Here is a 115,823-nt window from a genome sequence, read left to right as displayed (position 1 = left end):
TTGTTCCACATAAGTAAAAACATCTTTATAATCCTGTGAAAACATTAAGCCTCTGTAAATTCAAAGTATCGCAAAATATCATTTTTCTGGAGGAGGAGCTGCTGCTGAAATCCAGATAAGTTAGTGAAACTAACTTATCTGGATATCATGTACTTATATTGAGCTTAAAGCTACACTTTGGTAAAATGAAACACACATTGTATTTATTACCCCACTTATTGGCTGTAAACTAAATGAAAGGTGAGCTATTGATAGACTAAGCAGCTTTGAAGTGAAACATAAGCCAACGCTGCACTCATTGTGCAAATAAATCTAAAGTGTAATCTTCTCTTCACCATACCATTAACAGAAAACTGCATTAATGTGTGCAAAATCCCACTGGGTATTCGTGCATAAAAATAACAGCCTGCGAGCACACGTGTCTAAAAATAGGCGAGTTAAAAGTTTAGTATGTGAGCCACATTCAACATACATGTATGTTTACATGTTTCTGTGCTGTTACCTGCCCAGCAATCGGTTTCTTACAAGCACCGCAGACCCCTTTAGCCACTGTCTGGACGCCAAGTTTGTTGAGGTCAGACTGCAAGCTTCCCAGCATGTTGTCCAGCTTGTTGGCTGGTTTGGGGGCAGGAGAGGGAGAAGTCATTCCCGGTGAATGGATCTGACAGAGATGGAAAAGCAAAGTGTTTAATTACACCATTCAGATGCTTCAATAAACAACCTCAGTATAATATCAGTTAGTGTGAGTGAATCGCACCACTGCTACATTTTGTGTTTTCATTTTTCTTGCACACTTACTTGACTTCATGTAGCTGTCTTTGTAACTGGGATTTAAATTGCACTCAGAGGAACAATTTTAAAGTCGCAGTGGTGCTTTCCGGAAGTCGATATAGTATAAACATAAAAATTTCTGAGAGTTTATTAATTTAAAAAAAGCTTCCTTTGGCTGCCCTCTTATTCACAAGGGCTCACCACAGCAGATGGCTCAGCATATTTGATTTGGCAAATTTTCACACTGGATGCCCTTCCTGATGCAGCCCCAAAGGGATTTGTGTCTCCTCCTGGCTTTGAACCAGGGATCCTTGAGGTGTGAGACTTACATGTAAACTACAAAGAAACCTAGAAACCTCCAGGAATGAAAACTCAACGCTAAAATGCAGGAACTATAAGTTCATAGTTTTTTAAAGGATTATTAGAGGTGTAGTTGCTTTGACCACAAGTGGGTGCAGACAGTGGACGCTACAATGGCTACCTGTGTGCTATATGTCACCTCAACGTCTCTACTGTCTTTGTAGTTGATGGCCTATGAAGTCTTGAGCTCCAACAGTTCCACCTAGATCAGCCCTAATCTATGTTAACAGGCCTCAAATATTAACATGTATGTGTAAATGTGTCTGGTGACTAATGCAAGCAAACACAGACCTTCTCAGGTGGTGTTGTCATTGGAGCGTCATGACTCCTACATTCCACTGAAGGAGAAAATAGCACCTATGCTGCATGCCCCCACCACCCACACCCACGGCCTCCATACATTTGATAAAATTAAACACAGCCTTTTCCTGGGTATTTCACCATGGTTGTGCTATTCTGCTAAAGCAGGTTCTAACAAAGTTTTTTTTTCCTAAAAGCATGATTGTATAAGAAATTCAGCTTCAACTGGTTGGTGTCTGACATAATGGGACATGTTGACTTAAGTCTTGTGAGACATGCTATAATTGTGACGGTAACTGTGCTGTCATGCGGCAGATTAGGTTTCAGTGGCACTGCAATCCTTCCATTCCTATGCATGGCAGGACTCTTAGTGTAACGGGAATATCAGGGAGTTACACTCTGCTTTCCTCTAAGCTCTTAAATTCTCCTCTCTAACACACTGTTCTTGGCGCCACTGGATGTCAGAATTAGAATGTGGGCTCAGTCCTTCTAGCCTGAATGTCAGCACCCCTGTGACTGGACTGCAGACAAAGCCTTCATGAGGTTACCTGTTTGACACCAAGGGCCAAAAACAGAACGAGTGTCTGGACAAATTCCTTAACGCCCATACATATCCAAGTAGCCAACAAACAAGCTCAAGTAAAACAATTCAAAGTGTGACAGAAAGTGGAAAGAATGAAGTTAGAGGAGGAAGATGGAAGAAAGGTGATCCGTGCCTGAATCGGTGGAAAGATGGGGTCGTACTCTGTCTGACAACCCACTGATACAAAGAGCTTGGCAGGCGGGGGTGGCGTGACCGGCTTGGGTGGAGGGCTAGGTGATGGAGGAGGTTGGACAGGGGGAGGTGTGGGCTCCCTGGGAGGAGGAGGAGGTGGGGGAGGAGGAGGAGGAAGAGGAGGAGGACTAGGTTCCTTGGGAGGTGGAGGGGTAGGTTCTCGAGGAGGAGGTGGGGTTGGAGGGGGAGGAGGTAGTGGCGGAGGAGTCTGCTTGATGGGGGGTGGCTTTTTGAGAACTGGGGGAGACAGTGGAGGGGGAAGGACTTTTCTCTGTGGGGCGGGTGATTCAGGAGGGATGATGATCTGGGAGGAAGAAGGAAACAAAGCAGCGAGGAAAGGAGAAGAAACATCAGACACAAAAAAGGAAAACTATATTGGCCCGAAAAGTGAAACTGTTTAAACTGTTTGCCAATAACAAGTAAAATTTTATGGTTAAGTTTGAAAAAATGATAAATATCTAATATCTGCCAGTTAATTCTGTGATCAAAAGCCAAAAAGGCATAAACTACACCATCAGTGAGGCTTTTCGTCTCCACCTTCATCCTGCTACCTTATCCACAGATGGCTGAATCCCTTCCTCTCGTGTCCGCTGTGGGTTGGATGTAACAATGACTCCCTCCGTCAACCAGTCATCGGGCTGTTGTTTACGCCTGCGCTCCAACCGCCCGATCCCCAGTTTTCCCTGCAGCTCTTCAATAAGTCGATCTTGCGAGTTGCTTTTATTTATAATGATTGGTCCCATTTTACGTCTCAACATTCCCTCCCTGTACATTGGGTGCACGTTGGACGTCTCTTTGGTGCGGCGGATAACTGACTTGAGCTGGAGAGCAGACAACAAGTTGGTGTGGGAAGCTGGAATTGTGCCATACGCCGAAGGAAAAAAAAAAAATCAATCACAAGCAGGATGGGCTCAGAAGTGGATTTCTCACTCAAATGCAAAAACCCACACGCAGCGGCTGGGGTCAAAATGCTATGCAGTTTTTCTGTCAGGCATATTTAATTGATTTTGTTTGCAGAAGCCGAGCATCAGCCTCCTGCACAGGCTCATTCTTTAATATCAACATAAAACCTGCCGGAAATCCATGGCAAGGCATGCTCGATGGAAAACACCCGTCTATAACAAAATAAAATAAAACTCTGCACATGCCAAAGCAGGGCCAAAGATTAAACCAACAGAGCTCTAGTGTGCATTTTAAATTCATCTGCAAATGCAAAAAAGGGAAGGGAAAAGATATCCCTTTTACTGTGGAGTCTGGGTCTTTTCGTATTGGCCGTGTCAGTGATTAAAAGCTTGAACATGACATGTCAGGTGCTATGACTAACACAGCAATGTCAATGAAGCAAGTGGGGGCGTGCAGAGACATCTTTTCACCAAAGCTTTCAACATCAGCCACAACTGATCTCCACACAGCGACTTCTCCCTCAAGCCATTCTGAAATTGCTATATGACACCACATGCATCACACCACAGAGACTGAGGAATTTCTCCTCATCTTGACATGTTTGTACTATTGCACAGCTCCTCGAGTACTTGTAGAGCTGCTTGCCCAAAATAAGCTTTTCAGCATTTTGCTTGAACAACCAATTAATACAACCCTGCTGCCATTACTTCCAGATATAATTTATATCTTAGCCACATGCCAATTAAAAGGGAGCCACAAAGTATTAAATCCTCTATAGCTTCATGCCAGCAGCTTATTTTGGAAGAGTCAAGCTGAGCCTCCTACTTGACCAGAAGCAGATAGACGGTCAACAGCAGAGGGCTGCTGTATGGGCAAGTCCAGCGTTGCATCTGGAGTCCCAGGGCAGGTGGAGGGGGTAAAGCACTCATCCATCCAGCTGGACTCAGTCATGGGTGTCAGGGTTCCCTCTAGGCTGAGATCTGGATAAAATCCATCTTCCTCCTCCCAAGATCTGTCTTCTTCCCCGGGCACAAAAGCAGTCGGTGGCTGGTTCTCACCCAGTCGAGTGGAGTCGGTTGATAAAAGTTTCTCTAAAGTATCATCCAAAAAAGGCTTCCGGCATGGCCACGTTAAACCCAGCACTTCGCCTCCCTGACTTTCTATAAGTGGTGCATAAAAGCCACTTGACGGCACAGTGGCGACCGAAACTGGAGACCCTGTGGGACTGCTGCTGCTTGGAAATGTGTATGTTTTCCCCCTAACTGGAGCAGGACTCTTAGGACAAGTATCTTTTGGGACTGTTTCAGGACTGGAGCTTTTAGATACAGCTGGAGAACTAGAGATATTAGGAATTGTTACAGGACTTGAAATCTTTGGACTTGAAAGTCTCGGAAGTGTTAATGGACTAGCTGACTTGGGCACTGTTTCCATGGTGGTTGGCACGGTAACTGGGCTATCCCTCTGTATTGCTGTTTGTGGACTGTGACTTACAGGAGCAGGACTGAGACTTTTAAGGACCGGGCTTTTACATTCAACATCAGGAGGACTGGGACTCTTGCCTTTAACAGTGGGACTCGGGCTTTTAGAGACTGTAACAGGACTTTTAGAAACAACCACGGGTTTGGAGCTCGTGGCAGCAGCACCTGGACTAGCATACTCTTTAGTTATTATATGAGTGGGGGTGTCAACTTCAGTTTCACTGGAGGTTTTTACAGTACTGGAAAAACTAAAGCTCTCAACATGTGAGATCTCAGAAGTGACAGTGCCATCATCAGCCTTCTGTTGGATCTGAGAGTACTGAAGGCTCTTAGATGATGCTATTACTACAGCAGAAAGAGGTGAAGATGCAAGAGCTGAACCACCATCTTCATCTATGTGGAGTTCCAGCGGGAGTGGTGTACAGGACGGAGCAGTGTAACTATTGGGTAGAGGAGTATCAGGGGAACCAATCTGAGGCGTTATAGGTGGGTTAGTTATTGGGTGGATAACCGGTGAACCAGCAACTAATAATGGGTCAACTGCATCTTGATTGACAGACACCTGAGAGCCAGACTAAATCAGGTGCAATTATGTGAAGGGTGCAATGTACATACAAAGACAAGACATACACAGTGGTAGAGAAAAGAGAAAGAGACCAGGAAAATAAAGAATGAGATGAGAGTGAAAGAGAAAGGACAGTAAAGAGCATCACAAAGCAAAGCCTGGAAAGTTACTGTAATACAAAAAAAATTGTTGTTTCAACACGAATGAATGATGTCATCACAAATACTGACAACAAATTTAAAAAAAAAAAAAAAACCTTGGTCACTGCAATGTTGAAGAAATGCAGCTCATAAAAATAAGACCTAAAAACAGGCAAATGCCAAAAAAACAAAACAAAACAACTTTCTATAATTAAGAGATGCAAAAACATCCAGTACAGCTAAATTCTAAACAGCCACACATACCAAAAATAACTGTCCTCAATCAAACCAAAGTCAACCCACTTCTGAACCACACTCACATTGCTTTGCACTTTGAAGTCAGACAGGGAGGCCATTAGCTCATCCAGCTCTCGTGTGGCAGAGGAGGCAGACATTCTGGCTTGTTGTTGTGACAGCGTTTCTTGTCCATCTGTTTGCTCATCTGACACCACCAACGGTGCGGGACTAGTGAGGAAAACACCACCGTCAACCAAAATGACTGGATTTTTAAAAAATAAATACAAATATAAACCACGTACAGTATAAAAGTGGTTCATGCCAGCATAAAATACATGGGCACAAACTTCTCAGTAGTACAAATCCAGTTTTTCTGTAACAATTTTTGGTCTTACTGTGGTGCTGGGACAGAGCTTTCCAATTCATTCAGAAGGCTCTCCACACTTGGTCGAACGTCCTCGATTCCTCGAGTGGGTCCACTACGTTTGGGCTTCTCCACCACAGTGGCTTTACCTGCAGTGGAGACTCCATTCTCCTGTACGTGGTGGACAATGCTGCTGCCAGGCAGCGGTGGAGCAGCTTCCTCTACGGCATAAAGAAAAAAAGAAAAAAGATGAATGCATATCCTGCTAAAATGCATACATAGTGTGAAGTGCAAACACTGAAACAGTAACAGAATACAGTGGAAAGAATGACACCATTGTGTAATACCACAGAAACAGAAGTACCATAGTTAGACGGTGACATCGACATTCCTTCAGAGAAACATGAGGGAGCATTTCATAAACTGAAATGCTCCCTCATAATTGTACCTTCTGTGGCGAAGGCAGGGGTGCTTTGCTGCACAGCGTTGAGCTCCAACAGCAGGCGGTCCAGCTCAGACAGGTTGCTGCCCAGTGAGTTCATTGCACCAGCTGATGAGTCACTGCTCTTATGTTTATTAGGGAGACTGAACAGGGCAGAGACATGAAACAACATTTATCATCAACAACATCTTGTTTCAAGCTTAGCACCAAGTGGAAATGGTTATTTCTGATCAAATGTTTTTACTTATTAGTTTCTACTCAGAAACATATTCTAAAAAAATTTAGCTGTACTGAGTTTTTGTTGTTGGAAAGATGTCTCAAGAGCTTCGTTGAGACTTAACATGACCTCTAACCTGTACACGTGGTCCTCTCCACCAGTGGGTTGGCCTAGACTGCTGCTATCTCTAGACCAAGGACTTCTCTGCGCTGTGCCGACAGACTGAAATAAGGAAGTAAAATAACAATAGTGAATTTAGAGGATCAATGCAGCAACTAATTCACTTCTCATCCATGAGTTCATCAGGCAGCATTTGAAACGAAACAGTCTTTGGTTAATTCCCCAACATTTACAGCATGCATGCATTTACCTCTATTTCTTCTACTCCATTCAGAGCTTGGTCTGAGGGAGTAGGTGGGACTTGGGATGGAGAGCAGATGTCTTGCTGGGTCTGACCCCGCACAGGAAAAGAGTAGGCGGCCTCTTCAGACAGGAAAAGGGGGTGTTTCGAGATGTGGGATGTTGTGGACTCGAGGTCCGCCAACAAAGCATCTACATAAACAAAAAAAAAAAAAAAGCACAGATTGATTAGCATCTGGTTATGCCATATCCTATCTTGAATTTTAACTTTTGTCGTTCAATTATTTATGGTCTTGTACTTTGATGTATTAGGTATCCTTGAGAGCTTTAATAGCTGCCATTTTAAAAAAATGTATTACTAACCTCTAACACCATAGCTCTCATGACTGTCTATGGGAAAGAAAGAAATCAGAGCGTGCTATCACAAGATCTTTGAGCATTCAGCACAAAACCAATGTGATGGAACAGGGGGGGGGAGTCAGCGACCGCCATCTATCCAACACTCCAATCTGCTAAAAGTCCAAAAGCATAAAACAAGGCCTATACCGATGTTGAGCGGACATGTTGGTGCACTTCTGAAAAGTTAGTACTTTCAATGAACTTCTAGTGAATAATATTCGACTCATGATATGCTGCTTGCATACACGAACACCAAGTAATTACTGCTTCTTTCGCAACCTGTCAAAACCCCCAAGAGCGCTGACATCAGAGGGAGTGGAGTTGTAAAAGTTGAATCATGCAGGCAGTCATGACCACTCCTGTCGTTACTTATTGACCCTCTCCTGCCTGCAATTGTGAAATGGTTTAAAGGGTTGCTGTCAAATCTGCACACAGGTATACACACGGACATATTTACCATCTAAACGCAGACAGGTCCCCCAGAGGAATGCAGGCCAAGAAAACAACTACTAATTAAGCAGTCCCAGCAAGTAGGTAGAAGGACATATAACATTAAAGGGGATTTAATGAAGAGCACAGGCTGTATTACTGAATACTCAGGCTTATTTTAGCATACTCACCCACCAGAGCAGGGTTTAGTTTCTCTTGCAGAATTTCACAAGTCCTAAAAAATAAGACCCTAAATTGAAGAACAAACTTGATCCAATAAGATGTGTTTTATGAATAAAGCAACTCGAAATAATTACAGTTTAAACACACTGTCAGGATACCAGTGTGTTACAGGTAAAGGCACAACTGCTGCCAATCTAAAGCAGTAAAACTAACAAAGTTAAAGTATATAACCAAAACTGTAATGATCAGCATTAAGTCTCATTCTGTATCGCTAAAACACTGACTAAAAATATTTAAAGAGCGCACAGCACTCTCTAACCTTCTATGACAAAGTCTGACATATAGCTAGGGAGTATTCAACATAGGTTAGCAAGCTTAACCACTTCCTAAAATTAAACACTGGGTCAGCAGTCAAACCCATAGCTAAAGTAACCAGCACATGAGACATACCTCTGAGAAAGGCAAAGACAGTACACGGAAGGAAGTGAAGAGGCACAAATGCAGAGACGAAAAGAATCAGAGGAGGAAGAGGGCAACCTAAACACAACGTTTGCCAGGCAGGAACTGCCCTTCTTAACTCTACCATCAGTGCAGCAGAACGAGAGACGAGGAGGGGGAGAGGATCACCGAGAGAGGGGAAGGAGGGGTTAAAAATAATGCCGGGGGGTAAGGTTCACCCCTTCATTGCTATGCCAGCTCCAACTAGCTGCCTGAAAGCTTAAGTAAGAAAGCTTAAGTAAGTAGAAACACTACTCACACAGATCACGACAATCCTCTGAAAAAGTGTCCAGGGTCTGAGCAACTGAACGAGTGCACAATGTGGTGAACTGAGGAAAGTTGAAAGCAATCGGAGCTCTTATCAACACAGACATGCCCAACTATGGGAGTGGTATCACAAAGGTATATAAGGGGCTGTAATCAGCCCCTCCTTCACACTGGTAGCGTAAGCTCTGCTCAGGTTACTCATGACTCATGACTACTTTTTAATGCTGCATGTTGCATTATATTTAGTCCTTTAATTATAATCGTAAATATACAAGTGTGTTTTCTTGCCACAGTTTAGGTGGAGACTAACTCATGCTGGGTATACCGAAGTACCACGAAGTACCATGAGTACAGTGGTAATTCGGTCTGCAAGGTTTCCCAGACAGAGAGGAGACACAGCAGAAACTGAGCCAGAGCAATACCAGATCCACTTGGAGCACCTTAGCGCTACCGTGATAAACACGATTAACGTGGTTAAAATGCCAGTTGACAGGGTTTCACAGCAGAGTCTCCTCTCTGGACACAGAAGCCCAGATACATTCCACAGAGTTTCATTATGGACACAGCAGCACACTGTTTACACTACTGCAGCCAGCTCTGAGTGCACCTTCATCTCTTACTTGGTAGCAGCAAACAAGCACACCCATAAAAGCAAAGAGGCAGAAACAACACATCTGTCACTTTAAAGTAAATACCAAGTATGGTGTGTGATAAAACCTTCCATTGAAAGATGGCTAGAAGCAGCGGCAGGGCCAGCACACACACACACAGGTGTACCTAACACTCAACAGTGCGGCTCGACTTCTGGTCCACAAGAAGGCAAAGTCAGGAGGACTGTGAGCTTGCTTGCTTAAATGAAGTTGACACTTCTTCCTTACAACTTTTCTTACACCAGAGCTGATTTTAACAGCTTGACATAACGCACAACACGCAAGGAAACTGCGGCAGAGATGCACTGTTAGGAAACAGTCCACTAGATCCTTTGCATTTAGCAAGCAGTGAGTTTGATCATGTAATGTGATGCTCATAGATAGGTCTAAAGTTTGTAGTTGTAATTAAACATCTGAAAATTTGTAAAACAAATCTACACAAAATTGTTTTCTGTATGGGCTTAAAGTGTCCAATCAGAGAGCAGCTGGTTCCATTTCCTGAAAAGTGTAGTGCGTTTTCAAAATCCTCTGGTTGCTGAAGGCCCTATGCAACAGTGCGTTTTGTAAATCTACTTCTCCTTTTGGGACCTGCAGCAGCAATTAGGCCAGAAACATAACTGGTAAAGCGACCATCACTATCTCTCTTCTGATTGGACCGTTACAATGTATCTCAAGATCAAGGAAATCCAATCAGATCAGAGGGTCAGATTTTATACTGGGAGCTTTGATCTGTGTCGATCTACATGGAGTTTTGTGCTTCGTATCTGTATACAAGATCACAAAAGCACATCTTTCTCCACTCCACAGTCTACAAAATACCACCACAATTACGTCACCCAGTGTTTAGTGGCTGTCACCATCTTGGTGTTTTAAAACCCTCACACGTGAGGGACTTAAAAAGCGAGGGACACTGCACTTTTATGTGGGGTCGTGACTTTTCAATCACCAGGTAGGCTCATAGCTGGCTTCATCCTCAGAGAGCCATAATTTTCGAACCGAACGCCACGCTGTATTCAATCAAATCTGAAACCGGCGATTTTAAGCATAAATTCACGTGGAAGTTTTTAAAATAAAAAACAGCAGTAGGATAATTTCCCAAAAGACCTATCTTTTTTTTTTTAGAGGTCCGGTTTCGGAAGTGAACCTCCCATCCACTTTCTCCACTGCCATTTCATCAGATCCTTATATAAAGAGTTTAAAGCCTTGAACCGAACCAAGCCAAGCAGCTACACACAAAGATTTGATCTGCATCACAAAAAAACAGAACATGGAAAAGCCAAAGGTATAAGATTGTTCACTTTTAACAGTGAAGTAACTACTCATGGGTTTTCAAGTGACCTGACATTTTGTGGTTTAAACGCTTCCATAGTAACAACGGTCTCCATCCATCAGTCTTTGAGGATTGTGGGAAGAATAATTTCTTTTCCATGACATCGTGAATAACACAGGATTTTATTAAAACAAGGTTGATATCATACCATCATTTTAGCGTCACAGCTCGTTGAAAGTCTACTCTCAATGCCTACAGCATTATGGCTCATAATCAAAATCCCTATGGAGAATATGAATGGGATTTTTACTTTAAGATTCCCATTGCGGAGCGCCATACAACTATTTTTTATCTGAGTTTTTGGCAACCACAGGGCTCGCCCCTGCTGAAGTTGGGTCCCATCTTTTATACACAGATCAACTTTTGTTTTTGTATTGTGATGAATAATGAATTTTTCCATGTACATTTAGCTTACAAAACATCATTTATGAACAGCACTTTACTTTAGTCCAACATTTTTTACCCTAATTTGAGCCACACTACACCACACCACATAACTATGTAAAGCATTCAGAAGAACAACCTAAAAAAATCTGATGAGAATAAATCAGAACTAACGCAAATCACAGCAGAACATAATTTAGGTTTCATCAGATACTTTTTTGAAATACTGCATAAATAAATGGTACAAATATCTGCAGGGCTCATATCTGTTACTGATGTCAGAACAAAGTTTTACTACAGCTGGTGGAGACTTCAGTGAACACATGTTAGTCCAGATGGTTTACACAAGAGATGTTAATCAACTTAGCTCTCAAGCTGAACTAGATTTAACCCTGGTAATAAAGAATCTGCTTCTCTAAAATACAGTTACTGCTAAAACATGAACCTCCAGGCTACAGATACGCATACTCTGTTTGGCACTGCCTTACACCAGAATACTGACTTCAAATACAAGAGAGAGGCTTTACCAAAATAAGGCACGCTAATTGAAATCAACAGCTCATTTCCCACGGCAATGTCATTAGCGCGCAGTCCTAATGAACAGAATATAATTTAGCTAAGTTTTAGGGCTGTGTTTGTTTAGTAAATGCAGCATGTTAGACGTGCTCTGACCCATCCACAAACTACACAAGCACACTGAGGTGTGTCAGCTTCCTCTGCCAAGAGAACATACCGTGACACAGACTCCAGTGCAAAACACACACAAGGTCTCCAAAGGCCAAAAATGAAAAGAGGAATAAAATAAAGAACACATAAAAACCTGTGCTAAATATCTACTGAAACATGGTTTCATGTCTTCTACTGAAAGGTGAAGGTGAGCTTGTTTTTGTATTTTGTTAGTGAGCGCAGGTTAATTCCCCGGAGTTCTTGGGAAGAAGGAGGTTTTATAAGGGGGACAAATCTGCTTTTCAGCACCTGGAGAAAAAACAGGCTGCACGTAGAGCTAACAGCCTGAATACATCAATTAAACTCAGTCATCCCTCTTAATTTGCAGCTAATGAACACAGAAAAACACCAGCATTCAGTCGGTTTCTGCGTGCACGACACTGAATGTGACACGGCAGAGCACAGCTGGGCTCAAACAATGAGGAATGGTGGTAGGAGTGTCGAGAGAGAGAGGAGTGAAACTGGGAAGTGTGTGTGAGTGTGGCATGCAGCAGGCAATCCTCAGAGGCTAAAATGTGGGTTGACGCAGATTAAGGAGACTCCCTTCCTCCCAGATGAATGGTGTGCATTTTAATTACACGAAGACAGTTTCACATGGGGCTCATTATAGGAAAGAGAAAGAGAAAGATAAAAGGGGGACTAGGAAAACTTGAGTGGAAAGAAGAAGAGATGAAAAAGACAGGAAAATGAGGAATGAAGGGAGAGGTTAGGGAGGGTTTGAGAAGGAAACAATTTCAAGACTCAACTATGTCGACAGCACGTAAGTCACTACTTTTCACAGTCAAACTCAACATAAAACACATAAAATATGAACAGAATCCAATTAGACAAACAGGAAGACTCGTGCTCCTGAATGTCAACAAAGGCAAGTCTCCATTATCCCTGACAGGATGTCCTGTCTGTTTGACCCTGCACTCACTGCATGAGCTTCTATAAGTGCTGACCGCTGCTTGGAATGAATCAATGCTGTTCACTATTCAACACATCTACTCCTGTTTATTTAACCCAGCTGGTAGCAGTTCATTTCAACGCAACAGCGCAGTACATTTATCAGCCTGCAGGGGATGATGTTGAGCTACGTGCAAGTGCCAAGCTCAAGCTTCCCCCCCCCCCCCCTTCCCTTCTCAGGGCTGGTATACAGAAAAGTCTTTATCTGCTAGGTTCATAAATGCCAAGACATTTACTGAGATATGAGCTGACACCAAAGTGAAACTACAAGGAAAATTTAAGCGGCAAGATCCTGGCTGTGCAGCGAGTTTACCCATGTTCTCTGCCCTTTCTACATCTTTCTATCCTCATTCTTTTCATTTCTTTACTGTGCATCTGTCGTTGTGCAAGGTGCACGCCGGCTGATACAAATTTCTTGCGTGCCACAGCTCGTCTTCCATGTGAGAGAAAAAGAAGGAGAGGCGGAGAAAAATGCGAGGTGCATGCCAGCTTAACGAGACAGTGCGATAGGACAGAAAAGTAGGGACTGAAGGCAAGAAAGAAAAGGTAAAAAGTCAGACTTTTGGATTAAGATCCGCTTTGAGGGAGGAAAAAAAACAGCAAAGCTTCAAAATGCAATAAAATGTGTGGAACAATCTTAGTATTCTGCTGTTCTGAGACTCATGTGGTGACACGAAGCCTTTCATGTGCCGTTCAGACAGGACTAGCCTTTCAATGTGACACAACCTGACACACCATCACATGAAATGATGAATCCTTCTCTTTGCTTGTACCAGAAGAGGAAGAAAAAACATGCGCCGTACAGCCCTCCGGGCTCGTGTTAGATAGCAGAAGGCCTGTGCCTGCGTTCATTTGGAGCGCTTCGACGGCTACGTGAGCACAAAATTGAATCACGCAGGAGACTAACGCACACACGGGTGCAACAGTGGACGGCGACACTGAACGCAGGTGCCTTTCAGCATGGCTGACTACACATACCGGAGAGACACACTGAGGCATCTAGGCACGCTATAAATACTTTCCTGCTGACCCTGACCTGTGGGAGAGGAGACACGAAGCAGATGATGGATGACCACGATGGTCAAAGCAATAGTCATGCGTTACAGACCACCCAGCAAGTTCTGCACTTGTACATCTGCTCTAACATGTATGCACTTGTACTCTATAGAAAAAGAAATATGATGTCATTTCTTTGATCTGAATGTTCTCAGAGTAACGCTCAAAATAAAACTTTCTTGTTAATGACCACAGAGTGTATGACCACCAAAACCAAACCTTACAATGTCCTAGCTGCTGCAGGAAGGGTACACCCTGGATAGGTCACCAATCTTGACAGATCATCATCATCAGGTGTGCTGAGTGAGAGCTGAATTTGACTGTGAAAGCAAAGGCCACCACAGCCCTGAAGAATACCTTTTATTATCTACTTTACTTTTACTGGTGGTATCAGCGGAATATATTGTAGCGGCAAATTAGACTTCAAACAAGCGACTGAGACCACAAACTTATTAAGAAAGTGTTTTAATGAGGTCATATAACAATTAACAGTACTGTAATTTTCTCATTCTCACATGCAAGTCATTTTCTTTTGGCAAACTCACCTGTCACCTCCTGCAGACCATTAGAATCAATGCAGTTTCATATTTTACTACACAGTAACTCTAAGATCAATTAAGTGCTACAGATGCTATTTTATGCAGACAGAATGCAGCTGCTTACACAGCAACATGCACTCCAGTGTGAGAGAGTACATCGATGCATGCAAAGCGAGCACACACAAAACATAACACAAAGCAGGAGAAGATCAACATCAAGTATTTTAATATTAACATAGCAATAACATTAAATAATCTAATGACTAAGGAATTTATCATTAGATGTAGTTCTAGTTGTGTTTCTGCCTTGTGCCCAGTATTTTCTTTCTACATCTAAATGACAAATGCAAAAACAAGTAAACAGACATCTTTTACAGTTTATCTTTAGATTTCTTTTTAAAAAGAATCAACCTTTTTAGTGCCTTTAAGTCTAATCCTGCAAGGCTATCACTTTGTTTATTTTAACAATGGACAAAATGACTAAGACTCTTCCGGTTCCTTCAGCTCGATAAAGCCTTGTGGGAGGTTTTGGCCTCTTTTTAACAGTCATAAGTGCCAAAATTACCACCAGACAGGATGATCTCATGTTGCAACTTGCAATTTGCATGGTGGAAATTTCATAAAAAGCAGAACCCCAGGGCATAACTTCACTGTTTTGGTTCAATCTCTCTGCTCTCATTTCACCATTTTCTGCCCCAGCGGGCAGCTAATTTTCTGCAAAACACTATGACAAACCCACTATACACAAACCTCCCCAGCAACTAACAGCAGAGCTTCAAAGACACTGAATGTTTGCTGAGCAAATTAAAGCATTTAACACAGGAGGAGGTAATAGAAGAGCCAATATTAAACTCACTCCACCAGTTACTAATAAAAATAAATGCAAACTTTGATCCTGCTGGGTATCAAATTGATAACTATTCACCAAATAAACTTCAAAGCTCATAATGATTCTCTTTCTGTGTTACATGCATACTCCTTTGTCTGAGAAAGAGGCGATTAGTCTACTGTGACTTGAGGCGAGAGGAAAAGTTAGGTCAGCTATTTGATTTAAAAAAACAAAAAAACAAAAAAAACACTTCTAACACTGATCACACGTTTGTTCTGAGAAAGGTTGAACCACATCATGCTAACTGCTGAACTACTACGACACCTCATCTCTGTCAAGTTCCACGGAGGAAGTACCACTTCAAAGTGTCAAACCAGCGTCCCGACGCCTCCGCCACTGCAAGTTCATCCAATAAAACCCAACCGACACAAAAACTGTGCCATATCTTAACTTTTATAACATATTTATAGCATTTATATCCAGGTGGCTCCTTGGTAAGATCTCTGGGAGCTTTTCATCCAAGAAAGCAAGTCCATTAGTGATATTATTTCAGCTTTGCTTTTACACGATTACACATTTGTCCTCTTGCCTCACAACAGTCACAGTGAAAGCAGCAAAAAAGTGGACATCAGACTTTGGATCTTAACTATTAGTTATTATTTTTTATATTTTCTTTTCACTCTGCACGGCGGGAACGTGACAGAGATCGCTGAGATGCTTTTAAAAAAAAGTCACAATTCACATTTCAGTACGATCGTTATTATTAATATCACACTGAGACATTTGTTGTTATTAATAGTTCCGCTTCTTCTTCTCTCTGCCGCTTATTTACATGTCGGCTGCTGCTTGGTTTACTTGGCTTCTGCTGTTTTTGTTGCTCTCTTGCTCTCCTGTTATCAACTAAATGGAATTATTACATTTAAAGGGAAGAGGAAGGTAATGAAAGCAGCAATTTTAATGTTCAAATAATATACATGGGACTAACGAGGAGAGTATCTGCAATTGAAACAAAACCAGGGAAAAGATACAACATGTCCTCTTACCATACTATACGACCTTTATTTAAACCAGGGTTCACAAAGTGCTGTACATATACAAATAGCATAAACTAAAACTAAAATCATAATAAAAAAACCCTCTTGCTTTTTCTCACTTCCATCCTATTCTCACTCAAAACCCCCGTTAACTCAAAGGTTTTTAAAGAAAGGCTGAGGCAGTTTGGGGTTTAACCGATGCCCAGTCTGGTTGTTTTGAGAGACTGTGTGCATGTGAATGAAGTGAAAGCCGCTTGAAATTACTTCAGCAGTACCATGCGGGAGAGCAGGGTGGGGTCGTCTACTAAAAGAGACGATCATTTTCACTGTTATACTGAATGGATGACTCTCCACTGAAAGTAAGAGCAAAAATACACTGCAGAGCCACGAGCAAAAGAAGCGCTTCCTGAATATCTGCATAAAGCCATGCTGAGGTTTTATAATTATAACAGGAAGTCTGCACTGGACTACAAAGAAGTCTCTGCTGTGATGACGTTTCCCCATTAACCCAAACCTTTTTCAGCCCTACCACCAAACAGAGAATGCTAGTGTTTGCTGTCAGCCGCTGAATCTACTGATTTAGGGAGTAATTGAGGGCAAACTACAGGTTACCGATCTAGAGAGAAGCAGAAGTGCCACACTGTCTGTAGATTTTGTGCATTATCCCTGACCCAATTCTATATATACAATATATGCATGTGTGCGTGCAAAACTGCACTTTACTGTTAAGATTTAACTGTTCCTTCTTTAGATAAATGTAAAAATACAAACTACAGTATAGACCAGTGAGTTATATGGCTTCAGTTTCTGATACAACAGTAACTATAAAACACAAATACCAGCTATTTTCTTTGTTATAGTTCAAATGAAGCGAATAAAACTGCAGATAATCGTTACAGGGTAGAATTAATACAAATCTGGCTTAAGAACTGACGTACTTTAATCTTCATGCATCATGCATAATATCATATCATAGAAATTGAGAAATCTCCAGAGAAAGCGTGTAAGTAGATAAGAGGAGATTTCTTAATAAACTACAATCTCAAGCTGAAAATGATTCTCAGTTTTTATGTTACTTTGCAAAGCTTGCTATGCAAAATAAAATTAAAAAAGATGGGCAATTTTCTCCTTTTATTAATCAGCTCGTTCGGGTTTGTCTTTTCCTGGGCTGAAGTAGGTCATAGCACCAGAAAAAAAAGCAGCTCTTTGTCCCCTCCGGCAAGACAAGGACAGAAGGAAAGGGGATGAAGAGGAGGGTTAGCGAGGTCTGCAAAGTGGGCCAGATCATTTCACTGGAAAACAATCAACTCCATCCAAGTGCCAGAAGCCACTTATAATTGTGTATTCTCATGTTAATACTACACCCGTATAAACCTGAGGAGCACTAATCCTCACATGAGTGTTGCCATTAACATTAATGGGAGCTGATCGGAGTGTCCGCACTGACCCTTTTAACCAAGCCAGATGTTGATTGTAAACAGAGCTAATGCTCAGTCCAGCTGAGACGCTCGCGCACACAAACACTTTTGCACACACTCATTTTTCCTCCACTCTCCCAACTTCCCAATTTCATCAAAAGCTTTCATTGTGGTAGCTCTATACCCCAAAGTAGGGCAGCACCGGCAGCGCGTTAATGACTATTTAAACCTGTGCCAAGGGCAGAGGAAACCTGCTAGGCACAAACACATTTCCTAATAACGCAGTGATGTCTTATCTCAGCCTGCAGCCACATCAACGTGCCACCTCTATGAAAAATGACATTTAGGAAGCAATTAGGGGAGAGGCTTAAAAGCATCTGAAAGGCCATGTGATATTCACGGGAGCTGGAGAGGCTTTAAATGGAAGCACTGGGCCACTTTTTTAACGCCAGTATAGTTACAAAAACATGGTGCTTCCTCTTACCGCGACCAAACAAAATTTCACAATTACCATCGTCTATGCAAAACTGTTACACCAGCTGTTCCCCGGCTCGCATCAAAGGAGCCGCAGCATCGCATCAACTGAGCTGTCAGTCACTGATGGACTGGCAGGGATGAGAGTCTTGCAGCAAAGTCAGCAGGGAGCATAACTCATCAGAGCTTAGCAGGGATGAGGAAGGCTGACAATGGCTTCTAGTGTATACACAAATAATGGAAACATCAGAAAAAAAGCAACAAAGACAAGAACTCGAGCAAGGAAGTCATTCGGAGAGTCAATATGGAACAAGATGTGGCAGCTTCATCATTTAGAATGACCAAAACTACAACCCACCAGGATGTCAGTCAACAGTATAGAATCATGGCTACAAGCTGAATGTGAAGCTGCCCAATAAAAAAAGTGCAGAAAAATCAGCTGACCAAAAAAAATAAAATAAAATAGTGCACATTGTGGTAACAACAGTCTGGCTTGTGGTTAGACTATAGCTCCAGAAATACTAAAGATGGAGAGGTTTCGCTTGTATCTTGTGACTCTAAATATGTTTTTTTGTTTTTAACTTGAGGGCTTTTTCTATAGTAGCTGCTTGAGTATCGGTCTGGCAGGCTGCTGTTACCGTGTGCTGAGACCATAAGAGATAACGCGACGGCTGCTGCTGCTTAGTCAGCTTCCTATTCAGAGATGTGTGTCCACACCAACGCTCTGTGATCAGTAGCGTGAATAAGTTCTGTTTTCAGTGCATATAAGTGAGTGTGTGTGTGTAAGTGCACCATATGTTTCAAAGCCCTGCAGAATCGTTATTTTTAAAAGTCAAAGAGATGGACAAACCGAGGAGGAGGTGAGCTATTCTCTCTAGCCTTTAGCTGCCACACTGAATGTCTGACTTGCATGCATGTGTCACTAGAGACTTATCATCGAGCGTGGGCAAGAGTCCCTACAGACAAGTGGTTGCAGGGGTTTTTCTGTGGTCTACTGGGGAAAAAAAAAAAAACCCAGAGGATTTTGAATAATGTGAACTTTCAAGCTTAGTCACATTTTTACACTTCACAGTACTCAGTACTGATTTAGAGCTGCACCTCAGCACAGCAATGAGCAACCATAATCAAAAACAGTAACAGAAGCAGACAAAGCTACACTGCAACTTTCCTCTTAAACTCAAAAAGTACTGAACTCACTATTTCAAATAACGCAACTTAGTGTCATCTTCTGCAGAAATCTCAATTCCTGGTAAATAACTTTCAAATTATTTTTTAAGCTGCAATGCAACATCGATGAGCAAAAAAAAGGAAGAGCAACAACACCTTTGCCCAATAGGAAATAAATATATTGTGTCCTTGTAAAGATAATGAAGGTTTTCTTCAACAGTAAAGATAATCTGTCTTCTTTTTCTTTAAGGGATGTCAAGCATAAGGCTAAGGGGGCAGAATCAGCCCGACAAAGAGAACGCGCAAAGAAAATGTGAAATAAATCTGAGGCTTTTAGCTGTATTTCCACAAGTTTTACAGCTTTTCCTACTGATAAAGACCTCCTCCATGACCATTCACTACACCAAAGCCATCAAGTAATCAATAAACCATTAAATGAAAAAAAGGTCCCGTTTTGCCACTATCCACTATAAAAATGTATTATTTCTTCATCATGTAGAAACAGTGAGATGTATAACTAAACTTTTTTTTATATATTAATATAAAAAATATCTCAGGGAATTAATGTGTGATTAAACTTCTCTCCAAGTGCGCTGTACATCGGCTACAACAAAAAAAAAATCAGTGTGACATCGCTGCTTTAAGCCTAATAACTGAATACTTAGTTACATAAAATAATTGAATATGTTTCCATGTTTTGTTTTTTGTTTTTTTTTTACAAGTAATTGTAAATCTACATATTCTGTATCTGAATATGGTACACTTGGGAAGTGTAATTTGGCGGTCACAACGTAGACTTCCTGCCTTGCTTTCGACAGCATCAGGCTCACCCTGGCCTGAAGTCTGTCACACAGTGAAACATCTCCTCTCTTGGTGGCTGTCCTTTCCAAAATCATGGCTAGTCCAAAGATCACAAAATTTGCCTCCCGACACCTCAGAAAGATCCCCCGTTGACATATGTAGCTGTAACTGTCACACTATTCGTTCAAAGAATCTTAATAACACATCAAAGGAAAGTCAGGTCATTACGTTAGCATGAAATTCAGGTATGTACTTCCATCTATTTGCAAATTCATCTCGTTTGCTTCCCCTTACACCATCTATTGACGTATAATTGCAAAATAATTTCTTAGGTCAGACTGCACAAGATTATGCAAAAAACTACCGGGCAGGTTTCGTGATATTTCCTTCAACTGCTTTGTTGATGGCAGACAACATTAACGGCCTTCTAGCTAAATCTGGAATTAGAAATAGAACAATTGCTGGAAACGAGTGAGTGCAAAAAAGAGAAGGGGAAAGTTTCTAGCTCGTTTTGCGTCGCTGACAGAATAAAAAAGTATCGCTCAGGCACACATGACATCTGTGTCGCAGTGTAACACAGAACATGCGGGGAAAAAAATGACAGATGTTCACGTGAGCGGCGTCTGATGTTTCCTTTGGTCTACAAACAATAAGCCAACCTAAATTTAGACTCTGCTGGGTATCTAGGCTACATCACATCTCATTTGGACTTGTAAAAGAACTGCTTTGCCCACGCCCACTAGGTGAGTGACATTTCCAACACTGCAGCTGCTGCGCCGCCAGTGCTCTGAGGAATCGTTCCACTTGAAGTGATGCCGAGAAAGTGACAGCGAAACGTATTAATCTGAGTGAGAGACAAACGCAGCGGTTACTGTATTTGCAGACATAAAAAGGAAATACTGAAAGGTGCTGCGCATTAGTCAGTAAAAGGGAAGTTAACTTTTTAGGCTGTTTGACATTCATGTCGTGTTGTTGCAGGCCCAGGGCAGTGAAGCACGGAGCAACGCTCTACAGCACTGATAGCTGAGGAGGGGAGGTCAATGAAAGTTTGCCTCAGAACATGCCACAGCACCTAGACCACAAGGACTGCACAAACAAAAGGAGATGCAAATAACACAATTACACGTCTTGCATAAGAAAAACAAAGGAGGGGGAGGAACAAAAAAAAGCTGATAATTGCAAGCGATCAAGCTTTGCGATCTGCTTTGAGCCAAATAACCTCCTCTCTTGCAAACTCAGCCAGCTTAAAACTGTCAATAGATTGGAGCCTGCAGTTTCCCATGTGGCTCACCACAGGAATGGTGGGGAGTAGGAAGAGAGAGGGTGGGGCAGTGCAGCGTTTTTAAAGAGGATAAATTTTGGCTGAGGCCCAAACCCTGCATGTGGGCCTGATTCACCCTGACATCCAGCCTGAGATCAGCAGTGCTCTGCTCTCGCGGACACTGCGGAAGGAACACAGTGATATAACAAAAGCCCTGGGTGTGAACATGTGTGGATCACAGGAAAAAATGACTTAGGAGTAAAGACAAGCCAGTTAATTGACAGGAAAAAAAATGAATGAAAGTGAGAAAAACAGGGCAGAGAGAGATGAGAGCAGGATGGTGAAAGGTTTCCTGGTGCTCCTGCTGGCTCAGCTCTTGAAGACGGACTCTCCTCGGGCTAAAAATACACCTAGACTTCGTTGTCCTCTTTGAGTTGTGTACTAGACAGACTGGCTCACTCAAACTCCACCGGTGGTGCTTCTTTATATCCCCTACTGCTTCTAAAGCCATTTTAAACCTTCAGCGCATCCAATTTTCATAAGCAGGTGGAGGTAAAGTTTCCTGCTGTAGCTCCATAGCTCCAGCGTGATAACAGAGATCTATCAATCGCACGGGGAGGATCTGGTGTCAACGTTTCGCTACGTATGTGTGCAACAGTTTTTACATATCTGTGCTAAAATGATGACAGAATTTACAGCCCTGTGACATGGTAATTACCCTTGGCTGGATTTTTTTACATAGCTACTTTAAGGAAAGCCCTTTGCCCGTGTAAGCTGAGAATGTATCCATAAACGCTGACTGGATATAGAGTGACTTCTTGGTACACTCCCACTACCAACGCATAAAGCAGAGATCTGGGTTTTGGCCCGAAAGGGTTACATCCAGGTGAAAACAGAAAAAAAAGGAACACTATTGTTTCATTCCTTTTTTGATATTTTATACATGCAGAACCTGAAAGATGAAGCCGTGCCTGTAACATTCTTCCCAGCAAGTCCACCTGCAGCTCTCGGAGGGTGCTAATCCCCTTTGGATGGCTTTTGCAAGGCATTCATCATCTTTGACTTCACAAAAACACACTGGTTGTGTTTTTTATAGCAACCAATGAACCTGACTCCTATGCATTTCGTGGATGTCCTGCTAAACTTAACCATGCAGTCACCGGGGAAAAACTAACAAGAAACTGCTGATCCCGATAGCCATGTGCAAGCCTCGTTACTTCTATTTAGTTTTTAATTACACTGGATGCTTTTATCTCCCTGGAGATAAATCGCAGTTCCCAAAAAAGTTGGGATGCTGTGTAAAATGTAAATAAAAACAGAATGCAATGACTTGAAAATCTCATAAGCCTCTAATTTAATCACTGTAGAACATAGAAAACATATAGTTTAAATTGAGAAAATCTTACATAAAAAAAAATGAATAAATAAAGGTCATTCTGAAATTGATGGCAGCAACACATTTAAAAAAAAAATCTGGGACAGGATCATGTTTACCACCGTTTAGCATCCCATCTTTTTTTAACAACGATCTGTAAACATCTGGGAACAGAGGAGAGCAGCTGCTGAACGTTTGTGAGAGGATTGTTGTCCCATTCTTGTCTGATATAAGCTGCTCAACAGTCCTGTATCCAAATGTTTTCAGCTGGTGAAAGGTCGGGACTGCAGGCAGGCCATGTGGTTGTAATTGATCCAGTATGCTGTTCACCATTGTCTTGCTAAAATACATAAAGCCTTCCCTAAAAAAGACGTCACCTTGATGGGAGCATGTGTTGCTTTAAAATCTGTATATCCCTTTCAGCATGGATGGTGCTTTTCCAGATGTGCAAAGTGTCAATTCCACGCGCACAGATGCAGGCTTTTGAACTGAGCGTTGGTAAGAAGCTGGATGGTCTCCCTTATATTTTCCTAAAACAATTTAAAACTTCAAATCGTGTGACCACAGAACAGCTTTCTACTTTGCCTCAGCCCATTTTAAACTGCAGCGTTTCTGGATCATGTTCACGTTTGGCTCCTTCTTTGCACGATAGATCTTTAACCTGCATTTGCAGATAGCATGACAAACCGTGTTCACAGACAATGATTTCTGGAAGAATTCCCAATTTTTGGCCTTGTCCCCTTGCACACAGAGATTTCTACAGATTCCCTCCAGATTTGTAAACCCCGGCCCATCAGAGAAACTCTACCTCTCTAAAATGTTTTTCTATAAGCAATCATCTGACCTGCTGCCACTTAAAATGTTCCTAAACTGTTCCTTTATGTACCTCTTACTTTCCCAGCCTCTTGCTGCTTCTTCCAGTTTTGTAAATGCACGGTTGTAAGCTTGTCAATCTAAAGTAAGTTGAGGATTGACTGGCTCATAGTGAGAATGTTAAACTACTAAAGCAAGAGAACCTAGACCCCCCCCCCCCCACCGGCAGAAGCAACACGGGTCTCTTGGATTCGTCTGCGCGTGCTTGGCAACAATCAGCTGAATCCAACTGATCAAACAAACTGTGTTACTCTGTCAATGATCGCGTGTCACCAGAGTCTGCACTAATGGGACTGTTTCTCTCCCACCTGCTGCGGCACTTATATAATCCTGACACCCAGCAGGAGGGGCTACATAGGTCAGTGTACCAGTGTAAAAAAAAAAAAAAGCCAAAGGGGCCGCGGTTTGATTCACGCATTCATCCCAGGTGTGCGCATGAAAAAGTTCCGGCAGTCCTGCACGACTCCGTCACCCATTGTTGAGGAGGACAGTGCAAACGTACCGTCCAGCGGACTATCTTCACGTTACCAGCTAATAAGACGACTGTTACATTCATTATCGTAGTAACGAGATGCCTCCCCGTGCCAGCAGCACGCGAGGCCCTTTTGTGCATTTAACCCCGCACTTGCTCGCAGCAGAACCTGGATAACTCAGCCCACCTGGCAACGGGGAACACTTGCGACTTAAACAAGCCAACTACATCTACTGACCACCTGCGGAAAAAGCCCCCCTCCTCTTCGTCGTCGGGCTGGTCAGCCCTCCAGCGCTAGCATTGTGTGTTTACGCTAAAAGCACACACTCTGCTTTAATGTTGCCTCCGCGGCGAACGAACTTACCTAAATCATCCATGTTGGCCGGAAATGGTTCCAGTGCCGAGAACCGGATCGGTCCTCCTCTCCGACGATCGCAGCTGGACTGGAAGCCTCTAAATCGCCAAATCCCCGCTCTTACTGGACGCAGGGAAGTTTTCAAGTCCCCCTCCTGCTGCTGCTGCTGCTCCTGCTCCAGTCGACGCGTCTTAAACACACTCACAGACACACACATACCCAGCTGCCCCCAGCAGTCCACATCCAGCCAGCCCACCCCCCCAGCCTACAAGCCACAACACGCAGGGACCAGCGACATCTAGCGGCGGAGAGTGGTGTTGAAGGGACGCTACAGTAAAACTATATGGGACCCTAATAAGTCATATTGTTCCAGAGTTTCAATACTTTATGTAGTATAAAGGTATTAGATACATTCATAGAAGATTTAAATGTAGCTTTTTACATTTCTTTTGTTATTAATGTATTTTTTTATGTCAGCTAAATTTAGTTAGTTAATTCAATCTTTAATGTCGTACATTCTTGCTGATAGCAGTGTTTACAGTTAGCAGAGCAAGCTCACAATAAAACAGGGAAAAATTATAAAATTAAAATTACTAACCGGGCAAGCTAGAGATCCTCCTCAGCCTCACAATGCAAGGAGAGAGAAAGAGGAAGCTGACCGAGGTCTCTGGGGAAAATAAAACAGGGAGAGAGTCAGACATGTCAAAATAAATAAAATAATTAAATGGCTGAATGACTTAAATGAGGTGAGGCAATAAACGTGTTTTTTAAGACCACCTGTAGAACATAATAAGGTGGGCTCAGGTTTTGAGGACTCTGGGTGTGCAGCAGGTACTCTTTCTTGTGGAGAGGTTTTGTCAGAGTTGTTCATCTCCAAAGGAAGTAGGAGATGTGAAGGTGAGGAAGGAAAACGACAACCACAAGCCAGTGTTCCTCCTTTAAGTGTTTGGAATGACGAGGACTGTAGATTTTATTATTGATGATTTTATTATGTCTGCTTGCATGTTATATGCACTACTGTAAGTAGTTAGTCAAAATGCCTGTGTCTTCTGGGATTACATACGGACAGTGAAATAAGTTTTGACTCTATTTATTTATTTTTATAACTAAAAAACAGTAAAATTATAAAAGAAGAAATGTAGCTGTAATGTCGTGTAAAGAGTAATGTGCTAAAAGGCAACATCATTTTTAAATGGCCACATGGTGGCAGTAGCTTCACATTATCAGACCTTCATTAACTGGTCTCTGGCCTAAGCCCCACCATACACCCCCATGCCTCATTGATGCATACAAAAAATGACTCAAAGCAGCTTCTCAGCAGAGAAAGAGACTAATTGTGAGAAAAGATGGGAAAATATGGAGTATTTTAAATGGTAATTTATGGCTGGTGACTAAAGAGAAGCTTGCATGTAGAAGGAGACGACTGACAGAAGGTTTTTAGTAGTTATTAGGGATACTATGTTGCTATTTACATGCACTGCTACTGAGCTCTTGACGGTTATTTTTAAAGCCAGTTTCCGAAAACACGAGTTCCTGATTTCAGGATAAAGTGCTAGAGGGCTTAAGAAAACATTTCTTATAAATAACGAACTGATAACTTGTCACATGTGACGTTTGTGTTCTGTTACTTTGAAGAAAAGTCCATCTTAAAAGAAAAACACGTGAGAGAAGACTTTTTCTTGTGCGTTAACAAAGATTTTACCCTTACACTAGAAAACGAGGAGATAACTCAGACCACAGTCATTATCTGCACAGCTTAAGTCAGCTTTCTTTGAGCAGACGCACTCAGCACAAATCGACAGTTCTCACAGAAAATCCATCCATTATTTCTCAGAGGTGGAAATAGACTAAATGCCATTTAGGCACAGTGTTAAATCTCAATATAAACCTCTGTGAGAGAGTGTTAATTGCACCCTCAGCACACACTAAAACGCTTCCTCTGATAAATGATTGGTGTAACTTTCCTTTAATATTCCTGCAGGGAGTTACAGAATTACACTGTGTGTGTTCAGCAGTGAGATGATGGCTGGTTTTCATGGATTTTATGTCACGTGAACGTGCTGTTATTTTTCTTCTTTTAATCTTACTTCATGTAAGACAAAGGTTTGCTTTTGTTACCTGAGAGTTCAGAGTTAACGGGCCTGTAAAACCTGATTATGTATATTTTAGCATCATACTGTGTGTCATTCAGAATGACAATGTTTTCATAGTGGTGAAAGCAATCGGGACGCCCATTGCATGAACTAGGGGTGTGCAACTGTTGCAGTGTGTACTTGTGCTTTGAGAGGGAGTTTTACAGTGAATAACCACAGGCAGGAATGATTTTGTGTGTCGTTCAGTGATGCATGTGGATAATCTCAGTCTCTCACTGAATGTGGTCCTGTGACTGGCCAGCATGTTATGGAGTGGGTGGGAGGTTTGGCCAGCATTGACCTTATCTTGATGAACATCCACCTCTCTCATACCACCTTAGGGCGAGCACAGCTCCATCCCCACAACGTAACTGGCCTTACAGATCAGTTTATTGAGTCCGTTGATCTTGATCAATAGTACTCTGGGCTTTCCAAGGTCTTTCAAAGTTTTTCTCTGTACTTTAGCTGCTTTTTCACTTATTTCCAGTCCAGTCCTTGTACCTGACCATTTTCAGAGGAACTGTTAGTATACATTATTGTTATTTTGTTAGCGACTTAAAAGTGACCTGTGAATCATTCAAGCTTAAAGCTACAGCTAACTCAAAGAATGAACCAGTGTTGTATCTACACATAACAGACAATTAGCAATGAAACAAATGCCATTGAATGATTTGTTATCATTTGTTACAAATTTGGCCAAAAATGCCAAAAAAACAGTTTAACAGGCATGAAATAGTATTTTTGGCCAAAAATTTGATTCTTAAAGAGCTATTAGCTGAAAACTTTGCATATCTCAGCATAGTGTGCAGTGTGTCTTTAAAAATATACTACAACTACTACTACTAATAATAATAAGAAGGTGTAGTGGACAGCTTTGTTGCAGGCTATGAGCAAAACCATCTGCAGCCTAACATGGCAAAGACTAAGAAACTGGTTGTGGGCATGAGGAGGACAGGAACACAGTGGCCCCTGCTTCCATCCATATGTATTAAAAACACCTCAATGTTCACACTGACAAAAAGTTCATTAAAAGCTCTCTACAAAAAGTACTGAAGCCTTGAGGTCCTTTTGCATCTGCCAGACGATGCTCAGGATATTTTATGGGTCTGTGGTGGCCAGTCAGTGCCATCCACTATGCTGCAGTGTGTGGAGGCAGCAATCAATAGACTGAACAAACTGATCTGCAAGGCCAATGACACTGTGTGCGCGGAACCCGATTAACTGACAAAGGTTTCAGAAAAGAGGATGCTGCCCACGTTAAAGTCAGTATTGGACAACTCTTCACACCCTCTCCATCCTGTGATGGATCGCTACAGCAGCGCATTCAGTAAAAGAGATACGGGAAATCATCGCTACCTTTGGCCATGAAAGTTTACAACTCCTTGTTATGACACCTGGACTATTTTCAAATTTATATCTTGTCTGTAGGGTACATACTAGTGTTTTCATTTTGGAATATTTCCTTTAAATTTCAGATTTCACTCCAAGTGCTGTAGTTTTACTTCTTTTTTATGTCTTGATGCATGCTCAATCATCCAGGTAAGTAAACCCTAAAAGGTTGATTCTGCTCATCTGGATGTAACATTTTCAATGGGAGGAATATTTCGTCACTCATTCAAGTGACTTCTTCAGTCTCAGCTGACTGCAGGTTTCCCCAACCTTATACCTGAAACCAGCCCACTGAATGAACTGAGGTCAGTTCCTTGATCATTAATATGCAAATTGTCATGACCACTGATCAGCAGCTACTGATCAAAACCCATTGATCAAAGACCAAATATTTTTTATGCTTTCTATCTTTCATCTTTATATTTTCAGTGAGCATCTCTAACAACATTGTCTCAGTGGATTAAAAAAAAGTATTCTGACTCCAATGACAATGATCACAAACACACCGCCTATGCAGCAAAAGCATATCTGGCCAAGAAAAAAACAAAAAACAAAAAACACACACAATGAAACAGTATCAGTCATGGCCCCCAGAGCCCAGACCTCATCATTTTTGAAGCAGTGTGGCATCATCTTGTCAGTGAAGAGAACAAAAGGCATCCAACTTCCAAAGAAGAGCTTTGGATGTCGTTCTAGAAGCCCGGAGAACTATTCCCGAAGACTACTTAAAGAAATGACGAGAAAGCCTGTCTAAGAGAACTCAGGCCGTGTTGAAGAATAAAGTTGAACACATTAAATATTCACTTTCAAACTCAGTAAAATTGTACAAACTCTTTTTTTAAAAAGTACTTTCATAGAGTATTTCCATTTGTTTGCACACATTGTAAGAAAACATTACACCTATTTTCTATGAAAATGTACAGAAATGAGGCGTGGCTCAAGACTTTTGCCCACCAGTTTACATGTTAAACACAGTAACATGGGGTGATTTTTCTGGGCAGTCCTAAAACTACTGTCAGTCTCTCTGGCTCTGTCTTGCTCTCCATGCTGTCATGAGGGATACACTTGGCTGTTCAAACTCCAGCCTCTTCAGTATGTTCAGCAGCAGCCTGGTAACCTTTGTTTCTCATTTGTCCCTGGACCTGAGCAGCAAACACTCAGTCTTAGAGCTAGGTAGGATCTGCAAATTTAGGTGACAGTGATTTTGTCAGTAGTAATTTCTACCAGACAAAACTAAAAATTGAAAGAGAAATGCACGTTTTCCCTTCACTGACCACATGCTGCACTTGCAGACAGTTAAAACTGGAGCTGAAATAGCCAAGCCGATCCAAACACTCATCCCTCCCCACTCCCCACGTGTCTCGTCTCATCCACAGTATGAAGTATCCACGGTACTCCTGCCTGATGCTGTCAGAACTGGCTCCTCCCTGCCCTTAACACTTCAACTGGAACAATCAAGGATTTACACCCCCTGCTTAACCCTGCCAAGGTCTCAAGTCGGGTAAGGCGACGGTGGTGCGGATCACTCGATGGCATCCTTTTGTGAGCAACCTCCCCCCCAACTCCTCAGTATAGCATTACCCTCTTTACATCACCACAACACTAAAATAACAACAGGGCTTTGTCTTAGTAAAGCCCTTTGTTTCAGTAGCCAAACATTTCCATGCACATCCAACACACACCCAACTTTTTGCGCACACACAGACACTGATGCAGGCATGTTTTGGATTCTACAGGCTCACCAGCTGCACATGCTCGCTATTCTTAAGTACTCAGATGCACTACCTAACATGGATTTTAAGGAGTATCTGGTATAGTCATCTGTTCAGGCAGTAATTGTATGATCCTTGAATAGGTAATGACAATTCACTGGAAATCAGGCTTTATCGAGTCTGTACCATCTTCCCCACACTGGCATTCAATAATCTGAGCAAAAACAGCAGAATCATAGCTCTCGTAGCTTTAAAAATCTTTATTAGACTGTCAAGCAAAGACCTAACAAGTGGCTATGGTAAAAACAGGCATGTGGTTATTAGTATAGAAAATGATAAGGAAAAATAATTTAATCAGTCTCAGGTGAATGTGGGGGATATGCTGTGGATAAAGCAGAAAAAGAGCACGACACTTGATGATGTTTGATGCTGTAAACTTCCCATTTTTACAGGCTGGAAAAAGACTATTTGTCAGGATCCTCCCCCTGCTCTCGAGTGAGGACAATACAGAAGCAATGGTGTCATAAAAGCTGAGTAAATAGTCCACATTTCCTTTATGTGCAGTGAGTCAGTTTCAAGTCATAGCTGGGTACACAAACTGACTTTCTACTTCTCGAATGCATTTAAATGAAGGTTCACTCCTGGTCCTTCTCCTCTCCATGAGTAATGATGTGAACCAGGTTTTTGTAGTCCAGGTTTCCAGCCACATCCGGGGGGAAGGCAGCAAACATCTGCTCCATCTTAGCAACAGAAAGGGAGACATTAACACCACTTTTATCAGATGTTATCCCCACACAGCCCATAACCCAGTGTGCATAAAAAGGGTTTTAAGATGATTCACTCAGGGGTTTTTGTTTTTTTGCATGAAAATGTGTCTGACGTGGACGCAGGTGGTCGTCATGATGACGTTCATCCTTGTATTTTTTTTTTTCCAATTCAACTCACCCACACTCACAAAACTGTTATAATGATGATAATTAGCATGGGCTGGGGGACTGCAATGTACCTCTTCAGCTGAGAATCTGTCGGCTTGTGTCGTCAGCATCTGTGTCACGCTGGAGAGGAGAAAAAAAGGTAGGGGGAAAAAAAACGCTGTAGAGATGACGAGACTTCTTTTCACAAGTGAATGAACTGTACAGGTCACAATGGTTTTTAATCATTGTGGAGCTGAGCTGTGTGAGGATGAATGACTGCAGTCAGACTGAGTCAAACTGTGAGCGGCAGCTTGCTCACTTGCAATAAATTTGCATATGCAAGCTGATGCCGCGTGACAAATGTGAGAAGCCACTTACTAGTCCTTCCTCAGGACCCCTTTACCCTCAGGGTCAAAGACTTTAAAAGCATTGAGGATGGTCTCTTCCGGATCGGCACCTGGGAACATCAAAACAGCACTGAGATACATTCGCATCAATGCTGTGTTCATGACTTAGATGTAGTTTTTACTGGCCGGCCAGTTTTTACCTTTCAGCTTCTCACCGAACATGGTGAGGAAGACGGTGAAGTTGATTGGGCCAGGAGCTTCTTTGAGCATGTCGTCGATCTCTTCTTGTTTCACATTCAGACGTCCTGCAGCACCAAAGAGTCAATGTAAACGCACGGCATGAGCGAAGATGAACACTTTGAGTGTTTCTTTGAATGGTGTCCACATACCTAAAGCAGCAAAAGTGTCCCTCAGATCGTTCTTGTCGATGAAGCCGTCTCTGTTCTGGTCCATGATGGTGAAGGCCTGAGATCAGAGCACAGGAAAAAAAAAGCATCCAGAGTCACATCAAACAGTTTTATTTTTTTGGGTTCTCTTAAATTTTTGGTAGGCCATCTTTATATATGAACACTGTTTAGTATTTATAACGCGTTACCCTCCCCCCTCCCCTTGGATTTAGTCTGGCATCCTGGGCATGCCCTGCAGTTCATCTGCAGCCTAATCACTGATGACAAAGTCTGGATGTCTGGGCACCACTGTCCCTCATACCAGCATACCGCAAGCCTTACTGCTGTCAAGCCAGCAAGCGGGCAAACAGACAGGTGCGCATACTGCCACAATGAACAATGCAAGTAGAAAGACAAAGAAAGAAAGTGGAGACCTTTCTGTGTAATGCGTTGTGCAGTTTATTTTTTAATGCAGAAATGCCTGAACCTTGGTGAGCCGACTCGCATATTAATTCACCCGTTGCGATATTTCTCGGCAGTTCTCTGCCAAACGGAAATCCGTGAAATAGAAAGTGGTTTCAGCAGCATTCACCTCTTTGAATTCCTGGATCTGGGCCTGCTCAAACATGGAGAACACATTGGAGTTGGCTCCCTCTGCTGCCCTCTTCTTGGCTTTCTTGGGGGCCTTTTTTTAGCACAAAGACAGGAGAGGTGAAGCAGAAACTACACGTTTGTTCAGATAAAACTGCATGTCAGAAGAGATGAATAAATAGGATTAAGCATCTTTGTAAGAAAAAGCAGTTTAAACAGCAAAACAGCTGCTGACAAACAATTAAATAAAAGTTATGTCATCTTTTCATCCCCCCCGCAAAAATGCTAAATATTTGTGCTTTTAAATGATATGCAGGTGAAAAACTGTTACTTATCTCATCAAAACAATTGCAGCATCCTCAAAGCCATAAGACACACCTCCCAACAAACACTGCGCACACACACACACACACACACACACACACTACACACAGTACACACAGTACACAGACTTACCATGGCTGAGCAGCTGGGAGGTCAGACCAACAATGATGCCAGTGAACAATAGGGAGGCTGTGGGTGGCCTTTTGTAGCCCTCCGCCCTCCGCTCCAGTGGATGATATTTATAAACTATGCCCTCTTTAGGAAGTGACAGGTAAATGATGCTTCATACAGCATATACAGTATCGCATGCTCACACACTCTCATACATAGCCGCTCACCCTGTGGAGTCCTGATTGGCATTCGACAAAGAGAGTGGAATAACTGGTCTAGAATATCAAGAGCAGACTGAAGGTGAAAGCACTTAATCACTTTAAACAAGACTCTATCCACAGGGCATTGTCTTGTCTGTACGAACTACTGACTGCAATTGTTGTAAGTGAATGAGAGTGCTGTATAGTAAAAACAAAAGCAAGAGTGTGATCTGTCAATCTGTTGGTCCATAGTCTTTCCATAGACAGCATTATTTATAAAAGCAAAATGAAAGGAGAACATTGGACTAGCCTACCTAACTCGACCTCTGTGACACACCGATCTTTATGATAGCCACAGGTTAATCAAAAATGCATAAGTGATATGATTAGAGGTTTGTGTGACCGATAAACTTCTGCCCGCCTCTTTTGCAGTAGCACTGACAGGCTTGTGAGCCTTTACATTCAAAAAGTATTTAAGTACTGCAGAGAAATAAGAACATACTTCTTAAGATATACAATATAAACTGTATTTACCCAGTGGGAATGAATATAAAACAAATCAATTTGAGAATTTGAAATACCCAAAAGATGTAGAACTAAAACCTGATCTGTGAAAGATTACGTCAGTGTATTAGAGCAAAGCATTTGCAGATTGAATTCACTGTCTCTTTCTAACTCTGATCTGTGTGCCAATCATTTCTTGTTCCCCATCTGATTAAACGCATGAGAGTGCCTGAAAAAGCACCAGCTCATTATGTGTTATTTACTGACCTGTCAGGTCTGTGTTAGCGCCAACCTTTCTAACATGCTTCTTCACATAATATCTTTGGCTCTGCTTACCTTGGCCAGACAAAGCAGTGCATTACAGCATTGCTCTTACATTAAATCACTTAATTTATTCTATCAAGGTAATTCAAATTGATGATATTTATGACAAAATGTCAGATTTTCAGGTTGTTTAGTGGGTTCTGGGTCCCTACAAATGGTTAACTTAATTTAATAGATAGATAGGAATTGAAAGAAGCCAGAGCATCAAGTGGCATCTTCAGTCTTCTTCACACTGTTGAGATTCATCACAGGGATTGCGGTACTAAGCTCATGGATGTCAACAGCTCTAGGTGAGACATACTGCGTGAGACACTGAACACGTCCTTACAATGTGTCTCTCAGCACCATTAACAAATCATCCCCCATCACTCGGGGCTCCCAGGTCAAGAAAAGTGACAGCGCGTGAAAATGAGCTGAATGAGCCGAGGTTGGGAGGTGAGTGGTCTAAATAAACTTAAAGCCTCCTCGCACTCGATCGTCTTACTGCTAAATAAATTGCGATGGACGAACCAGCAGCAGATGCCGTCTGTGTTGTCTCGCAGCGTGTACAGCGTGCATGCAGAGGACACAATTAGACGAGTTATTGTTAACCCAGGACGCAGATGCTATTGTTAAAAAAAAAAAAAAAAAGGCTTCTTCTTCAGTTCCTCTCAGATCAAGCAGCCGCTGCAGCTACTGTGACTGGAATGGCAGGCTGAGCGCTGGGATCAGACACCTATAAATAGACGAAACCTTCTCCAACACAATGGATGTGGACAAATGGCCGTGTCACTGGCCGTCTTGAAACAGAGAGGGTAAATGCTTCAGAGGTGACTGTTTTATGATGCTTATCCACTCAGAGATAAGTTTAAATGTCTTTGTAAAGAGACACACAAGCACAACAGAAGGAGGCACAATCGAAGTGAAATGCAATGATTATAATATTTAATACTCTGTGACAAAATCTCTACAGGGAACGCTAATTAAACATTTGTTAGCAGACATCAATATCATATCCAGCGTTACAGCATTATGATTAAAGATCATGTGAATGAGAATACAAATTTAAAAGAATCTAAAAATAAAATCAAATACGATGGATAACCCTTTTGTACAGAGTCCTATAGAGAGAAGAAGACATGTGCAATTTAAAGCATTTGGTGCTTTGTTTTTGTTGTTGTTGAACATTGAGACCAACGAATCGGCTGTATTGGCTTTAAAATACATTCAGGAAGATTTTAACCATCTTAAAAATAATCATAGGGGACTTAAAGGCGAAGAAATCCTCCTAGTGAGCGCCTAACTGTTGACAGGCAAACTGGGCAAGTTAAAGTTTGGCATCTCGTTTGTTTACATTCAAAAAATACTGCTAAAATCCACAAAATATTCTATTTCTATACATCAGATCATGATGTACAGAAATGCATCCATCTTAGCCACGTGAACCGAATGAGCGTGGATGGACTTTAGCATTTGTTGTGATTGGACTGGATGTTTTAACTTGCCAAGAATTCCTTAAAGAAAGAAAAAAAAAAGTTATATAATATAGTTGTGTGAATTTACTGTGCAAATACATGAGAGTTTAAAGATAGAAAGTGTTATTCACGTGCTTTGTTTTTAAAAATGTAGATTAAAAATATAACCCAAATGAGGCAGAAGCAGAAGACAACACCCCGTTTCATTTTCGAGATATATATATATATCCATGCCATTAACGGATCAGGGAAAAGAAAAACAAAACAAAAAGATTTTTTCTTCATCTTCACTTTAAACAATTTTGGGTTATATACAACAGCAGGGGACATTGTACAAAAAGAAATGCTCAAGTACTATGTTTTAAGCTTCAAACATGATCTTTTTTCCCTCCCGTCGTTTAGGTCAGCACTGAGGTTTTGCCTTTGACAGATGGAAGTGCATACACAAGTTTGTTTGAGATACAATCACTCACTTGATAAAGAACGTTTGGACATTAAAAGAATACTCATCGGACATTCAAGAGGACACACTGTCACTTTTTTTTTTCCTTTAACAAAAATAGACACGGCTTATCCAGCCTTGAAATTCCTTCTTAATATATATAAAATTATGTCTCGTCTATTTACAGTCAGATAGCGTTCTGAAGATTTAGAAAGGTCCTGCTCCATTGCTGCTGGGGATTGTGGGTAGTGCAGTTTTAGTGTGTGGTTCTACAGAGTGTAGTTTTTGGGAGGGATTATATATTAATTAATTTTGATTCAGTTTATTCATGCTTCAGCCGAGTCCGGTCAGCATTATTGACCAAGGACCGAGCTGAAAATGATTGTAATTAGCCAATAACGATTGTGTGTTAACATGTGAGCACAGGGCTGGAGCCAGAAGTGATACTCAGTGTCACAACAGGTGATCTGCTACACATTTGCCCTGATCTGTAGCTGCTGTAGACAGCACATGTGGAAATGAGCCACATGTGTTAATGGCATTTTGAATAAAATGACTAAATATATAGGCATCACTTGCTATGGCTGTGCTTATCCATTGTAGTTAATGCTGCTAGAGTTAAATGAAGCAAGCCAAACCCAGTAGTCTTAACTTGAGAACTCATCTCAGATTTTCTTTGTGGAAGAAGAAATTATATATAATTACTAATCCCTACTCGGAGTAGAGAACACATGCTCCAATGCATCGCAAAAAACCCTGCTCAGGTGGTTAATATGGCATTTTGTTGACCTTTATTTAAAACTATAACCTGATACTAATGACATCTCTTTATTTATCTGGTGCTCGCTACGTTCTGACAGCTACAGTTGTTTTCCTCCATGGGTTTTTCACTTTGGATATCGGGCAAAACAGATGTGTGGCAGTGTTTCATCATGAGTTGGTAACATTCTCACTGGTTCTCCGCTACATCTTCTCTCTTTTCAAACATGAACTTCTTCTTCCACAGCGGACACGAGGGTCTTTTGTCCTTCAAACAGATGACTGATCCCACACCTGTAGGGTAAAACCAACAACATGAAGTCAGGTTAATACACAGATTTTGAGTCAAAATGTACACTAACACAAGAGTTAGACTAAGGGTCCACAGCCTTGAAAGCTGGTCTTTCCATGTTAAGTACACCTGTAGTGTCATGAAAATCCACAGTATAAGCCAAAACTAAACAACTGTAAAAGACCACATGAACACTGCAAGACTATAAAGTCTGGGGAGAAATTTATACTCCTTAAAGGTCTGTAACAGTCCATCCTATAGTCATAGTATTTCACTCAAAACAAGATATCACAACCCACTACTGTCATAAAAGCAGCATAAGTGCATCACGAACCACTGAATCAACCGCCTGGATGGAAACGCCGAAGTTTTGTACTGAACCTTTTACCATACTCCAACAGTTTCCAATGTATGTCAATAAAACACAAAAATATTCAGCTAATTGCTAACAGTTACACATTAAGTTAATGTAATGCAGAATTTCTTGACAAACCTTGTTAACAGAGTTTATGGGTGTGCGTCCGGAGCCAGTATGAAGCCTTTGACGCTCTTCAAAACGTCCAGGGGATCTCTCCCTACGAACATCCATCATCCTGCCAGGGGAGCGGTCCATGCGAGGGTCGGCCATGGCCCTGCCTGGTGATCGCTCCAACCGGGGGTCTGCCATGGCTCGACCAGGCGAGCCCACTATCCGGCTTTCCAGCATTCTGCCAGGAGACTTCTCTCTCTCCAGTGGACGGCTTGGGGACTTGTCCCGCCGAAACTCTGTGCGAGCCTCTCTGTAACGGTGTGGTGTGCCTGGGTCTCCATGGACCAGAGGATTGGCTGCCAGCCTTTTAGAGATGTGCTCATTGTAGGAAGGAGGACCACGCTTGTTGGGACTGTCGGGAGGAACCAAGGTTAAAATAAAGAAGAAAAAAAAAAAAGGGAAAAAAGGAGCATTGGGCAAATGTTGGGCAATGTTTTTATTTGTCTCAGTTCTTGGACTTAGTTTGGCACTGTGGGACTCTGGTCACTCAGCAGATTTGGTGAGATTGATGGACTTGCAATTAAGCTGATTTAATAAGCTAATATATAAATACACAGCACTGCTATTTGTAATCAGAACAGACTGATCATATAAATTCAATTTGGTTTCCTAAATAAGAGTGGATTCTGTCACTGACAACAATTACTGTAGAACAAAGCTTTGACTTGCAAAGCACAGTCAGTAAGCGTCACGATGAGTAACAGACCAGTCATAAAAGGGAAGATGTCAGTCTTTATTCAAAAATTTCCTTTCTACATTTGACACAGAACTTTAAAAAGTAATTTAGGTAAAATAAAGAATGATGACGGCAACATTTTTTAAAATCTGCTACAGATAAAAAATGAACTCTTCTTCCTGCAAAAGACAAAATGATGGCATTACTCTCCTGTTTTTTTTTTTTTGTTTTTTTTTTTAACTAGTTCAAACATTTAAGCCAAACTTACGACCTATAGATGCCAACCTGTGCCCCTCAGTGCCAGCTAGGCCCAGTGACTCATTAACACCAGTGTACACAGAACAGAAGGATGGAGCGTGCTTAGAAATCTCCCTCTATGTACATCTCTGACCTACAAACCAGTTTCCAAATATTTGGGATGCTATGTATAAAGGTGACTGGCAGATGGTATTTAATGCTATTTGTGTGTCATTACCTGCGTCCAGAGCCATTACGCTGCAGATCTCCACCGTCTTGGCTTTGGACAAGGTTGCCCTTGCAGCAAATGACCCGAAGTTTGTTCTGATAGGATGAAGCCAGGTATATGGCTCCAGAGGAAATGGCGGGGCCAAGGTAGCGTGGGTTAGGGATATCCAGATGTGCGTATGAGTGAGGACTGGAAAAAGAGAAGAAAAATCAGCCATGGCAGAATTCGAAGTTGGAAAATAAAAAGAACTTGATAAACAATTTAAAAAAGCTGAGAACAATCTTACCCAAGAGCCGCATGTCCCTGAATCTCAATGACGTCCAGAGAGTTGAAGTAGGTCACAAATAGGTAAGGCTCTCTATAGGCTGAAATACAGAAATACAACTTGTTATTTTAAAAAACCTAAAAATCCTTAAATCACGAAAACTATTTTTGGGCTTTTTGGCCTTTATTTGAGAGAACAGTGAAGACCAGACAGGAAAGCAGGGAGAGAGTGAAGACGTGCAGCAAAAGGCCCAGAGTCAGACTCAAACCCAGGCCACTGCATTGCAGGATATGGTCACCTGCTCCACCCGGTGCCCAAAGAAACTACGCTTCTAGTAAACATGCAGATTTACACTTACCAAATGAGAGAGGCAGACGGCTCCATTTGATGTCCTCACTTCTACTTCTGCGGCCATATGCATCCACAAACACACCAAACTCTGCAAAAAATAAATACATAAACAAAATGAGTTATTTAAATTTAGCATAGAATATGTAACCAAAAAAGAAAACAATGACTTTAGAAATGCTTAGAGATCGCTTGTCAAATACAGATTCTAAGACAAACTGTTCCACAACTTTGTTTATCCACTAGTTTGGGGGTGTGTATACACATTCAACTGAGAGGGTTTGCCAGCAGAAGTAACTGTCTAACCATGGAAACAGAGCAGGTATTCATCCTTCTGTGGAGCCGTGGTGACCTGGATGATAGAGATGGGGAAGCTGTGGGAGGAAGCCGCGAAGACAGCTGACGCTAGCGTCACATCGTTTTTATCCAAGAACTCTGCAGAGAGAAATCATTAGTATCATTCAGCTTGTTCAGGTGTGAATGTTGGAACCCAACAGAGACAGAAACACCCTTGAGTGGACTTTGTTGGAGCACCATCTGGTTGTAAAGAAATAATACTAAAGAAACAATAATGCTGCATTTGACAGACCTTCCAGTACATACTGCTTCATCTCAATCTCATAGAACTTGTTGGTGCCGATAATGATACTGTAGCCAGTGAAGTGAATACAGCTGCAAGGCTCTGATGTCTCAATCTCCTGCAAACACACACACAAAAAAATTTTTATTTTTATTTATTTATTTTTTTTTTTAAAACCTCATTATTTCTAGAAGAAAAACAGAGCATCTATATTTCCTAGAAAAAAAAAAGTCCATTGTTCACAATAAAGGTCTCGTCACTGTAAGCGGTTCACTTTTAATGCTCATTCACCTTTCTGATGCAGAACTTGTTGAGGCCTTGATTATGCCGCAGGATTGTAATCTTATTGGGCATTGCAGCACAAATACAGAGCCCATTATCAATCTGTAAAGAAAGAACAATTCTGCAATCAGGCAGCACACAACACGATGCCATTACTGTGATGTTCAGCTCCTTAACTCAGACCCAATAACAGTCCACAAGGACTCTGCTCCCTGCAAGTTACAACATGACTCACCTTTCCAGAGGAGAAGAGATGGCATCCTTTGACTGTCTCAAAGATGAAGGGGTTGAGGTCAGGCTGAGCTGGGAGATGGGACTGTGACAAAGACTGTTTCACCTTCTTGATCTCTACCAGGCACAGTGCCCTCTCCTCCCCTGAATGACACATCAAACATGCCAAGTGTGAGATGATGCGCATCATCTTCTCTTTACTTCACTTTCGTTCGCTGTTACTTCAAAGCACACATTATGGCTTCTAAAAGATAACCATAATGTGATGTAATGTGTTACAATAAATGCACACTATCCAGAAGCATTATGTTACAGCTGAAACAGTGTACGAGGAAAACATAAATCTGATAATATCATAAAATAACTTCAATATAATGGCCTCCATTAACTGACCAGTGATCATCAGCAGCTTATCAAGCTCCTTCAGGATCTGGATCTGGAAGACGGAGGTCAGGCCCGGGATGTGAGTCAAAGAGTTCTTTATCACATTCAGAGCATACAAACCCTCCTCAGAACCAACCAAGACAATCTGCAAGAAAGGACGAGATCACCAGAGCTTTAAAAAAACAAAAAGAAAGAAAGAAACATCCAGCATGGTGATGTCTAACTAGAAAGCTGACCAATTAGGTTTTTAACTCTGTTTACATGTTTGTTTTTATACCTGGTCAGTGAGAGGCAGAGTGCAGTTGATGTCCAAACGGTCGTCACCCTCCAGCTTCAGCAGAGAATTGCCCAGAAGTTTCTATGGAGAGAGAGAGAGAGAAAGGGAGAGAATGGAGCAGGGGAAGGAGGCGGATTAAGACTTCCTGCAAATCGGGAGCTTTAGCAAGACAAGCTAACACAGCAGGGATGCCAGCCGGAAAGCTGCCACAAAATAACCACAGCAACATAACATTAAAGATGTGTCATAATTTGGTGTCTAAATGAGCTAACAGTAAAAGATAGTGAGAAAGACAGGGAGAGAAAGAGAGAGCCTTGCAAAGTCTTTCCTGTTGAGACTGAAGCTCACTTGCAATGCTAACAACAGAACAACTACAGAGCAAGAAATACATTTTATGTTGTTTAAAACAGACAAGCACAAATGAGCTATGTCTGACCATTAATAAATGATATTTTTAATTTGAGGACACACTGCCTTTTGTTGACAAATGGTCAGAATAAAACCCTCCAAGTTTATACATTTCATGACTGTAATGGGTTCTGTGGAGAGTGGCTCTTTGTTTCCACTTTATACATTAAAATCAATGATGAAGCACAAGCTCAGCAAATATCACAGTGCCATTTTTCCAGTAATGTTGGCCTTGAGGCTTTATCACTGAACATTAGTGCCTGACCTCAGTAATGTTCTTATGGTTTAGTGGGAAGAAAACTCCTCAACTATCTTAGCGTTAGATCTGCAGTTACATAGCCTTTTCGAAAAAGCTGATACAGTTCAACAACTTACAGCCAGTCTCTAAAACCAGATGAGAGGCTGTGTAAAATACACATAAATGAGAATGGAATGATTTGGAAATCATTTAGACCCTTCATCTAATTTAGAATATTAGAAAGATAACATATCAAAGTATGGAACAGAAATGCTGTCTGTGGGGGGGGGGGGGGGTATTTTGAATTTGATGCCAGCAAAAAAGTCTGAAATAGTTGTTGATTGTTAGCAAGAAGGAAAACCCCACACACTCAACAATATTTAAATAATCCAAAACAGCTCAATAACATAAGAATTAATGATAATAATGATGATAATAATAATAATAATAATAATGATAATAATAATAATAATAATAATAATAATAAGCAAAACAGGTGAGGAAAAAAATCCCTTTAGATACAGGAAAAAAAGGTGCTGCATATGGGTTAAAGAACAGAAGGGAGAAAAGCTGCTGGCATTAATTTAAAAAAAAATATGTTCACAAAAGCAATAACAGAGTCAACGAAAATTTCACAGATTATGCATTTCATATGTTATCTTTGAAGTATTTAAATAAATATGGGGTTAAATGATAAGCAAAGCATTGTCATTGGTCTTATTTACATTTTACACCCTGCACTATCCTTACTGTATGCTGTACATACAGTAAGGATACGATGTAATCAAGCTGCCGCAAGCTGCATGTTCAACTTTCCATATTTAGTAAGTGATACAACTGAAAAACACAGCAATGCAACTTTTTGAGAATACTGAAATACACTTGTGGAACCATTTGACTTCCTACTTCACTTTTAATTTAAGGGTCATTTTGCAGAGAACATGGAAGAAAATATTTCTTCAGTTTCTTCTAAAACTGCAAGAAACACAGAAGCGCCAACAGCCTATAGCTGCACACTGAAGTTAAATTGCTCAAGGTCTGTTTGTGTGACGTCATATTTCTGAGAAGGGGGGCTTAAGCAGTGCATGGGCTTTGCAGAATCATGCATGACATAGCATAGGACACCAAATAAATGGTGCACAGCAGTCTATTCACATCCATGCACTACATATGTTTCTGTGTGAATACACACACCATATTCAGGAACTGATTCAAGGACTGTACTTATAGTGCATCAGTGTCATATGTATGTACAGCTACTGCATGCTCAGTCGATCGGTCGACTGAAGCTCAAGCATTCGTGCAGCTACTTACTGTACCTGAACCAGAGGGGACAGGTTCTTCTGTCTTTTAGAAACACCTGCCTATAATATGATTCACACAACCGAGTTGAATGGAGATACACACACACACACACAGTATAGTTATATAAAGAAAAAAGACAATGACAACAAATAAACACAAGACGTGGATGTTGAGAACATGCAGAGAGAGAAAGAAGAGGGAGGGGGAGAAGAAGTAGTGAAGGCACTGGCTGATGTTTAATGGAGGTACTCAATATTTTACCCAATTTTCACACAAAATGACACAACCAGCTTTGTATTAATTTGCTCATTCATATGGGCCTAACAACAAAGCTTGTGCTGTGTAAAGGAGGCAATGGCTTTTTGCAACACCCCAAATACAGTAAGCCTAAATTATGAACGCTATCAAGCCTGACACAAGGACATTCATAGGTATGTAATATGCAGGCATGATACTTACAGCATCAGAATCCACTTTCTCTCTAGATCCACGACTACCACCCACAACAGACTCCAGTACTGCCACCCAGCGCTGCTTGTCAGGAAAGCTAGGAGCCATGAAGTAGAGGGACTGGCCAGGCCAACATGTGGTGTGCGGATGCGATTCCAGCTTCAACACATACGGGATGTCTACGCACAGACATAAAAAAAATGCATCAGTTTGTTCCTCTGCTAGCAGCTTAATTTCACAGCTGAGCAGAAGCGTCAACATTTTTGCTGTATTTTGTGTTTAAACATTTTAGACAGGAGAGGTAAATCCAAATCAAAATTTGGAGAGAGGATGATACACTTAATATCCTACAACAGATTGAGTACACTGGGATTAACTAGTATTGATCCAGTACCAGACTTGGCAGTGTTGATGAGCTCAGAGGCTCCAACAGCTCCATGGACAGTCACCTCTCCATCAGGCAGACAGAGCTCAAACTCTTCCTCAGCCTTTACAGAGTCTACAAAGAAGGGAAGAGAAAAACAGAGGATTCTCCAATTTGACCTACATGGTAACATTCACTATACAGTTGAATTATGAGCAAAAACAAAGACAGAATCAGTCATCTTGAAAAATAATAAAATAAATAAAAAGAATTTAATGAAGTACTGACCTTCTCTGGGCTCAGTATCATAGATGGACACTTTGGTTCCATCAAGAACCACATATTTCCTCTCCCAGCCTTGTTGCCCACGCTTGCCATTTCTAAAGGAGTAAATATACAAATAGGCAAACTATATTCAATGCAGTGTACATAACATACTGCATACATTCAGGATGGCAGTAAGGACTTAAATAGTTACCTAGGCTGCTTCATCCATCCTTCCAAGCGAACATGCCCACTGGCTTCTTTAACCTGCAGTGCAGGTGAGTTTGCCTTTTCTCGGCACAGGGCTTCTGAAAAGTGAGTGGCATACTCAGCTGGCAGACCACAGGTGGCCGGAAGACACGGCGAGCATTTGGGATGGCAAATAGTGTGGCACTCTACAATGAGACAAAGAGAAGGATGAAAAATCTGATTGGATTTAGTGAAAAGTTCTTTACCATGCTGAATCTTGTCAATAAAGAAGGCAAGAATACAGAATGGTAGGGATCATCACATAAAAAAATATCCAAATTCTATCTATCAACATTTCATTTGTACAGCTGTACATATAAAACATGGAAGGGTACTGTTCTAAAATGCTGATTTGGGAACACATCCAACTTATTTTCTAAGACTCACAACACTTGGAAGGCAAGACTGATTCCACCATGTGATGGCGATGCTATAATAACTATTTCCAGTATTTTTGTTAAAGCTGGCCAGTAATGTATCTTCTGAAATATTTTCACATTCAGTCTGCCCAGCTACAGCACAGGATACAGACCTAGACAAGTGGCAGCTTGCCGTCCAAAATGCACAGTGTCCAGGCAGACGGCACACTTGGCAGCCCTCATGTTGAGGCCCACGGTGAAACGATGAGGGATGTTGTGATGCATTCTTTCTTTCACACGATGACCAAACTCTATAAAGCAGTACAAGTAGGCAGTGTAAGGAGTTAGTGAAAATAGGCATAGTCACTTACAGTCTTAATTACTTAAGAGTCAGCAACAGTTAAATGAGATCCAGCTCTTTAAAGCAGTATGAGGCAATCCAAATAATGATTTTTTTCAATGCAGATATTGCATATAAATGAAAGCTCAAGTACCAAAGTAGTTGACTGGAATCAGATTGTGCATGCCAGTGTGCATGGGATGTATTAAAATGTTTCCAGGTGAAAAGGTACCTATCCTACCATATGCTATCTAAATCATGACTCCAGAAATGAGGGGGGGGGGGGGGGGGGGGGGGACTTGACTCCTAAAAAAGCCTTTGGTCAAGCTACAGTTAGCCAGTGGACAAGAAGACAGATGTATAATACAGCAATGAGCATGTGGGTGCACAATTTACCACGAGCAGCAGATGAGCACATGTGTGAAGAGACACTGTAGTGGCTGCTAACTTACTTTCAAACGTGACCCTCCTCTTTTCTGTGAGGAGCAACAGGAAAAAGAAAGAAAGGAGAGGAATCTAACAATAGCTAAGTGAAACCAAAAGAACATGGACAGTAAGGAGCTTGAAACACAAAGCAAGTCCAACTTAACCACTCTTATGGATTTGGGCAAATCATTGTTTTAGGCCGGTCTGTAAATACAGACTAAAATAGGGTATAGCAACATTCCCTAAGTACTCCCTAAGCACCTTCTGTATCATAAAAATCACTGTATTAATGGACTCATCAATAATTTGGAAAATACAAATATAGTTATTTCAGGTTTTTCCTAAAGAAGTTTATTAGGAGACTGTTTCTTTATACCTTTGGATGTGATCTATTGAGCAAGCTACACAGCTATGACAGAGTATTCAGCAAATGTTCAGTTTCCATGGTGATCAACAGCATAAAAAGATATAATTTTGCTTTGTGATGGTGGAAACCCTGGACTAAAACCAATGATACCTGCCCAATCCACTGTTGCTTTGCTTTGTGAGACAGACACGAGCAGGATTACAAAGTCAGCTGGATAAATGTCGTGAATGAAACCTAAAACAATGATTTTTGTTGCTTTGTGTCAGCCCATGTTCCTGTTTGGAGCGAGTTCTAGTCTTAACATGTTCTGAGAACAGTTATCCAACTTTATTTCACTTCATAATCCTGCTTTGTGAAACTGGTCACACATTTAAAAAACAAAACAAAACACAACGTAAACAAGACAAGTGATTGGGGAGTCCATTTATTAGCATAAGGTGGAATGCTCCTGTAAGAAAACTGTACAGCCTCAATTTGGGAATCTGAGGTTCAAATTTGGCTGCATTTAGATGAGCTGTATATTTGTTTATGGTCTGTGTGTGAATGACTAACCTTCAGGTGTAGATGTCTCCTTGCAGCGGGTGGAGGGGTTAAGCAGGCTGCTGGGGTTGGGCTGATGTTCTGGGGATTTGACAATGGCTGACATGAGGATTTGATGTCGAGCCTGGGCTGGTGTGGAAGGGGCTACATGGTCCTTGAAATGAGCCGCTTTGGGAGTTTGGGAGGAAAAGGAATTATAAGAACACTGTTTGCAAAGACTGAAGGGCTTACTAGAGGGTAGATGTATTTATTTGAACTTTTGTCCTTTTCTGGGATGATCACAATCCAGTGTTGTCTACATAAAATATTCTGACAGATTTTTAGTCTTGCTACATGGCACTTCAGTAATCACCACACAAACAAAAACTATAAAGACTAAAAACACTCAAGATTTCCGTCCTTACCCTCTTCTCTGAGGGACCGCAGCTCTATCCTCATCTTCTGCAGAGCCTCCTCCAGCTCTGCACACCTTGAGCGCTCCTTCTCCAAAGCTAGTTTCATGTCACTGTACTGCAATGGAACTGCTGGCTGGGCCTGTGGAGCTAATGCCCCATTAGTTGTGGTGCCTACATCTTCCCGCCGCCGCCCAAATATACCCTGCTCAGAGAGGAAACAGTACTCAGTTGGCTTTACCTTGAAGCTGATTATTAATGTAACATGGTTTGTACATAGATTTTGTAAATATTTTCCCACACCTTCTTTTTTTTAGTGGGTTGGTCCATTTTGGCCTGGAGGAAGTCAATGAGTTTAGTCTGCTGGGAGATTGTCCCCTCCATCTTCACCTTCTCATGGGAATATACCGCCTGTAGGCAGGAAAACAAAAGCTCAGAGAAGGAAATACTTCTGAAGACAGCTATGAGAAGAATTTCCACTGGGATTGCATGACTTAAGATTACTTTATCCTTCTTATGCACCGGTATCAGTGGCACTATTTTAATATCCAGCTGGGACTCCTCCTCCCCAGAGACCACAGTATTTTATCTTACTGCAGAGGTTTGCACTGAGCACCTGTATATTCTCCAGCTGGTACTCCAGATCGGTCCTCTCTGTCTTGAGCATGTCGGTTTGGTCCAGAGCATCCTGCAGGCCCTGGGTCAAACGGAAAATGTGGCTCTTCTGGAGGTCCATCTGCTGCTGCAGTTTTGCTTGCTGCATGAACACCAGCACACAAATCTTTTTGGTACAGTTTGCTAACAGCAGCAATAGAGCAATAGTTACAATAAGTAACAACAAGAAACCCAAGTTTCTTAAATATATGTGTAGAAATATCATGCAGGTTAATTGACTTTCACTTCCTACCTCTTCCATCAGCCTTTGTTTCAGTTCTCTCTCAGTCTCCAGCTTCTGCTGTAAGCTACGGGCATTCATCTCCAGCATGGCATGTTTCTTCTCCAGATCATTGAGCTGTGAGAACATGTGAGTGCCTGTTAACCTCTAATTCATCCCAGCTACAAGTCAAACCATATTTTTGAAAGATTGAAGCTGGGGTTAAAGTTAGTTCATGGATAACAGACTCACAGTATCAGATAGACTTTCAGCCTTTAGTCTTTGCTCCTTCAAAGCCTGTTGTAAGGCCAAGATCTCAGCCTTATGCTCTTTGACTGCCAGCTCTACTGCCTGGCGAGACTCAGTGCTGCGCTGGTCTGCACGCAGCCTTTGAACACAACAATAAAGTGTTATGACTGTAATAAACTAATTTATAAATAGAAATGACATACAATGACCACTTTCTATGTAATAAGCGCAAGTATAAATTTAAGAATGTCACCTATTCTGCTTCTCATTGTCCAGCAGTCTTTGCATGTCCCTGGAGCGTCTCTCAGCTTGGCTTTTTTCATCTTCCAGAGCTGCTCTCCAAGCCTCCCACTGCCTCTCCTTCTCCAGCAACTCATCGTTTAGGGACTCCAGCTCCACCACCTGCTCCTCCAACATGCTGCATGTGGTCTTCAGTGTCTCAATGTTCTGAGAGCATAAATGAAATAACAGACTGAAGAGAACATCTTTCTCAGCGTTTGGCAATACCACGTGATTGTTGTCTCTATTCAATGATCTATGATGCATCATAATAGGTTCTCTGGCCTTGAATATTTCAGACAAAAAATACAAATAAATTGTGTTTTAAAAAAAGTAAATTAAATTCAAAAAGGATTATAAATTGTTGCTTTTTTAATCTGCTGGCAATATTTGAGCAATTAATAATGAATCTTTCGACTCCATCTACTAACCTGTGGTAAGCATCTAATCTTTTAATTTAGGTTTAGACTGTTTCAGAGATACACTCCTTCCTATTCAGCTGCTGGTATGAGATGGTCTCAGCACCGTAAGTGAATGGCACGAAGCTGACAGAAGACACTGACTGCATGCATTTAGTTATCAGAAGGACATTTAGCTTAAACACCCCATACAGCACTAGACAGCAGCAAAAACCATCCATGACATGTAGCAAAAGTGCTAACTTCATTAATTACTTCTAATAAAACCTGGTGACGAGATTGAACAGCAAATTACACTGTGTGCACCGGTTCAAACAGCTGAGCCACACAGAGGCACAGTTTATAAGCTAGTTTAATATTGTCTGATCTGTTTACCAGTGCTGCGTTGTAATGTTTATGGAAGTGTTCCCATAAATACTAGTATATAACCCCTCTAGTTATTAAAACAAGTAGAAAAATAGAATTGCCTTGTGCAGAAAACTCTGATCTAATATATTAAGTGTTACTTGGTATGTGTCACTGTCAAATCTCACCTGTAAGTTCATAAAACAGGCTCATTCAATAAGTGTTGTGGCAATGTCTCACTGAAGCAAGGCACATTACCATGAAAATGATTTACATCTGAATGACACTCAACACACTGAGAAGCCAGCAATTTGTCTGGAAACGGTTTTTGTTACCTGTTTCTGGTTGTTGAGGTGCATCTCACGGTCAGCCACCTCCCTCCTCAGGCGGTCCACTTCCTGGCTGAGCTGCAGCCGATCCTCTCTCTCATCTGATGCCTCATCAAGCTGTTTGGACAGGTAGAAGTTCTGGCGATTCAACTCGGCGTTCTCCTGACTAAGCTGTGTCAGCTGTTCCTCTAGGTCAGTGATCACCTGAGGAGGTACAAACAGGTAAAGGTTTACACGTGCAAACAAGAACACATTTTAAGGCTTTATGCACAAAACTGGCTGTGTTGTAATAATTCTAACTCCAATTTTTTTCATTTCATGATGTTCAAAATGTTTTCAATTGGTGAAGTTTAGAACTCGACTCTGTAATATGTGCAGTATGCAGTTTAGCATCGTCTTGCTGAAATATGCAAGCCCTTCCCTGGAAAAGATATTGACTGGATAGGAGCATATATATTTTCTAAAACCTGTATACACCTGTCAGTACTGAAGGTGTCTTTCTAGATGTGCATGGTGCCAATTCTACAAGCACTGATGCACTCTCATTCCATTAGAGCTGCAGCCTTTTGAACTGAGCGCTGGTAACAAGCCAGATGGTTCCTCTCCTCTTTAGTCAAAAGGACATGAAGTCCATGTTTCCCAAAAAGAATTTTACATTTTGATTTATCTGACCACAGAACAGCTTTCCACTTAACCTCAGTGCATTTTAAAAGAACTTTGGCCCAGAGAAGACGTCAGCGTTTCTGGATCATGTGCATATATGACGTCTTTGCGTTACAGAGCTTTAACCTGCATTTGTGGATGGCACGGTGAACTGTGATCATAGACAGTGATTTATAGAAATGTTCCCGAGTCCATGAAGAGATTTCTGGGAGGGAATTGTATCTGTTGCTAATGCAGTGCTACCTCATGGCACAAAGATTACAGGCATCAAATTTTTATCTTCAGTCTTGTCTCTTGCACACAGAAATTTCTCCAGATTCTCAGAACATTTTGATGATATTATGCACCATAGATGACAAGATATTCATAGTTCAATACTAATTAAAGATTCTTATATTATATTATTTGTAGGTGCGAGTTTTGGCAAATTGGTGAATCTCTGTCCATCTTCTGAAAAACTCTGCTTCTCTTGCTACCCAATCTGCTGCCACTTAATTAACTGATTTAGTTTCAAAACATCCCTCAAATATTTCATGACAGAGTAAAATGTTACAGTTTAAAGATTTAAAGTTTTCTATATTCTGTTAGGAATAAAATAGAAAATTTATGAGATTTCCAAATCTTTGCATTCTGTTTTTAATTTATATCATCACAACTTCTTTGGAAGTGGGATTGTAATAGCACAGCTGTAGTGAGTATAATTTACAGGTGTAATGAGTACAGTGACAGCAAGTCATTTCCAGTCAGAGAAATAGGAAACATGTTTTTGGCACATATGAACCACAAAACTGTTGTTTCACTTTAAATGTAACATAATAAGAATTTGTTTCTATTTTAACTCCATGACAAATAGTGGTGCAACGGATCAAAAATCTCACGGTTAGGAGATTTTAAGTCACGGATCGGATCAATTTTCGGATCAGCAAAAAAGAAAAAAGACAAAAATTTAACATGTGATGCCTAATAAGTAACACATTTACTTATCGCACTCCGCTGTGATATAATGAGCTGTCACGGTCACGTAGCTTTCCGTTGCCCTGGAGGTCCACCCATTTGTAGTAGTTAGGGCAACAGAAGGTGCCTGGGACAGTTCAGCCATAACTTTAAACTTTTGCTGCTCATACATGCTTGGAACGATCTTGCCACTAAAGTGGACGCGCAACGGGATATCATAGCATGGCTCAAGCACGTTTATCAGTTTAAACCCCTTGTTTTGCACAACGGAATACGGCCTCCCGTCTGCAGCTAAACACCCCAATAGCTTTTGTAATAGCTTTAGCCCGGTCGGATTGGGCAGCAAAGGGCTGCTTAAATACCGCAAACTCCTCTGCTCCTCCACTTGGACCACTAGCGCTGGCCATAACTATGCTTGTCAGACCCACCACGCGCACCATACACATACTTTTTTTTTTTCTTTTTTCTCTCTTTTCTTCTGTGGATAGGGATCGGTTCGGATTACGGATCAACCATGATCCGTTGCACCACTAATGACAAATAAGATCATTTGTTGAAGACGATAGATGGACATGTTCATCTTACATTTACAGTACATTTTTAAAAAGAACTGCACAAATTGGAAGCTACCTAACAGTTGAATTAAAGTGGTCTCAGCACTACTCAGAGGTAACTGAAGTAATGTGTTAGCTGCGCATCAAAAAGATTTTTGTCTTTGTGACAACTATAATGGCACCTTTTATAAAAAATAAAACAAAAACAATTCACCAGTAAAATGCTAACAGAGTGCTCTGCACAGCAAGCTGCATTTTGCTGCCAAAGATTGATTCAGTAGACTACATTGTTACATTAGAACAATCTTTTGCAGCTACACATGAATCACTATATATTCAAGGGTCTTGTGAAACCTTTGAAGAATTTTATCTCCTGCTGCTGAAAGCACAGACAAAAGGCTGTGGAATCACTTACTGAACAACTGTCTCTTAAGGCATCAAACTTCCGCTGAATATCGTCTCTGTGGTTCTGGAAGAAGAGCAAATGAAAAGAAAAAATACAAGCAAATCTGAGTATGCATAATGTGTAATCGTAAAGAATGCCATTCATACTAACAGCACTATAAAAAAAAAGTTATTATTGTATTAATAATACAGGCTTCTATCCATATATAGGAAATGGTGAATACCACCATTACTTTGGGTGACTGTGATTGCATACATGTGTGCTTCCTCTTGCTCGTCTTACCCTGAGGGCCGTGATCTCCTCCTCAGCCTCAGCAGTTGTCTCTTCCAGCTCAGTCTTAGCTTGCTGCAGCTGACTCTCTAATGCAAGACGTGCAGCCTGTAGGCTGCTGATTTGGGACTCACGCTCCTGGAGGGACAGGGTCAACTCTGACACCTGCCTCTTAATCTCCAGTTTCTCCTCTTCATGTTCTAGGCCCATCTACAACACAGAGAGGGTTAGTGTGAATACTGCGTTGATATTGAACAAATCGAACCTTTAACACTTTGTATTTGAATATCATTTTCAGCATAACTTTAACCTTAATCACATTGTTAGGAAAGCAGAGTGCTACTAATGAAAGACTGCTGGAATGAATATGCACTTTTAGTTAATCTCAGGTTCTGCACTTCTTACTGGCAAATACAGAAATTCAGTCTGCTGAAAAATACACAAGGGTTCATTTAGCTGTTTCATAAGTGTTTGACAGATGGAACGGCCGATCACAACTGAAGTACATATTTGTGTGTGTGAGGACAGTGTGTATGTGTTTAAGCGAGGGTGCAGAGAGGCCAGCAATTAGTGCCAATCTGTGTATCATGTCTCAGTAGCGAAGACCGTGTGGAGGTAGAATATGACATCCAGTCAGCAGGCTGTCGACCAGGAGCGTCGACAGACAAGCACACTGGGGGGTGAGAGCGTTCAGAAGAAAGGGGGCATTGTGTTCCTCAAAATTAAGCCGGGACTTCTTTTTATTGAGCAGATTTGCAATGGGTTCATAAAGACATCATGAAATTGAGGGGTGCGCTTCTCAGTGACTGAAAACATTACATACATACGAGTATAACTTGAGTTTAATGCTTGCAAGCAATTATCAGTCATCCAGTTTGAGGGTAAAATGTTGACTGTCCATGCCAGAACTTCTGGTCCTGCTACATTTTCTTATGGTTTAGGATTTTATCAGTTGTTAGCTAATAAACAGCACTGCTCCAGAGATAATACAGGAAGAGAACTGCAATTTTGTAAAGAGTGCCATTACAGATCTGTTTTTAATTAGCTGTTTATCTGAAAAGCATCTGAGCTCGCTTGCTGATCAGCTGCCCTAATCCCTTTTGTGGATAGTAAGGCTACACTGTGTGTCGGCTAAAGTGAATTAGTTAATCTTGAGCTTGAACAGATTTTGTACTGTCTCTCGGCCTCCTGTTGCCTCACCTCCCGCAGCCTGCTCTCCAGCTCCAGCAGCCGGGTTCTCTTGGTTTGCTCCTGTTGACTCATCTTCTCCAGATGTTCCTCTAGTTTGGCATTTTGGGCCTCAAGCTTGCCTGCCTGAGACTCCAAATAAAACTTTTGCTGTCGAAGCTCTGAGATCATTTCTTCCTGGGCTTTCCTGACAAAAATACAAACAAATGCCAATTATATCTCCTGTTTTGAATTTATATTCGTAAAACAAAAGTTGGAGCTTAATGTGTAAACAATTTAATTGCACTAATACAAAATGAACAGTGCAGCAATTTAAAACATCGGTACCTGCCATTAGACTAATTATTATCTTAAAAATCAATATTAGACAGAAATTTAGAGTCTGTGCATCTCTAATTGTATTAAACAAGCGTGATACGATATAAAATATAAAGAAAAGCACAATGCAATCATTTTCATTCTATTAAATGTGCAAATTAATTTCACATTATTTACATTAATTGCATTTTATTTTCAAATTTGAAATTAATGTGAATAATGTAAACCTGATATTTCCTTGAAAACACTACAAAGCCGAGTTATCAAATGTTGAACCTGAGAAGCATATTTAATAATATAATAAGCATATTTTCCCCCCGTGCTGCAACAACACAGTGCAGGAAAATATTCCATTCACGCTGCAGGCAAAAGCGCAGGCAGGCCAGAGTTTTATAATTTTATGGCAGAGCTATGCTGCAGTAATGCACACAAAATGTAGTTTGCCATGTTCTTGCTGAAGTTAGCAAGGCCTTCCCTTAAAAAGATGTAATCTGGCATTGTATGTTGCTCCAAAACTTTATCTTTCCTCTTAAGTAGAATAAAGCGTGCATGGTTATTATTCTTGCCATTTTACACCCAAAAGCAGTGCTTCTTGTTTATATGCATTTACTTTTCCAAACAAATGGTAAAGTTGTAATGTGCATTCATGGATTAAAAAGCTTATTTGAAGTCCTCCTTAGCTTAGTTTCACAACTATAATGTTTATTTCAGTGTTGATGCCTGCATAGAGAAATTCCTCAGGATTATCTAAAAATATTATGTATTGTAGATGACATTATATTGAGAATTGCTGATTAATTTGCTCTTTCTGTTCACTTTTTACCTTCTAAAGACTCTGGCATTGCTTGTATTGTACTTAGTTATTACCTACTGCTACTTAATATCAGTATGTTATTTGAAATATGTAACTGGTATATAATTGAAACTAAGAAAATATTTTAGCGTTTAAAGTCATCTTTGTACCATTTTGAATTAAATAGCATTCAAATGGTTAGTAAGCTGTTGAATTCTGTTTTTGTAGAGCAGACTAACTTCTTTGGTAATAGGTTTGTATATTCTATTAAGACTACATGAAAAATGCATTTCCTGTACTTAATCTTAAAGATGACACTGTATACACACAGCGGGGACAGATCAGCCATGTTGCACAAAGATGTAAGTGCAGTCAATGTGTGTGGACACACTCATCAAAGCACAGTGTGGGCAGAAGGTCTAGTTAACTCACATATTCTTCTGGGTGTAGATGCTGCTGTTAGCAGCCAGCTTGTTAGCCTCTGACAACTCGGCGATGCGCTGCTCCAGGTTCTTCATCTTTGAATCCATAGCATTAATGGTCTTTGGGAAAGAAGAAAGTGCAAAAACATGCTGTAGATCACATCCCAACACAAGGATATATTCTCCACTGACTGATAACCAGATTCGGGCTAGAATATGGGACATTCACATTTTTTTTAAAGGTAGAAAAACCTTTTACTTCAGAAAAATCCTATTAGAGACTATTAAGGTGTTGCCTGAGTCGTCTACTGTCAATGTCAGATGACTACCTCTAAAAGCTTCTTAACTGCCTCAAGTCTACCATATTAACCAGATTAGAACTTGAGCCCAGCCTTTATAGTGCAACATGAAGGATACTCTAATTTAATCTGTCTTTTTAACCTGTACATTTCAAAACAAAACAAAAAAATCACTACTATAGTACTATAACAAATTATGGTGTAAAACAAAAAATTATATTTGTCTAATCCTTAAAATAAATGCATAAGAGACAGTCTATACCCAATGAGATTAGATTGGGAATGCTTAGTATATGTAAAAGGGAATAAAATACTTTAAGCAGCCGATAAATTGCATATATTGTTTTTCTTTTAATATCACAAAAGTTAAAGTTACCTTTACTCGTTTTAAATATGGCTTTGTGTCAACCTGAGTATAAAATTTACAGCAAATGCCTGAGATGATATGAGGTTTTGTTGCCTTACTGCTTTCTGTTCACTGATGAGTTTACAGTTCTCCCTTGACTCCTCCTCCTGCTGCGCCCTTCTGGCCTCAAGGCTCTCCTTGTCAGCCAGGTCTGCTTTCATCTGGGCCTCAAGAACCTTGATGAGCGAGAACCAGTGAATAAATCCCGTTTTAATTTGACACATTGCTATTTAGATTCCAGCCTCCCATGTGAAGCAGTCATTCAATGATATGGTTGTAAATTTATAACCTGACGTGGAAATATTAATTAGTGTGGTGTCACATCTCACCGTAAGACATGTGACAGCTCTGATTTAATCCAAAGCTACACTTATTTGAAATGTCAGGACTGACTAAAACTGACTGGAGCAAACATATATGCTAATATTTCTTTAAAATATCTACAACAGTCTGAGAAACATTAAGCTGACTCACTTTGATCTTGTCTTCATAAAGCCTTTCCTTTTGAACCAGTTGCGTTTCCATCCTCTGGGCAGTTGACTGGGCATCCCTCAAGTTTTCCTCCAGTTCCTGGACAAATTACAGTTGTAAATGGATAAATCTAACATGATGGCCACAGATAAAAAAACAACAACTACATTTTAACAAAAATAATAATTTATAGGCATATACACACAAATTCTGTATTACATACAAAGAAAAAAAAAAGCTAAAACACAGATGAAGCAGATGAATTAAAAACTAGGCAAAATGCTCTACTGCACCAAAAACATTACAAAAGAAACTTGCATGGAAAAGCTGGAAATCCACAAGTCGACTGCAGTGATGCCTGCTCATGCTGACACTGGTAAAATCATGAATATGTTAAAGCCTATTTATGTACCAATACTGGATGACTAGTAGCCATTTGTGATGGCTCAGCTATCTAAGTGAAGAGTATGTAGTGTGTACATGTATGTTCTCCGATATCTGTTGAGGATAAATGGACAGAGGGCTGGTTGAGTAGGCAGTGGGGTGAAGTTAGGGGTGGAGTGATGGAGAGTATTAGCAAGTCTTATCTGTAGCTCTCACCAGGATCTTTTCAGCCATCTGCTGAATCTGTTGGGATTTGGTCTGAATGTCATCCTTCAGCTTATTTTCCCGACGCTCAACCATCTCCAGCCTTTTTACCTGATTCTCAAGTGTCTTCCTGCCCTCCTGCTTACACAGCAAAAACGTAGCAAGGCTAATTACACAGAAAATTGTAGGGTAGTCCAACTGTCAAAAAGGTTATTTAACATAGGACTAGAAAGCATTAGCATTAGCAGGTCAGTCTGGTACCTCCGTCTCCCTAAGACGACGTTTTAAAGTGTCACTAGAGTCGGTTTTGCCTTTCAGGCGCTCCAGATCTCGTTCCAGCCGCTCTTTGGCCTGCCGAACATTCTGCAGCAGCTCTGTGGCTTCTGTGCTCGCTTTCACTGCCTGGGGAAAAATCAGGAGGTCAAAGGTTGTTAGTAGATCCCCAGACAAACATATTGATATGCTTGTGCAATTTCTGCCCACTAGGACAAAGAGAAAACATAACAAACCAAAAAAAAGACAAAAAACAAAAGCAATTCTGCTGAATAAATAAGGAACAACAGCAGAAATGGCTGCACAGCTTCATCCTGGATACATACACATATAATAGTGGTCTTTTTTGTTGTTGTTTTTTCCTTTTTCAGATAAATAGGAAAGATTACAAAATCCAAAGTCTTTAGTAATTTAAATGTAGGTAAAAAAACAAGCAACACAAAACCCAATGAAAGACAGTTGTGAAAAAACCTACCTTGGACAGTTTGTCTTGGAGCTCCTGAATCTTCACCTGCTGCTCAGAGTTTGTCTTAAGGGAATAAAAAACAATTTAGAAAGTGAAAAAAAAAATCAAACTTTGGGGTAAATACAGTTCTGTAAGCTCTGTACACATTTTTGAAAAAGGAAGAAAACCTTTTCAAGTTTGGAGAGAAGCTCCTCCACTTCAGCTTTTCCCTGCTCTTTTGCCTAAAAACATTAACAATATGATAAGAATTGAGCATAAATTCATCCTGAAATATTTGATTCACATGAGTAAAAACAGCTTGGATCCAGAAATTACTAATGATGGAAAGAGAATGAATAAAAACCTATTTGATATTTACTGCAATATCCTACAATAAAGTGTATGAGGCCCTTTCTCTGATTTATAGTATGCATATTATCATTCATTTATTCTGCAAGAGGGTAAGGACAGCAGCAGAGAAAGCACTTTTCACACATTTTTTCTTCTGAAGGATCCCTCCCCTGTTTTTAGGTCAGCAGGGAGATGTAATCACTACAGCAGTGCACCCTGGGTCTGCTCTGGGATCTCCTCACAGTCTGCCATGCCCAGATCACTTCCAAAGGGAGGCATTCTGGGCCCTTCCAAACCACACGACTGTACCGATTCAAATGAGACTAATAGTTTTTATCATCAACAAAACTGTCAAATATTAAACTCTTGATATCCAAGTAAAATGCCCCCAAACTAGGAAATGCAGTTCACTTGAATCCAACTGTATTTTATGATCAAAAGCCAAAACAGAAATCATCTTCTCTGTAAAGTGACACAGTCATGTTCATAATTTATGAGTTGTGCAACTTGTAGTTTCATTCCAATCCCTCTTAACAGGTTTGTGCTTTGCTTTTTAGAGCAGATCAAAAATACAAAGCACAAAGTGTTCCTGTTATTTGGTTCAATTTAGATTTAGACATGACATGAACTATAAACATATATGGTGAAAACATATACACATTTACATACCTTCTGGATCCTTTGTTGGTATTCCACAGCTTTTCTTTTGAGCTCCTCACTTGTTTGTCTCGAGTCTCTAAGTTCAGCTTCATAGAGGTCGCTGCGACGTCGGGCAGCGGAGAGATCCTCCTCCAGCTGCCTGATGGTCACCTGCATCTCCTCCAGCTGGGCATGGTACTCCTGACGTTAATAAGCACAGAGTGGTTAACACAATTAATTAAATTAAACATAAAATTTACTGTAAAAGCAACCACATGTTATGCAAGCTAAATAATGACCAGATCCAGCTCCTCAGTTGGGTAGAACGAAAATTCTTTTGTACAGATTTAATTTTCACCTCAGTTCAATTTATAATTTTCAATTAAAATCATGAATTTATATTAAAAAGTGTAAACACTGTGTATCATCTCCCTAATTAAAGGGTCAATGAATCTGTAGATTAATGATCAAGTCGCCACTTTTGTACCTTGCAGTTATGCCATCTGCAGGAATGACCTTTGAGCGCTAAGGACAAGGGAGTCCTTAGAGGGAAAGCCCTCCCTGTGTGACAGGGACACACTGAGAGGAAAAGTAATCTCATCCCTTTTTCAAGGACTGCACTATCAGTTACAACGGTACAAACAACACCGTGTCAAATAATTTCCCCAAAAAACAAAAAACAGTATGCATATGCAGTTTAAAGGCATTTTTCCCCATTTCACTAGACTGTTTTATTATAAATACCATGAAGTGTCCATGAAATAATTCTTCATCTGCCCCACATCATTATCATGATGAGGAGGAGGATTCAGAATCATTTAAATGAGAAAATTTACATACTTGCTCCTTAATTTCTTGCAGCTTGTTGCTCTGTTCGCGTATGTCGTGCAGCAGCTGCATGGCCTTGTCATCCTCTCTAGAGACTTCCACTCGTGCCTCCTCCAAGCTTCGCTTTAGGCTCTGCAAACAAATACGTGTTTCAGACTAACACAAAGTGCACTAAGATTTAGAAAATAAAATAAAATAAGTTAGTTTACAGTATTCTACCCTTCTTTTTTTTTCAACTACTTAAGCTCTAGGCTACTGTCTGACATTTCCAATTGAAAAAAACAACCCACAATTTCATCAGTAAAAGCTGCAAAACTTCAAGTTGTATAACAGACACTTAAACAGGAATTTTTACAGAGTTTTTTTATTACAAGGCTAGAGGGAGTTTCAAAAAAAACTATGGCCAATAGTGCCATCAACATTTCTGCTAAATCAAAACCCAAGTTTGAAAGGAAACACTTTGTTTGTTTAACCTGTTCTAAAAGTTGCCAACTGCAACTCTACCATACTTAGTACAACAGAACTTAAACCCATATAGCATTGTCATGCTTAAGTCATTATTGTATGCCTCAGTGATTGTACTACACTTGCAGTCTTCATGAAATGGTAGATGCATTTTTATAACAGATGGAAAGCCTCCAGGGTAGAAGAGGTTAATTCAATAAAACACAAATGGACATGCTGGTAGTACAGTATGACTCACGCTGCACTCAGTAATGTAGGTGGCAAGGTCTTGCTCCAGGATACTCCGCTGAGTCTCAGAGGCCTTCAGCTCCACATCCTTCTGGTGGAGCACTGACTCCAGGTCAGTCATCTTACGCTGGAACCTGGAGATTTCCTGCTCCATCTGAACACAGCAGTGAAAACATCACTTATTTAAAATCTTCACCTGAAGGTTGATTAACATTGCTGGTTTGTGTCCCAGCTGTCTTCTGCCTGCGTCAGAAGCATAAGGTACTTAAAGTGGCTATTTACTTCACTATAAATAAGGGGTCCATTAGCTGTAAATTATTTTTCTAACAAATGGCCAACCAAGAATGCTTTAAAACGAGTAAGCTGCTATGTTTTTCACACTACAAAATGAACTTGGCTCATAACAGCACCAACAGACGCTTCCTTGATCTGTGTTAGGCCAGTCAGCCAGAATAAACACAAGAAATCTGCTAATAAAATCCAGAATAATGAAGTGATGTTGCTCAAAACAAAGTTTCAAACTATGGAAGTCCAATTTCACAGTTTGTCTAAAAATAAAAAGCCTTCTTTCCAGAATATGTTAATGTTATTTATTTGCTTATCAAAGGAGCATTTTGAGTTTGCCAAAATAACAGAGACAGAAGACAAAATATACTGTGGATTTACTAAATTACGTTAAAGCTGAAAGCTTTGTTAACAAAGGTTTGTAAAAAAACAAAACAAAGAATGAGAGCCAAAACAGGCTGTAAATGCTCACCTTGTGACATTTGTCTTGAGTTTCTTGTAATTCTTTGCTTTTAAGGTGCAGTTTCTTTTCCATTGAGTTGGTCTTAGCAGGAGAGTTGAGGCCTGCAGACACTGACCTGGGGCAACAACATTTACAGAAATTCTTGAAACATTAATATTTCAACAATCAAACTGGCGCACATAATTTGAAATGTGCATTGCAATAATTTTTATTTAAACACAGAGACATATCCACTCTAACTAGGGGCAATGTTTTCTCTCTGGCGAGCGAGTTCCTGTCAACCTCTTTATAATCAACAGACCAGAGAGCACAAAATGCTTCGAAAATCTTCCTTTTGTGCAACAAACTATGACAAAAAAAAAAAAAAAAAAAAAAAAAAAAAATTAATTAAAAATGCAACCAATGATTCGAATAATCAGTCAGACTAATGAACAAGAATGGGACTCGGCTGGCAGTCTTATATTGCCACATAAGGACACAACACATAACAGCAAGGCCTACAGTCATTGTATCTGTAATGAAGTCGGTCAAAACGCAGACACAACACCCACACTTCATAAACGAGTAACAGAAACCAGGAGCATAAAAGCTGACTCAACCTTCCCTTTGGAGTTGGCGAATGAAGAATATCTAGTAATGACAATTATTCTTTTGACAACAGAACAGCTGAGCAATTTTTATGCAGAGCAATATATAATATATATATATATATATATATATATAATATAATATACATACATATACACTGGGGCAAAAAAGTATTTAGTCAGCCACCGATTGTGCAAGTTCCCCCACTTAAAATGATGACAGAGGTCAGTACTTTGCACCAGAGGTACACTTCAACTGTGAGAGACAGAATGTGAAAAAAAAAATCCATGAATCCACATGGTAGGATTTGTAAAGAATTTATTCGTAAATCAGGGTGGAAAATAAGTATTTGGTCAATAACAAAAATACAACTCAATACTTTGTAACATAACCTTTGTTGGCAATAACAGAGGTCAAACGTTTACTATAGGTCTTTACCAGGTTTGCACACACAGTAGCTGGTATTTTGGCCCATTCCTCCATGCAGATCTTCTCGAGAGCAGTGATGTTTTGGGGCTGTCGCCGAGCAACACGGACTTTCAACTCCCGCCACAGATTTTCTATGGGGTTGAGGTCTGGAGACTGGCTAGGCCACTCCAGGACTTTCAAATGCTTCTTACGGAGCCACTCCTTTGTTGCCCGGGCGGTGTGTTTTGGATCATTGTCATGTTGGAAGACCCAGCCTCGTTTCATCTTCAAAGTTCTCACTGATGGAAGGAGGTTTTGGCTCAAAATCTCACGATACATGGCCCCATTCATTCTGTCCTTAACACGGATCAGTCGTCCTGTCCCCTTGGCAGAAAAACAGCCCCATAGCATGATGTTTCCACCCCCATGCTTCACAGTAGGTATGGTGTTCTTGGGATGCAACTCAGTATTCTTCTTCCTCCAAACACGACGAGTTGAGTTTATACCAAAAAGTTCTACTTTGGTTTCATCTGACCACATGACATTCTCCCAATCCTCTGCTGTATCATCCATGTGCTCTCTGGCAAACTTCAGACGGGCCTGGACATGCACTGGCTTCAGCAGCGGAACACGTCTGGCACTGCGGGATTTGATTCCCTGCCGTTGTAGTGTGTTACTGATGGTGACCTTTGTTACTTTGGTCCCAGCTCTCTGCAGGTCATTCACCAGGTCCCCCCGTGTGGTTCTGGGATCTTTGCTCACCGTTCTCATGATCATTTTGACCCCACGGGATGAGATCTTGCGTGGAGCCCCAGATCGAGGGAGATTATCAGTGGTCTTGTATGTCTTCCATTTTCTGATGATTGCTCCCACAGTTGATTTTTTCACACCAAGCTGCTTGCCTATTGTAGATTCACTCTTCCCAGTCTGGTGCAGGTCTACAATACTTTTCCTGGTGTCCTTCGAAAGCTCTTTGGTCTTGGCCATGGCGGAGTTTGGAGTCTGACTGTTTGAGGCTGTGGACAGGTGTCTTTTATACAGATGATGAGTTCAAACAGGTGCCATTCATACAGGTAACGAGTGGGGGACAGAAAAGCTTCTTACAGAAGACGTTACAGGTCTGTGAGAGCCAGAGATTTTCCTTGTTTGAGGTGACCAAATACTTATTTTCCACCCTAATTTACGAATAAATTCTTTACAAATCCTACCATGTGAATTCATGGATTTTTTTTTTTCACATTCTGTCTCTCACAGTTGAAGTGTACCTCTGGTGCAAATTACTGACCTCTGTCATCATTTTAAGTGGGGGAACTTGCACAATCGGTGGCTGACTAAATACTTTTTTGCCCCAGTGTGTGAGTGTGTGTGTGTGTGTGTGTATGTATATATATATTTTTTTTCCTTCTTCTTCTTCTTTCTGCTGCAGTATGATTAGGACAAAACAGACGGCATGAACAAAATGGACCTGCAGACCCGGGAATGTTTGCCGTTAGCCTGACAAAATAATTTGACAGGAGAATTTGGGATATGCTGTTGCGTGGAGCTGGTCTCCAGAAGACTCAGTGTGAGTACAATACACTCTTTTTTTGTTGTTATTTGTATAAGGTAATGTTCCATTTTGTTTCCATTCTCTGCAGCAATCGAGAGCACTAAGTGAATTTTTCCCATTTTGCTGACCAGAGACAAGGCAACTATGAATAGAGGTCCTCTAAATAAATGAATGAATCTGTATGAATGAGTTCACAAACACTGCAGAAGGATCTTTAATAAAGTTGACTCAGACTGAGTCACAGTGTTAAAAATAATCAGAAAAGCAAGCACTGCTCCCTTTGCCTCTCTGCACCGAGAAGCATCCCCCTGAAACACACACACACACACCATATATACAATATACAGAAAAGTGTGTACACACACACACACACACACACACACACACACACACACCTTGTACTGCTGAAACAAAAACAGCAACACCCTAGGCAGTTGTTTTTCACAGGCCTCTAGATTAAACAGAAGCATTTCAGCCAGATGCCAATTAAAAATTGATGTTAGACATCAAAATTCAAGTGGGAGATGGGGGGTGGGTGGGTTTTTGTACAGATAATGTGGCCATTTAAGAAATTAGCTGGAGATTTTTGCTTGAGTTTCAGGAAGCATAGGTAATACTTTAATAACGTTAAACATAATGTGGCCATGAAGAATTTAAGTATTTAAAAGAGAGAAAATGTTAGACCACTCTTTCCACTGAGGAATGGGAGAGCTGTCATGTTTTTGAACTGTGGAGGAAAAAGAAATGAGTAACCAGTGCAAACTGCATTATTGAAGAGACTCAGAAAGACAATGACACAAAGAAAGTTAAAAGGCTTAGCAGCACTCATCAGGTACGCAAAAGGATGGATAACAGTCATGTACACTGAAGGAAGAAACAAACACACGTAATACTAACAAGCAGTGTGATGAAAACAAGGCAACCTCTGGGGAAATCTTTTGTAGGACATGCAAAATTCCCAATAACAATTTATTTTTTCAATTTGTGCTTAAAATAAAATAACACACACACTAATGTGTGTGTGTGTGTGTGTGTGTGTGTGTGTGTGTGTGTGTGTGTGTGTGTGTGTGTGTGTGTGTGTGTGTGTGTTGCCAAGGTACCTTGTAAGACAAAAATCATAGCCTATATTACAGGATTACATTTGACGCCAACGAAGGAACAATGGGCACCCATATACCTTTACCCAGTATCGGTAGATATTTGGCACGACGTTGGATGCCTGACCAGACAGACTGACCTAATAACACCGTTTTATGTCCAGCTCCAAACAGGCAAAAACAGATATTTATAAACTGTAAATACTGCGCATGTTGTATTAACCATCTCAGAATTTCCTTAATCCAGCCAAAAATCCTAACAATGTCATTTTTTATGGGTGTTTAGTGTGATTTTCCGACACTATACCACAGACAGCTTCTTATAAATTTGAGGCAAGTTTTTAAGAGGATTTTGCTGTTAAGTTTTTACTAATGAGGAGTGAGACAGACAAGTTCAAAAAGGAGAAGAAAAAACAAACAATAGCAGGAACCCCCAAAACAGATGATTAGCATTTCATTATGCCTGGCTCTAGGTTCATTTCTCTTTCCTATTTGGCATTGTAATGAATAATGTGTACACGGATATGCATGCTCCCACACACGCAACACAATTCTGACACATTTTATGAACACTGAGCTCCTCTTAATCAAATGCAGCATAGAAAATGACTGGCTTCTGTTAAAAACCTTGAACAGATGACTGATGGTGTAACAGCAAGGCGACTTAGACATTAGAAGAGGGAGAAATAACAGGAGGAGATGAGACGGGTAAAGATGGGGGGTGGGGACAGGGGAAAAAAAACAACAAAAACCCCCCCACACACACACACAAAAAAAACCCCCAAAAAAAAGCATCACGGTTGTAACCATAGAAATAATTCTCTCCCCCAATCTGAGCTCTCATCCTTTTTCCCAGTCTAATCTGCTAATGCTTTTTCTCCATTTCTGTTGCCGCTGCTGTCATGATCTGCAGTCTCCAGCACCATTAACCTGCGAGAGCACTAGCATGGGGCTGCAAGAACAAAAACCCATCCTCTTGCTTTATTATCAGGGGTTAAGAAGCCAAACACAATTAGGTATAATTACAGTCCCAAAACCCATGCCGTAAAAGTCAGGAGCCTATTACGCTTCACAGTAACAGAGAAGGCACAATAACAGCAGTGAGGGTGGGAGTGTGTCTATGTGTGGGGTTCCACTTCTCAGCAAACCTCATCGGCACACTCAGTCGCATACCAATCAGTCGATGGCAAGATAACACCAGCTAACATCCTCTGAGCCATTCATTTGATCTATCTGCGCACTGGATCACTTACGTGTGATCTGAAGGTACAAAAACAAGAAGTCAGTAGGAGAGAGCACCACAGAACAGGGGGATCCCTCCCTTTTCTCATTCCTTGTCTGACACAGCATATAGCCAAACCCTTTTTGGCCCCAACAGGCACAACACTAATGACAGGGACAATACCAACTGCCCTGGGCACCATGCTAGGTCACCTGAAACAAGGCTACCTGGAAATTGTTGCCGTGGTAATGAGGAGACTAATGGCAGAACAGCATTCAATACTAGCATGGGGTCTTTACCAACAAAAGGTATTAGAAAGGTGCATGCAAAAGGTCTCTGCATCGTCTAAAGGAAAAACAGGCTTTAGTCTACTTTGAATGATCCCAACAATGACTAGTAAACAGGTACCACTTACTCAGTTTTGGCCAACAGTATCAACGCTCTGCTGAAGAACCAGCCTAGAAAAGGCAGATCCTGGCCCTGGAAGCCCGCCGGCAGAGCTCCTTGCTGGGCTGCTGAGGCTGGCCAGGGGGCTGCCTGCTCCGGTTCCTCAAAATTAGAGGTGTCATCTTCAGCATGCAACGCAGGAACGAAAGGCGGGAGAACTGCAGGGGAAGAGCATGAGAGGTGGGAATAAGAGAAAGGGCAAGGGAAAAAGGAAGCCGCTACGAACAAGGTACTTAAAAACAAAAAATGTAAAAAAAATAAAAATAAAAAAATAAAAATAAAAAAAAATAAAAAAACACAAGGAGAAAGGGGAGAGAAAGGAAGGGAGGAGGAATAGAGAGCGGAGAGCGGTGGGAGCCTAGAGAGCAGTAAGTCGCGCGTTGATGCACATGCTGCCTCTGTCCCTCCCTCCTCTCTTTCGCGCTCTCTCATACACACATGCTCACTCACTCTCTCACTGCAGCAGAGCAAGCTAATCAGCTGGACCCAAAGCTGATGCATAAAGCTCTATCCGTGCTCAGTTGTGAATAAACAAGGATGATATTTTTAATGCAGACATTTGTACAAATATGTATTTTGAGGGGTTTTTTTGCTACTACTCAAACAAAATCAATTAACAAAGAGAAAAATAAATAAAGAAAAACTATCAATCTAAACACTTTATCATAGACAAATCAGTGCTAAGAGGAAACCATGGGCATAGTAATGTTATATAATTACTTTATAATGGGGGGGTGTCATCTGCAGAAAATACCTATTTGGTAGAGCCAAAACAAACACCAATCACCCCTGCAGATACACTTGTGAATTACAGTAGCACTGTAGGCATGTGCCTCTTCAATGTGACCATGCTTCACTGAAATTATCTATTAATTTGAGTGTTATGGGTGTGTTTTCCAATGGCCAGTCAGGGGAAACTGTGAAACTCACTGGCAACAATAACATTTAACAAACGCTACAAAGAGCATGTCTGGTGTTGCCTGTGTAAACGATGCGTGCTGCATCTGTTGAGAAACAGATGAGTCGCAGATCTTAACGGTCTGCCTTCCCTTCCTCAGGAAAAAAAAACCAAAAAAAAAAAAACCATGGCTTACTGCCAACAGCGCACAGAATCTCATTATTTTACTATAGACAACACCAACACTATTGTTGTCTATGAGCTCACCCCCTGAACACACACAGACGTAGACTAGATGCTGTTGGGTGGGGTTTTGTTTTTATATACACACACACACACATATACATATATATATATATATATATATATATATATATATATATATATATATATATATATATATATATATATATATATAAAAGAATAAAAACCCAAGCATTAGAATTTGACAACTAGTAATATATCAACTGTGTTGTAACACAATTACAACAAGAATATGTCATTTCAAGTGAAATTGAGCACGTCCACTAAAAAGATTGCAGAGGAGTCTCAAGGGAGAGGAATCTCCTCACCTTGTCGCAAGTTGTTCCAGTCAACGCTGGAGAAGAAAGAGTGACAGTGGAGTCCCTGGAAACCCAGTCGCTCCTTTGCACCACAAAGTAAGCTCTGTACCAAGTCTACAAACTGCTTACTGGTACGTGGCTCCTCTGGAAACTTTAAGCAACGCTGTAGGCAAAAAAAAAAAAATTGAACAAGAATTGAATAAATATTTCATAGACTGATTAAATATTGCCTAAATTAGACTGCATATATTACTGACCGTAACAGGAATACTGATTACACCGTTTGTGTCTGATCTGTTATAGATATTGAATACATAAACAATGACAATGTCAGCACCTGGAAGTTAAGGATGTTGTAGATAGTCTTGGTCGAAGTGGCTTCAGAAAAAGGTGACCGGGCATAAATCATCTCATAGGCAATGACCCCAAGCGACCACCAATCACACTCAACTCCATAGGTGCTGTTAGAACCCCCATTCATGGCTGTCAGGACTTCAGGGGAAAGAAAGTCCTGGGTTCCGACAGGCACTGTGGAAGTGGCCACCTGGGAAAACATAACAGAAACTCTGTAATGTCATTGTGAAGACCAGTGAAGTTAATACATATAGCAAAGCCTATATTCGACTTACCGTTTTGTTAGCAGTCAGCCTGGCAGCTGATCCAAAGTCAGCCAGCTTAATATGACCAGTCCGATCAATGAGAATATTCTCTGGTTTGACATCTCTGTAAGTGGATAGTTTAGTAGAAATTTGATACGGCTTTTACAGAGCTGTTTGTTGTCTGAGTACTGTAAAATGCTCTACTGCTCCAAGCATAACAGAGACATTTGCAAACTCCACAGCATTTTTATAACATTTGCCATCACACTGTACATTAAATTAGTTAAAGCGATAACAATTCTCATGTACAGGATCTGGTTATTGTGGCCTTTTCAATGAAAACGAAAGAAAAACATTTTTAATATAGACCTGGAAGTCGAGAAACCCATTCTACGGGAACACTGCCACTCCTTCATTGATCATGTTTTACTGTTAAGTCTTACTTGGCTAATCCTCTATCAATAACAAGTTGGATTTCATAGCGGGTATTTTACCTGTGGACGTAGCCCAACTGGTGGACAGCATGAATGGCCTCTACCAGCTCAGCCAAATAAAATCGAGCCATGGACTCATCAAACTGATCCTCATATCGGTTTAGGAGAGACATCAGGTCACCGCCTGGCAAGTACTCCATCGCCTGAAAGCATATGTGTTTAAAGTGAGGAACTGGCAGGATAAGACTATAACCAGTACATAGCATTTGAAGGATTGTGTGTTGTTGTTGAAGGCTGTAAAAGCTTTAAGAACGCCTCTAAATGTGTCTATATTTAGAAGGAAAAACAAAACAACAAGTGTAGGGCCATGTGTCTGAGCTTACATCAAAGCTCTGCTCCGCATAAGCTTATAGGGTGGTTCTCCTCATTATAGATTCAGTTATATAACACTGGGTACTATTGCTGATTTATCTATGATACTGCAGTCAAAGTATTCCTGTTCAATTGCTAAAAATATGTCAAGAATAAATGCATAATCCCAGTGTAGCCTAGAATGAATGATCATAGGATGAAAGAAGACACATTTAACTCAAAGCAACATACTGCAACCATAACATAGCCCATTTGAAGACATGTAGTTTTGAAAGTTTGGAAAAATAAATCAGCCTTGGTTAACGTTGCCTAAAATTCTTTTTTTTTTCCTGCTGTCTGCACACTGAAATAAAAGGTGCTGTGCCAAGTTGATTTGAGCTATATGTTTAAAGCCATACAGCCATAAACAGGCAAAGCCCATGCACATGAATGGTCAGCGAGTCTCAATGAACAGGAGCATTCTCCAGTGTTACCTAGCAACAGGGAGACTGGGTGCCTCTCTGACACACGGATAAAGATGGATGCTTTGTATTTTCCTCCATGCTCAGTTAAGGAGCAGAGAGACAGAGGGGGAGAGAAAAAAAGAGGAAGAATTGAAACAGATATGCAGGGGACATAAAGGAACATATATAGATGGTGAGAGAAAGAAAACAAAAAGGGCAGGATAAAATATAAGGCCCAGCTGCACAAGAAACTGACTGCACTCTTTCCTACTACCTAAGACAGCCTTGATCATAAGGAAAAATACAGATTCATTGTAAGTTTAACAGCTAACTGTAACTGACAAAGTGCTAAGATTGCATTATTAAAAGGGATACGTTTCCCCCTTTAATTAGTTACTCATACAATAATGCAGCATAAAGAGTATACATTCACTGAGTGTTTTAAATGGTAAACAGTAAGTTTAGTTTCTGATTTCCCTCCTTATTTTTCACAGTGATAGCTTAAAAAAATGTGATACTGTTTTGTTAGTTGCAGTAAGCTTTTAATTTCAAGAAAAACTAAAACCAAGCACAGCATCTAAAAAGCCACAGGAGGAGTCAGTAATGAATGATGTGATTTATCATGAAAAAATCCTGGTCACTGTGGAACGTACTGATGGCAAAAATAACGACTTAAGGATGAAACCTTTTTTCCCCTGCTACAAAATATTTTTCTTGTACAAACAGATTGGTCATTTTATAATTCCTCCTTCACATGCCACTTTGAGTGACTGCCAGTTTTGTTGGTCAAATTTTGAAAATCAAAGATAGAAAGCAGGTAACAATAGGCAAATTTTGATGATTGTATTTCTAGGGTTCATGTATAGTGTGGGTGTTTGTTTTACTTCTGAGTCTAGCCATTTTCCCCACATTATAATTTTAGAGTTTGGGGGAATACACAGTGTGCTTATGATACTTTGAGTGAAAGCTAATATGTCATACCAACTCAATTTTTTGTTTCATAGCACCAAATCACAACAGGAGTTGCCTCAAGGGCCTTTATATTGCAAGGTAAAGACACTACTATATATATATACAGAAACCCCCCAACAGTCAAACAACCCCCTCTGAGCAAACACTATGGAACAGTAGGAAGGAAAAACTCACTTTTAACAGGAAGACACCTCAGGCAGAACCAGGCTTAGGGAAGGGCAGCTATCTACTATGACCAGTCACTATACGGTCAGTACTATTTTGTAACACTGGGACTAACACTACATCGAGGCCTACACTACAAAATACAAGGCCTTTGCTTTATACATCAAATATAGCACAAATATTGTATTAGTAAGTACAGTATGTTGTGTGTGTGCCATTTTCTCTGTGTGTTACAAAAGATCCTTAAAATATTCTTTTGATTCAGAAAAAATTAGCAAACTAGTCATTTCAATTCATCATTAAGATAAAAAAGAAAAAAAAGAAACATGTGCCGCAGTCTCACCAGGTAAACATCATCTTTATCCTGGAAGGCATACAGCAGCTGTGGGATCCAGGGACTACTGTTCAGAGCCAAGATCCTCCGCTCCTCTTCATGAAAAATCACCTTTGAAGAGTTAGAAGGTGAGCAATGAGCAGTTATACTGTTTGAAATGTAAGCAATACAAATATACACTGTGATTAGTATAATGGCCATATAAACAGATGTGCCTGAAACACAGAAACTTCCATATTAAGAAACTGAATGTGGGTTAAATTTAATTGCATTTTATTTCAGATAAAACTGTGAAAAAAATCTACTTTTTCTGGTGATTAGAATTCTTGCCTTTCTCGTCTAGCTTCAGTTCTTGTTCCCTCTTTTTATAAGCGACAGATGAGACTAAATTACACTAAACTGTCACAGGTGGCACGAAGAAGACATTTCTTGTTCATTAAAACTGTTCATTCTTCAGCTCCCTTTGTGTCACAGCTCATGTACTATTCTGACGGAGATCTGTCCGATTAGTCATATGCCAGAGAGCACAGCTGTGAAATATTGGATCCAAGTGACATTTGTTGTGCTTAGCCCTACAGCACTCTCCAGTGGACTTTTTTAGGAGTACAAATTTGAAACACCAAGTAGCTGAGACACAGTTAACAGTACTTGTGTAGTAAATGTGAAAGTGAAAAATTCAAGCCCCTTATTCTTTATACACTTCAATACTCCTGAGGAAATCATTTTATTAGAGGACTATTATAACAAAACAAAAAAAAGATAAAATAATTATCCCATGCATCCAGGTTAACTGGTGTTTCTAAATTGCTCATCGGTCTGAATATGAGAGTGAATAGTTGTCTCTGTGTTAAAATAATTAAATAAATACTTTTCAATAAATGCTATTATTACATGATTGTTCTCAGTGAATTTCATTCTGACAGAAATCCATCTCAAGTACATGAACCTTTCCACTCCCATTAGACGGACTCTAAATCTACCCGTTTTATAGGGTTTCCACTTGTGGTAGTGAGCAAACCACAAGTGGTATTATAAACATTAATTAAACATTAATAATGGGCATTTGTTCCACTAATCTATGACAGTGTATTCAAAGAAATCCTGAAACAAAAGCTACAGTCTTGAGAAAAAGAACGTTTTTTTCAGTGAAGTACACCCTTACTGTGTAGGAATTAAGAGGGTAAGTAGCAGGCAGATGCTGCTGATCACCAGCAAATGTGACCACCTCTGCAAAAACAAGTTCAACAAAGTAATCCAAAGGTCAGATGGCCCAATATTCAAAGAAATTTCAAAAAACAAAACAAAAGGGCTACATCTCAGGCTCGAGTTAACATGTTAAAGTTTGTAACAACACAACTAAAAAAAAAGAGTGAAGAAGTATGTCTTATTTGAAAATGCCCATCTAAAAAGAAGATGGTAGCTCAGTTTAGGTTTGCAAAGTTGAATCTGAACAAACCACAAGATTTCAAGAGCAATATCCTTCAGACAGACAAGACGAAAGTGGACATGCTTGGCTATAATGCACAGCACCACAACTGGTGAACATCAAAGACAGCATATCAACAAAAATGCCTCAAATGGAGTTCTAGAGGCTGATGATTTGGGCTTTTATTTCACCCACAGTACCTGGGGTGCGTGCAGTGGGAAGTAGCTATGAACTCCTCTGTATGCCAAAGTATTGACGATTGAGAGTAAGGACATCTGTCCAAAAGCTAAAGCTACACCCAAACTAGGTCATGTAACGTAACAATGACACCAAGCAAAGCAACAAATCTACAACCGAATGACTAAAAAAGAAAAGAATCAAGGTGTTGCAATGGTCCAGTCCTCAACTAGACTGAAGTGTCTAGAGGAACCCAGACATTTATTTGCTGTGCATAAACAAATTTTCACAAACCTCTGCAAACAGAAGCAACGTTGTAAAGCTACAAAACTGTTAAGTGCACAAGACTGCTACAGTGGAATCCTTAAAACTTTCTTTTTCACACAACTTTAAATGGAACCAGCATACATTTATTTTATTACTCCCACCTCTGGTTTTCCTTCTGGAAAAAAAACTATTAACAAATAAATAGCAAAACTACCAAAATTTCCTTTTTGTGTCCCAGACATGGATATCAAAACTCTCTGGTACGATGTAGTTCTTAGAGGACGAAACTTACATTTTCTTGAGTGCGTAAAACTGTCTTCTTCATGACTTTAAGTGCACAAACACCTCCAGTAGCCTTCTCCCGGACAACTCGGACTTCAGCAAAACGACCCCGACCCACCACTGCATGCAGGTCAAAGTCTTGAAGCCTGGGCTGTAGGGCCCGCAGCTCCGAGACAACTTCAGAAACTGTTTCAAAAAGCACGAACAGCTCAGCTCAGCACAGCACAAACAACTTTTTCACCCTTTATGGCTTCAAAATTTGAAGTAAAACCTTTATGATATAATCAGGTTTTGTTAAAACGGATATGACTGATAAATAAAACAAACAAATCTTGCTCATATTTAAAATGTATGCTTACATTTATTGACGAAGTTTGCCACATGATGTATCTTCATAAGTTCTGGGGAAGTGCACTCTTGGTAGAGAAGCAGCAAAGCCTCCAGAAACTCTTCCCGACCTAAAGTGCATCCTCCCTGCTCCCCACACAGACTCAGTCGTCCCTGAAAACAATACACAAACAAGAAAAGTGGAATTCACAGGAGTCTGCTATTCGGGATGTATTTAAACTGAATTTTAAGAGATCGAAACTACACCTAAACTGATCCATTACTTTACCTGAAACAGCTGGTTGAGTCGTGAGCTGCGGCTAGTGATAGGGTCAGCAGAGGAAGACGGTGTTTTCAGGTTTCCCTGACTCACGTATTTAAACTTCAGCATGGTCTCTTCACAGCATAAAAGCAGGTAGCAAGTCGAGATTTAAATCCAGGGCATTAACGAAATATTGATACCTACAGACCAAGGAAAAGCTGTCACTTGGTGTCAACAACATGCCCCCCTTTAGCGCGCTAAGCTAACGGTGGGTAACGTTCGCTTTCTAACTTAGCTTATAAAACAACATTAAAGACGAAACACTCTTGACATATGAATAAAATTAAAGCGGTCTGTTAGGAAATTACTCACCAGCTAGTCGTTTAGGTAGCTATTATACTCTTTCTAAGTTATATAGGCATATTTATGTGCTTAAGAGCACACTATTTTCTACACAGCCACCCTGTTTCCGGTCAACTTTCAAATTTTGCGCGTTGCCCGCCCAGCTCACGAGCCTGCTGAATGAATCTTGGTTCTGATTGGATGTTCCATTTTATGTGGGCGGGCATAAATGCAGTTGTTAACCAATGAGAGTTGAGCACACCAAGGAACGCTGGGAAAGGTTCTGAAGAGGGGGCTGATCGTGTTTTTATCAACAAAACAGTGGCTGAATATCACAGTTAGTTTACAATCTAACAAGTGCCTAATAGTAAAAAAAAAAAAATGTATAAAAATAGCAAAAATTTTATGAGCATTAATTACAATGCCCCAGAGTTAAAAAGAAACGGGGCCTGACTAGATTCAAAGACTCAGAAGAACCAAACATCAGGTCGACAGTGACTAAATAATTGAAAAAGAATATCAGGTTATCAGTGGTAGTGTAGCAAGGATTTCTAGTGTCACAAAAAAAACAAAGTTTTTTTTTTCACATCACGCACCCTTCTAATGCCAATTACTAATAGTTGATAATTATTTCTTTCTGGTCTGAATTATTGTTTACTTAATTTTAATATACTTATAAGTTGTTTGTCTAATGCACAGATCGTTTTAACACTCTCACTCCAATCCCATGTATTAATTTATGCAAAATAAATGGCATGGAATAATTTACAAATAACCAGAATCAGGGCCAAAACTTTTATTTCCAACAGAGATGCATGGTTAATTTTTTCAGTTCCAGTTTTCCAAAAGCCTAAACCAATAAAGAGCTTTAATAATGAGAGACTAAGGACTGGCCAGCTGCCTTCAGCATTCACCAGTTTCTGTGGAAGGTGTCAGAGGTGGGAGTTTAAGCTTCGGGCTGAGTTTGGGATTTGGGGTTGGGATTAGGGTTAGGATTGGGTGGTGTAGGGCCAGGGGCTGGAGCTGGGGCTGGACCAGGAGCTGGGGCAGGGGCGGGGGCAGGGGCAATATAGCACCCTCTCTTATGCCACTGCATGTCCCGCACACGTCGGACGGACTGGATCTGAGGTGCAGTGGCTCCCCAATCATTCCAGTGCTTGAAGTCTCCTTGCTCAAACACATACTGGCGCCCTCTGTAACCTGGATACATGTATCCTACCCACCTTCACGAGAAAGAGAAACAGTATCACATTTCTGGGACAGTGATTTTTACACAAATTTAGTATCATTTTGCACAAATGCACTTCTATCTTACATTTCATGGCTTCAGTTCTGATAAGTGGAAATCATTGTAGTGAGAGACTGAGAATGGTGAAACTTACGTTCCATTGACAGCCTTAGCACTGGCCACACGGTCTTGGAAACCATGAGCCCACAGACTGGGGACATCATCATCAACAATCTCCATTTTTCTGCCTTCAAAGCCAGCATTCTCAAACAGATGTAACTTGTGATCTGCACTGTCCTGCAGAAAACAGTATATTTCCACATGTTTAACATCAACCCTTGCAAAATCACAAAATGTCTGAGGTTCATTTCATTTCAAGTACATACCACTTTCAGAGGCCTAAAGGAGCTCAGGCTGTAGCTACTCTGGCAGTTGGTCCAGGTGCTCCAACGAGGATACTCTCCTTTCTCCAGCACAAACAGCTCTCCAGCAAAACTTGGACGCTCAAACCCTACCCATCTGACAACATGGAAAATAAGCAAGACATATAAATGCACACATTTGTTGAAAGCAAAGGTAACAGCTACAAAATAGGATCTACATGCAGTGAAAATGAAGGAAGGGTAACTGAGTCACTCACGGTCCCGACTCCACAATGACTGAACCAACCCTTTGTGTCTTCTCCAGCACATCTTTACATTCACCAGACAGCTCCACCTTTTTTCCACGAAAGTTCTCATACTCAAAAACCACCAGCTGCAAAACAGGGACAGGTGGAGCAGTTGAATGATGCAGTCCATAAGCCCGTGGTCTTTTTGAGCTTGTTTAACAGAAAAGTCCCTCTTGTTAAATCTGGTACCTTATATGTTGCTCCAGCCCCTCCTTGGCCCTTTTCTGCAGGCAGCTGGTCTGGGGTTCCCTGCTGGTCTGTCATTTTTAGTCTACAAAGCACAACAATCACATTGCTTAGTGTCAGATTAAATACATACACCTGATATACAAAATAAACATTCAAATAAAAATGATGAGATATGAGCTATTGACTTTATGCACTTGAAAAAGGTTTTCCTGCAAGATTGGATTGCATAATACAGTTTAGATTAGCATAATCTTGTTGTTCAGAAATCAATCAGGAAGTAACCTGCAAACTTTTGTTTAGCTTACACAAATCTTACTTGTATCTGTTAGAATAGCACACTAATAGTCCCTCTGGATCCACACAGAAGAAGTTCTTGAGAGAAAACAAAAAAAAGGGAAAATAATTATCTTGGTTCTTTTTCCCTTTTTCTTTTTTTTTCTTTACCTTGATGGCTTGTGCTTCAATGCACCCCGTACAAGCCACGTTTTCCGTCTTCCCTCTTTCTTTTCTTTGCCCTTTCTGTCTGTGACTGAGTGAGGATCTGTGTGGAGGCCTGGTGAGCGGTTGGTGGATGCCAGTGGGGGTATTTATGGTTTATTTCTAGCCACAGCAGCAAAAAGCCTGTTGATGCAGCAAGTCTGTCGCACCCATTGTGTCCATCACACTGCTTCTCAATAGGATTGCCCTCTGTCCCTGGCACACTGGCAAGCGCTGCCCAGCTCTCTGCCTGTGCTGCCATCCTGACCATGATCCTATAGTGGGTACAAGCTCTGACTGCCAGCCAAGAGAATGAACAGAGATCAGTCTCACTCAGCACTATTGGCCCCACCCAGCTATCTTGCTCTCCACTCTCCACTCTTCTACCCCTTTCTTTACCTTTCTCTTCATCCAGTTCCCAACAGAAATTGCATCCAAATTTTCCCTTTATGTGCAATTTCAAAAGAATAGGCACATTTTTATGAATAACTCCAAAAAAACGACAAGAGCAAAAGGATTTGTAAAACACAATCGAAGAAGTCACTCAACACTTTTTAGGCACACCTATTCAACTGCTTGTTATCTAAGCAATCAATCACATTGACACTGAAACTGCATTAAAAAGTGCATTTAGGCATGTGGTCAAGACGGCCTCCTGAAGTTCAAATTGAGAATCAGAATGGAGCATAAAGGATGACTTAATTGACTTTGAATCTGGCATAATACCAGATGGGCTGGTCTGAATATGTCAGAAAGTGCTGATCTACTGGGATTTAACACACAACCATCTCTAGAGTTTACAGAGAATGGTTTAAAAAAAAAAAGAAAATATCCAGTGAGCTGCAGTTCTCTGGGTGAAAATTCCTGGTTGATGCCAAAAGTTAGAGGACAATGACCAAACTGCTTTGAGCTGATAGGATGAAAAAAGTAACTTAAATAGCCATTTTTTTACAACCAAGGTATACAAAAGACCATCTCTGAACAAATGACACATTGAACCTTGAAGCAGACGGGACCACACTGGGTGCCACTCCTATCACCGAAGAACAAGAAACTGGGGCTACAGTTCAAACAAGCTCACTGGAATTGCACAATGGAAAATTGGAAAAACATTTCCCAGTCTTGATTTCTGCAGTAACATTCAGAGCATAGAGTGAGAATTTGGCATAAACAAAATAAGACCATGAATCCATCCGGGCTTATATCAATAGTTTGGGCTGCTGCTGGTGTGATGATGTGGAGGGATATTTTCCTGCACCCTTTGCTACCAACAGAGAATTATTTAAACACCGCAGTCCACCTGAGTATTGTTGTTGACCCTGTCTATCCCTTAATGATCACAGTACACCCATCTTCTGATGGCTGCTTCCAGCAGGATAACACAGGTGACAGAAAGCTCAGATTATCTCAAAGTGATTTCTTGAACCTGACAGTGATTTCATTGTGCTCAAATGGCCTCCACAATCACCACATCTCATTCCAATAGAGCTCCTTTGGGATGTGGTGGAAAGGGAGATTCACATCATGGATGCGCAGCAGCTGAATATCTAGCAACTGTTTGATGCCATCATGACAATATGGACAAAATCTCTGAGGAATGTTTCCAGCTCCTGGGTTGAATCTATGCCACAAAGGATTAAGGTAGCTCTGAAGGTGGAAAGGGTGTCCAACCCAGTATGAGTAAGGTGTACCTAATATATTGCCCAGTTAATGTATCTATGCTTTACTGCCACTGAATACATGCAATAGGAAGTTCAATGTCCAAAATAAATCAATCAACCAGAAAATAAATAATACACTCAACTTCATTTCATAGAAAACATTTTAATAAAATTCCCCCAATTTCCCACTAACATACAGTAAGTTGATCAATAATGAATTCCATTTTGATGACATTCATTCTTAAACATTAAAAAGGCACATAAAACCTCCAGCACATTATTGCATTTTTCTCCTTTAAACGTTTTTTTTCTGACTCTGTTATTGCACCCCAGAAATATCCTCTCAGCCCACTGTTGACGCTCTAACCAGCTAGTGGGTGGGTTAAACAAATCAGGCAGTACTTAATTAAGCCTTGTGAGATCTTGTTTTAAAAAGTAGATAGACACTAATGATGTAACAAAATGAAGAAGGCACAAAAAAATCCCGGGATTCTGTCACTACAGTTTTTACTCTACTGCTGTTTGGACGGTAATTTGCTAGAACTTTTCTTAAAGTGCTTCAAGCCTTACTTGAGATGCTTTGTGATCGGTTAAACAATATAAAAGGCATTTTTGTACAATTAAAACTAAATACACACAAGGTGCATTATTTATATTTCGTAATTCTGTACACATGTGTTTCCTCATCCGTGTATTTCTGTGTTTATGAGGATAAAAAAAAAAAATTCTAAATCACAGTGAGGGAACTTCTGCATTGTGAGGATCCAGAGCCTCAAAGGTCTCTTCGAGGGTTCACACTTGATGATAATGATGCGGTTAAAATTGGATTTAGAACATGACAAGAGTTGGGTTGGGAGAGCGGGTAGGCAATGTGATCAACGAGTGTCCTCACAACTATAAAAAGGCCTGCGTGTGTGTGAATGTAGATATCCTGCTAAAGGCCTAGTGTCATCAGTCCCTGTCAGTACATGACAGTCTTACAAATTTACACAATCCAGGCAGACAGTCCATGACTTTGCTCCAAATGACACTGGGGTATTTGCTCTCCACTGAGCTTCTTAAACAACATTTCATATAACATGTACTTGGCATTAAAACATCACAGGCACGTAGACTTGGCATTATATTCAATTTCAAAGGCGCGTTCAGCAAAAGTGAACATCCCAGTGAAGGTACAAAATAAGGCACTCTGGGCACACGATGGAGCGGTCATGTCTGCCGGCAGCAGCAGCTGAGCTCAATGGCAATGGCACGGTGTTTCCTAAAGGGTGGACAAGATGCAGTAAGGTCAAATGGAAGCATTGAATATATAAAACTCATAATGTGGTAACATCAGTAACACAATGTGTGTTTGGTGTGTTCATAAGCCCTTTATACTTCCATAATTCTCCCTAAGCTAGTCAAAACCTGTGAGAGTTAGGGTTAATTTTACAGGCAGGTTAAAAGCACATCAAGCAGAATAAAGTACATTTAGGTACAAAATGTTTTCCCCCAGTGTCTGGTTCTCATTGTGATAGAAGAAAAAAAAAAAAAGCAAAGATAATGGCCTGTTTCCCGTTGGGGTTTTTTTTTGTCTTCGCTGTCGGTTTTGTCATAGCCTGCCTTAGAAAAAAATGCAAAGTAAGCCAAATGTTAAAAAGGTCAAAATGTTCATGCTTATCTACAGCCAATCCTGTTAAGCCCTATAATTATACGCAATGCACCAGTCATAAAAGGGTTAGAAGTAGCAGAAAAACAGCTGATGAATCTACAAGTCATTCAAAGAAACCTTTTGCACAAAAGACTATTAGATCACTTTTTGGATAAGAAAAAGTAATTAAAAAACCCTTTTACCCCCTACTGACAACTACACTGAAGGAAATAATTATTTGAGCCCCTGCTTAATTACTAACTTTACTCACAAAGAAATCAACAGTCTCTACTTTTTGTGATAGTTTCATTTTAATGGAGAGAGACAGAATATCAACCAAAAATCTAGAAAAACGCATATTACATAAAAGTTATACACTTCTTTGTGTCTGTCCATCCATTCTCTTCTGCTTATCCTTATAAGGACCGGGAGGGGTGTAGTTGGATCCCCAACTACAATAGTGCAGGAGACAAGGTACACAATGGACAGTTTGCTAATCTGACACAGGGATAACACAGAAAAAGACCTAACTTCACTAACTGCATGTCTTAGGGCTGCGGGAGGAAGATGGAGTAACCGGAGAGAACCCACGCAAACATGCAGTCCCATATGTATGTCACTGAATGAAATAAGTATTTGATCACCAAGAAAAACAGGACTTAGTCCTTCTACTTAGTAGAGAAACCCTTTAGCAAGCACAGTGGTAAGATACTCGTAATGGACTGCAATCCTGTAGCGGCTGTGGGGGTCCACCTGGTCAAGAAGGCACATGTTCAGGCCTGTCGTAGGTTTGCCAGTGAACATCTAAATGATTCAGAGAGGCTTGGGAGAAAGTGCTGTGGTCATGTGAAATTAAAATTGAGCCATTTGGCGCCAACCTGTCATGAGAAATACTGACCCAAAGAACACCATCCCCACAGTCAAGCATGGAGATGGAAACATTATGCTTTGGGGTTGTTTTTCTGCTAAGAGTACAGGACAATTTCACTGCACTGAAGGCCCAATGGACGGGGCCATGTACTGAAAAATCTTGGATGAAAACTTCCTTTCTTCAGCCAGAAAACTGAAGATGAGTTTTGGATGGGTCTTTAAGCATGACAATGACCCAAAACATACCGCCAAGGCAACAAAGGAGTGACTAAAAAAGAAGCACATTAAGGTCATTTTGTGGTTTAGCCAATCTCCAGACGCCAGTGCGACAGTAAATCTGTGGAGGAAGCTGAAGCTTCCAGTTGCCAAGCAACAGCCTAGACAGCCAACTGAGCATGTCTTTCTTTAAAGTTTCTGTAAAGGGGAGTAGGCCGAAATCCCTCCTCAGATGTGTGCAAACCTGGTGACCAACTACAAGACACATCTAACCAGTGTGCTTGCTAGCAATGGCTTCAGTCATGTTTTGCTTGGGGGATCAACTACTTTTACCAAATTTCAGCATTTCATGTTACTATTATGCAATGCAGGGTTTTTTTCTGTATTATTGGTTGATTGGTTAATACTCTGTCTCTCTCCACTAAAATTAAACCAACATAAAAGTGTTTGTCTTTGCAAGTGATCAAACTTACAAATTCTGCATGTGATCAAATAATTATTTCCCCCACAGTCATACAGCAATGTAGGAACTTCTGTACTGTAACCTAAAAAAATCTATATATTAAAAGCTACAGTAATACGTTTTTACATTTTTAAATAATACTCAGAATCATATTTTAGCATATAAGTAAAATACAAAAATCATGGCAAGCTTTTTTAATTATATTAAATCACTCACCTCAGTCTGGCTAAGTGTCACTGCCGTGCTGACTCATACGCTTCTTAGATTTCAGCTCTTTCAGCCAAGCAGGCGAGGAGGCACCACTGAATGTCACAGACGATATTTCGATATTTCAGTCATCTTCCCCAAAGATATCTGGATCATTTACACAACATATATATTTGTTTTGGTGAGCAGCGCTTCTTTCTGCTTACCCTTCTTCTTTGTTGCCTATGAGTGGCAGCACCCGTGTAGCTCCAGCCAGACGGGCAGGCGTGCGAGGAGAATGTGAGAGCTCCACGGAAGATGGTGCCACTTCTTCATCTTGATGTTCCTTCTCTTCGCTAGCTTTGCTTTCTACGGTTTCCTCTTTCACTGCAGTTCCTCCACCACCTGTTTTCCTTTTAAGTTGAGCCTTAAAAAAAGCAAATAAATACAAATAAGTACTTAATTTAATAAAAGAAAGACCCATTTGCATCATATTACATATATTATTAATAAAAAAAACACATTTAAAATAAATTGAAGTTGTTCTTGAATGCTTTGAGAACTTACAAGCAAGCCTGCAGGACTCATACCAGGAAACACTGGCACTCGCTGGGACGGGGAACAGACTACCTTGGGTTTAGGCTGTTCTTCCTCAGAATCTGACTCCCTTTCTTTTGCAACGGTCTCTTTTTCAACTGAAAAACACAGACACGAGTCAAAACAATTCGATATCGTCAGCTGTCTTTATACCACTGACGCTTTCACATAGAACATTACAGATACTCTAATAACCTGTGGAGTCCTGGGTCCCCCAATCCTGTGTTTCCGTCTGAGCTAACCCTGCGGTCAGCCTGCGTGACGGACGTGTTCGAATACGCCTCTTTCCCAGATCCGCCTTGGATCTTTGTGCACTGGTGTCAAGGAGAGGAGTGGAGCTCTGTACAGAGACACATATACAAAATCTAACAATAAAAAGCAAACGCACTGGCCACAAGTGTGCATTATTTATTACTAGAAAATAATTAGAAATATAAAAAGTAACTGAAATTAAATTCCTTAAGGTAACAATAAATAATAAATTATATAATATTCTGGAAGTCACATATTGAACACATTAGAAAAAAAGATTTTAAATCAGTTATGACACTGTATAAAGTCAAAGATTTCATAAACCACACTCTGTGCTTGCAAACTTCCCTTTATGACATAATGTGTAGAAGTATGGGGAAACACATCCAAAAGAAATATACAGCCAATATAAATATTACATAAAAGAGCAATAAGAATAATTAATAACACTGGCTTCAATCAGCTGTCACTCTTCGTCACTCAAATAAAAAAAAAAAAACAATTTAGTGACCTGGTTGAGTCGAAATTGTGTACAAAGCAAGACGACAGGAGTTTCGCCCAGAATTTGTTTCAAGCCAGACAAAAACGTCACGCACAGAGAGAAAATTATATGTTTAATAAGCTGGGAGAAGAGAGAGAGAAGAGAAAACACTGTGGAAAGACTGCACAGAGCCAATGACTCACTGCACAAGTTCACACAACTGTATTGAAAAAAATCACGTGAATATGAGGATGAATTGGCTCCGTAAATAAGTTTTCTGTTTTGCTGAGTTCTGACTCTTGTCTTCTGGATGCCACTGTTTTCCATTATCAATGTTACGTGTACATATCTATAACTATGTGAATGTAGGCAGCGTGTATAAAGTTTAGTTGGTTTTGTTTTTGTCTTGATAACTCTCTTCAGGAGTTGATAAAATTATTTCCACAATGACGAGTTAGTGTTTATCTGTTACAAACGTCATTGATATCTTTGTTTTGTGCTTCTATCTATCTTGCCATCTATCCATGCTTCACACTACAGAAAGGCACAAGCACAAACAGATATTTTCTAAAGTAAGTTTGAAAAGTAACAACTGAATTCCATGTCACCTTTTTTGGTTGATGGCACAGGGGAAGATTTAAAAACTCACTAACCTCGGGAAAAGGGGCAAACTCTGGCTCTTTCAGATCATCGGCGGTGTCTTCAGATGAGACTTCAGGTACTTCGTCAGGGACTGGCTGTGGACTGAAGAGAACAAAAGTGTAAACAACGCTGAAGAAGAATGTTCATAGGGCATTGCCAAAATGCTTTTGGCTCATTTCAATTTGTTTTTTTGTTTTTAATTTCACCACTCCATTAAGCATATGTGCCTAACTTTGTTGACCACAAGGGGGCACAGGGAGCTCAACTTTCAAATGCCTGACAGCACATTTTAATGTGCATCTGCATTCGGTTAAGCTGTCACAAGATTTCTGTTCCTAAACACTTTCCCGAAGTCTAAATTATGACATTTGGCCAAACAAATAAAAAAATAGAAACGTTTTAAAGGCTTGAGGATTAACATTGTCATACAAGTACAACGAAAACTCAAACTACTTATTTTTTTAAATAATGCAAATGATTTCCTACCTGTTTCTTTCAGGTGTTTGTTCCCAGACTGGATCCTGCTGGTCATGAATAAGGCCAAAGTCTATCAAAGCATTGGTGTCCTTGTCTTCATTTTTTGTGGAGAAACTGTTGGTCTGATCCTGCGAGATGGACAGAAAATTTCAGGCAAATTCAAAAGGAAAACACATGCAGAAACCAGAGAAATCGTCAATTCTATTTTATTCATATAACCCAAAATCAAAACAACAAGTATATAAAGTAAAGAACCTATAGTAAGACAGAGAAACATGGGTAATTTAGAATCACCAATTAACCTAACCCCACCAACTGCATGTCTTTGGACTGTGGAAGGAGTAAACCCGCACAAACACGGGAAACGCATGCAGCTTCCACACAGAAAGGCCAGATGGTGGATTCGAACCCAGGACCTTCTTCTATGAGTCAACAGTACTAACTGGCAGATCACCATCATGCTTCCCTGCTAAATGACATATTTGGCTGAATACCTTAACTTAAATTCTAAGCTATTGCTCTGTTCATGGATTGAAAATCCTTTTTTTCAACGACCCAAATGATCCTCTACGTCATATAAATTTATGAACAAGAACTTTAAATTGTAGAGTTAAAACAAGGAGAAACTAAACTGTGTGCTGAGCCAAAACTCACCAGCTACACAGAGAGAAAGGACCAGCCAAGCATGCGTCTTTTAATGAGCCGGTCACAGAGGCTGGGCTGTCCTCAATGAACACCGGGGGCATGAACATGCGCACACAGACACACACGCACTGGCGTACACACCTTTATGCCTCAACAGAGACAAACTAAGCACACTCATGATGTCACGCCCACATGCTATACTACACACGCACACACAAGCATACACGGACGCACGCAAACATGTTCCAAACAAAAGCAACCACTTCCTCGTAAAACATTCCTGTATGCTCGCTTCATATTTTGTTGAGGGGCGCATCCCAGTGCTGAATGGCCAGACACTGTCACCTGGATACAACACAACAGTTGAGTAAACATCTCATCTCTTTTGTGAGGCCATTTATTACTCAGGACGCTCAGGGCAGCTTCATTTGCACAATGCCTGTTATCTGGCAGCATCACAGCACAAATGAATAGGCTTCTAGTGATTTTCCTATAACTACACTCCATGTTCAGATACAGAGAAAAAACAAAGTGCTTTTTTACACAAGCCTTTCCTCTGCGATGCGATTTATCCCGTGTCTGTGCCACCTTTATCACAGAGCTGCAGCTGTCACTCACAAAGTTCTAATGTTGACTAATGCTTCCCAGCTGAGTTCAATAAGAAAACAAAAGAATTTTTCAAATATGCAGTTATTCCTGTTTGGGTGAATCTTAAGCATGCAAAGGTTAGAAAAACATTTGTGCAAGAGATAAAAGAAACAGTGAGGCATTGTATCGTGTGATTTGGAGACAAAAAAGAAAAGTTACTTTAGGATGACCCCTCGTCACAAGTGGGCACCACAGCGGGTAGCTCTGCACATTTGATTTGACCGCAACCCCAAAGGGGATTCTTATCTCTGTCTGGAACGGAACCAGCAAAATTTAGCTTGCCAACCAAATGCGTAAACCGCCACACTATGGAGCCAGTTTCCTCCGTTTTAAAAATTCAAAACGAACGGCCTCGTCTTCCTACTTTGGCCATAGCTAAAGGAGTGCTCAATAAATTAGATATTAGAAACATGTTTAGAAGTTGAGCAAAGATATTGCAACTATTGCAGAGAAATGAGAGATACGTTTGTGAACTGGAAAAGTATCCAGTACTCCCGTACTCTCCTTTTATCTCTGCTTTGGTCTCCACCAACTCCCAAGGGAAATTTCTGGGATGTTCCCCACGCCATAAATTTATAGTCCAGTATTTGCCATGTCCTACGTTCAGGGTTCTTTGTTCTTTGTTTTATGCTCCCCAGTTCAATATTCTGTATACCGTGCAATGAGAAAGTCATTCCCCTCAAACATAATAACAGATTGTGCCACCCTTGGCAGAAAGAACTGCAATCAAGCATTTATAATAAGTGGCAATAAATCTTTCACATCACTGTGGAGGAATTTTACCCCACTCTTCTCTGCAGAATTATTTTAATTCAGCCACAAGGGAGGGTTTTCAAGCTTGAACAGCCTCTTTGAGGTTGTTTTTAAGGCCAAAGCATCTCAATCGCATTTAAGTCTGAATTTTGACTACATCACTCCAAATACTTCACTCTGTTTTTGTTTTTTAAGCCATTCAGAAGTGCTGGTGTGATTCAGATCATCGTCCTGGTGTATAACTCAACTCGGTTTAAGCTCCAGGGTACAAACTAACACCCGAACATTCTCCTCTGGGATTTTCTGGTAGACAGCAGAGTTCATGACTCCATCATTTACAGCAAGTGAAGTAGATGTTGTTCTGGGGGTTTTTTGTGACCTCCTGGATGCGTGTTGGAGTGATTTTGGTAAGCTGCCCACCCCTGGGAAACGGTCTTTTGCATTTACTCAGTTCATCTTTGTCCAATAATTAATTTGTTTGATAATATGAAACAATTAAGCATTTTACACAAATGTGTAAAAAATGAAGGAGTCAGAAAAGTCGCAAATTTTTTCATGGCACTGTAACTTAACTTGGGTATGCTTGGGTCAGTCTTATTCCTTACCTATGTCATATCAACCCTCTGAGGTGCACTTTATCAACAGCAATCACTCCAACCCTAACCTTAAGTCTAACTTAGACAATCATCAATTAAAGGAATATTCTTTTTTTTTTTTTTTTTAAACCCAAGAAATCTCTTTTATCCTTCTACAAAACGCAGGGTTAGATTAAGATTTAGCACTTATAGTGATTTACATCTCTGAGGGTTAAATAAATCCAGAATTCATTTTTCGGATTCTTGTTATATGCTATAGAAATCTGGTGAATAAGGAACCCTGGGCCTGTAGAATCTAGAGCACAAGGGCACTTTTGCACTGTAAGAACCAGGGATGAAATTTAATTTCCACCAAGTCCTGTTGTTGATTGGTCAGGCAAGCTAGTGTTTTTCTCAGCATTTACTAACTTTGTAAAGGTGTGTTTCTACAATAAATATCCGGCCTAACATAAATTTGCATTGTTAGATGCAAAAGCGATGCAGTGACATCGATCCTCCCTTTCCTAACATTAAGAGGATTTTTTTTATGAGCTAAATCTTTCACTGGATCCACTGCTAATATATTAAAAACATGAGGGTGCAGCTTAATTCATCTAGCAACATTTGAAGATTTAGGACAAGAACTTCTAAGTAGCACGCACACCTACTATAAAGGATAAAAGCACTACCTCTGTGTTTGCCAGTATAAAATGTGCTGCTGAGGGCGCAGGATGTGCTGCACAAGTTAGGACAGAGTCTGCTTGATTATAGTTTACCTGCATAACATTTTTGTCATGGTCACTGGAATGTATAAGGAACCTTGTTTGCAGCTAAGTGGAGAGAATAAAAGTACAACTTAATGAGGAACAATCTGATTCACAACGACTGTGAAGGAGTGTCACCACAAGAATCAAAACGACAGATCACCAGATTAAGGGAATTAAGCCGGAGAGATAATCTTTGTTTCTCCTGTGCACCCACATGTATGATAAAGTTACAGACAAATGTACATGTTATATACTTAAATATAGTGTAAACAAAATGTTTTTTGGTTCCAAAAAATGTGCAAGGATCGCTTGCAAAATCAAATATAATCTATTATAATATAATGTAATGAGATGTAATGACATACAATGATAGAAATAGGAAGAAAAAAAGGCATTAACTAAGAACGGTTAGGCTGTGAGCCAAAGGCGGCCAGCTCAAACAAAAGGCAGATGCAGATATGGAGCTGACACCCATAAATAACAACAGTTAGATAAACCTTGTCTAAGTGTGTCACACTTTGTTATTGTCCGGCGCGTTATCTCCCACATACACCACAGACAGAGAGGGAAAGGCCGTGACTGCGCACTGATAAAAAAAAGAAAATACAAGCAGGAAACTTCATCAGATATCTCTGTCCTTCCTGAAACACACTGCCACTGTGTGCTGCACTCCCTATTTACATTTGCATGGTTATCTTTTAACCCATGTCCATGGAAATTTTGAACAGGCTAATAAGTTACAGGGAGTTTTGAAGCATTTTCTAACAAAACTCGCCCTAAAAGCTTCGGCTTTGATCATTGCACACAATGATAATGGAAATTAGACAGCAAAGCCTTTAAATATAGTTACTGTAACTGTATATTTTTACTGCTTTGTGTATGTCAGCTCTTACAGAACAGGTTTTAGTGGCTTTCCTCTGCAAAGTCTTGCGACTTCTGATGGAGAAGCGATGCAGGGATCTCCTGCTGCGACTGGCAAAGCTACGGAGCGGTGACATGGCCCTCTGAAACCTTCCTCCTTCATCTCCACTTTCCTCTTCTTCATCTTCTTTATCATCCTCTTCCTCCTCCTGCTTCTCCTGGCCCCACACGAGCTCCAGAGCCCCTTGCAAGGACCGACGTAGGCTGCCCACCCAGCCCGCCACCTGCAGCTGGGCGGCCGACAGTTTTCCTTCAAAGTACTGCATGCTTGAAAAGCTCACACAGCTGGCTGCACTGACAGCAGGGTCACCATGGGAACCGGGTCAACAGAGAAACTGAGGTTCAACTTTATTAGAGATGAAAGGATTTTGCGGGTGAGTCAGAAAGCTGGCTCTGCGATCCAGCTGTCTGTTGATATTTCAGAAGGTATGCACAGGAAAAGTTATATTTTGTAGAAAGAACTTTTCTGACATCACAGAAGACAAAACGTAGTCCATCTGTCATTTGAAATGGATGCTTCCTCTCTCTGCATATTTTTACGACTCAGCTTACCCGAACTTCCTGGAATAGTCTACAATTTGCCGTCAGTGAAGAAGTAAATAGTCCAGCCAGCCATGTGTTTGCAGTGTGACGACACTATTCCACTGTCACATTAACTATGATTGATGTGAGACAGCGGCATCCTAAAGAAAGAGCTTCCCATCATTGATTAAGCATCGATTTAAAAGACAAACCGACTGAAGCCTGCTTCAAAAACTCCTCTCTGTCGTCACTTGGGAAGCAAAAAGAGCTTCGAAGGTTTCAGTCTAAAGTTGGCAATTTACATCCTTTTATCTCTTTGACTAAAACCTCTTTGACTAAACCTACCCACGTACTTCCGAGTTCACAAAAACAGGAAGAAAAAAAAAAAATCACATGGGAAGCATCTGACACTCCAAACATCCAAAGGCAAGTACAGAGAGACAGATCACCCCTTTATCACCGTCAGACCTGAGTGATTTCACAGAACGTCAACACAAAGCGGAGGTCTGTGCTCGGATGTGGAAAATCCCGAGGGAAGTAGGAAAGGTGCGGCCTGGCTGGGCCAAGGTGCTTTCTGTACCTCCCTCTGCCGGTCTCATCCGTAGGTAAATGCAGGCAATGAATGAGCCAGGTTTTTATGAGAGGAAAAGGCAAATGAAGCAGCAGAAAACACACAGACAGTAGACGTGAACTTTCTTGTCTCTGGATTAGACCGTCCTCTTTGTGTGCCAGAGAGTGTGTTTGTGTGTGAGGGAGGGGGGATGACAGGCTCTCTCTCAAAACAGGGTGGAGAGATTGAGAGACAGAGACAGAAAATGAGAGCAGACATGGGGCACCATGTATGGTCATTCTCACATCCTGCTCTGCTGGAGAGACCCAAAAGAGGGCATGCTGACCACACAGCACCTAGGCTCTTCTTACCATCACATCCTGCCATCATCTGCTCATCTTTCTTTCAATCAGAAGCCTGACTGAGGGTGCACGATCAGCTGCACACCTTGTGTTTGCCTAGTAAACATTTTTTCCAGTATGCTTTGTCTAAAAATGAAAAGCTTTTTGTCAGTTTTCAGGTTGGCATTATTGCATCAAAAGGGAAAGAAAAGAAGAAAACAAACGATTACACTTATGAAAACATATAGTTTAGTGTTACAGAGGTCTTTTACTTTTAGCTGATTTTCAGGTGCCTTATATGAGATAAAGTTCACCATTTCTGCAGCACACAGTGAGGAAGTGCAAAGTCAAAGAGCAGCAGCGCCACTCAGTGGTGCAAATAAGAATGTACTCACACAGACAGACAAGCAAAGCCCCTTTACAGCACTCAAGTGGTTGCATACATTGCCCTGTATGTCATAGGTTATGTATGGTAAGGTTTGCTTGCTACAGCACTGACAGAGCAAACACACACTCACAGTCCAGGGTTGGTTCACTGTTTTCATTAAGTCTGCAAAAATGTTGCATGTTCAAACAGGCGGTGAGCCCATCTGTCTTAAATGTCATATCTCTGGCAGCCCTGCTCTCATTAAGTGCAGCTCTGCTCTGTTCACCTGGAATTTGTTGGGTTTGCTGCCTTTATTTTTTTTAAATGCTGTGTCAAAATTGAACATCTGTTCACTTTGCTATCTACTTGACCTGTCACCTCCAATCTCAATTATAAAAGAAGAAGTTTGGACACTGTCTAAGAAGTTAGTAGGAAAAGAAAAACTTAGATTCAAACAAAAAGTAACACAAAGACAAAACATAAAAGGTTGATGCAGGTAAAATGTATGCAATAATATAAATGATTAAAAAAAGACCATCTAAGACAAAACTGTGAGGTGCAAAGAATAGCATCCGTTCACTACTATTAAGGCAACAGTTCAGCTATGTGAGAATAATATTTCACAATATAAAATTGCATAACAATAAGTTTCTCTCATGAGTCATTAGAGAAAAACACAACATGGATTCAGGAGCAGCTCTGAAAACAACAATGTCAAACCAAAGTCTCCGATTTGCATAAAAATTTCATGGTACAACGTTTGAATATGTAATAATTGCTATAAATACGTATTGAAATATATTTTCAATATGTATTTTTTTTTGCCCAGTGAAATTTGCAGCAATGTTTAAATTCTAATATCTAAAAAGATAAAAGCCTGAAAATGTATCTTACCATGAAAATGAATTACAATGTGTAATTTGGGCCAGATACATCAAAAATGTGAGTATTAGGTAGTTAAAATATGGAAAATATGTAAAGCCCTATATTTGAGCACACACACTAATAAAGCTCACATTGCAAAAGACAAGTAGTCCTAATGTCTGAATGGTTTATAGTTACTTATCATAATACTGTAAAATAAAACATATAAAACTCTTTTTAACATGAAAAAAAACAAAGAAAGTGCTACTTTCACTCAACTTTCATCCTGACTTGAGCAAATATTATAATTTGTACAACAAAAACAAAATTATACAAAAAAAATGATTTTAATGTACCGGTATATGTGCATATTTTTCACCTCTGAGACCTTCTCCCATTTCAAGACCTGCTGCTCTGAAGCAGGCTAATCATTCAGGTTATTCCAGGTATTAAAACGCAACAATGTAGCATATTCATACATATTAGTTACAATTCTTGCGGCCTTCATTCACACAGTTAGCATACAGATTGCCTCTTTATATTTTAAGTACCCAATTATCTTTTTTTCAAATGTATCCATTCCAAATTACAGATCCTGATTCATTTTGATACTGAGAAAATCTTTCATCTTTAATAGTTTTTCAAATATTCATGTTCAAACACTGCCTCAGATTTCAAAAAACGTGCCTGAAAGTGGGTCGACTAACCTTTTTTTCCAAAAGATACATCCTGAAAAGTAGTTGATATAGGAAACTAAACTTTCACAGCACTCATTACACATGTTCAAACTTTGGACAATAAATCTTTTATGTAAATCAGAGATGACTGAGCAAATTTGAGATGGAATGACCCAACAGTCAGCGAACATAGATTGCAGCTGCGTTCACAAGCTCGCTTATTATGAACTAACGAGCAGTGGAACAGTTTGTGGTCTGACCAATCGAAATGTGATATTTTATCAGGAGACAGTCTGTGCACCTGTGACGCATTAGTGCATCATATACCTTATTTCAGCAAGACAAACTCACACGTGTTGTGAAACAGGACACATAGACATGTGAAATCAAACACATCGAAGCATTTTTGGAACAACTAAACTTGGCGAACTAAAACTTCAAACTGCAAACTGTAAAGTGATCATGTTTATTTGCAGACGTCAGTCTTGCACTGCAGCTGTTCTGCGACTTCATTGTCTCTGAATGTCAACTCAATACTCAATCACTTTTAATCACTTTTACACTGAGGGTTAGATAAGTGCAATACCAAATCTATTGATAATGACTCAGCATTATGACTGAAGAAGATATGACTGTCATTTCTTTGCCTCTTCTCTTTAATGGATAGCACAGTAGTGCAGAGTGGACAGGAAAGTGGAGGCAGAAACAAAACTTTCTTTCCAGCTTTTGTGTTAAACTATGCAACTGATGCCATTATTTTTGCTACATACACAACTTCAATGTTAATTGCCTCACAAAATTCTCAGTAAAAGAGAATATAAATGCTTTTGTTTGCAAAACGCTGAACTACACCTTTAGGCAGCACTTCATATTACATAATCGTGTAAACTAACATCTTCACTACCAACCGAATTTGCTTGCAATGTGGTAATATGACAAGACGTGTGAAATAGAAACACATGACCCATTATCTGACGGGTTATAGCCCTATGGCCCACATCATCACACAGCACACTCTTAAGTAACACACACCTGCCTTACACTCTCCACACATTCATACCAAACCTTCTTCCTCGTAACATGCGTCTTTAAAATGTTTGCGATGCTTCTACTTAAAAATGTTTCTTGCAAACTGAAAGCAGAAGACACAGAAGATAGACAGCTTCTGGAAACACACACACAGGAAGTGTAACCCATCTTTCTGCCGTCAAAACTTCGCACTGTCATCGCACTTCTATTCTGATCTCGCGCTTACCACAATGAATGGCAGTAATTTTAAGAGCAGAAACATTGAAACGTGCACATTAGCAGTTTACCTCGCCCTAGCCTTCTTTGATGTTTCTCGCTCTTCAGAAAACAGTACAGTAATTTCCCTGAGAATTAACAGTATCATTTCCTGGACCCAGCCTTACTTTATAAGGCAGTTATATAAGGATAGTTAAAATGAAGGAGTCTCCCCAGCTGTGTTAACATGAGTAATACAAGTACACGCACACACACTAACACAGTCATGAGTTCTTAAGCTGTGACTTAACCACACTGAAGCAAGTACGACAAGATATTTCTCTCCTTGTCTTACAGGAATGGCAAAATGCTGGTGCAGGTGAGGTGTGTATGGCTGCCTGGCTGATGTGATTCATTGACAAAATAACCACATTTACTAGTGGTGCACACCCCTGCTTCTGTTCCTAACCTCACCCTTTCTGCATAAGTGAACAGTTGGAGCTTTCATATAACCATAGTGATGTCCACAAAACAAAAATCTAATCAAGCGTGACAGAAATACAAATATAGCTAGAACCTAACCAAATAGGGCTCACCTCTTGGTTGTCTTCTTCCATCTCGTCCTCATCCTCGGTTTCTGTCTCCTTCTCCTCTTCCTCCTCCTCCACATCTAGAGAGATGAGCTGCTCCTCTTTCTTTACATCTACAGAGATGAGCTTCTCCTCTTTCTTCATGTCTAGAGAGATGAGCTGCTCCTCTTTCTTTACATCTACAGAGATGAGCTGCTCCTCTTTCTTCACGTCTAGAGAGATGAGCTGCTCCTCTTTCTTCACGTCTAGAGAGATGAGCTGCTCCTCTTCTGGCTCATCTTTTATCTCCTCCACCCATTCTCTCTCCTGCAAAGGAGGTGTATTCGGACACTGCTCTGGTTTTTCCATTTTGTCTTCCTTGGCTCTCTCAGTTTTGACGTCCACAGGCACCAGTCCCTTCACTTCCTCTATATCCAGAAAGTCATCCCAACTACGGAAAACTGGACTGCTTTCTGTTTTACGCCGTGAGATCACTTTTATCGGTTTGACTGAAAAATCATCAAATTCTATGTTGATCGGATTCTGTTTGACCGAGAAGTCATCATAAACCACATCCATCAGATTCTCTGTGGGCCCAGAGGTGTTTGGTGAGGGGGAATGTGGTGATTTTGACTCCTGAGGCCAATCTTCAGATTCAAAATAGTTTAGATGAGGCTTTGATCTGCGCACCAAACTCTCCTCTTGCATGTTGTTCAACCCAGATTGCTTTGTTTCTCTCTCGTCCTCTAGTCTTTGCTTTTCTTTGAGTTGGTCTGCCTGCCTTCTTTCCAGTTCCTCTTGCATTTTTCTCTCCTGCTCCTGCTTCTCTAGTCTTTCTTTCTCAATCTTCATCTTTCTTTCCTCTTCCCTTCTCTCCTCTTCTTTCTGTTTTTCTATGAGCCTCTTCCTCTTCCTCTCCATCTCTGCCTCTTTTTCCTGCTGGATTTTCATCTCCAACTCCAGTTTTTCTTTCTCAATCTGCCTCCTTTCCTCTTCCTTTCTCTCCTCTTCTTTCTGTTTTTCTAACAGCCTCTTCCTCTCCATCTCTGCCTCTTTCTCCTGCTGGATTTTCATTTCCAGCTCCAGTTTTTCTTTCTCAATCTTCCTCTTTCTTTCCTCTTCCCTTCTCTCCTCTTCTTTCTGTTTTTCTATGAGCCTCTTCCTCTCCATCTCTGCCTCTTTTTCCTGCTGGATTTTCATCTCCAACTCCAGTTTTTCTTTCTCAATCTTCCTCTTTCTTTCCTCTTCCTTTCTCTCCTCTTCTTTCTGTTTTTCTAACAGCCTCTTCCTCTCCATCTCTGCCTCTTTCTCCTGCTGGATTTTCATTTCCAGCTCCAGTTTTTCTTTCTCAATCTTCCTCTTTCTTTCCTCTTCCCTTCTCTCCTCTTCTTTCTGTTTTTCTATGAGACTCTTCCTCTCCATCTCTGCCTCTTTCTCCTGCTGGATTTTCATCTCCAACTCCAGTTTTTCTTTCTCAATCTTCCTCTTTCTTTCCTCTTCCCTTCTCTCCTCTTCTTTCTGTTTTTCTAACAGCCTCTTCCTCTCCATCTCTGCCTCTTTCTCCTGCTGGATTTTCCTCTCCTGTTCCCTTCTTTTTCTCTCTTCATCCTCCTCCTGTTTCAGCTTTAGCTCTTTATCTCTCTCTTGCGCTTCTTTTAGTCTCTGTCTTTCTCTTTCCTTCCTCAGTTTCTCCTCTTCCTTTAGCCTCTCCCTTTCCTTCTCCTCCATCTCTTGTTTAATTTGCTCCTCTTTCTGCCTTGCCCTCTCCTCTTCCTTAAGCCTGAGCTCTTCCCTCTGTCTTTCCCTTTCTTTTTCCTTCTCCTCTTCCACTCTTTTCTGCTCCTGTTCTAGCTGAAGCCTTGCTTGTTCCGTCTCCTCTGCTCGCCGCTGTTCTTCAAATTTCAGATGTTTCAGTCTTTCTTCTTCTTGCTGTTGACTCTCATCATGTTTTTTCTGAAAAATTCCTACTCTTTTATAGACAGGCACTAAATCAGGGACTTTCTTTTCAGCTGTAACTCCAGGACTCTCCTCCTCCTCTTCTTCTTCTTCTTCTTCTTCTTCTCCTCCTTCTTCTTCTTCTCCTTCTTCTTCTTCTCCTTCTTCTTCGTCTTCAGTGTCAGAATCAGAATCCGAGCCTAGGATCAGTGGAGGCCCACCATCATCACTCTGCACGGTGCCAAAGCGAACAGAGCGACGTTTGACATTGTCCCTCTTTGGTACATCTTCACTCAAGTTAGGGGTGCGCAACTGGACGTCAACCTCTGTTGATTTGTTCGCCTCTTGTGGGCTCTCTGCAGCACTTTCCGATGATTTCTTTTCAGTTCGAACACCTTTTAGCATTTCTGTTGGGGACTTTGTTGGTTGTTCAACAGGAGAGACCTTTGACGGGGGGTCCACAGTCGGACTCTGCGGCATTTCTTCGGCAGAAAGTCTGAGATTTGAAGTTTTTGGTGTTTTCACTTCTGTTGGAGAAGTTGCGGGCTCAAAGCTGTGGAGGAGAGAGCAATCATAGCTTTTCATTGTGAACAACAGAGTTTTAATGACGTTTTGTTCTTGTTTTGTTTTGGGGGCTTTTTGTTCTCAACATTCAAGAGTCACTGAGCTGATAGCTAGGTGTCCTGTTACATATAGCAGTCATTTTGTAGGCAGATAAAAAACAGCAAACCCTGCTCTAATGTGATTGGTCTATACCACATGACTACAAACACAAACAAGAAAACTTCTGGTAGGTTGTTTCTAGAGATTAACATGAAAGTAACAGACAACAACTAGACCTAGACCTACAACAGAAGATTGACACCACCCTGTGTGTACGTCTGTCTGTACATTAAATACAAAGCAAATGTTTAGCTTAGTGTAGCGCTGGGGGAAACGGCCTATTTGCACCCTGGAAGTTCGCGAAATAACACCTTGCGCGTCGCTTTTAACCAACACAAAAAGTCAACTTTAATGTTAACAAAGTTTTACAGAGAGCAGTGGATCTAATGCTTATTCAGACCAGTGACTTCCACGAGTCTTCATTGGTTTGCTGGCAGCCTCATAGGAATCCAGGAAGCATGTGACATATTTATGACACCCAGCATAAGGGCAAAGAGAGGTATATATCTAATCCAGCTGTCAGTGAGAGCATAAATTACCTGGAAATTGTGAGCATTTACTTAAAAGGTCTGATTTCAACATGAGTAAAAAAACAAGGTTTTTACTTATCCACTCAGTGACTGGTCACTTAAATAGTCTTGATGGCATTTCCACACAGTCAGCAGTGCTTCAGAGATAATAATGCGTATTCAGTACATGGAGTAGTAGTTCCACTGAAAACTTCTGACAGTGAAAACTCTCAAAAATATAGTCAAGATGCAGATTTTCTGAAAGATTCATTTCCCTAAATGTTATTTAGGAAACTGTAAGCAAACACAACTAAAATCCCATTAACATCCACTATAGGGAATGGCTAAATACCTGAAGCTATGTGCAGACAGCTGGATGTCTAATCTCAAACCTCACACACTTCGGTAGCTTAGTTTGCTTTCTTATCTAACCTTGGTTATTTAAGGACATAAATCTGGCTGCAACATCGATACTGCAGCAGCATTTTTCATTTACCACGCCCGGATTACTTTCCAAACACACTGAACACGGAGGAGCATCAAGAGAGCAACACTCAAACTTTCCTTCCTCAACAGTTCTAGACTTGCACTCTTGCTACAGCTGCTCACAGAAACCAGAAACTGGGGCCGTGCTTTCTGTCTAAATAAGAAATGCCTGTATGTCCTCGTAAATCCAAACCACTAACATAAAGAAAATCTAAATCAAGAGAAACCACATACAATCACACACCCACATAAAAAGTTTTTTATCCAACATTTGCTCACCCAAATCAACAAATGAATCACATTTAAGGTTAAGGCTTCCTAGACACAAAGTCATAAATCATCTACATCTGACCAACGAAGATAGGCTTTGGGATTTGAACCTGTGCTTGCAAATAAATGCTCACTTCCTTTTCTTTGTGTCTAATCTTGTCACTGCACACAAACTGCAGAGCCTTACTCACCTTCTGGAGCGTGCTCGGGATGTAGCCGGAGGCTTCTTCTCCATCTTTGGACCCTCAGAAGTTGTTTCTGCAGCCCAATTTTTGATGCGCTCCTTCACCCCTCCTATACCGGTTAAGATTTCCGGTTCATCCCTCTTCGGCATGGCCTCCGGCCTCGACGCAGAGTCAAACAGTTGACTGATTCTGTTTTTAATGCTGTTTCCCCCGGTGTAGTCCTCTTTCACTCCACCGTCATCGCTCTCTCTGTTTGAAGGCTCTGGAGATGCCTGCTTCGGCTCCGGCGATGCCTGCTTCGGCTCCGGAGATGCCTGTTTCTGCTCCGCCGATGCCTGCTTCGGCTCCGGAGATGCCTGTTTCTGCTCCGGCGATGCCTGCTTCTGCTCCGGAGATGCCTGTTTGTGCTCCGGCGATGCCTGCTTCTGCTCCGGAGATGCCTGCTTCGGCTCCGGAGATGCCTGTTTCTGCTCCGGCGATGCCTGCTTCTGCTCCGGAGATGCCTGCTTCGGCTCCGGAGATGCCTGTTTCTGCTCCGGCGATGCCTGCTTCTGCTCCGGAGATGCCTGTTTGTGCTCCGGCGATGCCTGCTTCTGCTCCGGAGATGCCTGCTTCGGCTCCGGAGATGCCTGCTTCTGCTCCGGAGATGCCTGCTTCGGCTCCGGAGATGCCTGCTTCGGCTCCGGAGATGCCTGTTTCTGCTCCGGCGATGCCTGCTTCTGCTCCGGAGATGCCTGTTTGTGCTCCGGCGATGCCTGCTTCTGCTCCGGAGATGCCTGCTTCGGCTCCGGAGATGCCTGCTTCGGCTCCGGCGATGCCTGCTTCTGCTCCGCCGATGCCTGCTTCGGCTCCGGAGATGCCTGTTTCTGCTCCGGCGATGCCTGCTTCTGCTCCGGCGATGCCTGCTTCTGCTCCGGAGATGCCTGCTTCTGCTCCGGAGATGCCTGCTTCTGCTCCGGCGATGCCTGCTTCGGCTCCGGAGATGCCTGCTTCTGCTCCGGAGATGCCTGCTTCTGCTCCGGAGATGCCTGCTTCTGCTCCGGCGATGCCTGCTTCGGCTCCGGAGATGCCTGCTTCTGCTCTGGAGCAGGAGATGCTGGCTTATTTGAATCACGTTTGGTGTTGTGTGTGGAGATAGCTATGGTAGGCTGGGGGGGCAGAGAAAGACCGCCTGACTCAAACTTCGAGGTGAGCTCCATGGACAGACGCTTCCTAGCACCACCCCAACTAAATGTTTCATCGGTTGAAGAGGCTCCATCGCTACCTGAGTGATTCCGCATTTTGACAACAGAAGCTCGAGCTTCATCTTCCTTCGCTTTTCCGTTGTTCTGCTCTGAATTAGTTGCAACATCTCCAGAAGCTTTGTCGTTTGTTTGGATGATGTCTTTCTGGACGAGCTCAGTTTTCTTTGTCTCTTCGGGCCGACTGGTTTGTGAGGCTGTTTTTCCTACACTAGAGTCACGAGTTTCCTCTTTACCTGCTTCACTAGCTTTGGTTGTTGTTGGGTGACTTTTGGGAAGCTCACTTTGAGAGCCTGGTTTGGCATTTGAGGTGACAGCCGGCTGAGATGTTTTTTGAGCACGAGGGGTCAAAGGCTCTGAGTTTTGAATTTTCGACGTAGCGGGGAGCGTCTTTGGGGCATGAATGGAGCGGATGGTGGTATTCTTCTGCAAAGAGAAGGGCTTGGGAGCGAGGCCAGGTTTGGGGGCCAGCGGTGGCTTGGGTTTCGACATGACCCTAGTCTTGGAAGCCTCGACGGAGCTCTCCATGGCCGAGTTGCTGAAACAGGACGAGTGAAGAACAGAACATGTTTATCCACAGCAAACTCCAAATTTCCATTAATGAAAACCCATTTCATACTCAGAACAGAAAAAGCCAGTCGGTTATGTTGTCACAAAGAAGACGGGAATGGTCTGGTTTGTCTAGATTTTTTAAAGTGCATTACTCTACTACAGAAGCAAAGAGAAACTAATCAATCATTCTGAACAAACATCAGCCACTATTTAAAAAAAAGTCTTCCTGCCACTCGCTTTAATATTTTTTCCCTCAGGTTTCAGTCTTTGATTTGGTCTTTTGATAACATAAAATGCACTGAACCTTTCCTTGATTGTTTCTCTTTTTCTCCAGCTAAAATTAAAATAGTTAAATGGTAAGACTCTCACACACAGTGAAGCTCTGACAGCGTGTGATGACTCATCTTGACTGAGGATGTTTAGTGATACGTAAAATGGGAAACTAAAATTAACTGATTGAGAATGAGCAAGATAAACTGCTCTGAACAGGTCCAAGTGATAACATTTACAAATGTTAAGTATTACACAACGATGAAAGTGCCAAGCATTGAGGGAACACCTGAAAGGAAAAGTAATCAAGATCAAAACAGGCAAGCAGGGAACAGGCCTGGTGAACCGTACCATACATCTATAATACAATCTACAACTCTGGCACAGTCAAAACCCGGAGCTGGCATTGATCTGAAACCACTAAAAGATAAACAAACTGCAACTGTCCTGAGCAACCTGTCACATGAGCACTTTGACCAACAGAAATGGCCTCCCTCCCTCCCCACTCACAAAAAAAGGGCCAAATTTACACACCGTGTGAAAAAGATAACAGTAATACAATATGTGACCAAATCTGCTACACTAAATACCACAGGCATTGTGTGCAGCATGTCATCTGGTTTGTCCTGTAAGACTAAAACCGGTAACTCCACACCCTGCAGTTTTAACACTCTCAACACTAACTAGTACAGCTTGAGAAAGAATAGAAAATGCTCATAGAGCATTGTTATCAATCTGCAGCTGGTTTGCATAAACTGTTTAGATTCCAAACAGCAGTTTTCAGTATGTGTGCACTTAGGTATTTTTACATGGGATATGCAATTTACTTTTTTTCTTCTTTGCTACACTTCTTAAACACAAAACCTCTAGGTGTGCAAGATATTGTGTAATGAAATCAGGTTGGACTACAGCTGTGTGCACCACCCAATGATTTTTTTTAATTTTGTTTTTAAGTGTCTAGTTTGTTTCTACCCCTCCTCTATTTTCCCAGCAGCTAAATTCCTAAGAAACAAACACTCTGGAGGAGAGAAGGCTTTCAGCCCTTGCTTTTGTCAGTTATTTTCGATGGTTTCTGCAGAGCTCGGTCTCCTGTAGCACTTTGCTTGCAGGCTTTTAACTTTCTTTATCTCTGTTTGCCTTTAGTGCCCCCGTTGTCGTGTCAAGGCCACACTGGCTGCCTTTAGTTTTTATGTTTAGGTCAATTTATTCTCCCCAGTGATGCTGTGAGAGCGCGCTTACTTCGACGTCAGTTTGGTCTCAAAGAGCCAATCGAAACGACTTCACCAGCTAAACCAGCGTTATATCCCTGTGTTTCATTTCGAGTTGTTAATAAGTTACTAGTAGACGCGTCAATAGTGAACTCCGAGCCGGTGTCCGGCTCTGGGTCCTCTCAAAGTGGACAAAGAAAGGCGATATAAGCGAAATGAAAGAGTGATCCGAGCTTGTGTGTTCTGGACACAGCTCTTAAGTAAGGATGCGAGGACTGATAATGAGGATGTAGGTCAGCCAAATTATTTCACAAAGCTTGGAAAACACCCATTACACTGTCACAAGGGTTGTGCACCTGTCCCTAAACTTACCCCTTCCCATTATTAAGATAACAACATAAGCACTTAGCTTTTTATAAAGTTTTCTTTCAATCTTTTTGCGTGCAAGTGTGTGTTTACCTTTCGTCTTCACGAAGTCATAAAGATGGAAGGGGGGAAGGAAGCGGGAAGAAGATATAAAAGAAAACTGTTCCTCCGTTTCCCGTGATCGTCTCGCCTGCCGAGCTGTTGTCAGACCAAGTGTGTACGTGTGTGTGTTTTCAGCTCATTCACACCAACAAGACGTCAGCCAACTCATACACCCAGCAGACACTCCCTCCACCCGCCTCACAGTCCGAGCCACGCTGCCTCCAGCGAAAACACCAGGAGACCGGAAGAAGCGTGTGTGCACTTCAAAATAAAAGTGCATTAACAGGAGTCGGGCCCGGAGAGGTTGTTTGGCTGAAATATATGTTTTTGTTTGAGTATGAAAGCAGAGCTGACAGTAAGAAGTGCTGGTTAAAGTCTTTCACATTTGGATCCACAAAGAAAAAATATTATCGAGTTTTGAAATTATTAAAACCACAAAAATCTTTATGTGACATAATATGCTAACATCATTTTATATTTCACTGCTTTGCAGCCTAATAGCTTATTAAATTAAATTAGTATTAGTATTAAATTAAATAGGCGACATTTTACTAGCCTGTAAAAGGAGCGTCTCGTGAGTTAAATGGGAAATTTCTTTGCTTAAAGCTTCTGCGGAATAATTTTTCGTACTCTATTTTTTCCTTTTAATACTCTGACCTAGTGTTAGCTTCCTGTGTGGCTTAAGAATTGTAACAGGTAAGATAAGTTTTAGGACTCTGAGATTTAAGGAACGGGAATAAAACAGCTAGTTTATTGCATTAGCGCAAGGTAAATTCTCAGTTTGAAAAGGTGGACCAGTATCTAGTGCTTGAACATACCTGGAAAAATTTAATAAATAAATAAATGACTTAACTCACTTACCATTAATTGAACGACAGCAAAACCCCTTCCAACTCCTTGTTGTTTTGAAAATTTAGTCCGGAGGTTCTCTGTGAGTTTATCTAACTTGACGGTAGTTTCCTTTTCAGTGGACTGGATTAACAGGTTCTAACTGAGATGAAAAGCCACTTTGCCCAGAGAGAAAAGGAATAAGATCCGTCCAGCTCATACTGCTTCATGGCAGCGAGGGTACCTTGGGTTTTTTAACAGCAGGCATCAGCACTCACACAGTAAACCTGAATTTGCATAACACCTGAGTCTTTACGACATTAATTTGCGTTGCATGCGCCGAGAACAAGAAACAACTCACAAGTGAACTTTGTGCAAATCTGAGAAGAGTGACTTCTTTGAAAACTAAGAAGGCTTTTTAATAATTATTTCAGTGCTAGATGTTTTTATGTGTGTGTTAGTGACGTTTTCGGATGCGGGAACATATCAATACAGAACGGTAAAAATACATTTCATCATCACAGAACCAATCACAACCAATAAAAGGTACTTCCTTATTAATCAGCAGTGGTGTAAAGATCTCAAAGTAGGATTTTTTATTTTATTTTAGCCTGTGTTAGTTTATACTCATACTCAGCTGCTTTTATCCAACTATAGGTGAGTCTATAGGTGATACTTTACAGATTTTTACATTACAGATACGTACAGCGTTTCAATGTTATAACAGTTTTTAATACAAAGCTGCAGTTTAAGAGTACTGATAAGCAAAGAATTCATTCTACATGATGGAAATTATTATCTATTTTATTTTATTTTATTTTATTTTATTTTATTTTATTTTATTTTATTTTATTTTATTTTATTTTATTTTAAGAGCTAATGCATCATCCACCCCCCCTTGTGGAAGTCTCGGGGAAGTTCCACAGTTCACCGGGCTCTAGGCTCGCCAAGCAGGTTGTCATGGCAACTGTACAGCATGCGCTTACAAAAACAAGCGCTTGACCGTTCACCCACAGCTCTTTCGACATTCGACATCCCCGGCGCCATCTTCTTCTTCTTTTTCAAGCCTTTAGATAAGCACTCGTTTAAATAGGAGGGAAGCTGAGGAGTAGGGGGAGGATGAGCGGAGCCAAATCCCGCGGCGACCTGCCTGTTGCTGAAAATGTCACCAGCGGCGGGCACGGCACTGCGGCTCCTCCGCGGGACCGCAAGCCAGGCGGAGGAGTTCTGAAGAGGCTCAAGTCCCGAAGGAGCCAGCAGGTGGACGGCAGGGCCGTCACGGAGGAAGACCTCCGGGCACGGACTGGACACATGACCCCGGAGGACGTGCTGGGACTGCGAGTAGCTACTCGAGGTTTGAGCCTCTGTCTTTGAAACAGCAGATTAAATTTTGACATAAATCTAGAGCAAGCGATACCCTAATAACATGCTGTTCGAGATGGAGAGGAGAAATACATACCTGACAACACAAACAACTGTCACGGCAGTAGCCAGTCTTTCTATTTTTAAGCATCTTAATGGGCACTTGAATTGTAATAAATAGCAGACGTTTTCTATTGTCACAGTTGGCTAGTGCCAAAGATCATATTAGGACTTTAAACTCCTAACAAATGTCCGACAAACAAAACAAAGCACTGCTGTGTACACAGTGGGGCTGATCTGGGTGGTCTTAGGTAAGGTCTTCGTTAAATTAAAAAAAATACAGCTGAGTAGATTATGATATGTGCTATGGCCTACATGTATAGCTGTCGAGAGCACATGATCTAAGAAAGAGAATTAAAATCGTGGAAGCCAAATAACAAGCTTTGTGTGATAATGTCTTTGTTTATGACAACTAAATTGTAAAAGCACGATCAATGCTTATATTGATCTACCCTTTAATATAAGAACACAGAGTGTGGCTGTGCATTTTGATCCCTGATAGACCTGCACTGAGGCAAAAGCTCCACAGTTCGACTCATTTTATGGTTGTATGCCATAAAATAAACAGTGTATGTGTATATATTCAAAGTTGCATGTGCAAATGTGGACGCAAAGCTGTGTAATCAGAGTCTGAGCATTGTCTGTAACACATTTTGCAAAAATACAAAAGCAGCCTGCTTTTATATTTTAAGAGCGATAGCTCGGGAATGATTCCGGGGGGAATAACTCCTTTGGTCTCTCTCATTATTTACAGGGTACCTCTGTAAACCCGAGGACAATATTTACAACATCGAATTTGTCCGCTTCAAGATCAGAGACCTGGAGACAGACACGGTCCTGTTTGAGATTGCCAAACCCCCACATACAGGTAGTGTGTATTAGCTCACTGCTTGTGTTTTATTTATGTGGTAATGTAGATGCAGATTAGCTCCATAGTAGTGTTTTTTGTTACTGTTGCTGTTATTGTTTATTTGCCTAAGAAGCAACAAAAAAAAAAAGAAAAAAAGAGGGAAATCCCTGGTTCAAGCCCAGGAAGAGACACCTGGAACTGAGGGGAAACACAAATCAGGAAAGGTTCTGTGGAGGTCACCCCTTGTGAATAAGGAAGCAATCAAAAGTAGCTTCTGTAATGCAGGTGCAGATGACAGTCATAAGTAGCTGCCTCCAAAGGGCTTGACCCTCCTGACAAGGGTTCCTAAATGGTTTTAAATAAGCTGGGTTTGGAAACATCTGTCACCTGTTATTTTGATTAAAAATAGTCTTCAGTATGGATCATAGAAAACGTCTCTGCCTAATCTTGTTGGTATCAGATGATGATGAGGAGAACAGAGAGTCAGACGCTAGCACAGGCCGGTTTGTACGCTACCAGTTCACCCCAGCATTCCTGCAGCTGCGGACCGTGGGAGCCACGTGAGTGACTCACGCATAATCTACGCACACCTCACCTGCTCCGTACGCAAACAGTGAAAACAATTACAGCATTATCTTCTATCAGCTACACGCCCATGCCTACTATCCATGTGACTGTAATAAGCTTCTAATTTTCGAATTATATAAGAATGCAAAACCTGCAGTTGTTAACACCCTGATCTCCTTTCTTCCCTCTTTCTTTCTTACTTCATTCACTCAGGGTGGAATTCACGGTTGGGAACCGGCCTCTAAGCAACTTTCGCATGATCGAAAGGCACTACTTCCGTGATCACCTGCTGAAGAGCTTTGATTTTGACTTTGGCTTCTGCATCCCGAACAGCCGTAATACCTGTGAGCATATCTATGAGTTCCCTCAGCTGTCTGAGAGCCTGGGTGAGTCACCTTTTTAAAACTTATAACCATAACAAGAGCATACAAATGCCGAAACCTTCCCACGTGGAGATTTTAACAGCAAACTGTGGAAAAGTGATAGCGTTTTATCAAATGTTGATTGTCTAGAAGAAGACTAACTTTTGGTATTTTGTACCATGCACATACCAAAGGAATACATCAGCATTTCCTATTCTTGACATTTGCTTCAATGGATTTTTAAATCCCTATTTGTCATGCATCTAAGCACAACAGTAAACATTTGGTTACATTTTAGCAGGACTTTTGCTGGCGACGTCATCACTGATACACATATCAGCAGCTAGCCAAAAGGTTTTTGCAGTTTTATTAAGCCTGACCTATTTCTGCTCTTACATAGGTACAACCCCAATTCCAAAAGAGTTGTCACACTGTCAAATGTAAATAAAAACAGAATGCTTGAATGATTTGCAAATCTCCTATACCAATATTTTATTCACAGGAGAACATAGAAAGCATATCAAATATTTACAATCAAAAAAATATAATTTTAAGAAAAAAAATGAGATCCTTTTAAATTTAATGGCAGCAGCACATCTCTAAAATGTGTTACACGATCATTTATGGACTGCTGGTTTTAACAACAGTCCATAAATGATCTCTGGGAACCAGCTGCTGGACCTAAATGTTATCCTATTCATATCTAATATAAGAATATAGTTATTGAGCAGTACCAAATAACTAAATTATAATTAGAAACGTTTTGTGATTTTAATTTTATGATGAATTAAAAATTTCAGTTGGTGAGAAGTCTTCGACAATGAAGCCATGCTGTTGTAATAGACACAGTACACAGTTTAGCATTGTCTTGCTGAGATATCCAAGGGTTTCACTGAAAAAGACGTCGTCTGGACGGGGGGATACGTTGCACTAAAACCTGTATATACCTTTTAGCTTTGAAGGTGTCTTTTTCCAAATGTGCAAGCTGCTAATTCAGTAGGCATTAATGCACCCCCATCCCGTCAGAGATGCAGGGTTTGGAACTGATAACAATTCAGATGTTCCCTCTTCAGCATTTCTCAATCATGTGCACATTATAGCTTTTTCTTCACTTGATAGCACTTTAACCTGAATTTGTGGATAGCACAGTGAACTGTGTTCACAGACAGTGATTTCTAGAAGTATTCCTGAGTCCATGATTTCCAGGATAGAATCATGCCTGTTTTTAATGCAGTGCTGCCTGAAGGCTTGAAGGCCATTGTCCACTGCGCACAGAGATTTCTCCAGATTCTCTGAATCTTGATGATATTACCTACTGTAGATGATGATATATTTAAAGTCTTCACATCTTTACATTGAGCAAAATTATTCTGAAACTGTTCAGTGTTCAATTGTTCACTGTTTTTCTGTAGATTGGTGAACAATTGACAATCTTTACTTTTGAGACACTCATGTAGTCATGCAGGCCATGGTAATCTAAGGAGCTCGGAAGGAAAAGCGACCGGACGTCTTTAGGTTTCTTGAAGACAGCTCCCATTAGGGCTTAAATACCTGGGACTCTCCACCATTTGGTCTTAGAACTGAAGAAGCTTTTCGGATGAGAGGTGTAAGGTCTTCAGGGAAGTTAAACAAGTCCAGATGCTTTTCTTTCCAACCTCTGCCTCTCTTTTTATGCCTAGTCTTGTTGCTGACCTGCTGCCACTTTAGCAGGTCAGTTAGAAAATTTTTTTTTTAGTACCACTTCCTTTCCCAGGCTTTTGTTTGCCCCCATCCCAGCATGTTTTTTAGATAGACTCTTAAATAAATTTTACAGAGTGTTGTGTTTTTGGAAATGCGGCTCTAATTGTATCCAGAACATCACACAAATTCTCTGTATGAGACATTATGCCATTTTCTTCAACACTTGGCCATGGTTTAGGTTTTTAATCCTGCCTTAATACTATAATACTAACCATAAATGCCATATGTACTTTGAAACTGTTTTTGGCTGCTGTGATAGTTGCTACTCTTCACTCTGGCCAGGAAGAAATCCTTCTTGAAGCAACAACACACAAAACAAACTTTAGCCAAAGCTAATATGAAGCTTCAGTAACGAGCTAGCTAAACATAGTCGAAATCCAGACAGTCTGTGTCGGTTTCTTGCCAAAGTTTTGTCTGGTAATCTACACTCGACTATCACAGAGGGATCAGATGAAGCAAAACACAAAGAACTTAAAAAAAAAAGCAAAAAAAAAACTTTGAAAGATGTAATTTTTATTGCTTTTCCAGTACGTTAGCATACATGACAGTGTATAATACACACAGCATTACTGTTTTAATAAACAGTTATATTTACTTGGGTATCTGTATGCATACACTATACCTTGTGATGTTGCTGAGTCTTTTCTCAAGGAGCAATAGTTACTGAAGGGTTTTTTTTGTTTTGTTTTTATTTTTAAGTTTTACTTACATGGATATTTAAAACGTTTTCACTGACATGCATTTATCATCTGTTTTGCAGTCCATCAGATGGTGGAGTGTCCTTATGAGACTCGGTCAGACAGCTTCTACTTTGTCGAGAACAGACTGGTCATGCACAACAAGGCAGATTATGCTTACAACGGAGGACAGTGATGTCTGCCTGCTTGCGTGTAACCACACACACAAACACACGAACATGCTCATACACGTCCATCTGCTCACTTTTATTGATATATACATAGGCACACGTGCATGTTGCTGAACATACATACGGCTCATACCTGGCCCGAGAGCTGCTGCAGACACGGTTCAGTTGCCTCCAGTGTTTGTAAAGATGAATTACCATTCGTTGCAATCACTTTCAGGAGGTGTTTTGCATTAGTGTGAGACAGAGGTTACATTTATAGGCTTTTGAAAATAGAGAAATCTTTAAAATCCGAGAGAGTTTGCAATTTGCAGCCGTGTATAACACGTGGCTCAGATTGATCAGATGGACATTAGTCTTCTCTTTACAGTTTTAGAAGTATCCTAACAGCCATTGAGTGAACACACACACACACACATTTGCATACACACGCATGCACACTCAATCCCCGAGTGACACACATAGTGTTTACACAGGGTTTGTCAGAAGCAGCTGTTCTCAGAGCTACCGCCTCCACAATCCACTCCAGACAATGTCGGGGGAGAAACAGAGGAGCCATCCACAAAAACACTCCTGTCAAACGCACATGGTCACTCCTGCAGCCCCCTCCCTATCTCCCTCTCCGCCCACACAAACTGACACGTCAATAGTAGTACTGTATAAGACTCTGAATTCAACCAAAGGTTTCTGACATTATCACTGTTTTTTATTTATTTATTTATTTTTTATTTTACAGTTCTGTGACGGCTCGTTAAGAAAGGACATGTCAAGTAGAAATTTCCCCCTGGTATCTTCAAAGAGCAGCAGAAGTGTCCCAAATATGTTCTGGTTTCCTTATTTCAAAGTGGAGCTGTTATGTTTGTCCTTATTTTCTGTCATTTACCGTTACGCTAACAGATGCTGATTTATAACAAGGTCTCAGATAACAAGGTCAGCATATGTACAAGTTATCACCACAAGCTCTTGGCTCTGTATGATGCCACAGAGCTGTGATATCCTTAAGATGGTCATCTCTCACTGTGAGCACACCGGCAGCACCCACCTGCTATTCAAACCTTGTCTTTGCAAGAGACAACAATCAAATGTAGATTGTTTTAACAGGGGTAGGGAGCTTAAAATGGCTTTTTTTAGATAGAGGACGTCCCACTGTAAGGTAATTGTGGATTATTAGAAAATGTGAATCACACAGCACTACTCTTAATCTGGAAATGAGCAAATTACGTCCCTTTTTCTTGGTGACAGCAGTCAATAAAAATGAAGATTTCTTTTTGAACATTTAGATTTGATTATCTGTACTTCCAATTCCTTATCACAAACGTCTTAAAAGCTTGATTATATCTGATATTTGAGTTTGTCTTTATCCTAACTGGACAGCATACTATCTCATGGTAATTTGTAAACTTTGGTGTTCGGGGTTTAAGGTGGTGTTTGTAAAGTATATACATATATATAAATATACATAATTTGTAAAAAGTGAAATGATTAAATAAATGTACATTTTCAGGTAGAAAATGTGTGAAGCTTGTTTCATTTGTCAGAATGGGAAAAGTTAAGTTTGAAATGAGAATATCCCAAACATGGCCACTAGGAGGAGTTGTACCATAATACATTTAGTGCCACCGGTGCCAGTTTAGTTGTTTTATGCTTTAAGTTTGTTTTTGTTTTTTATTGTTGTTGTTTTTTTTTTAAAAATCATTGTGATGGGACAAGTTTGCATTCATTTCTTGTGTTTGGTTAGGGCTTCAAATGAGGCCATGATCTGAACTCCTTATATTCATGCATGACTGATTTATACACGAGACATGAAACTGATTACGTCATGTTAACTTCCTACCACTATTTTACCAAAAGTTACATAAAATAGGGCAGGACTTCATGCAGTACATTTCAAAAATGAGTCCACTTTGATCATCCCATTTTGGACTCTTGTGATTTTAATCAGATCGTTGTTTGTCTTGTATCTGGGTTCATCTCTCTCAGTTTCCATCTGTTTCCAGTTCCTAGACTGCAAGTCTCATGGTGTTTTCTCTTTCCACACCTATGCAGTTTTCATTGCCTCCCTCTCACGCTGTGTTTTTTTCCTTTTTCCTTTTTTCTTTTCTTTCCCTCTCTCTCACCTGGTAACCAGACCTCTGGACTGGAGTGTTGAGTTTCCACTTTCCCAGAGAAGAGGACAATCTGAGCCACACAAAGACCTATAATGGACCCCCTCTGCTCTCTCCTCCCTTTGCTCTGGCACTGCACAGCTGCACACACACATGCACACAGAAGCACACACTGCATATGTAACAATACATGCACCCACCATTTTTTAAAATCTTTTTTTTTTTTTTTTTACTGCCCATTCAGGTCCTACCTGCTTTCTCCTATTGTTTCTCAAAGTAAATCCTTTGCTCATTATCACCCTATTTGATCTGGTGTTCAGGCACATTAAATCATTGTCATAGAATCTACATTTTCACCATCCTTGAATACACCTTTAATATATCTTATAATAGCACATGGGATTGGGGATGTGACATAAAAACCATTTTAGCTCACCCTAAAATGATTTCCTGAATCGTTGTTTTGCAACTTTGGCTAGGAAGTGGCTAAAAAAAAAAAATCAAATTTAGCTACAGTAATGAGAGTGTTTTAGACAGTATGGACATCACAAGGAGAGTTGGTTTTAAAGTGTGAGGAAAAACCTGTTTAGGTGCAGCATTCATTTTCTGTTTTTTTTTTGTTTTGTTTTTTGTTTTCCAACAACACTCTTTAGCCACTAACAGAGTGCTAGCTACTAGCATTTGCTAACGGTGACTGACTATGCGAGCTAAACTATGCAAGAAGGAAAATTATTAAAAAGAATAAAGCTGGGGACACAATTCGCAAATGGAAAATAATCAGGAGAAAGATGATAATTTTTTTTATTGCTAAGAGAAAATAATTTTGATTATAGCGAGTCTGGTGTTTTCATCTGTTTTCATCTCTAGCAGCTCCACAATTGCATAAAGGGCCACTTTATTAGATACAGATTGCTAGTATTTGGTTGGTTGCCCTTTTGCTTTCAGAGCTGTTTTAATTCTTTATGGCATAGATTCAACGAGGTGCTGCAAACATTTCTCAGAGATTTTGGTCCATATTGACATGTAGTCACCCAGCTGCTGCCGATTTGTCTGCTGCACATCCGTGACGTGAATCTCCCGTTCCACCGCATCCCAGAGGTGCTCTGTTGGATTGAGTACAGCAAACTCACTGCAACGTTTAAGAAACCAGTTTGAGATGAGCTAGACTTTGTTGTGCATTATCCTGCTGGAAGCTGCCATCGGAAGATGGTACACTGTGGTCATCAAGGGATGGACGAGGTCATCAGCAATGCTCAGGTAGGCTGTGGTGTTTAAACAATGGTTGGTACTAAGATGCCCAAGTGTACCAAGAAAATATCCCCTATTACACCACAAGCCTGAACCACTGATGCAAGACAAGATGGATCCATGCATCCATGTCATTAATACCAAATTCTGACCCTGCCATCTAAATGTTGAGGCAGAAACTGAGACTCATCAAACCAGGCAACATTTTCCTCATATCTGTTATCTAAATTTGATGAGCCCGTGTCAACTGCAGTCTCAGTTTCCTGTTCTTAGCTGACAAAAGTGACACCCGGTGTGGTCTTCTGCCACTGTAACCTATCCACTTCAAGGTTCAAATGCTGTCTGCTCAGAAGCTCTTCTGCATACCTTGTTTGTAACTGTTGTATTTGAGTTACTGTTTTATTAGCTTGCATCAGTCTGGACATGCTCCTGTGACCTCTGGCATCAACGAGGCATTTTCAACCCTAGAAACGATTCTGTGTGAAAATTCCCAGCGCATCAGCAGTTTCTGAAATACTCTGACCAGCTCGTCTGGCACTGACATCCATGCCGTTCAAAGTTACTTAAACAGCCTTTCTTCCACACTGATGAACTTCAGTAGGCGGTGAATAACTCGTTTTGGTAGTTGAGTTAACAAAGTTATAAAAAATATATTTTATATTTCTGTTTTGTTGGACTACTTTACTACATCTGGAGACATTTAAAGGTATACTCTCCTACTTGATCCTATACATAACGATAAACTATGTCACTCATGAAAACATTTAATAAACCTACAGATCCTAGGTCATGAATGAATTTATGAAACTTGCACTTTCTTCTCCCCCTCAAACGAAGTAAAGTATTACTTTAAAATACATACAAACTGATGGTGTGAAGACTCAGTGTGTCAGTTGCTGATTAGACCACAAAGCAGGGTGCAATTTAACTGTGAGCTCATAAATCAATAACCACCATCAGGCTGTAGGCCCTGCACACTGCAGCACAGCAGTAACGCAGCTGTACTGTACTAAACTATGTGTTGATATAAAAAGAATCTCGATATATCCAGTAGGACTCAAAAATTACCATACACGTGTGCGTACAGACACATCCACAGCAATAAATAAGCACACTTTCCAGGGATGATTGGGTGTTCCCAGGCCTTCGTGGAACACATTTCAGCAGCCAGTTGTGGATTGACACACACACACACACACACACACACACACACACACACACACACACACACACACCGGAAACAAGTGGACAGGTGGGATAAATCAAGCGTATTCACGCACCCTCCCCCGCGTGCACACATATATCTCTGTAACTGGCTTCCCCATGTATCCTGTTCAGTGAATCGCGCCACATTGAGATTAGGAGTGAAAAGCACAGGTTTATCGAGGTTCCCCTGAAACACACTCACTCACACATACGGATCTACACACGCAAGCAGGGGGACGGGGGGGACAGTGGTCTTCTATAAATAGCAGCTAGGAATGGTGTTGATAGGTCCTGTGAAAAGAAATGGAGGGGGGGAGTGGAAAAAGGATTAAAAGAGATACAGGGACACACTATAACTCCACTTGTTCGTAAGTGTGTGTGTGTGTGTGTGTGTGTGTGTGTGTGTGTGTGTGTGTGTGTGTGTGTGACTGTGACTGTAAGGTACTTTGGAGAGAGCATGGATTTCTTGCCATCAATACAAAACAGTCTTTCTTGGTTCTCTCCCATCACCCCCAACAACAACATCCAGCTACATCCATCCATCTCTCTCTCTTCCAAATCTACACACACACACACACACACACACACACACACACACACACACACACACACACACACACACACTACCTCTAACCCATCTTATTTGTATTTCTCATGTTCACTCTCCCTTTCTTGTTTTGATTTTTTTCCATCTTTCCATCCGTTGTTGCTCTCCAAGGCCCTGGTGCGAAATCCATCATGTGTTAAACACCATGTTATAAAGAAAAGAGATGAGTCACCACACGGTCCTCTTAGTTTAGGTCAGCACAACGATGTTCTCAGAGATGGTCGTGACTCCATCTGTGTCATTATGTCATTTCCAGCAATTACTCTGTGACATCATCTCAACCCCTGAAAAAAGTCAGGGTGAAAACATGTAGGATGGAGCGTGTACTGTAAATATAAATAAACACCTTCATCATCACAGCTACCTTCATAAACACTCGCTGTTGTTTCCCTGTAGGTGAGAACCTACTTTAATGCATTTTTTAAAAAGGTATTATGCATTGCATTTAAATAAAGATCTAATTTTTGACCTAGCGGATGTGGTGATTTAATGCGATGCTGAGCAAGGCTTTGTAGATGTGACAAGAGATAGCAGATAATTAGTTATCCGCAAGTTAATAAAGCACTCAGGGCAGCAGTGATGGATAGACAGTCCTTTAACAAACTGTGATTCCCCGACCAATTTCCATGGTGGCGAGTGCAGTATTGACAATCTGTCTTTAAGTGTTAGGTCTCTGCTGATGTGTAGGCAGAAGCCTTTGTGCAGCTTGTGTGTGTGAGTGTACTGTTCCTGCATTCGTCTGCCCAACTGTCTGTGTGGTATTACAGTGCAGATTTCCGCCGCTGCTTACACTCATGTGGCTGTCAGACAGAAATAGTCATCAAGGTAAATAGTTTGTGGTGTGTTGGTGCTTACAGGAAGCCCGCAGCCACCTTTGGAAGTCTCCCCAGAACCCCCAGTCCAGTTTGTTTTGTGTGCGTTTGATTAATAAAAGGTTAACTCAACCCTCAGTCAACTGTTAAGAGAGGCATGTAAATCTCCCCCGCAATCTCTTCCTTCCTCTGCCTTTCACTCCTCCCTTTGTCTCTTCCTTTGCCACACCTTCCCCTGGGGGATGCAGGGATTGTGATTGGAGAAGAGGTGGGGCTCCTGGCACAAGCACAGGTGTGCTCGTTTCCTCCCTTCTCCTCTCTCTCATGTAATGATTTCTTCAGCTCGCCACCTGCCAGGTGGAAAAAACACCCACAGCAAATGGAGCGCTTTAAAATGGCCTCCTGGCTTCCGCCTTAAAGGATTTTCTTTTTTTCTTTCTTTTTTTTTTCTTATTGCTTGTACAAACACTCCATTTTCATCCCTTTTCATTATCCATTGACTACGTTTAACTCAATGATGTCTTCCTGGAACTACTTGTTTACATTTTGCGTCACATTCAAATGACGGCTCCTGGCTCTGAAAAACTGTCCACCGAGGCTCCCCCACTAGCTTTTCAGATGATCAGAACCTGGCTCTCTAGCACCATTCTCTCGACGCCACTTCTCGCCTCGCCCTTTGGAGCTGCCTGGAGGGTGGCGTAGAGCAGGTCCCAGGCCCCGAGAGGTCAAAGTTCACTCACCAACAATGGAATCTTACTCTGGGTCAGATGCAGTCAAGGAAACAAAGGCCAAGGATTGGACAAACTTCTGTGACAAGGAGACAGAGGGATGAAGATGCATAGAGCAAAAGCCAAAATGAGACGTGGAATGAATGCACTGAAAACCTTTCTCATACACTTACCCAGGCACATACACTCACACACATAACTGTGCAAATTTTGCTTTCACACACACTAAAATCTGCCAAAGCTGTTGCTTAAGCCCATAAAACAACTTAGTCAAAGTTTCTCAGGCTACAAAAATCTGTTTCCCAACAGTTCTCTCATTGTATTTCTTGTCTTTAAATAATAATCGCTTCGAGAAACAGCACGCTTCAATATCACAACAGTTCAGGTAAAACCAGAACTTTTTTCCCTTTAACCTCTCTATATCTTTTCATGTTGCTCCAACTTGTTCCTTCCCCTCCCCCACGCTGCTGTCTTTCTCCTCTCTCTCTCTTTTTTTTATTCACTGCCATTGATCATGCATGCAGAAATTCAGTACACCCAACCACGGCTCCAGCCAGGATAGGTTAGCTAGTGCAAGGCCCTGTCCTACATACTGTTCCCTCGCTATGGTCCGCCAGGCCAGTCACACCCTCCCCCTGACCTGCCTCTCCTCACTGACTCAACACCCCCCCCCCCACCCACAACCACTGCCACACACACACAAACCCCCCGCGGCCCATCTCAGAACCAGCACATGCACAGATCATCATGCGGTGGTGGGAAAAGTTAACTCTTCATGACTGAACACTTTTTAGTCAGGTGCAGGGTTGTGTTTGATCATTGCTCAGTCTGTCCTCTAACTTGCAGCACACACACAGAGACAAGGGATTGCTTGCTGATGTGATCGGAGTTGACAGAAAAAATAGTATTTATGGATTATTATTGTTTGTAGTATTTTTAATCTCGGCCAATAAAGCTCAACAAAACAACCTGGGTCCGTAGCTTTGACAGCAGCATGCTGTTAACTTTTAGTTTCCAGTGTCTGAGTTTTAATGTGGTGAGTGAAAACAAGTGCACTTCACGCTCCTTTGTGAGCGCTACACTTGTTTCACTTTGGCCGGAGCAGCTGAGGTATGTGACGAAACTGCCTCAGCTGACCGGGCTGACCGCGGCCAAGAGAAAGGCTGACTTAGAAGTAAAGCTGCTAATCTTCCACTTAGCTGGTTAGGGTGGCCTGTCATGTAGTAAGACAGAGAGAAGGTGGTTAGGTAGGGTTAACTTTAGATGAGGGTAGTACTGTGATTGGGTAACTGGATGAAGAATTGATGAAGGGTGAAGAATGCAAACAGGCAATGCTTGATTTGATGGGAGGGATGGCTGTGGGTGCTAGGTTGAAGGGAACAAGTGGACTAAGGGTGAATGAGGATGGAGGGTAATTCGAAAAGAGGGACTTCATGATGGTTTAAAAGACTAATGATTGTGAGGACAAGGTTAATGACAACAATACAAATGAACTAGGACAAGACATTCAACATTACATTGCATAAAAGAGATGCACACACGGATGACGCACAACATTAAAACCACTCGCCCAATATTGTCTCATTTTTTCTCGTGCTGATAAAAAAAGCAGTGTTCGGTCATCGATCTGAGGAATATCCCCTGGTGTCTGGAGCTGGGATGTTTGGAGGGCATCCTTGTTTGCTGTGGTGGCATTTTGGGATTGAATTCAGAGGTTTCAGGAGTCGGGTCAGTTCATACCTTAAGTCAGGGATTCCAGACTAGAAATGCTGCTCTAGTCAATGAAAGAAATGTGTCACTGTTTGGGCTTAAACTGTAAGAAATAAATGTGTAAAATTCCAGAAAAAAAAAATGTTGTTAGCTCGTTGACCAAACTGCCCTGTAATTATAAAACTGAAACAGACAATATCATTTTATTTTGGACATATTGTAAAAAAAATATAGAAATTTCTGTAGTTTTATAACGGCACTTCTGGCTTCCGCTTCAAAGGATTGTTTTATCCAATTGAAAAATAAGGAAGTGATATGATAAGGTGTGATATGAATGGGAGGACTTCATCAGAAAAAGCTGGAAAACTTATTAAAAATACATTTAAAAACCCAAAAATTTAAGCCCTCCTTCACAATTTGTAAAGTCATCCAGTGGACCAGACTGGACTCTTTGTCGGGCTGATTCTGGTCCCCAGGCCTTATTTTTGACACCTCTGCCTTAAGTGTTCCAAAATTCAAATTCAAATTCAAATTTTATTTGTCAC

General features: G+C 40.9%; 6 protein-coding genes across 11 annotated transcripts in view; 1 reads left to right on the top strand and 5 right to left on the bottom strand.

Annotated features, from left to right (window-relative positions):
• LOC146573971 (paxillin-like) overlaps positions 1-24,630 on the bottom strand; it is a 38,805-nt gene extending 14,175 nt beyond the window's left edge. Inside the window, exons 1-10 of one of the 2 annotated variants that reach the window (XM_085273484.1) lie at positions 24,390-24,630; positions 6,923-7,104; positions 6,689-6,774; positions 6,342-6,478; positions 5,925-6,114; positions 5,613-5,757; positions 3,935-5,161; positions 2,758-3,027; positions 2,148-2,510; positions 503-661 (exon numbers count right to left, since the gene is read on the bottom strand). In XM_085273484.1, the coding sequence (XP_085129610.1) occupies positions 503-661; positions 2,148-2,510; positions 2,758-3,027; positions 3,935-5,161; positions 5,613-5,757; positions 5,925-6,114; positions 6,342-6,478; positions 6,689-6,774; positions 6,923-7,104; positions 24,390-24,597 (2,967 nt within the window). In that variant the 5' untranslated portion in view covers positions 24,598-24,630. The remainder of the gene's footprint in view (positions 1-502; positions 662-2,147; positions 2,511-2,757; positions 3,028-3,934; positions 5,162-5,612; positions 5,758-5,924; positions 6,115-6,341; positions 6,479-6,688; positions 6,775-6,922; positions 7,105-24,389) is intronic. The other variant, XM_085273486.1, reaches the window with a different exon arrangement.
• Positions 24,631-29,858: 5,228 nt separating this feature from the next.
• myl2a (myosin, light chain 2a, regulatory, cardiac, slow) lies at positions 29,859-32,364 on the bottom strand. The gene is made up of 7 exons (XM_085273483.1): positions 32,308-32,364; positions 31,853-31,945; positions 31,264-31,339; positions 31,075-31,179; positions 30,906-30,984; positions 30,620-30,668; positions 29,859-30,353 (listed from the first exon to the last, which is right to left on the bottom strand). Exons 1-7 carry the CDS (start codon positions 32,308-32,310, stop codon positions 30,249-30,251), a joined length of 510 nt encoding a protein of 169 aa, XP_085129609.1. The 5' UTR covers positions 32,311-32,364; the 3' UTR covers positions 29,859-30,248.
• A 1,852-nt stretch (positions 32,365-34,216) lies between these two features.
• On the bottom strand, positions 34,217-73,164 carry cita (citron rho-interacting serine/threonine kinase a). Of its 5 annotated transcripts, XM_085273478.1 has the most exons (50): positions 73,010-73,164; positions 72,665-72,837; positions 72,408-72,549; positions 72,059-72,234; positions 69,906-70,007; positions 67,671-67,813; positions 67,207-67,300; positions 66,915-67,121; positions 66,587-66,740; positions 65,085-65,274; positions 59,815-59,920; positions 59,068-59,211; positions 58,377-58,496; positions 57,567-57,737; positions 56,735-56,788; positions 56,577-56,630; positions 56,090-56,230; positions 55,841-55,966; positions 55,244-55,339; positions 54,829-54,945; positions 54,075-54,184; positions 52,544-52,718; positions 51,356-51,553; positions 51,083-51,136; positions 48,503-48,700; positions 47,378-47,571; positions 47,128-47,263; positions 46,909-47,013; positions 46,618-46,758; positions 46,305-46,412; positions 46,014-46,206; positions 45,622-45,777; positions 44,729-44,752; positions 44,110-44,247; positions 43,543-43,723; positions 43,353-43,444; positions 43,095-43,199; positions 42,710-42,879; positions 42,265-42,309; positions 40,300-40,380; positions 40,032-40,167; positions 39,643-39,782; positions 39,417-39,509; positions 39,135-39,243; positions 38,852-38,980; positions 38,556-38,636; positions 38,219-38,297; positions 37,942-38,121; positions 36,755-37,142; positions 34,217-36,263 (listed from the first exon to the last, which is right to left on the bottom strand). In XM_085273478.1, exons 2-50 carry the CDS (start codon positions 72,764-72,766, stop codon positions 36,240-36,242), a joined length of 6,402 nt encoding a protein of 2,133 aa, XP_085129604.1. In that variant the 5' UTR covers positions 72,767-72,837; positions 73,010-73,164; the 3' UTR covers positions 34,217-36,239. The 5 variants fall into 5 exon arrangements, with proteins under 5 accessions (XP_085129604.1, XP_085129605.1, XP_085129608.1 ...); XM_085273479.1 differs by lacking the exon at positions 42,265-42,309 and having other exon boundaries at positions 55,841-55,969; XM_085273482.1 differs by lacking the exon at positions 42,265-42,309.
• Positions 73,165-73,823: 659 nt separating this feature from the next.
• On the bottom strand, positions 73,824-75,622 carry LOC146573968 (beta-crystallin B3-like). The gene is made up of 6 exons (XM_085275520.1): positions 75,511-75,622; positions 75,067-75,148; positions 74,848-74,963; positions 74,594-74,726; positions 74,362-74,504; positions 73,824-74,202 (listed from the first exon to the last, which is right to left on the bottom strand). Exons 2-6 carry the CDS (start codon positions 75,139-75,141, stop codon positions 73,926-73,928), a joined length of 744 nt encoding a protein of 247 aa, XP_085131646.1. The 5' UTR covers positions 75,142-75,148; positions 75,511-75,622; the 3' UTR covers positions 73,824-73,925.
• Positions 75,623-77,351: 1,729 nt separating this feature from the next.
• On the bottom strand, positions 77,352-100,432 carry LOC146573967 (uncharacterized). Its single transcript, XM_085273477.1, has 10 exons — positions 100,220-100,432; positions 96,496-98,268; positions 92,469-94,929; positions 83,028-83,146; positions 82,553-82,643; positions 81,362-81,506; positions 81,137-81,264; positions 80,797-80,996; positions 80,600-80,685; positions 77,352-78,465 (listed from the first exon to the last, which is right to left on the bottom strand). The coding sequence occupies exons 2-9, from the start codon at positions 98,256-98,258 to the stop codon at positions 80,610-80,612; spliced, it is 4,983 nt and encodes a 1,660-aa protein (XP_085129603.1). The 5' UTR covers positions 98,259-98,268; positions 100,220-100,432; the 3' UTR covers positions 77,352-78,465; positions 80,600-80,609.
• Positions 100,433-101,874: 1,442 nt separating this feature from the next.
• Positions 101,875-108,374, top strand: LOC146573966 (protein unc-119 homolog B-like). Its single transcript, XM_085273476.1, has 6 exons — positions 101,875-102,410; positions 103,233-103,346; positions 103,789-103,888; positions 104,109-104,281; positions 106,758-106,887; positions 107,599-108,374. Exons 1-5 carry the CDS (start codon positions 102,176-102,178, stop codon positions 106,868-106,870), a joined length of 735 nt encoding a protein of 244 aa, XP_085129602.1. The 5' UTR covers positions 101,875-102,175; the 3' UTR covers positions 106,871-106,887; positions 107,599-108,374.
• The last annotated feature ends 7,449 nt before the right edge of the window (positions 108,375-115,823 follow it).

Source organism: Mchenga conophoros, linkage group LG5 (assembly GCF_057382185.1).
Source record: "Mchenga conophoros isolate Kocher_MC1m ecotype Shallow Benthic linkage group LG5, M_conophoros_male_GT1.1, whole genome shotgun sequence".
NCBI classification, from domain to species: domain Eukaryota; kingdom Metazoa; phylum Chordata; class Actinopteri; order Cichliformes; family Cichlidae; genus Mchenga; species Mchenga conophoros.
Note: the sequence above shows the minus strand (reverse complement) of the source record. Positions and strands in the feature narration are given on the sequence as shown.

What these genes read in the sequence shown, in the direction of transcription:
- myl2a (XM_085273483.1), bottom strand. An exon ending in AGATCCAGGAATTCAAAGAG is followed by an intron (nt 31,340 to 31,852) that starts GTGAATGCTGCT and finishes CTCTGATCTCAG; the next exon opens with GCCTTCACCATCATGGACCA. An exon ending in ACAGATTCTCAGCTGAAGAG is followed by an intron (nt 30,354 to 30,619) that starts GTACATTGCAGT and finishes TCTGTTGCTAAG; the next exon opens with ATGGAGCAGATGTTTGCTGC.
- cita (XM_085273478.1), bottom strand. Translation starts at nt 72,766, where the DNA reads ATGCTGAAGTTTAAATACGTGAGTCAGGGAAACCTGAAAACACCGTCT. An exon ending in GGCTGACTGCTAACAAAACG is followed by an intron (nt 67,122 to 67,206) that starts GTAAGTCGAATA and finishes ATGTTTTCCCAG; the next exon opens with GTGGCCACTTCCACAGTGCC. An exon ending in ATCTCTTCTCCTCTGGAAAG is followed by an intron (nt 39,510 to 39,642) that starts GTGAGTCATGTT and finishes CTTTCTTTACAG; the next exon opens with ATTGATAATGGGCTCTGTAT.
- LOC146573968 (XM_085275520.1), bottom strand. Translation starts at nt 75,141, where the DNA reads ATGACAGACCAGCAGGGAACCCCAGACCAGCTGCCTGCAGAAAAGGGC. An exon ending in GTCATTGTGGAGTCGGGACC is followed by an intron (nt 74,727 to 74,847) that starts GTGAGTGACTCA and finishes CCATGTTGTCAG; the next exon opens with ATGGGTAGGGTTTGAGCGTC. An exon ending in GCTAAGGCTGTCAATGGAAC is followed by an intron (nt 74,203 to 74,361) that starts GTAAGTTTCACC and finishes TTTCTCGTGAAG; the next exon opens with GTGGGTAGGATACATGTATC.
- LOC146573967 (XM_085273477.1), bottom strand. Translation starts at nt 98,258, where the DNA reads ATGGAGAGCTCCGTCGAGGCTTCCAAGACTAGGGTCATGTCGAAACCC. An exon ending in CAAACACCTGAAAGAAACAG is followed by an intron (nt 82,644 to 83,027) that starts GTAGGAAATCAT and finishes TGTTCTCTTCAG; the next exon opens with TCCACAGCCAGTCCCTGACG. An exon ending in AGTTTGCCCCTTTTCCCGAG is followed by an intron (nt 81,507 to 82,552) that starts GTTAGTGAGTTT and finishes GTCTCTGTACAG; the next exon opens with AGCTCCACTCCTCTCCTTGA.
- LOC146573966 (XM_085273476.1), top strand. Translation starts at nt 102,176, where the DNA reads ATGAGCGGAGCCAAATCCCGCGGCGACCTGCCTGTTGCTGAAAATGTC. An exon ending in CTGCGGACCGTGGGAGCCAC is followed by an intron (nt 103,889 to 104,108) that starts GTGAGTGACTCA and finishes TCATTCACTCAG; the next exon opens with GGTGGAATTCACGGTTGGGA. An exon ending in TCAGCTGTCTGAGAGCCTGG is followed by an intron (nt 104,282 to 106,757) that starts GTGAGTCACCTT and finishes TCTGTTTTGCAG; the next exon opens with TCCATCAGATGGTGGAGTGT.